This window comes from Carcharhinus amblyrhynchos, chromosome 21 (genome assembly GCF_965287045.1).
Source record: "Carcharhinus amblyrhynchos chromosome 21, sCarAmb.v2.hapA, whole genome shotgun sequence".
NCBI lineage: Eukaryota > Metazoa > Chordata > Chondrichthyes > Carcharhiniformes > Carcharhinidae > Carcharhinus > Carcharhinus amblyrhynchos.
Window position 1 is genome coordinate 24,818,707 of NC_137344.1, and position 130,497 is coordinate 24,949,203.

The 130,497-nt window shown below is 41.7% G+C and overlaps 1 protein-coding gene across 3 annotated transcripts; it reads right to left on the reverse strand.

The window, feature by feature from the left end:
• Nucleotides 1-43,510: 43,510 nt before the first annotated feature.
• LOC145356292 (casein kinase I) lies at nucleotides 43,511-94,580 on the reverse strand. 3 transcript variants are annotated; one of them, XM_080208859.1, is made up of 10 exons: nucleotides 94,185-94,580; nucleotides 73,312-73,422; nucleotides 68,538-68,686; nucleotides 67,130-67,358; nucleotides 66,384-66,554; nucleotides 64,467-64,615; nucleotides 62,109-62,277; nucleotides 57,169-57,308; nucleotides 49,454-49,513; nucleotides 43,511-45,337 (listed from the first exon to the last, which is right to left on the reverse strand). In XM_080208859.1, the coding sequence occupies exons 1-9, from the start codon at nucleotides 94,258-94,260 to the stop codon at nucleotides 49,484-49,486; spliced, it is 1,224 nt and encodes a 407-aa protein (XP_080064985.1). In that variant the 5' UTR covers nucleotides 94,261-94,580; the 3' UTR covers nucleotides 43,511-45,337; nucleotides 49,454-49,483. The 3 variants fall into 3 exon arrangements, with proteins under 3 accessions (XP_080064985.1, XP_080064983.1, XP_080064982.1); XM_080208857.1 differs by lacking the exon at nucleotides 49,454-49,513 and adding an exon at nucleotides 52,185-52,230; XM_080208856.1 differs by lacking the exon at nucleotides 49,454-49,513.
• Nucleotides 94,581-130,497: the final 35,917 nt, after the last annotated feature.

The following is a 130,497-nucleotide window of genomic DNA, read 5'->3' on the forward strand; positions in this document are numbered from 1 at the left end:
TGTGGACCTGCACCTTCAGTCTGCAAAGGACAGGGCCCTGTGTGTGGAAATATATAGATTTTTGCATGCATCAATCTGCTAACACCGTGAATCTGACTGATAATCTTAAACTCATTTTCAGTAGAATCCTTAGCCCAGTCAGAACAGCTAAGCAAGTGTTGTTCAATTGTGCATTTATATCTAATGTTGAACAGTATATTTTGAATTGTGCAAGTTTGGGGTGGTTGGGTATAGTCTATGTTTTGCCTGTTGCAACCGATTTATTTGATAATACTCACAAGCTTTCGAGGTTTCCCTCTTCGTCAGGTGAATGGAGAGTTCTGGCCTCAGACAGAGCAGACTTTTTACTGTGTTTACACCAGTCCAACGCCGGCATACCCACATCTTGCCTGTTGCAAGCAGCCGAAGGAACATGCAATTTGATAATATCCATTAGTCATTGGGACACATGATCTGCATACCTAACATCACACAGGCACTGAATTACATTACTCATTTGTGTGATCAATGGAGCATCTTTCTAACTTCATAGCAATATCCTGTTAGTCAAGAATACCATGAAATGGCTAGCTTCACCTGGTGTTCAAACTTTTGAGACATCTTACCCTTCCAGGGTAAGCTGAGATAAATTGAACACTTTTCCAATTCAAAAGTGGCACGCTTGGGCCCATTCATGAGTTTTATGAGGTACACAGTGGGCAATCATCAGTTCAGGGTAACCTTTAACCCTCTGGATAAATTGATGATTAGAACTTGCATTTTTCTATAAATTTGCCAATTTCATTGTTTGTTGCTGGTGGAGATCCTTCAAATGTGGCACAACATAACAAAAAGAAATCTCCTTTGATCCTGTTTATTACTTAAATGCAGAAGAATATTTTTGATTTCCTTGCTGTTTAGATGTAATTGCATGAGCTGAAATATGACATACTAATTTTACTAAACTTGCTGTGATTCTAGTCCAGAAACCAAGGTTTTTGGGCCCTGATTTTAAAAATCTCCTCAATGAACCTCTTTACATAGATTCCCATGATTAACTATTTTTGCAACATGGATTTCCTCTTTCCCAATGTTAACTTGTGCCAAGTCAAGGGAATCTCTGAGTTTGCAGCAGCAGTAATGCCATCAAGCAGCCTAAGTGAACAACCACATTGAGGAATTCACACAGATAGCAAATCAGGAAGCTAAATCTGCCAATCACACAGATCGTAAATAAAGATTGGGACACACACACGGGATTAAAGTAAAAGCTGCACAACAAACCCTAGTTTCTAAAGAAATGTTTTCCATTGGAATCTGACTGAATATTTATCATCATGTAGAAATGTGACATTGCAGAAATATAACCTCAGTTTTTTTTTTAGAACCGGAGAGGTTGTTCAAAGGTGGCTGTGAAACTTTGCTGTACCCTCTTAAGTGGCTATACTAAGTGAGAAGTGAACAGGCGATTTTTAAATGAGGCCCAGACGTTAAAATATTCCAGCCTGAACTTTAGGCCATTCCATAGGAAACTTGCTGAGTGTTTGATTAAACCTGAATAGCTCTCAAACTACAAAAGACTTTTGGCTGCAATAATAAAGCATCGAGAAACTCTATTACAATTTGACTGCTCTGTATATTGGGGTGGTGGGATAAGAAACATTTTGTAGTTTTATCCAAATGGAACATTGCCTCGTAAATGGTATCAAAAAGCTATGTTAACTAGAACCAGTTTGACAAATTAAATTTTAAAGTGACAAGCAATGATGATTGACATACTGTTGGTTTATGGGAAGTGAGAATGATGGATAACAGGGTCGGTTAGCTCAGTGGATAGTAGTGTGGTGCAGGATAATGCCAAGAGTGTGGGTTCAATCCCCATCATGGCTAAAGGTAGTTCTTTGGCTCTTTCTCCTCTAGTTGTCTCGTAGTGATTTAGCAATCCCCAGACAATGAGGAAGCTACTCAAAAAGAGAGAGAAAGTTGAGACTATGAAGTCCCATCACCTTCTGGTGATCTCATGTAGCTATAGGAGGGCATGTGCAGTTGTATCACTCAACGTTTTGGCAGGCTTAGGGGAATTCTACCCTTGATGTTAAAAAGGAAGAACATTTTGGATTTAATTCACATTAAAGTTGCAGAGGTGAAAACCGCAGTGTTAACTTGTGAAGAAGCATCAGGAGCTGGAAAGAAGTCTCAGGTGCAGGATAATGCATAGTAGAGGGTTCATATTGTTGAAACTGGTGGGAATGTGTAATTAAATGAGACAGAATTACATGGGCAGATTATTTTTACTACAAGTATTGATTTAGGAATGGGGGGGGGTAGAAAGTTAACTGAGGTTGAGGAAAGTATCAGAAGCAAGATTTTGTAGGTATTAACTCCTCCCAATTATCCATAACATACTGTGTACTTATCCAAAGAAGTCAATAAGCTCATTGTTCAGTCTATATGAAAGAACAAAGTATAATTTACCCATTAAGGTTGAACTCTTTAATTCACACTTACTTCCTTCGTATAGCAATCCTAGTAATCTAATTGGAGAATTAGGATTCTTCAGTCTCTGAAGAAACAAAACTTTGTTGTGGGTGTTGTAGATTGCAAATCACCTTCAAACCTCTCCACAAACTTTGGATTAACCAAGAGCTGCAAATTAAAACACAAACCTAAAGCGATAGTGGACAATCACCATGATGAGAGCTTGGAAGGGCCCAAGTGAGTTTCATAATTTTCCTCCTATAGATTTCAAAACTTCAAATAATCCAATCTCTATATTTTTGCTATTTGACACATCATTACACCACAAGAACTCAATAGACGTGCATTTTCACCTTAGCTGAGTGCAAGACCAATGGGAACAAATTTCTGGCCATTAAACACCCTGCTTGAATTTCATTTCTATTAACTTTAATTTACTGATTTGCTAAGTTCCATTTTGCACCAATGCTGAATTTAAATTTCACCCCAATGTACCTGTGTTCTTCCAATCTATTGCATTGTCAGTAATCTTCTTGCAGGCTTGACTAAATGAGTGATGGGATACAATAATGAAAGGTTGGAAAAATCTCATTTAAAAAATGGCTATGAAATCATCATTTTGTCTGTGTTGGCTATAAGAGTGCCACAACAGAAACTGTTACTGAATGACGTATATCCTTTGTTTGCTTAAAGTGCATCTTGACCAAAATTAAAAGGAGATTCTTAAGATCACCGAGGTGCAATCGTTTTATAAATAGAGAAGATAGATTTGATTTTGGATGATTCTTAATAGCTACCTCTAATGGAACAATGCATAAGGGTTAGATTTACAACTTACAGCAAAGAAACCACCTGATTTTGATTTCCATTGGTTTTGGGTTCCATAATCGTCACCCGATTTGCAATGTCAGATTATTGCCCAGGCAGTAAGTTGAAAACCTACTCTTTAAAGTGTCACTTACACGCTTTGAGGACTACCTAAACATTTTTGCACCAGGTTCTTGTAATACGAGGTATACATGTAGAATATTTGAGGCATCTAACCATCCCTTTTCTATAGGGACATAGTGAAAACATTCCAGGAATTGAATTAATCAGTTTCTCCCCCAGCATTTACTCTCTTTGAATTATAACTCTTTTTTTTAACTCAAAAAAATCTGTGTAGTTTTTTTTGTCAATTCTACAGGATTTTGTTCAGTAGGTTGAAAATCCTATCCATTTCAAATTGGTTTTAGGCTATGCAAAAATAGGAATTGATAAATGTACTTGGGATTAATGCTAGGGGGGGCTGAAGCATTAAATTCAATTTAGGTGGGGTTATAAAACAGGTATAAGCAGATTGGCTGCCTGTTGTATTGTCAGAAAGGGCCTGTGAGCGATTCACAGGGCCCAATTTGTGTCCCTTCCAAACCCAAATTTCATTCCCATTGTGTCTGTTGTCACATCCGGGCATTATAGCTTTAGTATTGCACAAGCCGCAGGGAAGCCTTGGGTCTCAGTAGCCTTAGGGCACCCCTGCCTCCAAGCTAGAAGCTCCAGGTTAAAGTCCCATCCCAAGACTTGTGACCACGGAAGAAGCATTCATAACTTGGCCAGGCAGGGTGCTGCTGATCAACCTGCTAATCCTAACATACCCATGACAGGAGCTAAGAGCAGTAGAGGTTCCTGGTCAGCCATGCTTGGTGCAAGCCATAACTACTTGAATCTCTCCAACAGAGAGAAACGCCTACGGGTCCTTGTGGACTGCGGCTAACTATGGATAGACTGCACAAGCCATGGGCTGAATGCTTTAATGTATTCTGGTTCGAAGAGTCTTCTATTTATTAGTAGTTTTTTAACTTATTATTTTCTGATAAGTACCAGTGCTCTCCGAAACAGATTTGTCCTCTGGGAGATTAGTTTTTGGAAAAACGAAACTTGTGATATCCTTTTCTTACATGTGTACAGTAAGGTACACATTGTACAGTATAGTAGGACAAAATAGAAAAGTCTGTAAACCTTGAGCAGTTTTTGGCTGTTAATATTCTTTTCACAATTGCATTTCTTACATCAGAGGATTTTACAATCTCTGGTCCAAAAAGAAAGACTTTCTACAAAGTTTTAAGTGGTTGACAGGATGGGTGGGACACATTCTTTTCTGACGCACATAATTCTGTCATACATTGCAAATCATTGTCCTTATAAGGAAAGTGGGAAGGAACTTCACCACAACGGAAGATTTGCACTTGAAGATATGGCGGAGGCCATGTTTTCAGACAGGCAGAAACTTTGTGTTGTGGTACCGTGATAAATAGTGTGAAAAGTTGCCAATAATATGACATGAGTTGGCTGATCTCAGCCAAGCAGCAGTTAGCTCAAGTTATTCCCATCATCCATGACGTATGGAACGAGGAAGAAAAAGCCAGAAATTCCCTGTTGATCGTTGTGCTGTAACCATTGCTGGGGAGCCATGCACGTGATATCAGATCAGGATAGGATTAGACTCTGCATGTTGTCCTGTACAGCCTCAGAGCCTTTGACACTTCCTGGGATAATACATGAAAAATAGATCCATGGTCCAATACCCCAGGAAAACACAGCACATTTGAGATAGGAGAGAGAAAATGTGAAGGGGTGGTGGGACAATACTCGGGCATGGGAGGAGAAATTCCCACTGTTTTTTCCATGGCAGGTGTAAAAAAGAAATCTTCGCCCATTGCTTCTCAGTAACACAAGGGGCAAGAGTGTCACATTCATTCTGCTCACCCAAGATCAACTGTAAACACATTATGATAGGTTATTGTTTTTTTTTCTTGATGTCCTGTTCAAAGTAAGCTGTGCAAATGTGGAAAAATGGAATCCACTTTTTAACATTTATACAGATGAGACAATGGAAAATATGTACATTTACAAATTTACAAGCGCAGTCCTGTCCTCAAAGGGTTGAAGCAACACTATCAGTTTGAATGCTGGGAGTTTCATTACATTTGGACTATTTTTATGATGCAAGGTTTTACCACATGTGTAATTGTTGTTAACACAGATACTGGCCTTCTTGATAACCTCAACAGTAAGGAGGTAACTAACCAAACATTTCAAATTTGCTATATGTCTGTAAACTCATTGAATCTGTATTACTGTATGTATTAATATCCAATCTAACAGTGTCAAGTTCTGGCAGTGAATCTTTGCCACGTTCCAGCTGACAAATTTAAAGGAGGACCTGATTGCTGAAGGGTTTTATCATGTAAATATATTTCTGATAACTTTATGGTTAAACCTAAAGAGCAACTGAGCTGCCATTGCTTTGAGCCAGTGTCTGAGTCTCAATTAGACCAGAAGTATTCGTAATAGTGGGTTGTGACTTACTGTGTCAATATGATATTTCCAGCCCAGAGCCTCTGTGTGCTTATTAACAAGAGAAACAAAGGAACAAAAATTATAATATGGTACAAATTGAAGTGGATGGGTACGCTTTGGTTTCTATGCACAAAAAATGAAAACAACTTCCTGAACTTACAGAATAAGTCTACATGCTCTTATTTAGTAAAAAATCACCCACGTAATAATTTTGCCTGAGTCTGATTGGATGAGAGCTGTGTCAAACCTAATGGTCCACACCATTTGTCCCAGGCTTAGATTCTCTCAACCGAATGATATATCGGAACTAAGACTACTTCTTATAATCAAAAGACCTGGAATTTGTGAAATTACTGTTCATGTGTATGCATGTGTGTGTGTGCGTGTTTGTGTGTGTGTGCGTGTGTGTATAACCAAGAAGTAGTGTCACTTTATTCAGGAATTACGAATGCTTGCTTGACTATAAGTATTTTTGGAGGCCATACTAACAACATTGATGTCAGCACTGTTGTACTGAAAACCCACAGAGATCACAGTTTGCTCCAGATTGCAGCTTCATTTTATCCTGATTATTTTTGGTCTTTATTGGTTTTCACTGTTTTATCTGATTGTATGGACTTACTCTGTTACCTTTGCTGAAGTATTGCTATTTTTTGAAGTTTGAAGTGCTCGGAGTACTTTTTTTTGTAGTTACATATACATGGTAGATTTGTATAAAATATATAGAGAAACCTTGTCTTAGTGTTCTGTACTTTAAAGTAATTCTTTGACCATGGTAGGCATAATATTCTGATGCCCTACCATGGCAGAGAGCTTAAAATAAAGTGGGCATGGGTCAGGACCTTCAGCCTGCAGTCAAAGGTGCCAGACTTGCAGTTTCATAGGTGAATTTGAGACTATGGTGCTAGTATGAAAGTCTCATTTAAATACACACATTCATTTCAGGAACTTTCTAAAGGTTGGCAAGTATATTGATGAAAGGAAATCTTTTATATGACCGTGCAAAATAGGAAAAGAAGGAGGCCATTCAGCCCCTCAAGCCTACTCTGCTATCCAATTAGATCACAGCTGCTCTGGTTTTGTTTTAGTTCCACATTCCCATCTACCTTTGATAGCCTTTGATTCCCTTACCTCCACAAGAATCTACCTCTGCCTTAAAAATATTCCATGGTCCCACTTTCACTGCCTTCTGAGACAAAGTTCCAAAGTCTCAAAACTCTCTTGAAAGAAAAAAACTTCTCCTCACCTCAATAAAAGCGATGTTTATGTTTCTCAGGTGTATCCTTACTGCATTTTTCCTTGTGCACTAACTTCTTTTGTTGGGAATTACGCCACCTTCTTATTTTCATTGCTAGTATTCTTGGTTCCAAGGCCAAGCACCATACAAAGATAGTGAATGGTGCTTGGCCTTGGAAAGTCCAAAGATGTGCAGGTTAGGTTGATTGGCCATGCTAAAAAAAAATTGCCCTTAGTGTCCTGGGATGCATAGGTTAGAGAGATTACTGGGTAAGTATGTAGGGATTTGGGGTGGGATTGTATTCAGTGTAGGCTCAATGGGCTGAACAGTCTGTTTCTGTACTGTGGGGATTCTATGCTTCTATGTTTCTAAAGTGCTGAGCGTGACTATTCCTTGCCAAGGCTCTAGCTGGAACTAGAGAAGTGAGAGACCATTACTCTCTCTCAGCAACTTGCAGCATTCAATCTGCATCCATCACTTGTGCCTGGGACCTGCATTCACAGATCTGCCAGAATGTATTTGGGCGCCAAAGGGGACCTGTTTTTCCTACTTCTGCTTTTACTATGTAGACTTGTTACATCAGAAGCTATAAACAGCATCTGAACTGTTCTGGTGAAAGAAATAAAACTTACTAAAATGAGAAGCTTTCATCCTTCCATCCCAGTCATTGCCCTGTCTGTAGTACGCACATTCTAATTACATTTAATTGCAAAGTCCTTTGGCCTGTCAAAACTGTGGATTTATCTGCACATGTAGTCCCAATTTTGCGTTTCCTATGTCTCTTTATTCACCTTTTCCTTAAGCCACTTAACTTACTAAATGTTGACAGGGCCTCATCTTTAATCATTAATTCCAGTGCTGCATTCCACAGCCTGCTTCCCTGATTCCATCTGTCATATATATCCCCTCTCTCCATTTGAACCTTAATAATGTTTGGCTGCCGTGTGTTCGCAGAAATAATGGGAGAAATTTTAACACAGGCGAGTATGTGTGATTGGACTGCAGGGGAGAATAAATCGGGAGAAAAGCTCCAAGTGCATTGTTCTATGTTCTATGCATTGGGAAGCTGACTCCAGTCTGCTGACTTGGTGTCTTTACTGAGGTGGGACGTGAAGGCTGACATTTTAAACATGTAATTGAAGCTGTAACCTCTGATTTAACCTGCTTTGCAGGTGAAGCAAGGCAAGGACAGCTTCAGAGAAAAGGTAAGTGCATTGACAGCACAGGTTATGAGCCAGAGCTGCTTCCCCCACAATCACCTCAACCTCCCCATAATAGACCACCACATGGATGTCAGGTAAAGAACTGAAAACCTCCTCCTCTCCAGCTGGGAACCAAGCTTGTCAGGCTAATGGATACAACATGGTGGTACAGTAATTAGCACTGCTGCTTCACAGTGCCAGGGACCTGGGTTCGATTCCAGCCTTGGGTGACTATGTGGAGTTTACATGTTCCCCCTATGTCTGCTTGGGTTAGAAACTAGAAGCAGGAGTAAGCCATTTGGCCCTTCGAGCCTGCTCCACCATTCATTTTGGTCGTGGCTGATCATCAAATTCAATATCCTGATTTTCCCCCCTCTTTCTCCCTCTATCCCTCGATCCCTTTAGCCCCAAGAGCTATATCTAATATCTTCTTGAAATCAGACAATACTTTGGCCTCAACTGCATTCTGTGGTAGTGAATTCCACACATTCACCATCCTCTGGATGAAGCAATTTCTCTTCATTTCAGTTCTAAAAGGTTTGCCCCTTATCCTCAAACTGTAACCCCTAGTTCTGGACTCCCCACCATTGGAAACATTCTTTCTAATCCTACCTTGTCTAACCCTGTTGGAATTTTGTAAGTCTCTATAAGATTCCCTCTCACTCTTCTAAACTCCAGTGAATATAATCCTAATTGACTTAATCTGACCTCATATGACAGACCTGTCATTCCACAAATCTGCCTGGTAAACCTTTGCTGTATTCCCTCTAAAGCAAGGACATCCTTTCTCAGGTAAGGACACCAAAACTATACACAATACTGCAGGTGTGACCTCACCAATGCCCCATACAATTGCAGCAAAACATCCCTATTTCTATACTCAAATCCTCTCGCTATGAAGGCCAACATACCATTTGCCTTCTTTACTGCCTGCTGTATATGCATGCTTACTTTCAGTGACTGATGCACAAAGACACCAAGGTTTCGCTGAGTATCTACCTCTCTCAATTTACACCCATTCAAGTAATAATCTGTCTTCCTATTATTGCTACCAAAGTGGATGACCTCACATTTATCCACATTATATTGCATCTGCTATGCATATGCCCATGCACTCAACCTGTCCAAATCACACTGAAGCATCATTGCATCCTACTCCAGGTTTCCTCCCACAGTCCAAAGATGTGCAGGTTACGTGAATTGGCCAAGCTAAATTACCCCTTAGTGTCTAAAGATGTGTAGGTTGGGGGAATTGGCAGGATAAGTGTGTGGAGTTACACGGATATGTCAGGGGGTTTGCTGGGTAAGATACTCTGTCGGAGAGTCGGTGCAGACCTGATGGGCTGAATGTCCTCCTTCTACATTTAGTGATTCTATGATAGAGAAGCTTGCCAAAGGGTGAGGATGCATGTTGTAGAGTTAAATCTCCCAACACCTATGTAACCCACCCGTGTAAATGTCCTGTGTGTATTCCTGTCCTGCGGCCGCAACTTTACAGGGAATTCTGTTTGCTCATAAATTCCTAGCCCGGATCTTTCTTTTACGTGCATGGCAGTTTATCTCATTGAGAAATCCTCTCAACTACAGGAAGGGGCTTTGGTCTGAAAGACTGACATTTGGTTGCTGGAATCCTCCCACTCCTCTGTGGCTGTGATTCTTCGGTACCGCTGCAGTGAATGGAGTTTTGGTTGAGTTCCAAATTCTCTGTTCTCATTGGTAGCAGTGATGGGGTGAACAAGAATGACAAATCCTGTCCGTTCGAAATACCTCATTGCCAGCTGTGAGAAAAATTTGTCATCACACTTGGGCACAATGACGGAGCCTGTGTAAAATGGAAAAATGTTAATGCTCATCAACTCTTATGGACCAGGGGTTGTAGATTTAAAATTAGTTAAGCATCATCAAATGGAATTGTATTACCCACAAATCACTGGCGTGTCAATTCTAATCGACTTCTGCACTTTTGTGTTTGTATAATTTCCCAGTTAAAGGTGGTTGCAGCTCTTTAAGACTTCCTGCATCAAAGCATTTTTCAATTCGCCAACAGTTCTCCCATGCTTAGAGCTAGAAATAGATTGCAAGGATTTGATTCCAATCGTTTGGCTGCTGATCACTGAGCAGAGTCTTGTTGAAGCATCAGGGGTCTCAGTTTCCAACTGGAGAGCTGGCAAGAGACGCGTGGTGGCTCTTTTTGGGAAGGTCTGCGCAAGCCAATCAGACTTTTCTCTGGAATGAAGACCCTGGGAGGAAAATTCAAGAAAGATGGCATCATCCCCATTGCAGAGGACCTGGGCTACGGATCAGTAATGGGGGCTGGGTGTTCACAGGTTGGAGGTCACTAGGAGAGAGACGGGGTTCAGACGCAAGGGCAGGAGAGTGGCTCTCAGTTTCCACACTTCCACCCCACCCACTTCCACATGTCCATTCCCCTGATCAAGCACTGAGTGCCTTTGCCTCCCAGACATATTATGCAGCATACATAATTTCACCAGTCTTGCAGGCCACATGGCAACAGGCCTCCTTGCAGCTGGGTTAATACCAGGCAGGATGAGACCTTTAAATAATTGTTAATTGGCCATTTAAGGGCTTCAATTGGTGGTGTGGCATGAAGGTAAAACTTGGGCCTTCAAGCCCAGAACTTAATTCTGGTGAAGCAGGAAGGTGGGAGTGGTTTTTGGGGGACGGGGGGATGGTTACAATACACCATCAACTCACCTAATTACATGTCCTTCCTGCCTTCAAGCTTGCCATGGTGAGGTCAGAACATACCACTCAAAATATGTGAATCAAACCTAACGTGTATTTCCCATTACTGAAAAGTTCAACACTGTTATCACATCTCCAGTTTCCTTGTTCGCTGTGGTTTCATTGCAGTTCCCTGATTTGTGTTACTTTGACAGGCTCCTGCCTGAGTCGGACAGCTGCATCAGCTATCTGAGGAAAAAGTTGTGTTAAAATGGCCTGTGGCAGCGATTGCATATTAAGTGTACCGCTTCTACTTTAATTCCTATTAAAGGTCCCCCTTTGGTTTATAAACCTTACATTTACACTCCTGTTTATGACATGTCAATTCATTTCCTTTGCTGGTCTGGCACCTGGAGTAAAGCCTCTCAACCAGAAGTGAATCAAGAAGATGGACTGAGCCTTCCACTGATGTATATATTTTACACATGCCCCATAGAATCCTCCTGGTATCCAATAGATACAGAGGATATTTCATTCCCTGAGCATTACATGAGTGGTTTTATGATCAGAAGTAAGTATAATGCGTTTGCAGGCACATAAAAGAATAAGTACATTGGCATGAATGAGCTAAACATTTCCAGCCAGCTGTTAATATTTTGAAATGATTTCCCTGTTTGTCAGTGTATTACTGACCTTCCCTCAACCCCACTCCCCCTAATATTGCTAATATCGTGGATAATTTTCCAGCTTAAAGACTTGAGCAGGTGCCCTCCTTCCAAATCTGAGTGTGTGTGCCGTTTGGAGTGCCTTCATCCTTTAGATTTCCCTGCTGACAAACACTTATTAAAACATGTCCTCGTTACCTATTAAGCCCGGGCAGACCAAAGTTATGATCAGTTTGTGCCTAGTGGCTTTTTAAAAATTTATTTGTGGAATGTGGGTGTCTCTGGCTGGCCAGCATTTATTACCCATCCCTAGTTGCCCTTGGAGGGTTGTTGAGAGTGAACCACATTGCTGTGGCTCTGGCGTCAAATGTAGGCCAAACCAGGTAAGGACGGCAGATTTCCTTCCCTAAAGGACATTAGTGAACCAGATGGGTTTTTCCCACAATCGACAATAGGTTTGATTCATAATTTAAGATGTTTAAAAAATTGAATTCAAATTCCACCATCTGCCATGATGGGATTCAAACCTGGATCCCCAGAATATTGAGTTTCTGAATTAAGACTCTGGCGCTAATACCACATGACCATTGCCTCCCTGGCTTCAGTGAGGGTAAATCCTTTGGACAATTTTTACTGCTCAGTTTCCTTTGAAGGATTTTAAAGTTGACCTGTATAACTTTCAAACCCTTGCCCTCAATGAAAATATTCTGATTACTGTTAGAACTCACAACTGTGGGCAGAACCTTCAATTTTAAGTGATGGAACATTCTACAACTATTGATTTTGAGTTGCTGCAAAACAAGATTTGGATCATGTAAATCTAGAGTGAAAAGAGAACATGGAGCAATGCAAGGGAGAGTCACCCTGGACCATGAAATACTAAAACCATAATCCATATTAAAAAGAAACCCCATCTTCCCCTACTAAATCACCATAGAAAATAGACTCATTCCCTTCCACCAGGCTGCCAGGAAATATGGAGGCAAGTCTTCTGCTAGATCCACAACACCAATTTGCATTTATGTGGTGCCTTTAATGTCATCAAATGTCCGTTGGGACTTCAAAGGAACATTAGCAAAGAAAATTTGACACCAAGCCTTATAAGATGATATATGGACATGTAACCCAAAGCTTGGTCAAAGATGATTCGATTAACTTTTTCATGAGGGGAGAGAGAGAGACAAAGAGGTTTTGAAAGGGAATTACAACTGAATCTGGGTGTATTTTCTTCCTCAAAAAATTGACAGGGCCATCTCCTTCTCCATCAGTCTGTCAACTAACCTAGGTACGTTTCTCCTCCAGTGTCAGGGAACATGAAACTAAATGTATCCCATTAGACAGCAGGAATGGTAGAATCAATTGATTCCTATATACAAAGAGGGAAGACTATTGTAACCTCCTTCATCTGACCACCCCAGAATATAATTAACCTCCTTCCACTAATATACAGAAAATATGAATGGATCCAGATCGACAATCAACAAGTCTAACCCTCACCATGTGACCACCAGGAACCATTGGGATCATTCCCTTCTCTTGATTAGAGGGGAAAATGGAAGCATCCTTTACATTGGCCTGCTTCTACATCCTAGGGATTCTATGGATGATAAAGGAACATTGTGGCTGCCAGAAAGCGTGGACTTATTCTCAGTTCGAGCACCAGGTAACACACACACCCCGCCTCTTTACCAAGCAACAGTTACACATTGTTTCTAGATAAATGTGAAATTCAGGGGCATTAGAAGGAAGGAAATTGATAAAATAAATAGATCATTAAGTTTAAAAGACAGATTACCATCTTGAAAGTGGCATTGTCCAGAGGCAAAGTGTCAATGACCAGGGGACATTCTGACACTGCCCATACTGGGCATTGGGCAGTGCCATGGGGTTGGGGCCTAAGGGGGGCATGGCCTCTGGGGCAAGGTGGGAGGTGTCCCACTGCCATTCTGCACTGGGATCAGTGACAGAGGGAGGGAGGATAACAATCGGGGCTGACCGAGGGTGGCCGGTGTCAGCTTATGAGGGGTGGGAGGCGGAGGGGGTGTCGGAGCTGCTGGTGTGCAGGGAGGTTGGGAAATTGGGACAGCCAGAGGTGGGTGTGTGGTCGAGGTGAGCAGGGGAGGGGGCCAACAATCAGGATGGGAGAGGGGTGTGGTGAGGGGACCACACAGCTGGCCAATGATCAGGAAGCTGGCAGTGCGGGGCTAATGCACATGCACCGACCTCTGCTCTGACGGATTGGCTCTTGCGCAGTGGCCCGCTCAGCACACTGCTGCTGGCCTCTGCAGTGGAAATAGGCCCCGCCCACTGATTTTTCACATAATTCATGCTAGGGCACCCTGCAGTGCACAGAGTGTGGGAGATGCATTTTGAAAATCCTGCTGAAAATACCAGTGGGATTTAGTCTAGTTATTAGGCAAATTCGATACTTTAAATTCCTATGAGAGCATCGCCTACTACATGTGTATAAGGGGCTTAGATTGTTTTTGAACAGCTGCAGTCCCTGAAGTACACATATAACCAAAAGCAATTGAATTGTGCTGAAGTTCAGTGCTATTACAAATACTGAAAGACTACTCCAAAATGTTCCATGTGTATAGCTTCAATAATGATCAGCATTACACATTTACAATTTGCCACGTGCTTATTTTATGGATTAAACTGCATTAGTGAATAGATTATTGCAAAGACAAATCAGTGCTGTCAGCACAGTTGCTAATTCCTGATAATAACCCTACATTGCTACAATAGATTGAGTAGATTAATAGTAACTGTGAATTTCTAAGCCACAATATTGTCTCTGCATAAGGTCAGAATGAATACTTGAGTATTTATGGCTGGAATTTACTGTGCGTTATTTAAATAACTTATTATGCATTCAGAAGTCTTATAACTAATGCCACCAAATAAAACTTAATACATAATTAAATGACTTTGGTTGTCATACCCTGATGTTAGCATTTAAATTGCCTGTCTCCACAAGTGTGTAAATACTGGGCATATTGCACAGAAGTTGGTATGAAAGATTGGGTACAGCACTAGAACAATAAAACTATAGCAGTGAGTCTTTGACAACAAAGACCACCGCAGTTAACAGAAGCCCTAGTGCACAGAGCAGTTGGCATCATCATATTCTTGCACTAGAGTGAGATCTCGACTGCGTAACAGTGACAAATACGAGTGCTAGAGAAATTCCATCAGCAACACCTCCGACATAGCCTGTGGATTCAATGGGATGACTGCCGAGCAGATGCTACTGTCCTTCCAGAAGCCAGCTCCACCAGCATTCAGGCAAAGCACCAGCAAAACTTCAATGGACTGGATTCTTTGTCCAGATGGCCAAAACACATCCCCTCCTCCCTGCCATAAGTTCCTGTTATCTCAATCCTCAGCGTTCCAGTGTAGGACAAAGAAAATGCCACAACGACACTTGGAAGCTCCTTGAAGTGCTGTAGCATTGTCATTAATAATCAAGAGGAGCTATCAAACATTAAAAATGGTGACAATTTGTCCATCAAGCTTTGGGTCCAAATTCCTCAATGATGAGGCAGAGCAGCAGCAGAGAATGATAGAAAAGGAAGCAAGTCCTGTTCTCCGGATCCCACTGCTTTGAGGAATATCAAGTCCCATGTGGCTGAAGATCCGTGGACTGAGAGTTGGCCTGTTCAGTCACACAAAACCCCTGGCAGAAACTCAACCATGAGTAGACTTCATCCTCTAATTGAGGGACAGTCGATGTCTACAATGGAATGCTTTCTGGCTCTTTGAGTTCTGGGGCCTGAGTTTGAATCTGATCTATTCTGCCAGATGAAAGTCTCCTTGTTTCACATTCTTAATAGGCATGATTGATAATGGAAAAATAAACTTACGTTGCAAGACTAGGTTGATTGGCCATGCTAGATTGCTCCTTAGATTGCTCCGGGGGGTTAGCATGGTAAATATGGGAGTGGTGGCGGGGGTGGCTATGGGGCTTGGGGTTGGATTGTTGTCGGTGGCTCGCTGGGCTGATTGGTCACCTTCTGCACTGTAGGGATTCTACGATTCTATGACTAAATTGGCAGGTTTTAGTCCAACCGATTTATTTGATAGTAAACTCACAAGCTTTCGAGGGGACTCCCTCTTCATCAGGTGAATGGCTGACGAAGAGGGAGTCCCCTCGAAAGCTTGTGAGTTTACTATCAAATAAATCGGTTGGACTAAAACCTGGTGTTGTCAGACTTTTTACTGTGTTTACCCCAGTCCAACGCTGGCACATTTACATCATAAATTGGCAGTCTGACTGATGACAGCTTGGATAAAGAAAAGGTAGATTGGAGCATGTTCTTTGGGGTTTGAACAAAGGCAAAGTGTAGGCGCAGAGTAGTGGAGGGAGCCTTTATGCTGCATCAGTTACATGTTCCAACTCTAACATCTTTCATCGAGGTACGCGTCAAAATCAGCACACAGTATCATGTCCAAAGTTATACTTACTCATTATCAGCACCTAGTGGTGAGTTTGAACTTTGTTATGCTTTCAATATAGTTGTCATTGATGCTGTAATCTCCCTTGTAAATCTATGGACTGGAATTGCAGTCAGTTTATCAATGTTGGGGTTTGCAATGCATTGACTCTATCACACCAATAAACTGAATCTGCCCCCCTGCTGTGTGTAACCCAGAAATTAAACAGTAGAATTAAAATTTAATTTTATTAATTTTATTTTTGTTTTATTTATTAGTGTCGCAAGTAGGCTTACATTAACACTGCAATGAAGTTACTGTGAAATTCCCCTAGTTGCCACACTCTGGCGCCTGTTTGGATACACTGAGGGAGAATTTAGCACGGTTAATGCACTTAACCAGCCTGTCTTTCGGACTGTGGGAGGAAACCGGAGCATCCAAAGGAAACCCACGCAAACATGGGGAGAATGTGCAGACCTGCATAAACAGTTTTATTACTATGGTTAATTAATTTTTTCTTATGAAAACCATGAAAATATGGTTAAATCTGAATTTCTGTTTGTTCATGGCAGGAAATATATAAAACAAAACAGAAATTGCACATTGGAGTGCAATTCTCCATGGATTGCACTAAATATTTCACCAATTTAACGGTGAACTTTTAGAGAAAATTTCACTAGTAGTGATTATTAAGAGCTTTATATCACAAGAGCGAAAAATAGATCTTTTGATAATTATATAAAAACAAATTCACATTTTCCTCCTAACCCCTCACTCCCCCAGTGCACTGATACATCCTGCGACACAGCCCCCTGGACGTTGTCACACCTCCAAAGGCTGCTTCCCCTGAAGGATATTCTTCATACATGAGTCTTGGCAGTAAAGAGTGATAGAATATTCGGGTTTCCCAATGTCCTGGTTAACACTTATCCCTCAACCAACTCCACAAGAACAAAATATTGATCTGCTTTACTGCACTCCACACATGACTGCATTGCAGTGAATGGACCTCATTGACTTCAATGTGGATGTCCCAAGAGCACAGGTGTTGTTTTACATGTAAGTTTTTCTCTTATAAAATTGTGCACATTATAAAACCACTTATAACATGTTCTATCCTGTAACACATCCTGAGATTGGTATTGTGCTTGTCATTTCCCCTGGACTGTGTTGCGGCCCACATCACAGTCACTGGCTCTTTTTCTCAGTCTGCCCATAAACATTACCACTTCATCAAAGTTTAACGGTTGTTTCCTAATGATGCTGTAAAAACTTATTCAAAATGAGTTGTTTGTTTTCTCCCTGTTCTTTGAAGTGTCCCTTCTGTGAGAATTAACTGGAATTCAAAAGAGATTTCCAGAGCAATACAACAACAGTTTGCATTTTGTAGCCCCTTCAACACAACAGAGGTTTCAAGGTGGTTCACAGGTGTATTACCAGGTCAAATTTGAACCATAAAATCTTGAATCACAAAAAGGAACATTAGGACAGGCTGGCCAATGAGGTAGGTTTTCAGGAAGGTCTTTGAAGGAGGCGAGGGAGGTGGAGAGGTGGATAGGCCGAGGGAGGAACTGACAGAGCCAGTGATTTAGGCAACTAAAGGCATGGCCACAAATGGTGGACCAAAGGAAGTTGGCAAGAGGCCAGAATTAGTGAAGAACAGAAATTGCACAATATTATAGAGTTGGAGGAGGTCACAGAGATGGGATTGCCAAACCCTTGGAGCAACACAGGAGCAGAAGTAGGCCATTCGGCCCATCAAGCCCATGCCACCACTCATTTAGATCATGGCTAAGCATCTACCTCAATACTACTTTCTTGCACTCTCTCCATATCGCTTGATGTCATTAGTATCCAAAAAATCTATTTGGTTCTGTCTTAAACATGCATATTGATTGAACTTTCACAGCCTTCTGGGGTAGAAAATTCACCACCCTCTAGGTTTTGAACATATGGATTAGAATTTTAATATTTTTGCTGGGCCAGAAAGCTAGGATTGAATGTAGGTCAGTGCCCGAAGTGATGCAAACTCCCCCATTAGTTCTAACACAGGTGGGTGGATGACAGTTCTTGATGCTCCAGCAAAACTGGTAATCTTTATGTGTACAGAATGAGGACATGGCAGTTACAGGGTTTTGCTTCAAAGGAGCTGTAAATATAACAATAATTAATTTATCTCACACAGTTATTGATTCAGAAATAGCTGGTCTACACTGAAATCTCAAAGCAAGTTAATAAAAGTGCATCTTTAAATGCACATGTTTACCTAAACGGTACCCCATATTAAATAACAAAGGACTCATCCTACTGTTTTCAAGGGTCATCCAGACTTGAAATGTTGGCTCTATTCTCTCCCCACAGATGCTGTCAATCCTGCTGAGATTTTCCAGCATCTTCTGTTTTTGTTGCTTCAGATTCCAGCATCCGCAGTCTTCTGCTTTTATCTGTCTGCCACGTATTCTGACAGTGTAGCAAGGATGTGGAATCTAGCACAATTCAATCTACGGACATTCTGGCAATAAGCATTCTACAGCCCAGAAAACCAAGCTACTTTGACACAGATATTATCTCATTTAAACTCTGCAGTGTGCTCAATATCACATTGGTAGTGTGTCTGCAGCCGGTTAACTCACCGTATCACAAGCTTTAAATTGATATTACAGTTCCTGAGTGTTTGCTGCAAAACACTTGTTTTATCATAAATTGATAACTTTTATAAATATCACTATTCTGATCTTGAAGTCCTAGAAAACTGTAGAACAAAATGCCTTGAGGATGCCTGAACACTGAGTCAATTGAACAGGTACATTTACAGTGCTTGTTTGCTGGCTCAAGGCTTTTATCCTTTGCCATAAAGTCCAATAAAGTATCAGTGATTCCTTTGACTGAATACCAGACTGGTGCCATCTTACCCTAATGCTTAGAAGGACAGGCACGTGTACTGGCCAACATGTTGAAATACCAATGGTAGAGTATAGCAGATAGTGACAGCTTTATCTTAAAGTCTAATGACATATTTCAGTTGGCAGATATAAAGCTTTGGACAGTTGGTCTTTGAACCCAATGACTATTTAGGCAACGGTTGGGCAGGCAGTTTCTTATTAAAGGGTAAGTTACTGCCTTTATTGGGTTCCTCTTTCATTCATATCTAATATAATAGTGGTTGCTGGCTCTCTGATCTCTCTATGAGTTGTTCTCTTGGGGGGGCACAATGGGTAGCATTCCTGAGCCAGCAGTCTGGGTTCAAATCCCACTTCATGACTTAATAGCCATGGAAAAGATGTTCATACTGTGGCCAAACAATCTGTAAATCTTTTCAATATGCCTATGGCAGGCAGCAAGAGTGGGAGAGTCTCCTGATCAACCATGCTTGATGGGTGACCCTTAAGCTCCAGTCTGTGATGACAGGTGAGTGAACTGTTCCAGGAGAAACTAGCTATGGAAACCGATGTAAGTGTGTGCTTCAACTGCCTCTTGGCACAGGAAGAGAATGATGATCTTCCTACATCGCCCATATATTGAAAAAAGGATTTCATCATGTAGATTTCGTTCTAGTTGATTTCTACCATGAACTGTAGGCTACTGAATTCTTCACCACCCACAGTCTGTCTTTCCCTCATCCATTAATCTCCAGGCATTTAAAAACTAAGCTTAATCACTACTTAGCCTATTTTACATTGTGAACTCTTCACCTATGTTTCTCAATGAAAACAACATTAGAGCTTGAGCAATAAACATATAACTATTAATGTGCATTGGGACCATTTGACAGCCATTCCACTAAAATGCTTTCTGTTAGAAGATGCAGCATGGTTATTATTCATCCTTCAAATAGAATCTTCTCTTGTACAATTTTGTTCCACACTTGACCCTGTAGGAAAATATTTATTACTGCATGACCAAAATTCCTTCACCTGGCAGGAGGCGGGAATGGCCTTGACTAACTGTAGATTACAGGTGGTATCACTGCTAATGGATTTCACTACCAGTTGTCAAGAATAGCTTTAAAACCTGGACTTGCAGAGTCAATGCAACACAGAAGGCCAGTTAGTCCATCAAACCCATGCCAGTTTGCTGCAGAGCAACCTATTCAGTCCTATTTCTCCATTCTCTCCCATCCAGTTGTTTTCCTCCATTTCCTTACTCATCTCTGCCTCCAGCATCCATGGAGATAACAGCTTCCACAGCATTTCCACTCGCTGCATAAAAATGTTTTCCCCCACATTCTCCCTTGTATCTCTTGCCCAAACCTTTAAATCTCTGTCCACAGGTCCTTGCACTATCAGTCAATGGGAACAGATTGCCTTTGTCTACCTTTTTTAATCTGTTGTAATGTTGTGTGCCCTTTTTCAAATCTCCCTTCAATCTCCAAGGAGACCAGTCCCAGATTCTCCTACCTAAACTTGTAGCTAAAAATTTTTTTGAAGCGGTGACAAAGATAATTGATGAGGGAAGGGCTGTGGATGTACAAAGAACAAAGAAAATTACAGCACAGGAACAGGCCCTTTGGCCCTCCAAGCCTGTACTGACCATGCTGTCCAACTTAATGAAAATACCCTACTGTTCAGGGCACCATATCCCTCTATTCCCATCCTATTCATGTATTTGTCAAATGCCCCTTAAAAGCCACTACCTTATCCACTTCCACTACCTCTGCTTGCAGTGAGTTCCAGGCACCCACCACCCTTCGTGTAAACAATCTACCTCATATATCTCCTTTAAACTTTGCCCCTCGCACCTTAAACCTGTGCCACCTAGTAATTAGCTCTTCCACACTGGAAAGAAGTTTCTGACTATCCACTCTGTCCATGCCTCTCATAATCTTGTAGACTTCTATCAGATCACCCCTCAACCTCCATTGTTCCAGTTTCTCCAATCTCTCCTCATAGCTAATGCCCTCTGTACCAGGCAACATCTTGGTAAATCTTTTCTGTAGCCTCTCCAAAGCCTTCATATCTTTCTGGTAGTGTAGCGACCAGGATTGAACACTATTTTCCAACTGTGGCCTAACTAAGGTCCTATTGCAACGTGAGTTGCCAATTTTTAAACTCAATGCCCCGGCCGATAAAGGCAAGCAAGCCAAATGCCTTCTTGACTACCTTCTCCACCTGCATAACTACTTTCAGTGACCTGTGTACCCATACACACAGATCCCTTTGCCTATCAATACTCTTAAGGGTTCTGCCATTTACTGTATATTTCCTATAGTTATTAGACCTTCCAAATGTATTACCTCATATTTGTCTGGATTAAACTCCATCTGCCATCTCTCTGCCCAAGCCTCCAACCAATCTATACCTTGCTGTATCCTCTGATGGTCTTCATCGCTATCCACAAATCCACCAACTTTTGTGCCGCAAACTTACTAATCAAACCAGTTACATTTTCCTCCAAATCATTTATATACATTACAAACAGCAAAGGTCCCAGCATTGATCCTTGAGGAATGCCACTTGTCACAGCTCTCATTCAGAAATGTGCCCTTCCACTGCTACCCTCTGTCTTCTTTAACTGAGTCAATTTTTTTATCCACCTTGCCACCTCACCTCTGATCCCATGTGACTTCATCTTCTGCACCAGTCTGCCATGAGGGATCTTGTCAAAGGCCTTACTGAAGTCTATGTAGACAATATCCACTGCCCTACCTTCATCAATCATCTTCATCACTTTCTTGAAAAACTTGATCAAGTTATTGAGACACGATTTCCCCTTCACAAAATCATGTTGCCTCTCACTAATATATCCACTTATCCACTAAATCCTGTCTCAAAGAATCCTCTCCAATAATTTCCCTATCACTGATGTAAGGCTCACTGGCCTGTAATTACCTGGATTATTCTTGCTACCTTTCTTAAACAAAGGAACAACATAGGCTATTCTCCAAACCTCTGGGACCTCCCCTGGAGCCAGTGAGGATATAAAGATTTCTCTCAAGGCCCCAGCAGTTTCCTCCCTTGCTTCTCTCAGTATTCTGGGGTATATCTCATCAGGCCTTGGAGACTTAGCTACCTTAATGTTTCTCAAGAACCCCAATACCCTTGTGGGCGGCACAGTGGCACTGTGATTTACACTGCTGTCTCACAGCACCAGGGACCTGGGTTCGATTCCCAGCTTGGGTCATTGTCTGTGTGGAGTTTGCATGTTCTCCCTGTGTCTGTGTGGGTTTGCTCTGGGTGCTCCGGTTTCCTCCTGAAGTTCAAAGATGTGAAGGTTAGGTGTATTGCCCAAGCTAAATTGCCCCTTGGTGTTAAGGGAACTAGCTAAGGTAAGTGCATGGGGTTGTGGGGGTGGGGCCTGGGTGGGATTGTGGTCAGTGCAGACTCGACAGGCCAAGTGGCCTCCATCTGCACTGTAGGATTCTATGATTCTACTTCCCCCTTTTCGATCTCAGCGTGACTCAAACTATCTACACACCCTTTCCCAGACTCATCATCCACAAAGTCCTTCTCTTTGGTGAATACTGACGCAAAGTACTTATTTAATATCTCGCCCATTTCCTTTGGTTCCACACATAGATTGTCCTTTACGGGCCAACCCTTTCCCTGGTTATCCTCTTGTTCTTTATATGTGTATAGAAAGCCTTGGGATTTTCCTTAATCCTGCTAACCAGTGCTTTTTCATGACCTCTTTTAGCCCTCCTTACTTAAGTTTCTTTCTACTTTCCTTGTACTCCACACTTGCTTTGTGTGTTCACTGGAAAGACGAAGGCTGAGGGGAGACCTGATAGAGGTCTACAAAATTATGAGAGGCATAGACAGGGTAGGTCGTCAAAGGCTTTTTCCCAGGGTGGAAGTGTCAATTACAAGAGAGCACAGGCTCAAGGCGAGAGGGGAAAGTTTAAGGGAGATGTGCTGGGAAAGTTTTTCACACAGAAAGTGGTGGGTACCAGGAACCCGATGCCAGAGGAGGTGGTGTGTGCAGGCACATTAGCAACATTTGAGAGGCATCTGGATGGGTACATGAATAGGGAAGGAATAGAGAGATATGGACCGAGTAAGGGCAGAATTTTTTTTAGTTTAGTTAGGGCACTATGTTTGACACGGGCTTTGAGAGTCAAAGGGTCTTTTCCTGAGCTGTATTTTCTTTGTTCTTTGGTCTCCCCAGTGTAGCATGCCTTGGGACAGTACACTGGGGAGACCATGCAGATGCTACGACAATGGATGAATGAACACCGCTTGACAATCACCAGGCAAGACTTCTTGTTGCGGAACACTTCAGCGGTCATGGGCATTTGGCCTCTGATCTTCGGTAAGTGTTCTCCAAGGCAGCCTTCACCACACACCACAGCGCAGAGTCGCTGAGCAGAGACTAATAGCCAAGTTCCGCACACATGATCTTGGGTTCATGTCACACTAGCTGTAAACCGCATAATGACTTGCCTGGGCTTGCAAAATCGTACTAACTGTCCTGTCTGGAGACAATACACATCTCTTTAACCTGTGCTGAACGCTCTCTCCACTCACAGTGTCTGTACCTTAAGACTTGATTACCTGTAAAGACTCTCATTCCAACCATTATTCTGTAGATTGAGTTTGGGTCTTTATATGCCCTGTTTGTGAATAGAACTCCCACTCACCTGACGAAGGGGCAGTGCTCCAAAAGCTAGTGGATTTTGCTACCAAATAAACCTGTTGGACATTAACCTGGTGTGAGACTTCTTACTGGTGAGTCTAGAACCAGGGGACACAGTCCCAGAACACGGCTCAGGCCATTTGGGACTGAGATGATGAGGAGTTTCTTCACTCAAAGGATCTTTGTAATTCTCTAGTTTAATTTAGTTCAGTTTATTTATTAGTGTCACAAGTCGGCTTACATTAACACCGCAATGAAGTTACTGTGAAAATCCCTTAGTCGCCAGACTCCGACGCATGTTGAGGTACACAGAGGGAGAATTTGGTGTGGCCAATGCACCTAACCAGCATGTTTTTCAGACTGGAGGAGGAAACCAGACTGGGGAGGAAACCCATACAGACATAGGGAGAACATGCAGACTCCACACAGACTGTGGCCCAAGCTGGGAATCGAACTCAGGTCTCTGGCGCTGTGAGGCAGCAGTGTTAACCACTGTGCTACCTGCCACCCTACCCCAAAGGGCTGTGGAAGCTCAATCACTCATCATATTCAAGATGGAAATTGATCATTTCTGGAAACTAAAGACATCAAGGGCTATTGGGGATAGTGCAGGAACGTGGCATTAAGTTCAGCCATGATTTAATTGAATGGTGGAGCAGGCTCATTGGATCAAATGGCCTACTCTTGTTTCAATGTTTCTCATAACCTCCCTGTTTTTGACAATATCTCAGATTTGAACCCCCAAATCCTTGCTTCTTTCTCTCCTAATATGCCCTGCCATCTTCAACGATCAACATGACCTCTGTAAAAGATAAACACATCAATCCCTCATGTGATGTGACATTCCACGATTCTACCTTGAAGTGGAATATCTTGCTATTGGCCATCACGTTGCTTGGCCAAGAATTGGTTGCACCACCTTCAAAAGATTGTCTGATTTCTTTCCCTGGGGCATTTGATCGAATGACAGAAGCGTTTGATATTCCAATCCACCAGCCACAGTTGGAGATTTTATTCAATTCTTTGCTGGGAAGCAGAATGAGAGAAGTCACCACCTCTGGGCCTGTACAGCAATAATGCTGACGTCCGAGAGAATTGCACAAACATGCTTGCTCAATTCCAATGACTCCCCAGATCTGAATCTGAGAGATATGCGTGGGGAACTCTCTGAGGAAATGAGTGGCAGAAATCAAGGGAAGGAAATGGAACTTTTTGTTTATACACAGAATAATAATAACCTATCAATAACTGGGTCAAATGCTGCCAGACTGCATGGTGCCTACTGGCCTAAACAGATGTCTATGTTTGATTTCAAACTTTCAAATACAATATATAAATACACCGTTGGGAAGAAGGCTGCTTCTGTAACTCCAGTTAATCAGAAGCCATTGTTCTGAGAAAGGCTGCAAACCAGCAGTTTAACATCAATCACATTTGTTAAATAATTACCTGGATTTTGTGGTTGTAATTAATGATGGTGAAACTGCCAGCTTTCGGCATCATTACAATTATTGGCTAAACCTTACCAAAAAATGACAGTGTTGTTTCCGGCGAGAACACCAGTGTATTTCTTTCCAGTGAAACATGCTGGTTTTCTCACCAGAGCTTGCGACCCTCTGCCAAAACAAAATCAAGGGGGTGTGTTTCATGCTGCTGTAGAAGGGTGTGGAGCCTTAACACTTCAGCAAAGCCCGGCTGCACTGAGATCAGGGGTCCAACTTTAAAGGGCGTCCCTCCCCATAGTCTGAACTGGCATCCACCGCCCCCCCCCCCACCCCCCCCCCCCCCCCGCCCACCACCCCCACCCCCCACCCCACCTCTGCCCCAACAGCCATCGCGAACATCCCCGCTCCTCTGTCCGTTTCGAGCCACCACCACATCTAAATGAATCCCCTCTGTGCCCCCCCCCGAGGCACTCATTGAGGCTTGCTCCTTGGCACAGGTTGGCACCACCTCATTGGCATGAACATGGTGCCAACCTGGCAGTTACAGCCTGTGCCAGGGGCATTGCCAGGCTACTGCCTGGTCATGCCCTTCTCCTCCGCCACCTATAGTTACCCTTGTGCCCCTGGGGAGACCCCTATGACGGGTTCACATCAGTGTGAACAGATTCACGTAAAGCGGTATCATGTCCGTAACGGGTGTGGACCTGATACATCGCCGGCGAGGGGCGAGAAAGATCCACAATTGTAAATTCACCAGAGAGAATTGCGACCTCTGGATCTTGAGCTCTGCTGCCATTCACACGGATGGCAAGCCTGGGCTCAAGATTACCTCCTATGAAATTGGCAGCAATCTTAGGTATCTGCATATATATAATTAAACCTACTCCTTTACAGAGTGTATTGTTAAACCTCCACTAATTGCAATCTTTTGAAATGAACTTTCACTTTTACCTAGAAGCCTTGAAGAGGTTGCACCTTGATGAATGAGGTTTACCTAGGTTAGGTACCATAATGAAATGTGCACATCCTAATCTTTACTTTGCCCTCTGTAAAATGATGGTGTTTCTGGTGGATGTTTAGGGAACCCGTGACTATCTGAAGAAAAGGGGAGAATGACTCTGGCCAATGTTTCTCCATCAGTCAACTCCCAACCCCCGCTATAAAAGCAAATTACTGCAGATGCTGAAATCTTTGGAATGACCCTTAGGAGTCACCTGAATTCGAAACGTCAGCTCTTTTCTCTCCTAACAGATGCTGCCAGACCTGCTGAGATTTTCCAGTGTTTTCTCTTTTGGTCCCAACCCCCTCTTTTCATCTCATTATACTCCACCAAATCTCCTTCCGTTGCTGTTTGTAGGATCTCACATGCAAAATTACTGTTGATTGAAAAGTAGTCGGTGCAGTTCAGAGGAACGTATATTAAACGCTTGACAGGCAATATAAATTTAAGCTTAGTGTCATTTTTGTACCTGATCCTATCTTTGATCAGGACAACAGGATACCTTCTGTGAAATACTTTTTCCACATTCCCCATTGTTTCTTCTTACTGCTCTGCCCTCACCCATTTCAATGGTATTCAATTCAGAAGAGGGCTGGTATCCCTCACTGACAGAAAGCAAGCATGAGTCAAATAAACTGGAATTACCTGTTTATTCATATGTGTGTCACTGGCTGGCCAGCAATTATTGCCCGTCCCTAGTTGCCTGAGGGCAGTTGAGAGTCAAGCACGTTGCTGTTGGTCTGGAGTCACATGTAGGCCAGACCAGGTAAAGACCTAAAGGAAATTAGTGAACCAGATGAGTTCTTCCTAACAATCGACATTTTTTTCATGGTCATTAGTAGATTCTTAATTCCAGGTATTTTTTATTGAATTCAAATTCCACCATGGCAGGATTTGAACCAGGTCCCCGCAACATTAGCTGAGTTTCTGGATTAGTAGCGTAGCAACAATACCGCTAGGCCATTGCCTTCCCTATATCATGAAAGCAAATTACTGTGGATGCTGGAATCTGAAACAAAAACAGAAAATGCTGGAAAATCTCAGCAGGTCTTCCAGCATCTGTGGAGTGAGAATAGAACGAACGTTTCGAGTCTAAGCGACCCTTTGTCAGCTGCTCTGACGAAGGCTCATCTAGATTCAAAAAGTTGGCCCTAATTTTTCTCCAAAGCAGCTGTCAGACTTGCTGAGATTTGCATCGTCTCCTCTATGTTGGCTTCTGATACTCTGGGTTGTGGAGTGAAAATCAGCTATAGTTCCTTATCATTTGATTCTTGATTTAAAAAACGTGTGGGTGGCTGGTAAGAAACAGCCCAGCTGTATTTAGTTGCATTCAAATTACCTGCTTTGAGGTTGCTACCTTGGATTATACATAATAAATGATTACTTAAGCAGGTGACCTCATCACGTCTCAGTGGCAGCTTTTTTTGTTTCATTCCATTTCAATTCAATCAAGTCCAATTCAGACAAGTTGAGACATTCCCGATCCAAGCTGACAAGATGTGGAAATGCTGGCGTTGGACTGGGGTAAACACAGTAAGAAGTCTCACAACATCAGGTTAAAGTCCAACCAGTTTATTTGATAGTAATCCCACAAGCTTTCGGAAATGGTGTTCCTTTGTCAGGTGTGTGGAAGGTTCCAAGCTGACAAGACAGGCTCTCACCTCCTGTCTTGGGCTTGATCTACATGATCTAAGCTGATTGGAGTAGGCATAGCTCCTCCTCCAAGGCTCGATCTCAGTCATAAGGCCGAGATGCTACTTCTAAAAATTGCTTCAAAATGAAGCTAAAATGTAACCTAACGACTTCAACCAAGCGCAGCATGTCAATACTACACTTGATCTTAGCTAAAAGGCCGAGAAGTGGCAGTTAATACCAATAGGACTAGTGAAAGCATGGCAATATAATAGGTACATAGCCAAAACAGCTCAGTATCAATAGTTGATGCAACGTGGCAGCACAGTGGTTAGCATTATCCCCTCAAAGCATAAGGAACCCATGTTCAATTCCTTGCTTGGGCCACTGTCCATCTTGACTTTCCTTTTGGTGAATATTAGGCACTTTTGCACTGTATAGAAGGCACCTAGTAACCAGGCAACTGCAGCCTCAAAAGGAATCAACACATTCAGAAGAAGGCATGATGGCAGAGTGGTTAGCCCTGCTACCTCACAGTGCCAGGTTCAATTCTGGCCTAAGGTGACTGTGTGGAGTTTACAGGTTCTCCCTGTATGGGCTTCCTGCAGGTGCTCTGACTTCCGTCCACAGTCCAGAGTTGTGCAGGTTAGGTGGATTGTCTGTGCTAAATTGCCCCTTAGCATGTCAGGTTGTGTAGGTTAGATGTATTAGGGATTAATGGGGATTGGGTGGGTGGGGGGTTGGTGTGTGGGCCTGGGTAAGATGCTGAGTCGGTGCAGACTAGTTGGGACAAATGTCCTTTTTCTGCACAGTACAGGCCCTATGATTCTAAGGGAGGGCAATTAGAAAACACTTGGACTGTGAACTGTAGTAGGTGTGTTTGACTGTAATGAGTGTCAGTTAATAAACTGTAATTTACGATAGAAAGAAGACAACAATAAGAAAGAAAGAAAGGCTTGCATGCATACAGCACCGTTCATAATCTTGGGATGGCCCAGAACTGCTTTTCAGCTAATTGAAGTACTTTTGAAGCAAAAACAGAAAATGCTGGAAAATCTCAGCAGGTCTGGCAGCTTCTGTGAAGAGAGATTAGAGCCACTGTTTTGAGTCTGGATGACCCTTCTCCAGGCTCGAAAAGTTGGCTCTATTCTCTCTCCACAGATGCTGCCAGGCCTGCTGAGTTTTTCCAGCATTTCCTGTCTGTTTCAGATTCTGGCATCTGTGGTGATTTGCTTTCATGTGATATTTTTGACTTTGCACTGTGGGAAAGACCATGGCTAGATTGTATGCAGCAAGGTCTCTCAAACAGGACTGTGATAATGACCAAATAATCTGTTTTTGTGTTGTTGATTGACCTCAGTTTATTATTTAATCTGGAAGATTGCACCTTCTGCAAGGCTGCACTGCCTCAGCACAGCATCAGCCTAGACTCTTTACCTTCAAGTCTCTGGACTGGGACTCAAACCTTTCTGGTTCAGGGTTAAGAATTCTTGACACTGAGCCATAGCTGATGCTGTTTAACAGCCTGTACTGTCATAAACCAGAATGGAAAAGAATGAAGACACTGAATCAATCGTTATGCCATCAGTCTGATCCCTGGCTAGCTGTAAAATCCTCAAATTTGCAAGTTAAAGCAAAATACCACAGTGTGAGCAGCAAAAAGTTCATCCAGTTGTCATAGATCTGAAGGACGTCCTCACCAAAAACAAGTGCTACTTCTTTTGTTCTTACTGTTTACTTGGATACATCACATGTGAGTGTTGAGCCTGTGGAATTTATTACCACAGGAAGTAGTTGATGCCAAAACATTGAATGTATTCAAGTGGCAGCTGGATATAGCACTTGGGGTGAATGGAATGAAAGGTTATGGGGAGAAAGCAGGATTAGGTTATTGAATTGGACGATCAGCCATGATCGTGATGAATGGTGGAGCAGGCTCGAAGGGCTGAGGGCCCTCCTCCTGCTCCTATCGTCTGTTTCCATGTTTCTATGCGAAAATAAACATCTGCACAAATTGTGCCACTAACCCACAAACAAAATCTTGCCAATGCCTTTAAAATCAGCCTTATTCTGACTGTTGCAGCTCAGCCCCTTTTTTTAATAACTACAGGGTTTATAGGACTTCTGATCGAAGCTTATGTTGCTCCATTACCCAAAAGGTTTATCTGATGAGAAGCGGCAGATATACAGATATGATAAGTCCTAAGTCTGACCTAATGCAAACAGCGGTAGCAGTAATGCTACCATTGACATCAGCTGCTTCAGTGCAGGAAGGAAAGAAGAGGCAGGTTATAAGTGCTTTCGGAAGGGAATGCAGGCAGACGTTGGGTGAGTGCAGAATTCGGAAAAATGCAGTCAAACAAACCTGCCGACACTCAACGACAATACACCTGAATATCATTTCAAATATTCAATATTCAAATAAACATCTGAATTGTTTTGGCATTATATATGATTCTCTGTAATAAAACCGGCAATGTAAAAAGGGCGTGCCTAACGATGCAAATAAGTGGAAAGCTTCGACCAGCACTTATTGCAGAGGCAATCATAGAATCCCTACAGTGCAGAAAGAGGCCATTTGGACCATTGAGTCTGCACCGACCACAATCCCACCCAGACCCTATCCCCACAACCCCACACATTTATCTCTCTTACCCCTCTAACCTCCACATCTCAGGACACTAAGAGGGTATTTAGCATGGCCAGTCAATCTAACCCGCACATCTTTGAACTGTGGAAGGAAACTGGAGCATCCGGACGATACCCACACAGCTGTGGGGTGAATGGACAAACGCCACCCAGACAGTGGCTCAAGCAGGAATCGATCCTGGGTCCCTGGAGCTGTGAGACAGCAGTGCTAACCACTGTGTCATCGTGCCACTCAATTACATTTGGCTGAGGTCCCAGAAGGCACCCAGCACCCATGCAGCTGTATCCAGTGGGGGTTGGGTTTGGGCCTGTGGCGGGGGCGAGGTGGAATCAGCAAGGTTTTTAAAGGAACGTCATCAAAGAAGGACTGACGTATTTTGTACAGCCCTCTTTTCATTTACATTTCAGGTGCCCACTTGCACATTTGTAAAATTTGCCCTTTTGGCATCGATGATCTTTGCAGAAACTGCTAGCTCTGTGTGCTTCTACATTAAGCTGTATCCAGTGGGGGTAGATGGCTTACAAGAGGAAGCTGATGATGTGTCTCAATCCATACGATAAATTGTGGTTTTGAAGACATGACAGGAAGAATTTTGAAATATTGAGAAACAGCAATTCATTGAACAACATTTGAAAATATTTGCAAATTGACAGCCCTGTCATCCGTGTTGATTTTTAGACTTGTTATTTCAAATCATATTGAAGAAATTGAAAAGCAAATGACTGAATATCATTTCAAATATTCAATATTTAAATGAACATTTGAATTGTTTTGGCATTAGGCATGATTCTTTGTGATAAAAGCAATGATTCTAAACAAGAGCGTGCCTAAAGCTACAGACAAATGGAAAGTTTTGACCAGCACTTATTGCAGAGGCAATCACAGAATCCCTATAGTGCAGAAGGAGGCCATTCAGCCCATCGAGCCTGCAGTGACAACCGTAACCCAATGTATTTACCCTACTCGTCCCACTGACACTAAGAGGCAATTTAGAGCGGCCAATTAACCTAACCCACACATCTTTGGAGTGTGTGAGGAAACCAGAGCACCCAGAGGGAACCCATGCAGACACAGGGAGAACATGCTAACTCCACACAGACAGTGACTTGAGGCCAGAATTGAACCCGGGTCCCTGGTGCTATGAGGCAGCAGTGCTAACCACTGTGCCAATTTCTCTTTCAAGCTGTTTGCACAGTAAAAGCTTTGATTATTGTCAACATTCAAGAATGGGGAATCCCGTTATTGGTGATTCCCTCTTGGTACCGGTCTTCTCTTCATCCAGAGGCTAGCTCCACTGTGTGTACTATTGTTTTCTCTAATTTTAAAATCATTTTCTGTGCCAGTGTGGTTGATTCAAACACGCTCACTCCCTTTAAATCACTCTCTATGGAGTACAAGCTCGCTTTAAGCAACTGGGTCCAACTTTAAGTCTTTTTGTTTGCCCCAGAGTTTTGTTTCAGTTGCAAATTGCATTATGTTGCAGTTAAAACGAACCTACCAATCATTCCATAAAACTAACTGTTGTTTATGGTTACCATGACACTACTGGTCTCATTTTGTACTTTGTACTGTTGTGTTTGGATACTGTTTCTAAGAATCATTTAATCGGTACCTGTTGGTACTTTATCATTTGAATTCCAATGGTCATCGAAATAACAGAGTACAAAGGCCTGAGGAATTTCAATTGAAGTACAATCTATTGTCACCAATAATTAAAAAAATATAAATGATTGATAACCTTCTGAACTACCCAAGTGCTGGCCAATAAACTGCACATGCTGTGACAAGGTAACATAAATGTTTAATAGAACCCAGTGTGACTAGGGTTGCAACACTCCAGGATCGGCCTGGAGTCTCCAGGAATTGGTAGTCAGACTCCAGGACGCTGCTATTGCAATCTGGGAGACAAATCATCAGAACATAAGAAACAATTGTTTTTCTCCATTATTACCTTTGAACACTTCTCTTTGCCAGATATAAAAATATTGAAAACATGGGAAAAAATGCTGTTTGGATGACTGTTGAGCATCATCCAGTTGGGTAATGGCGCTGGTTAGGTGCATTGACCATGCTAAATTCTCCCTCAGTGTATCTGAACTAGGGGTTTTTCACAGAAACAAAGTTAAAGTTTATCTATTAGTCACAAATAAGGCTTACATTAACACTGCAATGAAGTTATTGTGAAATTCTCCTAGTCACCACAATCTAGTGTCTGTTTGGGTCAATGCACCTAACCATTTAACTCTTCTACTATAGGTTTAAAAAGTTTAAAAGTTGATTTATTAGTGTCACAAGTAAGGCTTACATTAACACTGCAATGAAGTCACAGTTAAAATCCCCTAGTCACCACAGTCTGGCACCTGTTCGGGTCACCTAACTTCATTGCAATGCCTACTTGTGACACTAATAAATAAACTTAAGCTTAATGAGAGTTTTTGCTTTCCAAGGCGTAGGAAGTACGTCATGAATAGCTGGACTGTGGGGGCAAGTCATGTGATGAAACCTCCAGGAGTGCATTTAATCACAGTTGGCAAACCTGAACATGACGCTACAGGCAGAATTTTCCTGTCCCGTCTGTCACGGGAGTTGTAGTGGGCAGGGGCGGACCATGCTAAGGTCTGATGACCTCGAGCAGGAATTTCCAGCCTTGGGACGAGCATGGCTGGAAAATCTTCAAAAGCCAATAAGAACAGAACAGAACAGAACAACAACACAGCACGGGAAACAGGCCCTTCGGCCCAACGAGCCCGCGCCGCCGTCCTACTATCTCAGTGACCTATTCATGATTTTAGTCTACGTCTAACGTGCGAGGATCAGGGAGGTCCAATTTAGGGACAATTTTAGTACCCAATCAATCAGCCTAAAAGCACATCTTTGGGGGATGTGGGAGGAAACCGGAGCACCCGGAGGAAACCCACGCAACCACGTTCTTTTCCAAGTGGGATTTGTATTTTGCAGAGGTCTTGCTATCAGGACGATATTGTTCGGGTGGAGTGTTAAATTGGAAATTGTTTTCACAAATGTCTGGGCCTTATGCAAGTCTCTGAATGCTGTTGGAATTCCACACAGAAATGTATATGATTTGAGACCATATTGTTCTACCATTTGGTGCTGGTGCTGCAAAGGTCCAGTCTGTTGTTTCAATCTAGTACATTCTAATTCTAGTGATGTTGATGGGAGTTAGCAGGTTGTCCATTGCAAGGAGGATGGGTCAGATAGATATTAAGTTAATGCTTAATTTTCTTTGTTCTTGTGCTGCAACTTTCTTTGTTCTTTGGGGTTTTAGTTCAGTCGGGCAGCGTGGTCAGCACAGACTCAAAGGGCCGAAGGGCCTGTTCCTGTGCTGTAATTTTCTTTGTTCTTAATGGCCAAAAATAATCATTACAGGCAAATTTCATACAAGAGCTACACTGGCTGAATCTTTAAGAACTGCACCTTTTCAGCTTTATAAAGTAAAGTTTATTTATTTAGTCATAACACTGTAATGAAGTTACTATGAAAATCCCTTAGTCACCACTCTCTGGTGCCTGTTCGGGTACATGGAGGGAGAAATCAGCACAGCCAATTCCCCCAAACTGTGTGTCTTTGGACGGTGGAAGGAAACCGGAGCACCCAGAGGAAACACACACAGACACGGGGAGAATGTGCAAACTGCTCACAGACAGTGACCAAAGCTGGGAATTGGACCCAGGTCCCTGGCACTGTGAGGCAGCAGCGCTAACCACCGGGCCACTGTGCTGTCCCTAAGATATTTATGGTAAAATACGTGATCCATTGGGACTTTAGGAAATAGAAAAGGAAAGTTAAAATGTGCCAACTGACATAGGAGCCTTCATCGGAATCATACAGTGAGGTATATGAGAATTCAGTGCTCCACAGGCTATGCTGAGGGATCTACGGCAAGACAAACATCAACTGTTGGAGGGCAATCAACTCGTTGAAAGATGCTGTTTTGGTCTGGCTGAAACTTGTTGGTCTTCCAGTGGAATGAGCTGTCTATGACAAAGTTTTGCACACTGGAATATTCCAAGGTCCAGGGTTATGTGCTGAGGGATTGGTGTGCAAAAGCTTAGGGCAGAAGCCACAAAGGCTCAATGGGGTAAGGCCTGTGTCTAAAGCCCTCCACTGCCATTCTGAGGGGTTGGAAGCCATGTAAAACCCTTTGGATCTAATGCAAAGCGAACACTTTAAAATTAAATGTAAATATTCTAAATGTAATGTGATTCAGGAAGTGTAATGGGGCCACTTTGAATATTGAAAGAAACCCAATTGTTTTGAACTTTATGTGACATTAAATTTACAGTTATGTAACAAACCTTTCCAAATTTTATAAATAAAGTATACTTTTTGAACAAAAAAGTACAGGGAGGTACTCAGAGAGCACTGACATCAGTAACCTGAAGAAAGATTATGCCCTGTGACATCGACGCAGCCACACATATGAAGTATCAGCAGCAAATCCTTTTATTCCAGGTTGGATTATGTGAAGCCCACAAGCAGCACAGATTTCCAGTCCTACTTGTCCTCCGTGTTGGAGGTTTGGGATAACAGCAGGCAGGAGAGGCTGGGCAAAGATCATCCATCCTGTTCTTCGAGATGAGTAAAACTCCCCGAAGAAATGGTTTACTATTTATTTCTGTTGAGCTTGTGGGTCTGTATTCCCAGAGCTGTTGGGAAGCATACATGACTTTGCTTCTGGCCAGAACCATGTTGGAATCTAAATCGAAAGGCTCATTTACAAGCAGAAGAGGGAGAGAGAGTGAAGAGATCAGAAAAGCCAGCTCATTAATGTTGGCGACAACTTTTTGTCCAAGATTAGCACCAACTGCGTCCCTTCTGAAGCTGAGATCCACCCCGATCAAACCTTCTCTGTACATGACAGGAAAATCTCTGATTATATCTCCCCCAACCCTCTGCGTCTATTACCTACGTGCAGTACAAGAGGGTAGTCCACTGCTTAATCAGTTTGGATCAGCCTTTGATAGAATATTGCACATATATTTGATGGATGTACGCTCCAAAATGGATTTGGGAAGCAAATCCACAATTCCCTTCTAATTAAATCTGGAGTGGGGCAGGACTGCCCTCTCGTATGCCATGTTCATGTGCTGGATTGAATCTTTTACCATGTCTGGGTATGGGCAGAAGGTGGTGGGAGTCAAGGTATCCCTTCACTAGTTGCTAGTTTCTACTCAGAATCAAAATTGAAATCTGCAGATAAAGGAAAAACATACCCAATGCTGCCCTCATTTTGATGTCCATCTGCACGTACAGCTGCACCAAGCTGTGCAAAGACCTGGTACAAAATCCATGTTGAGAATCTATCCTTTCCTGGTGTTGTGAAGGATGATGTGGAGCGGCTGGTGTTGGGGTAAAAAGCTTTTTCTCTATGCCCTTCTCTGATCAGAACTTTCCATACACCTGACCAAAGAACAGCATTTCTGAAAGCTTATGGGTTTACTATCAAATAAACTGGTTGGATTTTAATCTGGTCTTATGAGACTTCTTGTTGTGAAGGGTGAGTCAGATCACTTTGATGTGGAATGCTCCATTCAGTTGCACTGTGCTCTGTTGTTTGCCCCTCTCAGAAAGGTTTGCATACATTTAACCATGTGTGCAGGCCACTAGCAGATTGACTTACTGTCTGTGAAACCCAGTGGAAAAGGGGGATGGTGGGTCCTGGTGGGTTGTTTCCTGAACACACTGTCAAAGCGATGTAGTAGAGGGCCTTATCACCACACTGTCCATCAAACATCAAGACACAACTTGACTGGAGGTCAGATCCATCATACATGGGGGCGGCACAGTAGCTAGCACTGCTGCTTCACAGCTCCAGGATCCTGGGTTCGATTCCTGGCTCGGGTCACTGTCTGTGTGGAGTTTGCATGTTCACCTTGTGTCTGCATGGGTTTCCTCCAGGTACTCCGGTTTCCTCCCACAGTCCAAAGATGTGCGGGTTAGGTTGATTGGCTATGCTAAGAAATTGCCCCTTAGCATCCAGTGATGCATAGGTTAGAGGGATGAGTGGTATGATATAGGGGGTAGGGCCTGGGTGGGATTGTGTTCGGTGCAGACTCGATGGGCCGAAGGGCCTCTTTCTGCAGTGTAGAGTTCAATGATTCTACACCCCCAGTGTCTCAGCACTGCTGCCTGTTGTCCTCAACACAACAAGATTCCTGCTGGAAGAGATGGTGTGGTTTTTGCACAGCTTCAGGACTCTCTTAATACTGGACTCTGTGCTATTGTTTCCAGAGAGTGTCATGGTGGAACGGCAGTTAGAACCGCTGCCTCACAGCACTAGGGAGACAGGTTCAATTCCAGCCTCAGGTCACCACGTGGAGTTTGCACATTCTCCTTCTGTCTGTGTGAGTATTCTCCGAGTGCTTCAGTTTCCTCCCACACTCCAAAGGTGTGTGGGTTAGGTTGATTGGCTGTGCTAAATTGACCCTGTCAGGAGGATTAGCAGGGTAAATGTGTGGGATTGTGGTTGGTACAGACTTGATGGACTGAATGGCCTCCTTCTGTACTGTAGGGATTCGAAGAAAAAAAAAATCATGTGACGATATGCACTGAAATAAACATTAACTGCTTTTGGATGGCCATCAACTCTGTGAACACTCTGGCAGTTGCTGCAAAGACTCAATGAGGAAAGGCTACATTTTAGGGTCCTTTCTCCATAGTACACCAAGGACCTGGAGCCAGCATAAAACCTCTTATGCTGCAGAAATCAGGAAATGTTTAACATAAATGTGGATGCACTGTAAGTTGAGTAAGAGACTCTAGTGTGCTATTCTTGTATTCAAATCTATTGATCCATATTGCATCCTGTGAACAGTACCATTTGGATTATATTATAATACATCTTCATAGGTTTTATGAATAAAAAGTATAATTTTGAAACATAACACAGAGAGGAAGAGCAGAAGATCCATCCCACGCACATGCTGAGTTGGCAGAGGTGAAATGATGACAGGAGTACGGGAAGAGATTAAAAAAACACCCAGAGATCTTGCTCCTGTTTGTTTTACAATGACCTCTGCTGGAAATGTTTATGCATAACAACAGATGGAGACAGAGGGTGATAACCTTGGATGCGGATAGCTTGTTGGTGCTATCAAATGTCACATCTGCATTTAGTGAAGCTCAGGAATACACAACTTGTGTTTTTTCAAGTTGAATTCCAGTGTTTAAGTGACAAGCTTAACTTTACTTACCCATAAATAATTCTGCCAGTGAATGTTTCTGCATTTTGCACTTCAATGATAACACTGACCTGTCACTAGTATCTAACATGCCACTATAGGGTACTGTATAAACTTTGTTCCCCACAATGATTCAAAATACATTAAAAATCATCTACTGTTTATTCCACCCAGGCAGCATGGTTGGCACAGTGGTCAGCGCTGGTCGGGATTCAATTCTGACCTTGGGTCACTGTCTGCGTGGAGTTTGTATGTTCACCCCATGACTGCATGGGTTTCCTCCAGGAGTTCCAGTTTCCTCCCATTGTCCAAAGATGTGCAGGTTAGGTTGATTGGCTATGCTAAATTGACCCTTAGTGATAGGGGACTAGCAGGGTAAACAGGTGAGGTTGGATTTGGTGCAGACATGACAGGCTGAATGGCCTCCTTCCGCACAACAGGGATTCTGGCATCTGAACTTTGTTGACTAAGAACAGAATGAAATGTGTCATATTTCTCAGCGACAGGAAATTCAGTCATTTCTTTGTTTCTACAAGCTTCTCAGATTCAGTCAGTCTCAAAAGCCCAGACTTCAGCTGTTATACTCATCTCATCTCTTCACATCCTCAGTCGATAGAATTTCCCTGTGTGCAACCTGCAGCACAAGCTGAAGGGCATGCCTTCCCACTGAGTAAGAATTCTTATTTCAAAAAAAAATCTTAATAAATTCTAAATAAACTGAAGTTAAATTTTCTGTTTAATATAAAAAATGTTCCGTTGCCTTAAATAAGGTACATTTTGCTCGAGGGCTCCTCTGAAATATAACCTGCAAATAGTAATACCGTCAGGAAAATTGGTACAAAACTCCTGTTCGTGTTAAATCTCTGACTCAGGTCAGTAAAGCAACTGCAAATTTATCAGAATGAATAGCAGCCTAAATTAAAACAGCAAAAGATGACTAGTGCATGTAGAGCCCCACAGTGTGATGAAACATAGAGATGGATAGAAAATATTGAACAGAAAGAATTTTGGCAAATAAAACAATTTTAATTTCTCAATTTTTAACTTCAAGATATTTCTTTGAGGCTATACTTCTCAGTCCATCATCTTGACATGGATTGGTGGCAATGGTTAGCACTGCTGCCTCACAAAAGCAAGGGGCCCAAGTTTGGTTCTCGGCTTGGGTCAGAGTGCGTGTGTGTGTGAGAGAAGTCTGCATGCTCTCCCCATTTCTGTATGGGTTTCCTCCTACAGTCTGAAAGATGTGTTGGTTAGGTGCACTAGCTATGCTAAACTCTCCCTCAATGCACCCAAATAGGCACTGGAGTATGGTGACTGGGGGATTTTTACAGTAACTTCATTGCACTGTTAATGTGAGTCTACTTGTGATAAATAAATTAACTAATTAAACATTCACACCCTCCTCCACCACCACACTTTCTCATCAGTTTTTAGAGGAGTAAGAGATTCCATTTTTACTACAGGGAAAATGAATTGTCTATGGAATGTTTTCATTTTCATGGGATATGACTGTTGCTGCCCATTGCCTGAGAGGGGATGGTGAGCCATCTTGAATTCCTGAAGTCTAGCTAGTGTAGGTACACCTGCACTGCTGTTACAATGATGTGACAGCAGTGAGTAACATATGCAAGATACTCTTCAACAAACTTGCCAAGCTTCCTAACCCCAGACCCAAAGAAAAGACACATGAGAAGACCACCGACTGCAAGAATCCGTCCAAACCACAGACCATCCAAAGTTAGAACTACATTGTCATTGTTGGGCGAAAAACCTGGAACTATCATTGTAACAGCAGTGCAGGTGTACCTACATCAGATAGACTTCAGCAGTTCAAGGTGGCTCACCACCATCTCCTCTAGGGAAACTGTGGTGGGCAGAAACACACACCCCATGACAATGAAAAAAAACCATAGGTAATTCACTTCCCTGTAACAAAATGGAAGCTCTTACTCCTTTAAAAAAAGGATGAGAAAGTGAGAAGGCATTCTGATTGATAGAGCGCATGAACTTTTGCACAAAGGTGATTTCAATTTAATGATTTCCGTTCATGAAAAAAATCTGTGCTAAGGTATAAAACCATAATTCATCCCAGAGTTTTTAATCTTTGGATTATTCTTGTCCTGCTGCTGCAAGGGCACCGTCTGACAGCTATTCAACAGATGTCTCAACTTTAATACAATATTTTCAAAAATAAAACATTCACAATAGGAAGCAGTTTTGTAATTATATTGCACATATTTAAATAAAGGAACAAAGGTCCGATAAGTCCAAAGAATCTGATAAACACCAAACCAAATGTTGTTACGTGGAAATCTTTCCTTCTGTTAACTATCTGCAAATTGCAGTTCAGAGAGCATCAAGCTTGCTTACAAAATGAATCAAATGCAAACTGGGGGAAGCCTGAGTCAGAAGATTCAAGCTCCACTCTAACCACGATAGCAATCTTGGCTGACATCTTAGTGCAGTGCTGCATCGGCAGAGACACTGCTATTTGGATGAAATGTTAAATTGAGACAATCTGCTCTTTCCGGTGAATATAAAAGGATCCCATGGCACTGCTCAGAGAGCAGGGACGTTTTCCAAGTGCCCTGATCACTACAGTTAACATTGTTTAAAAAGTATTTGATTATCTATCTCAATATTGTTGGACCTCTGTGCAAAATTGCTTACTGCATTTCATTACATCAATGACTAAACTTGAAAAGCAGTGCATTGTGAAGTGCTCTTGGCATGCAGTGAGAAGTATATTACACAATTGCAAGGTCTTCCTTTACAAAACAGGCACAGCACAAAATATTCTTACAGTAAAATATTTTAGAAACATTCTCTAACACTACAAAATCGTCATTCTTCTGAGGATACCTTTCCATTCTCATGAATGGAGTGGTTATTGAGAAGACTTGAGAATGATGCTGCACTTTCTGGATTAGGAAAAAAGTTATGCTTTTAATCACCTGTAATGATTCTAACATTGCTATTTTACATGTTTAAGTAGTTATTTAAAAAACTGGACAGAGAAGGCCACAGCTGCTGTCTCGACCATTTCAGCCTGGCTCCATTTCCCCACAGGCAGTGTGCTAGTGTTCACTAATTTATTGCACAGGGTGCAAATGCAGCTGTAAAGAGGTTCATTTTTTCCATTTCCCAGTCTGAAGGAACTCAAAGGCTTGAACAGATATTTCAAATTACTTTTGCAGAAGTTGGCAACTGGCCTTAGCACTAGAGATATCTATCAGATACAATGACAGATTGATTGTCTCTACATTATTGAATAAAGATAGAACTCCAGAAATGCTTGCACTTTCAATTATCTTGCAGAAAAGAATGCTATTTGACATAGAGTGTAGCCTGAGGGAGGAGTTGGTTTACTTCGCTATCTGCACCCTAGGTTAATTATCAAGTTGCATGAAGTCAAGATGATGCTGAGAGAGTGTGATTATTAAACAAACCATATATAAACACAAAAGGTTGACAAGAATTGATTTAAAAATCAGTCTGCAGTTGCAATTTAAACTTTCAGAACAAAAATCATGCAACTGCCTTTGACCAAGACTTCCATTGTGCTGTTATCTGTTAGCCATTCTAATATACATTCATGGAGATATAAAGCATAAAAACAGGCCCAATAGCCTAACTTGACCATGCTGATCAGGTTACCTAAATGGAGCTAGTCCCATTTGTCTTCATTTGGCCCAAATCCCTCTAAACCTTCCCCATCCATGAACCTGTCCAATATATTGCAAATCTCCCAAGAGCGTTTTGTGCTTGGTCAGTTTTTAATAAATGAAATATATGACATTAGATCTCTGCAATAATTAACCAATGATTTAATTTGTAGACTGTTTCAATTTACTATAAATATATATTATAAATAGAAATACATATATATTCACACACTATAAACACTACACTACAGAGTAGACCATTACCACATGTTTGCAATGGAAATTTCAATTTTACTTCCATCTTAAGGTTTGCTAATCAATAAACTTACTTTTGTAAACTGGCAATTCATCGCGATTTGAGACATTTTAATTTTGCTGCTAGATACTGATTAGAAATGTTGCAAATGATTACGCTAGTAAATAATAAATCCTTTAAAATATAAAAGGAAGTCACCCTTTAAAAAGGGAAAAAACTATGCTAATGATGAGCACAATACAAAAATCTTCTATATAGGAGACAATTATCTCTTGTCTAACAGCAGCAATGCTGTGGGGCTGGACTGACAAATATTTAGTAAGAAGTCTCACAACTTCAGGTTAAAGTCCACTTTAACCTAGTGTTGAGGTTTATGTTTCCCCCAGTCCAATGTCGGCATCTCCACATCATGACTACCATCGACGCTGCAAACTGCCGGTTCCAAGTAGAGAGGATCTCCAAGAAGATCGCACATATTGACACACACATGAACTTTAACCTGGTGTTGAGAGACTTCTTACTGTGTTTACCCCAGTCCAACGCTGGCATCTCCACATCCTGACAAATATTTAGGCCAGGAGAAATTGGTCAAACAATTTGCAGATAATTCACAGAAGGGAAGACAACAATTCAATAATGTAGAAACAGCATCCAAAAGTTAGTTTTATTACATTAACAGCAGGGACAATATTTTATCTAATATCAAGAAAGCTGACAGCCAGTTTAAAATGATGGCCCCCACTAATTGCTTGGAAGTTAAAGCAACTGGTGGAATTCTCCCAAAAAATTAAGTGCCGAATTTGCTTAAAAACTGGACAAAATCTCTTGGGTTTTTACAGCCAATATCAATTAAAATCCAGGGGCAGGGCCTAATCCCACTGAAGAGGCTGGCAGCATAGCACTGAGCGAGTCTCTGCGCATACACCCATCTGTCAGTACCGAGATCAGCATATGTACAGTAGCCCTGCACTGATTCCCCCCACCCACTGATCGCTGGCCCCCTGAACATGTCTGGGCCAGCCCCAACCATCTGCCCCCCTACCCCACTGATGTCCAGCCCCAATCGCTGTCTTCCCTCCGTCACTGCCAAGTGCAGAGTGGCAGCGGGATGCTTCCACCCTCACCAATTGGCACTCCAGCTCTTCGCCACCCCCAATGGGCAGTGCCAAGGCACCCCTTGGGCATTCCAATGTCCCTTGGGCAGTGCCAGAGACCAGCCTGGCACTGCCAAGCTAGCACTGCCCAGGGAGCACCTCCCTTACCCCCTAGGGGGGTCTCCATGCTCCCCCCTTCACTCCAGCATGGTGGCGCTGCTAGCTCCCTGCAAAGGGATACCTTGGCATTGCCCACTGGGGTGGCAGGGACCTGGAATGCCAATTGGTGACGGTGTGAGCACCCCACTGCCACTCTGTCAACCCCGCTGGAGTGAAAAACTCCTGGCTGGTTTGGGGATGGGGTGGGAAAGAGAGGCTCTAACGGGCCCAGAAACCTCAGCCCCGGGCCAGCTAGTGATAGGGAAATTCTCATTTGAACCCATTATACAGCTCCATCCCAATTTCTGGCATGAAGCTGATGGTGCTGTTTAATCCAGTGGCCAAGGATGCACAGAGGCTGTGGCACCCAGCAAGGAACCCACTACACGGCCTCTGCTAAATCTCCCAATCTGGTGGTTACTGGGAACCGTTCCACATCAATCTTTTTTATATCATGCAAAATGAAACTGTAATCAGTTGTAGTACCTAGGTGCTTTGTATCCTGAATATTTGTTTGGAGGATGGCTGGTCATTTTCCTCGAGATTGAATGAAACTGTTCAAAGAACTCTTCAAAGAAATCCTGGATCCCAATAAAAAAGGAACAATTCTTGTGGAATGCAAAAAACTGGAAGTTATAATTGCAAGGGGGTTATCAAACACACACTCCCATTGGTTTCCAAACTTCAACAGAACAAATCACTGCCAACTTTATAAAACTGTAAACACAAATAAGCCAAGGTTAATGCATTATCTAAAGCTTTAATTACAAAGATGCCCCAACTTTGAATGAGTGAATACAGGGAATCCAGTACAAGTCATTATGAATTTATTTACATTTTTAAAGTACACAAATACAGCTGCAATACAAATAGGTATTATGTTACCATTACACAGGATATACACAGACATTCTACAGAGGGGTAAATCAGCCACCCAAGATCAAGGTGGTTCATTTGCTTGAAAGAAAAATTGGAAGAGTCCGATATCTTGGAGGCACCACCAGTTTGACAAATCAGCTGTGAGGAAGAAACACTGATCTTCAAGTTTCTCCGCACAAACTTTATGGTAAATATTAAACTGACCACAAACATTTACAACAAAACCCCCACAGGACTATTGAAATGAAGGGAAGAATCTTAATGCAGTAAACGCCAGTTCTCATGGTGTTCCTGTTTAACATGTCAGTGCGCATGCATCAACAGTCAGGCATTTCTGACAATTAGCCAGATACCCTCCCAAGAAGCTGATGGGAAATGCAAATGTGGCTGATACCAAAAAAAAGAGATAACCTGTGCCTTTAATGAAACACACACGCATTTATGAGTTCCTCCTTCCCCTCAGTGTGCTACCTGGAAGCTGTATATAGCAACCATATTATGATATTCCATTTTTAGCTGAATCTCAGTTGGCTTTTCAAACAAACCTTCAAGCTGGATTCATTAGTGCCACGTGTAAACATTTTAGAAACGAAAGTAGTATGTTTTGAAGCATGCGCATTGGAATGTATAGATTCATCAGCCCCTATAAGCTAATGGCAGAATTCACATTATTACTGTACAAGTCCTTCACAGCTTTTTGTTTAAAAAGCTCTCTCTGGACCCAAGTGATTAATGGAGATGCTATGACTCCTTAGGCCAGGGAACCCCAAGAGTAAATTCGGTACCAACACTAATCAGACACTCTAGTTTTAAAAATAACTGTCACCAAAACACAGCTTTACCTTTTTTTTTAAACTTTATTCTTCCACATTTTGATTTTTAAGGTCACATTTTCTGCTGGACCTTGGCACTGCCATTTTACTCTGCATTGCTTCTGCTGGGTGTGTTGTTGACAGCCTCTTCCACAAGGTAGAAAATGGCTTACTGGCACCAATGATCAGTTTTTATTATGATAAAAAAATAAAATGTGGAAGTTAAAAGTGCGCAAACAACCTAGATAATAAAAAAACGAAAACATTAATCGATACAGTGTGCTACCAAAAAAGGGAACATTTTCAAACTCAAATTTAATACAAAAGACTGGAGAAAGCTTTAAATAAAATCAGCTGCTTTTAAATTCACAAACACTCATTGCCAACCCTATGTGTTACAGGATTTTTCAAGTCAGTCAATCGCCATTTCAGATTCTCAAACCTATAAGAACATCACATACATAAAAGCAGGACAACATTCTACTTATCTACATGGATGCCGCTTTCAACTTTAGCAGGCTGATACAAAATATTTAAACTGGGTAAAGATCTACGGTTGTAGAATAATAAAAGGCTACATAATGCCAATCATGGAAGGAGAAGGGATGGCGATATCTATTCTATTTGCGGTCAATTCTGTAAACCGTCTGTAGAGCCCCTGCTACTGAAGTAGTGGGCGTAATCTTTTAACTTGTAATTTACACTGCAGTCAGGCAAAAGATCTCCTTGCGAAGGCGTTCTTAAAGAAAACTTTTTAAAAAAAGTTTTCCTTCCGCTTTTTAGTTAAAGGCATCGAGAGCTTCATTTCGTCGGTTTGCTTTGTACGGGGTCACGAGTTTCAAGGTTAGAATGGGACATCAGCCATGCATTGTCCGCCCTCCATGGTGAGTCATTTTCATCGAGGAACAGCGGAATGGATGCCGCTGGAAGTCACCCGGGCTGGGATCTGTCCAAAGTAAACAAAAAGTAAGTTAGTTCCCTAGCAGTTCACAAAGTTAGTATCTAACCACCGGACATACATTGTTAGGGAAGTGTGGATTACAAATGCAAACACAAGGAAGTTGCATAAAGTGGGTTACAGCCCATAAAGCTTCATACTTTCTATCAAGTCGTGTTCCAAGCAGTTATAACTCAAGGATATTCAATCTGTAAAACAAAACAATGAAGGAAATTGGGGACTGGATAATGCAGTGAGCTGGAGTATACAACCTCTTCACTTCCGAACTGTGCTAACGAATCCAGCCCAGACTTATGGGATGACGGTTTCCTTATTACCTCCTATATGGTTTTTAAGTGAACTGAGCTGGGCTGAGGCCCTTAACCCAGTTCTTAGTGGGCAACAGTCCAAACAAAAAAGCCTCCAGTAATGCTGCATAAAGTGGATTAGGGCAAAGCCATTAACTGGCTACCTATTGCAATTACTTTTCAAAGTTTTCAAATTCAGAAACCACAGAGATGCTGGTGTAACAGCAATGGAAACATCCTTACCAGTATTAAATGCAGTAGAATGCTAGTAAAGCAGGGATCAAGGCATCCATTGGGACTGGTAGCTGAAACTGCAATTTGCATTTTACCTACTGCATACCTGGCCTGGCAACATCTGATATGCTAAAGTGTAGATAGAGAACACCTCAATCTCCAATAGTAACACTGATCAATAGCACGTATTCTCAAAAGCACACAATTAAATCCTTAGGAACCGCTGAAAGATCCAGCCAGACCTGCATATCCCATAAGGCTTCTTCCCTTCAACCAGGAGATTGTTCTAAATAACACCTATATGATTTGCTCAAAGGCTAGATTAACTGAGCGGTTATACTTCGGTTGCAAATAAATTAATTTCCTGAAAGGAAAAGCTTGAGTGAACAACTTCTGAACAGGAAGTCCTCATTCCCTCCTAACTTTAACTGAAGGGAACTTTTCTAAAGGAAAAGGTTATTCTGCCAAAACTGATTTCAGTAAACTTCACTCATGATTTAAAAAGTCATATTTCACTAATCTACCAAGAAAGGTAGAAAATCATTTGCAACAGGGGCAAAAGAACCAATCAAGCTGGTCATAAGACCAAAAAACACTTGGAAATTGGATTTGGAGCATTTCAAATTTAACTTCCAATAATTTAAACTGACTTGGAAATTTTATTTAAATATTTTACCTTTAAATTCAAAAAAACTTGCTTTCAATTTAAAGTGGGTAAGATTTTGAGGTTACAAATCTTCAAATGTCACAAGAAAATACTGCCATTGGTACAACACAACAAAAAGAATTTAAATACAATATCCTAAAAGGATTAAGCACAAATTCTCCAAGTATATTAAAGATTCACCTCTAAGACAACTTATTCTCAACCCTGCAGTTATGCAACATATTAAACTTCAAGGTTTTCAGATGTCACAGGTATGCACCAAAAGTGTACCAAAGCAAAACCATTAACAGACTATCCATTGAAATATTTTTTAGTCTGAAACACGACATTACAGAACTTTGTTACCTTTGACAAAAAGACATTTTAGTCATTGTTGACTATTTACAGTTTCTGCAGTGTGCATTTGTGACAACCATAACAATGCAATGATTTGCCAAAACTTCCAGTCATCTTGAGTGCTGTGGTCACACACATTGTCAACATGCTAAGTTGTAGAAGCCAAGGCAAAATATTAAGCTTAAATTTACTTCTCTTACTGCAAGAAGGTAATCAAAATATTTAATTTATTCAGCAGCATCAAACCTTAATGCTTTTTGGTTTGCTCACTATTTAAACAACAGATTTGGAATCACCAAAATTCAAAAGGTAGCCCCACTTTCATTGGTGTATTTGATAACTACGATTCTAACCACAAGCCTATACTCACGACTAATTTGCAGAGGTAACCTGTAACTGAACTGGCTGACATACACTCCTTACACACAGCCAGCATTGTGAATGGTGACAATGTGATTTAAAAAACAAATGAAAGGCAGCAGTGCTGACTAAGATTTTCACTTAGTTATACAGCTTAAAGCTCTTTTTGTTGGACAGCCCTTGGGCAATTCATAGTGAAAAATGTAATAACTGGGGTAAAAATTAACAGGAATAGCAGCTTAGCACAATGCCTCATGCTGTAGGTAGGTGCCACCAACACACACTACCAGCTGCTACTATCCCCTCTTAATTTGTTTCATGGCTTTAAACATCTATGATGACAGTATGCTAAATTTATTCAAATGGATGCACAGGAATAAATAACAGTTTAAATATTAAATAGTTTAAATGACATATCTCCTTCCAATTTCCTTTTAAAGCAAAAATATTGTAACACTGCAAATCTCCCCCATGCAGAAAGTGAAGTGTTGACAGTATAATCAAAGCAGGATACCGTGCAACAAGATTTCACAAGCAGATCAAATGGAAATCAAAGCAAAACTTACAAAGATTAAGTATCACTGCAGACATGATCTATACTAATTCAAACTGGAAAATGCAAACTAAGATTCCAAGCCAGGATTGGTCTCAGGGGTGGGGTGCAGAGATTACAAGCAGGATAACATGTGGCAGCAAGTGACTGGGGAAAAGCACCAGGCAAGAAAAGAATAAATATACACCTGATCCTCCACTTTTAGCATGGAAATGTTGAACTACCTTTCAATATCCATGCTTTGAGGAGTTTTCCTTAAACACAGACCTGTAATGTAAAAAATGAAGCAGAATCTTGCCCTATTCCCTAACCCCCAAAGTTTTATATATTTTATATATATATTCATATTATTAATCTGAATACCGAGCAATTTATACTGATTTCTTAGCCATTGTTCATACTGGTGCCATTTGATGCTGCATCCACACTACTACAATTTCATAGGATACACTCTTATTGCGCTGGATAAGTTCACATGTATTTTAAATCCTTGGGTACTGAGAATTCATTACAATACAGGTCAGGTTTAACCACTCTTGCACTTACCATTTATTGCAAAAGGATTTGAATGTAAAAGTAGGGAGGTTATGCTTCAGTGGTACAGGTAACTACTGAGACCACATCTGGAGTAGTGTACAGTACTGGCCAACCTATTTAACAACGTGAATATGTTGCAAGCAGATGGTTTAACCAGACTAATAATGGCAGGTTTATCTTAGGAGAAAAGATTGGACAGGATAGGCTAGTTTCCGCTGGTGTTTAGGAGAGAAAGAGGCGACCTGATTGAAATACAAAATCCTGACAATTTTTGATGGGGTGGATGTAGAGGATGTTTCCTATTGTGGGAGAATCTAAAATTAGGGCATCACTGTTTATAAATAAGGGGTCTCCCATTTAAAATGGAGATGAGGCAAAGATTTTTCATTCAGAGGATCACGAGTCTTTGGAACTCTCCCTGAAAAGGCAGTGGAAGCAAAGACTGAATATTTTTAAAGTACAGGTGGACCGATGCTCGATAAGCAAGAGGGTGATAGGTTATCAGGAGTAGGTGGAATGAGGTTACTATCATATCAGACATGGTCTTATTAAATGATGGAGAAGGCTCGAGGGCTGAAATAGCCTACTCCTGCTGCTTGTTCGTATGCTTTTCATCTTACAAAGTTTGACATGTTCGCCAGCATATTTGGGAAACTGTGTTGGAGTAGACTGTTTACCCAAGTCCATATTTATACAACGGCTGTTCTGAATTGTCTTTGAGTGGTTCCATTTTTGAAGCTGCTGCAAATTTGAAACTAATATTTAAGATAGTTTCACTGCAAAAGGAGCTGAAAACTCCAATATAATCAGTGATGTTGTCCTCTCTTATACACTGTGAATACAACTTTGAATGATCCAAACTGTACAGGCTAGAATGTAGTGCACAAGCTGAATGTGAACAAAGCATCAGGAGTTTTCTTACAATAATATCTGTATATCTAGCTCTACACAAAGGCTGAGGCATCAATATCTAACTTAAATTAATGGAATCGTGAGAAGGATTTTCCATTGTGGGAATTTCATGGCACTTCATTGTACCGATTAGACATTTGATCCCTACACAATGTGATTTAAACCCTAATATCCGTGGTCTGTTCTACTTCAATGAAATGGGACTGAGATAAACTCACCCAGTGCTGCCTTCAGTGCGTGTGGATCAGCTACATGCCATGCTCGAAAGGGAGGCTATTCTGAGGTGGGGGAAAAGACAGCCATTTGTAATCTGTGCCACTACCCACACAAAAAAACCATGGTTAACAATGAGTTGTAAAACCCCAGTAATGATCTGTACAGCTAAATTAGCAAACTGGACTTAGTTTGAGATTGCACACCATCCAGAATTTAAAGGGATGCAAGTTCGATCTTATTATCTGCATGTCAATGAACCAGTAGGTCGGCAAGAATTTGGACAATCTGGTTCATGCCTAAAGAAGTGCAAACTGTCATCTATAAGGATTCAAACCATTTGTTCGTTGAGCACTCTTAAGAGCAATGGACCTGAGCAGCAGTAACAGCAGCATTCTAAATTATAAACATGGCTGGCATTTCAGAGTTCAATTCTTTTCAAATACTAAATAAAACAGATCATTTCAAGAGCAGAATGGATATTCAAAAGCTATATACAATTTCTAATTATGGGTACAATGCACATCAGCTTCCATTACATTCTCAAGCATGATTCCACACATCTTTCAAATGCTTGTGCTGGTAGTTTATAAATTCCTTCACAGCATCTTGAGCCAACTGCACACCAAGACCACATTAGGTTCCGGCAACACTAGCAATCTGCTGTGAACCTTTTCATTCCCCAGGAACTAGAATTGACTGAAAAAATGCACTGTGCACCTGACCAGTACAGCTAGGTTAGCAGAGTTCAGATCAGCTAGTGCTGATACTCAAGTTATAACCAGAACAATGGCATCCCATTATCCAAGCTCCAATGCAGAGCTCATCCGTAACTCTGCTGTCCATATTCAAAACAGCATTATATCATACATCTCACCCATGCTAGCAAATCTACACTAGTGCCCAGTCCATCAGTGGTTCAAATTAAAAATTCTCATCCTTGTGTTCAAATCCCTCCATGGATCATCTTTTACTTCCTCCTTCAAGGATTCAATCACTCATTGGCTTCACATTTGTAGGCTCCAAGCTCAGTAATATCGCTTACACAAACAGCTCTACCATCATGCTCTGCTATTTTAAGACAGTCCTAAAATCCTACCTCTTTGATCAAGCTTTTGTCACCTGTTAGTATGTTTCCTTCTTTGATTTGGTGGCAATTCTTTACATTTGATTACATTCTTGTCCAGCATCTTTGGATCTTTTACTACATTAAAAGTTACTGTATATAAAAGCAACTTCATGCTGTTGTACATTACAGGACTAGGAATCATCCAAAATACCTTGAATAGATGGTTCATATAAATCAGCGTTGTCTAACGCTTGGATGTTTTGCATTAATGGGAAGAAAATAAAGAAAGGGAAGATATAAAAGTCAAAAAAGGAAAAAATGCATTAATTAGAAAAGTGGTGGAAGATCTGGAGGCGCTACAGAATCAAGACAATGTTACAGAACTATTAATACAGTGGTAACTAAACATTTGTGAAGGCTTCAATTTTATTTGAATAAAACTTCAGTGTCATGTGGATCTCAAAAGTGAAAGCAGTATGAAGGGTACAAACTGTTGAGTTGCAAAATCTAACAAGTTAAATTCTATACATAAAACAATATAGCATCATAGGATTACCTCAAGTTGTTGGATAATAAATATATTGTTATTAGAAGTATACAGGGACTATATTCTAAATTCTGTCTTCAATTTCAAGAATGTATTGAATGTAAACAGTGAAATTATTTCAACATTCCCAACAACAATATTACTTGATAAAGGAAGTCACTTAATTTCTCTGAAGGTCATGCCGAGTGATTTTCAACCACATTAAAGTTTAATACTTGAGCTCTGGAATGCTGAAAGAACTATGGCAAAACTCAGTTTTGGGAGTAGGAGAGTAAAAATAGAACTGTCCACAAAATGGAGTCAGTTAGTCATTTCAATTCAATTAAACCCTTTACGTGTGCCTTAAAAAATACTTCCTAAAACACAGAAACCAAATAAACAGAAAGCAAATGAATCTCACTTTAGCCTCAGCTGACATGGTCAGCTATTACCATTTGCAGCCATATACAAAGTGCTCTCATTGTGTTCTGAATTAACGTGCCATGTTCACACACATTTGCAAAACCTGTTGCATATGGTAATGCTGCAAGCAAATGCGATTGTTACTGAATGACAAATTGCCAGCCTGCACGCGCACACATACATGGACACACACACAAAAAACACGCTGCAGTCATACCACAAGCCAAATCAGCCCGGCTGATGCAAACTGTTGCAACGCAACTTTTCTATTTTCATCAAAATAATCCAGACACTGCAAGGTGAAAGTCTGAGACATTTTACGGGGTTCAAGTATACAGTAAGGCTCCTCCACAACAGTGACCCGCAAACAGGTGAGGAGGAAAGAAAGAAAGAAAGTTGTGTTCTTCAAGGAAAGCCTCAGTGTAAAATCATTTTTTGGAACCAATATTTTCAAATAGTTAGTGACAGGAGTCTTTATATTAATGTTTGATTTAAGAGTATTTTCTAGACTTATGCGTTTAAATTAAAAGTTTCCTTGAAAAGAGAACACTTGAGCTTTATCTATATACAAAGTAAGGAATTGTCTGAAAATTCAAATAACTAGGAAAGTGTGACATGCATTACACTAGCAATGATAAAGCCAGTGTAGGTGTGGATTATTTCAATTTAAATTACTACTTTTGGAGCCAACAGGCTATAATCTCAGTTTTAAATTTACCAGGAATGCACCATCACAACCTCCACCGTAATTCATCGAGAAACATCTGCAAAGGAAAACCGATGATACACAATTTCTATTTAATTTCACTCAAGCCTGCAAAGACAAACTACATTTGAGATTTTTTTTGAGATGCTGCTGCTGAAAGGTGGTGGTGCGGACAATGGGCAGGGCAACAGACAAGTATCTCCTGCCTAGCTGGATCTTCCATGTTGGAAGAGTTGGTAATGTTTAGTACAGTCTTCTGCCAAATGGATTAGGAGAACATTAAACAAATTCTTGCTATAATTTATTTCCCCATCTGTAAGTATATTGTGAAAGACATTTGGAACTTTAAAATAAAACTGTCATTTTTGAGGGAAGCTGTCCAATAATACCCATTGATGCTCTTGTATCACTGCCTTTGTATATGTGCTACAAAGCTGTTTTTAGGATGTTCTATTTATCACTTTGTAGCCCAGGTTTCTCTACCGCCAGGTGTTTCATGGAAAAATAATTCAACATGCTCATCATTCATGTTAGTGGAGTTCTCAAATCATATCGAAGCTTGGAATTAGTGATGTGGACTTGGAAGGAATGCAGCATTTGACACTGGTTAATTTTTCCTTATTCGTGACATGTATGTTCAACCACTTCCTCTTCAAAAGGGGTTCGAACTGGAAAGGCAGTATAGGTAGAAAAGGAACTGAAGGAATGATTGGAGGATTTTTTTTACACAGATAAGTCAACTTCCCTTTTATCGTTAAGTTGCATGCGCAACCATCAATCTACCACTTCCTTATTAATATGTAAGCAAACAACAGCTCTGTATTGAGATTTATATATTGTTTCATGGGATATGGGCGCCATTGGCTAGGCCCACCCTTTGTCTAATGGTTCACCAAAAAGTATTCTACTCTGATCTGCTTATTACTTTCCTGATAGATGCAAGTGTTCACAGTCATCAAATATGTTAATTATGCATTCTCAAACTGCTTGGACTGAGTGACTAAATACTGAATACGGGCACTTTTACAAAAGTACGAAATTCTGAATGCTGGTGAGTGTGATATGTGGATCTGATGTACAAAAGTATCTGTCAGTCCCTCCTCAATCTGTCTTCTTAATCTAGTTACTAAAAACTACTGATACATGTTTACTGGTACTACATGATTCAAGGATAGGGACTGTTGAAATGTAGGATCTCGAGAAAAAGTGTGTTCAAAATGATGAAATACATATTTTAAATTAAGGTAAAAAGCTCCACACCAACAGAATTGAAGCAACTGGTATGCAATATATGGAACTAAAAATGAGTCATTGCTCTTTCACCTTTGACAGATTACACATTTACTCATCTTAAATTATCCTCATCTGCAATGAAAACATTTAATTAATGATTAAGAAACACAACAAATCAGGCCTGTCCAACAATCCAGCCTGCATGCTTCTATATTCAGCCCATAGGCACTCTGTTCAAAATCAAGGGAAGTTCGACGAAAGATTCTGCAGGGAGCAGCTCTCCAATCACAGGCTGTTTCTCACCCACATTTGCTGGAGATAGGCTCATCAGCGAGCCAAATAAAAGATGAGTGGCTTCTCTTTTGTTTTCACAGTACATGCTTTGGCTGTGTGCTCTCTCTCTTGCCCTCCTGCACAGGCACAGACCCCCACGGTCCAGGGATCAAGATGGCAGAGTGGACAAGGAGGACACAAGGAACAGCAGAACCAGCACCCCGAGTCTTTCTCAGGGCAAAGTGAGGAAACTTGTTGTAGCATCTTTACAGCTGTTCTGAATTCCTCCTCAGAAGTAAAATGCCCAGATATCCTGGGCCCAGGGGGGAAGTGACAGTGAACGAGTTGGCACGAGGGAAGGGAGGGAGGAACGAGGGAACCAGCGCCTGGGGAGGGACGGACAAAAGAACCTGCGAGAGCAAGTATCCAGAGGCTGGGAGTGTGCAGGACACACATGCTTCTCCACCTCCTCCCTCTCCAACAGCCTTTCTACAAAGCAGGCGAGGAAGCAGCCCAGAATTGTGTGCGCCACCACTGACAAATGCGAAGCTACTACTTAGGCTGGCTGCAGTTCCCAACTCTTACCTGGGGACCAGTATTTGGGGCCTAGTCTGTGTCTCTAGCTCTTCAGCAAAAAGGCAAAAGATTTAATTGGTAAGATCTGCTGCATAGCAATTTATGCCAGTCATTTTTATTAGTTACTCTTTAAAAATAATCATTTTATTACTGCGACATTGATTTTTGTTTGAACTTTATGCTCAACAGAATCAATGCAGAAGAGGTGCTTCTGCCCATTGACTCTACACCAACACAAGAAACACCTTACCTACCTACCTAACCCCATTTACCAGAATTTGGCCCATAGCCTTGAATGTTATGACGTGCCAAGAGCTCATCCAGGTACTTTTTAAAGGATGTGAGGCAACCCACCTCTATCACCCTCCCATGCAGCACATTCTAGACTGTCACCACCCTCTGGGTAAAATGGGTTTTCCTCACATCTCCTCTAAACCTCCTGCTCCTCATCTTGAACTTGCATTCCCCTGCCCCCCTGACTCACCCTTCAGCCAAGGGGAACAGCTGCTCCCTATCCAGGCCCTCAATGTTGTACACCACAATCAAATTGCCCCTCAGTCTTTTTTGCTCCAAGGAAAACAAACTTATCCAACCTCTCTTCATAACTTAAGATGTTTTATCCTGGTGAATCTCTTCTGCACTTTCTCCAGTGTAATCACATTTTTCCTCAGCAAATTATTCCTTCAAGTGTATCATCACACTTTTCAGAGTTAAATTCCGTCTGTCACATATCTGCCCATTTGACCATCCCATCTATATCTTTCTGGAGCTCAGGACAACTTCATTGTTAACCACACGGCCAAACTTGGTATTATCAGCAAATTTACTAGTTCTGCACCCACATAGCCATTTATGCTGTTTATATAAATGACGAATAATAGGGGACCCAGTACAGGTCACTGTGGTAAACCATTAGACACTGGCTTCCTGTCACCAAAGCATCCCCCCGTCTCTCCCAAAACTAAGCCAATTTTGAATCCACCTCACTAAATTATTCTTTACCCAATGTACATTTGTCTTCTTTATAAGTTTCCCATGTGGGACCTGGTCAAGGGTTTTGCTGAAATCTATATAAACTACTCATCTGCACTACACTCATCTATACACCTGGTCACCACTTCAAAAAATTCAATCAAATTTGTTAGGCACGACCTCCCTCTGACAAAGTCATGCTGACCATTTCTGACGGAGACATGCTTTTTCTGACGGAGACAAGATTCCCTTCCACTGACTTGAGGCTCAATGGTTTGTAGTTTCCTGACTAATTGCAACAACCCTTCTCAAATAGCGGAATCTCATTAGCACCTCCCTCATGGCCAAAGGAGAATTAAAAATTTGGGTCAGAGCCCCTGCAATTTCCTCCCTTGCCTCCCACACCTTATCCTGCCAAAATTGCTGAACATTGAGTGAGAAAAATAATGGAAATGTGGCCCCTTACCCAAAAAGGTTGAACAACCTTCCAATAATGCACTGGAAAGGTTATTAGGGGCTGATGTGCCATAACGTCTCTTTTGTTGACAAGTGCTTCACAATGCATTACTGCACTGTTGGATTTTTTAAATTCTTACATAAAAAAAGTATAAAAGTGGCCTGCTGGAACTTCTCCAGTCTGGGGTGATCAATAGTTATGCGAGAGATAATACTTAGACACAAAATTCATATTTCAGCTGAACATTTAGAGGGAGGAATTGATAAACAGAGAGTGTGCATTTCCTCAATGCCAAGATAAAAATGGACAACAAACTGATTTCAGAGGATCAAACACTTAAATACTGGTCTAATATTAATGGTTTTGTTAGAGGCTGGAATCAGGAGGATACAATTTTCATTGCACAGTGAAAGATTTATTTACCCATGGGGAAAGGCTTTAAAGTAAAACAAATATGCATTTATTGAAACTGTACGAGCAACGGGATTAATCCCATCACAGATGATTAAATTTGGCCTGATTTCAGTTAATATTTTTGTGACGTTCGAAGCTGAATGGAATCAAATAATTAAAATCAAAATCTAGAAACTTGACCTTTTTGGGACTAACCATTTAGAAGATGCCATTCCTGACAACATTGCCAAGGCAAATATGGTCTCCCTCTTTCTTTTTAATCTAGCCCAAAGACTGCTGGTTACCAGAGAGGACGGGGAATAAAAGTAAAGCACTAATATAACAGGGATCAAATAGCGTGTGCAAGCTTCACTTTGTTGATCTCATGGTTTAACTTTGGCAGTTTTTCTATCTGGTCACTATTCCAAGGATTCGTATTAGAAGCTAATTTTTCATTCAAGTAAATGGAAACAGATGTTGGGAGTTAGCTTAATGGTGACAAGCTTATTACGACCACTGTGGCTCACTGAACCACACCAACTTGATAATGGTAATTAGAGACATTTTATATCCAATAAAACTACACCCTAACATGAGCCATTCCAACTTTGGGAATTGGGGGTGGGGAGGAGAAAAACAAAAACTGTTGGAAGAAAGGAAAAACACATTAAAAAAGATCAATATCTCTGTATGGATGTGGATCAAACTGTCCTCAATTATGGATTCAGGCATCCCTATCAGTTATTAGACACTCCTAGTTGCCTGTACAATGAGCGGTTTGCTAAGCTTTTCCACAGGGCAGTTAAAAGACAACTAACTACATTGCTGTGGTATTGCTGCCAAGTATAGGTCAGCCAAGTAAAGATGACAGATTTCCTTCCCTAAGCGGCAGCGAGCCAACAGGGTTTTAAAATGACTTTGACAGATTCATGGGCCCTTGAACCATATCAGTTTGTTATTTCTAGTTTTTAAATTTTGCATTAAGTTGGTCAAAAGGTTCTTTAAAACCCCAGAACCATTACAAAAATACTTTAGTTGCATCAAGTTTAGGAAAAACGCCATGTGTAGTTTAATGATTTGGGTTGATCTTACCTGTGATGTTGACATTCGTGATGTGTCCTGACGTCCGGTTAAATCTGTCGAAGAAACATTAACAGGAGCGCCACGATGTAACCTCATGCTCACTTTCCGCTCCCGTTCCATGCCAGAAACAGGGCGTGGAGATGTGTTTGCTGCAAAATGAATGTCAAAGTTAGGTAAAATCAGTCCCAACTCACAATCATAAAGAAAATCTATTGAACAAATTAAATACTAATTTGCTTAGCGATGCATAAAAATTATATTTAAAAAAATCTGTTGTCATCCAAAGCCAAGTTTATTATAAGTAAGTGTTTATGGTAGTCAACCAGGGATCATATCAGATCAATCATGATCTCACTAAATGGCGGAGAAGAGTTTAGGGGCCAGATAGCCGCCTACTTCTGCTCCTACATCTTATGCTTATAGGTAAGGAGAAAACTTCTTAAAGAATGAATTCCCAGCTTAATTCAATTGTGGATTAAGCCACATCCATAGCCATTTTGAAGCCTTTCCATTTTCAGATGCTTCACATACATACCCCTGTTTTTACAAGAAAAATGCATTAAATATTTCCATTCTTACCATAAAGATATTCAAGTTTTTATACCAATTTTTTGCTGAGTTATGGGGTTTGATAATTGAACGGTAACAGTTTTTTGACTCTAGTTTGCACATGGTGAACAAAAGCAGAACTCCCAGTTTAACCAGTGCAATCTTGCTGATTTTTTAAAATCATCAGCTTGACACTGGAACCACATTCTTACTGTTAACAGTTTTCGTATACCAGAAGAATTGGATTTGAACTGTTTCAAACTAAGCTCATACCAACATTCTGTTATTTGCTTTATGGACTAATCTACCATATGATTAACATATTGTTTCTCGTGAAAACTTGGGTGAGTAGGCGGAACACTTTCAAAGTGGGAAGGTTTTCAAAATGGACTATGAATGCAGGCTAATCCACAAGTGAACAACCGAAAAATCTAAAGCTGCTCTATAATTCATTTGAATATTTAACTTTAAAAATAAGGCCAAAAATTGCAATTTCTTAAGTGTAGCCAACCCCATGGTTGGGCTATGAATTAATTCCATCAATAATAGTTCTTACTCAGTCAGAGATATACGGTGTTCAGTTTTTTTTTGTACAACTGTAAACATTACTGAAGCTATGGGAACTGAAGAAAGACAAGCATAGGAACAGGTCACTTGCTCCCTCTTTTGAAGCTTTAGAATAAAAATGTTTTTGTTAAAAAATATGCTTTCTAGGGGGAATCTGAATTACTATTACATCTCTTGCAATAGTTTTAATAATGGCTAAACTTGCTGCTCCAACAACTTACTCAACAAGGTCTACAGCTCATAACCTAATCACCAGTCTGCATGTTTTGCATGATTATGTACTTTTGACATTATCCAAGTTGGATAAACTTGTAATTTAGTTTGAACTGGCAACATCAACAAGATTATGAAGAATTTACTGGACATGAAGCTAACATAATGTACAATTAGCCCTCTCTCTAAGTGAGATTTCTCCATCTCAGCGAACCCAGTAAGCAGATTAAGACTGCATCCACATCATGCCTACTTGCACAGTGCAAGACACAATTGCCAGAAACACATCATTGTTCCAACTTTTTAAACTGGCATCTCTGTTCACCACCCTCACTGAAACCACAAGCCTGTAATTGATATCGCAGACAGTTAATCTAAATGGTATCTTAATGTAGAATTTTACAGCACAGACAATTGCCATTTAGTCTAGCAGGTTCATATCAATTTATACTCTACATGAACCTCCTTCCACCATATTTTGTTTAACGCCATCAGCATTTATTTCTTTCTTCATGTATTTACATCTTCATCTTAAAAGCATCTATGCTAGTTGCCCCAATAGCTTCAGGTGGTATTTTATTGCTTCATGAGAGCAATGATTTAAACACCAAATTACACTGAAATTTTCATCCGTTTCAGTAACATACAACGAACTGTTCTAAAGACCAGATTCCTCTGTGCTAATTCTGATAAAAAGGGCAATGAAGCAGAAATGCACATTTGAAGTCCTCTGTACGAACTAGCGCCCTTAGATGACTCTTCACTTGTAGGTAGACATGTTTAAATGGCTTGACTGAGCAACGGACAGCAACTACAAGCAATATAAAGTTAGTCAGGGGCATGACAGAAACAAAGACACAGTGAGAAAACAATGAGGAATGTGTCATGAATGGCAATGAAGCAAGTACTACGAATTATGAAAGGAACCAGGTAAAAGCATCACCTTGAACTTGGATGTCAACAATGACCTTAAAATGAGTATGGATCAGCCAACACTGTTGAAAGCTTTAGAGAATTTAGATGAGGAGGAACAAGGCACTATTTCAAGCCACACAAAATTTCAACTTAGAACTGCATTAATGGGATACCAATGTGCTGAACTAGAAGCCAAATTTATAAGGAGTCATTGGAGGGTTGGAACGGTAGCAAGGCATTAGGCTCAATGTGCAGTTGTAATGACAGCAAAATTGTCATCATTTGTGGCCATTTATTGTGGAAAAACTGATGTTAATTTCTAGCATCCACATATGCAGTTAAATGCAGAAGTTGCTGTAGGTCGTACCCTCCTCGACAGGATGTACTGTTTCAGCCTTCACAGATACAATCAATACAGAATCGGTGATGTAAATTAACTTTTGACACACTATTCCCACAGTAAAAGAAACAATTAAAAATTTAAGCCTTGATTGATCAGGGGTAACAGATTTTACTAGTGTAATTATCTTCAGTGGCAAATGGACAGACTCTCTCATGCACGCTAAGAGCTTGATTTGACCATCCGCATCAGGAAGACAAATGAATGCAAGGGTCCAAGATGCTACAATATCACCATCCATCAGCACTGACAATGTGACGCTGGAGATTGTTGATAGCTTCGCAAATCTAGGCTTCACAATTACTAGCAATCCTTCACTTGATGCTGAAATCAACATATATTGCAAAAATTGCAGCTGTAATGTCCAAGTTGAGTAAGAGAGTAACAGGAACCTGACAGGACACCAAACTACAAGTCTACCAAGCTTGGACTTGGGCGCTCTTAACTGCATTAAATGGTGATAACCAGACCATTGTAACTATTAAAACGTAGCATATAGTTAGGTGAGATATTTAGAGGCTGTTTGAAAATAAACTGAATAGAAACACAAAATAGGAGTAGGCTATTCTGACCCTGGGAGCCTGCTCTGCCATTCAACATGACCATGGCTAAATACCCAACTCAACGTGGATGCTAAAAATTGTGACACCGCCTTCATCCTTCTAAACTATGGAGAATATTAAGCAACTCAATCATTCATCATACATCAGTCTCACCAAAAGACCAAAACTGCTCACAATACTGCAGGTGTGGTCTCCTTGTAACTGCAGTGAGACATCCCTGCTTCTGTATTTGAATCCTCTGTGAAGGCTAACACAGCATTTGCCTTCTTCACCACTGCTGCCTGCGTGCTTGCTTTCAGCAACTGGTATACAAGGACACTCAGGTCTCATTGCACATTCCACACACACAATCTACAGCCATTCAGATAATATGCCTTCCTGATTTTGCTACCAAAGTGAATAACTTGCCCACTCAACTTGTCCAAATCACAGTGAAATATCTCTATCCTCCTCACAGCTCACCCTCCCACCCAGCTTTGTGTCACCTGCAAATTTGGAGATATTACATTTAGTTCCCTCATTTAAATAACTAATATACATTGTGAAATTTTAAAATCTGGGGTCCTGGCACTGACCCCTGTGGTACCCCACCAGTCACTGCCTATCTCTTGGAAAAAGACCCCTTTATTCCTTATTTGTTTCCTGACAACCAGCTTTCTGTTAATTTGAATAAAAAATCCCAAATTCCTTGCACTTTAATTTTACATGCTAATGTCTTATGTGGGTTCTTGTCAAAAGCCTGCTGAAAGTCAAATAAAACACACCCACCGGTTCACCTTCTTCAACTCTACTAGTTACATTCTCAAAGAATTCCAGTAGATTTGTCAGACTTTTTTTGTAAATCCATGCAATTCTAGCCTCTCCTGCCATTGTTTTCTGGTGCTCTGCGTTCCTGCTACCAATGTCAGGCTTATTGGTCTATAATTCCCTGTTTTCTCTCCACCTCTCTTTTCAAATAGTGGGATAATCAACTACCCTCTAATCTGTTCCAGAATTTAGAGTGTCTTAAAAGAATGCCATCAATGAATCCACTATTTCTAGGGCTATTTCCTTTTGGACTCTGGTATGTAGATCATCAGGCTTTTGGGGCTTTATCAGCCTTCAATCCCAGGAACTTCCGCAACACCAATTCCCTACTAATACTGGCTTCCTTCAGTTCCTCCCTCTCACAAAACCTGCAATATTTCTGATACATTATGTGTGTCCTCTTTTGTGAGGACAGAATCAATGTATATATCTAGTTGGTCAGCCATTTTTTAAAATAAATTCCCATTTCTCACTGTAAGGGACACATACTTGTTTTTAACCAATCTTTTTCCCTTTATATACTTATAGATCTCTTCACATACCAACTTGCATTGATATCAGTCTGTCTGAAGCACTTTAAGGCCAGGGAGGTATCTTTGTTACTGCTACGTGCTTCCTGATTTCCATTTCTGTCCATCCCCCAGGATGTTTCTAGACCGTTTCTGCCATCACCTTGCACCTATTGCTATTCCTTAGTCCCCTTATGCTAGACTTGTGCTTCAAACTCATGTTTCGTTTATGATGACAGCAACTCAATGATATTTGCAATAAAAGCAAAATGTGTAAAGTTACCAAGCTTTGGTTTATTTGCTTAAATATAGTAAGTAAAAATTGATCTGGACAAAAACTCAGCCCCTTATCGCTTTACGTCACAGAGGCTTTGACTCATGTATTCTAACAACATCCGTAAGTAAATTCATATAGTTTTATCTTACCAGTGTGAGACGTGGGTGTGAGAGGTGTCTGTGGTGCTACTTCTTGATTTCCTCTGAGCCTTCCAGAGGCAGTCGAGGGTAATCCTCGTGCTGCCGGATTTCGACCGTGCCTCATTCGTTCCTCTCGTTCTCTCCGTTCACGATCATCGTCAGCTGCTCTGCTGGCCCCCTAAAATGATCCAAAGGGGGAAAAAGGAGAGGAAGAGTCATTTCTGCTGAAACGAAAATCATTTTCTTTACCTGAAATCAGTTGCAAACAACTCAATCTGCTGACTTGTCTAGCATTTGTTACTGTCAAGGCAACATTCTGCAGTTTCACACCTTTTTAAAATCCATTCTGCTTTTCTGTTTGCACATCCAAAAATTAATAATCTTTCACTTCCCACACATCCATCAATTACCTTGTTGTCTATTCATTTAACCTGTCTATAGCTTTTGCATCTGTGTCCTCCTGTGAACTTATATTCCCACCTAGTTCTGTTTTGTCAGCAAACAGATGAATTCCCCATAATTGCTTTGTCCAAGTTATTAGTATAGATTGTAAATAGCTGAGGATCCAGCACTGATTTCGCAGAACTCCACTGATTACTGCCTGCCAATATGAAAATGCACCATTTATCTCCACTCTGCTTCCTGTCTGTTAACCAATCTTCTAATCCAAGTTAATAGATTATACCCCACTCCACATACATTTGTTACTTGCATATTAGCCTTTTTTGTGGCATCTTAGTATTGTGACATCTTAGTGAATGCCTTTCAGAAATGCAAGTGCATTACATCTACTGGCTCCCCTTTATCTACCCTACGAGTTACATCCTCAAAAAACTTTAATAAACTTGTCAAAGATGATGTCCCTTTTGTAAAACCATACTGACTTAATCTGAATACAGTATGATTTTCCAAGTATATTGTTAAAGCTTCTTTAATAAGAGATTCTAGAAGATAGACTTCTATCTAACTGGTTTACTGTTCCTCATTTTCTCTATCTCTCTTTTCTTAATTGGAATGTTACATTGGCTCCAGCAGATTGGAAGTTAGCCATTCTAGAATATAGGAAATTTGGGGAAATTATAACCAGTAATCTACCATCCCTACAGCTATCTCCTTTAGAAACCTAGGGTATAAGTGATTTTTCAGCATTTGCTCCCTCAAGTTTCTCCAATACTTTATCCTCAAGTTCTTCACTCTTATTAGCCGCTTGGTTACAGTGCACTTTTCCACTAGTAGAAAAAACAAGAACCAGAGGGCACAACCTCAGGCTAAAAGGACGATCCTTAACAACAGAGATGGGAGGAATTTCTTCAGCTGGAGAGTGGTGAATCTGTGGAACTCTTTGCTGCAGAAGGCTGTGGAGGGCAGGTCATTGAGTATCTTTAAGACAGCAGTAGACAGGTTCTTGATTAATAAGGGGATCAAGGATTATGGGGAACAGACAGGAGGATGGGGGATGAGAAAAATATCAGCCATAATTGAATGGCAGAGCAGACTCAAAGGGCTGAGTGGCCAAATTCTGCTCCTGTTTTATGATATTTAAAACTGTTGAATATCTCTGCCAGTTTGTCTTTTCCCATGGTAATTTTTCCTGTCTCTGCCTCTAAGGGACCAATAATTTTTTTTTTGCCATTCTCCTTTGCAAAATCTCATTATCTGTACATTCCTGGTCAGTTTGCTCTAATTTAATATTTTCCTCTTTTTGTCTACTTTTTAGTCGTCATACGCTAACTTCTGAAACACTTCTCAGATTTATGGCAATTCTTGGCAACATCTGAAAGAATTAGAAAAGGAACATAAAAAGACGATAAGGAATTAAAAGCCCATAACTCAATTAAAGAGCTAATAAAAGCATGAGTGGCTGAATAGCCATCTTCTGTATCCTATTGCCTGGAATTGTGTGGCTGACATTGGCAAAAATAGTATTTATTCACTGCAGAGGAAACACTTACGAAATACCAGAAGATTCTGCCCTTCTTTCACTAATTTCAAGGGATCTCCAAATCCTTCTGGACAACCAAAATAAGGCAAGGCTCTCTATTCTGGTAGTTCAGGTAAACATTCCTTCTGATAAGGCTAACATTACTTCCTCCATTAGCACTTCACTGGAATTTATACATTAAAAGCCCTTGAGTGAGGCTCAATCATAGCCTTCTTAACTCATGAGATAATAATGCTACTAACAAACCAGGATTGACGCAAATACTTTCAAACGATGCTAAGCTAAGGGAAGAATCAATCCTGTTGGCAACAACATCATCTGGGAAGCAGATTATACTTCTGTTTTATTTTTCCATCAGAACTTTAAATTTATGAGATATGCACAGGACACTCGGCTACATCATCAGTATTAAGCACAAAACGTACAAATTTCAGCATGTTCCAGTCAAAGACATAGTCATAGGAGAAGCCTTGGCGGTGGAAGAGGTTACGAAATAATTGCCTCAAGTAAGAGTAGTCTGGTTTGTCATCAAAACGCAGAGAGCGGCAGAAGTTCAAGTATGTGGCAAACTCAGCTGCAGGGAAGGAAAAGGACAGCAAATTACTTATGTTTGCAAGCCTGATGGTGCAATGTGCTCAGAAAGTAGTTATTTTCACATTGAGACAAAAAAAAATCAAATCCAGCTGAAACGTGTAGTTCATTGGACATTGTTAATACTTCATACCTAATTAATCTTAATGAAAATCTTACACGTAGATCTTTCTTTAATTCTGTTAAATTTTCTGGACAAATGTGAAGTAATGCATTTTGGAAGGTCTAATACAGATCGGAGTTATACAGTAAACGGCAGAACCCTTAAGACTATTGACAGGCAGAGGGATCTGGGTGTACAGGTACACAGGTCACTGAAAGTGGCAACACAGGTGGAGAAGGTAGTCAAGAAGGCATACGACCTGCTTGCCTTCGTCGGCTGGGGCATTGAGTTTAGAAACCGTCAAGTCACGTTGCAACTTTATAGAACATTAGGCGGACGTGGAATATAGTGTTCAATTCTGGTCGCCACACTACCAGAAGGATGTGGCGGCTTTGGAGAGGGTACAGAAAAGATTTATCAAGATGTTGCCTGATATGGAGGGCATTAGCTATGAGGAGAGGGTGCAGAAACTTGGTTTGTTCTCACTGGAGCCACAGAGATTGAGGGGCAATCTGACAGATGCCCAGAAGATTGAGCAGCCTGGACAGAATATAGTCAGAAGCTTTTTCCCAGGATGGAAGAGTCACTTACTAGGGGGCATAGGTTTAACGTGTAAGGGACAAGGTTTAAAGGAGATGTACGAGGCAAGCTTTTTTTTTTTACACGGAGGGTGGTGGGTGCCTGGAGCTCGTTGCCGGGGAGGTAGTGGAAGCAGATATAGTGACATTTAAGGGGCGTCTTGACAAATACATGAATAGGATGGGAATAGAGGGATACAGTCCCCGGAAGGGTACGTGGTTTTCATTCAGTCAGGCATCATGGCCAGTGCAGGCTTGGAAGGCCGAAGAGCCTGATCCTATGCTGTAACTTTCTTTGTTCTGTTCTTTTCATTGTTTTTTGATTGTTGAGAAGACCTTCAGGGTTCATGAATACAATGACCCTACCTCCCCTAACAGAAACTATGGGATCTACTATAATGTGGGTTCTAAATGGAAGGAATCAAAAGAGAGAAAATATTACAGGAACAGGATGGAGAAAAAGGGCTTGGTTAAGGTACTCTGCCAGAGAGAGCTAGTGCAGACATCATGGGCTGAATGGCCTCCTGCCTCACTGTAGGGGTTCTCTGGTTAGAATGAGCATTAGAAGTAGGTGCACCAAATGAATAGAAAAATTGAACACCACCTACGTTGTTCACTCTTGGCTGCCTCCAACAGTTCTGGTTGCTGGGGGAGATTGGCGGGGGAGGGGTATGTCAGAATCTCAAATCCATAAATAGCCTTTCAGCTCTTTATTATGCTGTTACAGTGCTGTAAGCGTTCTAACCTAGGTCAGTTTTCTAAAATTCTTGAGATATAATACCTTGAAGGACTCGATGTGGAGTGTAACTGAGCACCAATAGGAACTCATTTCAAGGATAACATGTTAAGCAGACCAAGGACTTCTTTCACAACCATCACATTTTGGGAATTAATTACTCCTACCAGTTTGTACATTGTAATCATGAAATAATATAGACTAATTTGACATCTTAATACCACAAATTAGAAACAGATTGCTATAACAATACATCAGATGGCCACTTGACCCCAGTAGTTCAACAGCACAGATCTCCATGTAAAACTGTCAGAAAGACAATCTTTATACGTACATGAGTAACCTTTGCAGAGTACTTCAATGGGCGTTGACATTTTCTTTTCACTAATGCGTTCGTACTTCTGTCTCTTTGTTGCTGCTTTCAGACCTTGCCAGGGCAATGATCCCAAGTTAAAGTACATCAGAACATAGCCCAAGGACTCCAGGTCATCACGGCGGCTTTGTTCTGGAAAAGAGGCATGTATGTTAGTATGGGACACCATGACACTACAATCAGGCTGGAAGCTACCAATTTTGCAATCAGCACTGGAAATTGATAATGAAATTCAGTTTGTAATCTTTTACAGTTTATACAAATTTTCAATGTGAAAACTTCACAGTTATCAAACTGTTAACTGTTTCACACAAGTTTACCCTAGTACACATACTTCAAAGTACAGATTTTCTTCTCAAACTCCAACGTCTATAATTGAGTAAACATATATCTGCTCATACACAACAAAAGACTGACACATATTTAGACACAGTGCCTTATCACATCTCTCAGACATCTCCAAATATTTCATACAAGGAATTTCTGAAATGTAATGACAGAAAAGTGGGCATCAGAGGCTCAGCTTAATTCCAACAAGCGCAGTGATATGAGTTACAATTCAATTTTGACAGTGCTGACTGAAAAAAAAACACGTTTGTGGATTGGAGATTCCATCAATCTAATATGGTTGTAATACACAAAGAATATTACAATATACCTGACGGTTTCTAACTCACGAGGTAAATAAGAAGTGTAAAACTGCCTACCTATTCCCAAATGCGTATTAATTGAAGCGTATCGAGCTGTTCCTGTGAGGTTCTTATTTTCACGGTACGGTATATGTTGGTGCGTTCGTGCATCTCGGTACTTTTTTGCTAGCCCAAAGTCAATAATATAGACCAAGTTGCCTTTTTTTCCCAAACCCATTAGGAAATTGTCAGGTTTCACATCACGATGGATAAAATTTTTTGAATGAATATATTCAATTCTACTGATCTAAAAAGAAGAAAAACAGTTTTAGATTGGAAAAGTCAGCAAGCTCACATGCATTATCCTTTTGTATAGAGCGGAACCATCAATCCTTGCATCCAACTTTGAACGAATGGCACAGCCCACCCTTTATCAATCCCACTTGACTTTCCATGAATCTTGAATGATACAGCATCAGTAAGATCCATCGACCCCACATGCCCAAACTTGCAACGGTAACTTGGGGACAAAGCAACAATTAACTATTAATTCTAATTTGGAGTCAAAGTTTCAGTTACAAAATTACTTAGTGAACATTTTTACGAATTTCAAAATACATAAAAATTCATGATCCAACCTAGTTACTTATATTAGAATTGTTTTAAGCCAAAACTATTGGATGAAACAAGCTATTTATTTGGAAGGCTGTATGTAGTAACATCACACAACTCTTCCCTCAATCTAGCTTGGTCTCTTTCTACAAGGATAAATTTCCCTACCTTTACCACTTTAATCAACTTATACCGTATGTAATCAGGCTTTCCTGCTCTTCATTGGACTAACTTGGCAATGCTACACCCACCACAATCAATTGGTGTCTGTGGAGCAAGCATAGAGCACAATCATACTGCTGAGAGTGGACTTTGATATTAAAGCCAGCTACGAAGACACTGAAGTGTTCATTTTTGAGATGAGAGGACAATTGAAAACATCTGTTTAGACGTGGCAACTGACCTTGAGCTGCACATCATTAATGACCGTGGGAATAATTGTGGAACTGGACTCCCGAGATATTGGTACTTTTGCATCAATGTGTACCCAAAACAGCTTTCACTGAACTAAGGGGTACCGTAATTAAACCTGTGTGATCAATCGAGAGCCTGATAGGGTTCATGGGAGAGTTCATGGGGTTCCATCTTTGCTCCTTCATCTTTCAACAATTGGAACCACGAACACAGGGAAACAGTGATTACTAACCCTTCTTTTACCACTTGAAGCCCTAACGCTTGACATTGCTTGATTCCCTCTTTCACAAATCTCTTCAATTCAAGATATATTAACAGTTGCTGGAAAGGAAGACACATGTTATATCAGGATATTGTTCATGGGTGTAAAGCAAGCTGAAGAAAAAATATACGGATTGCATCTTTAGTTGACCAATCCACAACAAGAACACTAAAAAGCAAGCAAAGGACTGTTTCTTACCATCTGGTCAGCAAGGAGCAGGACTGTCTTAAGGCTGAATTTACGAGAACAGAAGTTAAAGAGATCTTCGAGACTTGGTCCAAGCAGCTCCATCACCATTACATTGTAATCTCCCTCTGCACCACACCACTTGATGGTGGGAATGCCAACTACACAAGAAAAAGACTTAAGGCAGGTGGAATCAAAAGTGAACAAACACTGCTATATGAACACATACATCAGATCTTCGAAGGAAAGGCCATTTTCAAATTACAAGGCACAACTTGTGTCTGAAGACCATGGAAGTGTCCAAGTGCAAAATTAAACCTTTTCTACCAAAGTCAAATATTGGGAACATTTCAAAACTGATAAAACTTCAAGGTAGTTTATCGGCAGGACCATCCAAAATAGAAAATAGCACAGAAGTATATTTTCCCATTCATATTTCATATTATGTCACCTATTCTCTGGATAACTAAATTATCCAAGTTTTGTTTAAAGAAACTAATTTAAGGTTCAAAGGAGCCCTTTCTCATTTAGTGAGCTAACTTGGTGGTCATAAGCTTTAGGGCTAAATACCATGCAGAACCAGTTCACATTCAAATTTAACTATTAAAATCTCTGATGCAAACCAATAATCCACCCATCAACTTCTCTTCAGAGACAATTTGATACAATAGTCTTTAATGTTTTCTACAACAGTGCCACCTTCTGTCCAACAAACACTGCTATGGCAAGGACAATGGCGATCATTTTTGGCAGGAAATAGCTGGGATGTAGCGTTGCAACACTTGTGACTGTAAACAAGTTTAAACAACTTTTCATTTGTATGAGGTTTCTTAAAACCACATCCGCGAGTAGGTCATCACACTTAATGTTTTGAAAACTAAGGTTAATTTCAGACCTCAAATGAAGCACGATAAAAACCAAACCTCAAAATGGCAAATCTGCTTGATCTTTTGTTCACTAGTAGTTAAGTTACTGGGCTAAACAAAGTTAGGAGCAAGTTCGAATAGCTTGTTTAATAGAGAACCAGAATTCAACACCTAAACTTCCCCAAACACACTTCCGCTCAAGACTCATGTTACTGAACTTATAAATTGTATCTGTGCATAAACATTACATATGATTTTATTGGTCTGCAGTGCTTCATTACACTGTCCACCTTGATTGCACTTGTGAAAATGTTTAAAGGAAACCAAAGGAAAAAACTGCTATAATTCCATGTGTACACTGCACCTAAGAAATCAAAATTTTCTGTAAACTTTTGAACTTGACTGAGTAAAACATAACTAAAAAGACTTTAGTATCATGAAGAAAACTATTGCGATACCACAGTACTTTTAAAAACATGCTAGTTGTTTTCCACTGTTTCAACAACTAGTAGAGAAAACAGGTGAGACACGTATGTAAATGTATCATTGCATATACAGACTTCGTTAAAATTGCACAAATCTGCTATTTGAAAGCTGACATGAGAAACTTAAAATTAAACTGGGGGAGGAATGATGTGTGTCATGTGATGCAAGTGTGAGAGAGACTGTCTTTTCAGAAGCTCTGACTCTACTCATCTTTTAAACCTGTCTTTAATTTTAAATCAACCCATTATTATTTGAAACTGCAGAGAAAATGCTGGAAAATCTCACTAGGCTTGACAGCAGTGGAGAGAGAATGGAGTCAACGTTTTAAGTCTGGATGACCCTATTTTTATCATAATTATTTGATCCTAATGTGTGTAATCTGTGCAATGTTCCTGGAAGATCCTTGCTAAATTTTGGTGATGCGGAACTGAGTTAAGACAAGAAAACCCTCGTTTGATCAAGGTGGTCAGAGACAGCCATTATGGGCCCAGCTCATCAGTTTTGCTGATAAGAGCGCCCATGCTTGGCTGTGTCGTAGACACTGAGATGATGACTGCTAGTGTGAGAGGACAATGGTCTCAGCTCCCCAGCACTGACTATTGGTACCCACATTGATGAGCTGTGAGATATTCCAGAGAATGGGTGAAACAGAGAAGAGAATCTGGTCAGTTGAAAGGGCAGTTTCTTCAGTGGGGGCTTACATTCAGTCTTTGGAAATCCTGCTGCATGGTATGTTGAACATCCTGGCTGACTTGGGGAGATGAGGCTGTAAAAGGAGTATCCCTGCACGTGGCTCCCCCATGGGGAGCTGGGGATGAATTCCTGGCCGAATATGAGAACTAGCCGTCATGCTTTTACAATCTTGGTTTGAAGGCTGGATATTAAGTTCAACAGAGCACACTGTACCCAGTCCTCAAGCCTGGGTTCAGCTGAAGACTCCAACCACTGATCTTCTGTTGTCTGGTCCTCTGTCTTCATCGAGAAGGGTGGGAGGCAGCCGATGCAATGGGTCTACTCCACCCGCCGGGACCTATGTTTCTCTTTACCAGGGTTTTGGGACAATGATATGACAGAAGTGCACAGGCTTCGGTAAAACTCTGGATGGGCCTTGGATGTTGCTTAATGTTCCTGTCATTGCTTTGGCCTTTTCAAGCTCCGTGAACGGTTATATTATCCTGCAGTTTGTCATTAATCCTGAACTTTGTTCCTTTGCGATTATAATCCTCATTTTGAGATTTTTTTTAACCTGACAAAGGACTACCTATGATATATGGGTGCAAAGGCACTTGTCGCCTGCTATCCTGCGAAAATCAGGATCCCTTAATTCTGGACTGTATCTCCTCTAATTACATTCTTGTATTGACTCAGTACAGGGCAGTTTACATACTGATGGGGGCAATCCTATAACTGAGCTGAGACAAATTTCGGTGATTATCCTGTTCAGATAAATCTTGAATGTATCCCCTGTAATTTCATCTCTCAATTGGTCCACTTATGTGATTTATCATATCGACAAGAGTAACCCTGTGAGTGAACATGGTAGCAAATTTTTGCTCATTATTCTGGTGAATCCAGGAACAGCTATTTACTAGAGCTGTGAGATTTTCATCCATCTTCTCATCTTACAACCCTGGTATATATAGTGGTTGACTTAACCTGATATCCTTTATTACAATTATGGTCAAGATGAGCAACCCCAATGCAGGAAGGTGGGTAAGTGGTTTAATATGGTAGTAATGGATAGGGCCCTATGCATTCCCACAGTGGGTGAAGAAATCTCCCCAAGAACTTAGGGGCTCACATTTTTTTTGTACTTCCGTTGTTTTGGGGTTAAGGAATCCTTGCTTGTGTGCTACAATGGTACAGATAGATCACGTATTGTAGAAAAAAAACTGGGTGCTTTTCTTTTTGTTGTTAGCATCTCTGGCATTGTTGGAGTGGGGTAATTATGTACTGGTGCATGTCGCAGTATGGTTGGCTAATTCCTGGAAATCTAGCCTTGTTCGTCTGGGCTTGGCTGTACAGGTGGTGACAGTGGTTACCTGACTACTTGGCTCATGCAATGTTCAGTGGACATATTATCCTGTTATTATGGTTTCTCTGGTGAGGAGAAATGGGTTGAATCTCGTTGGTGGAGGGCCTAAATGGTACCTCTGGGTGCCTAGAGATGGGTAGTTTGCTTTGTCCAATGTCTCAGAGTGACATGAAGATACTTGGCTTGTTGGCCCATATTGTGGTGGGTCAGTAGTGGCCATGTTTATCTGGGTCAGGTGGGGGGTAGGTTAGATGGGGGAGCGGGGGCACAATGCAACTGTGCCCATGCAAAGCTACATTGTACAATGACATCTTCTATACTGAGGGATGGGGTGGCATGGTAGCAGTGGTTAGCACTGCTGCTTCACAACGCCAGAGACCCGGGTTCTTTTCCTGCCTTAGGTCATTATGTGGAGTTTGTACATGCTCCTTATGTCTTTGTGGGTTTCGTCCAGGTGCTCTGGTTTCCTCCCACATTTTGAAAGATGCGCTGGTTAGGTGCATTGACCTGAACAGGTGCCAGACTGTGTCGACTAGGGGAATTTCAGAGTAACTTGTTTGCAGTGTTAACGTAAGCCTTACTTGTGACTAATAAATAAACTTTAAAAAAAATATGGAAGCAACAGAGAGACAAATATTGAATGAGGAAACACATGGGCAAACTTTAACAAAAGCTCCAAACATCACTGATTCAGAACAGGCAAGAAAGAAGAGGATATTGCTACATTTACAAAAGTGGAAGACCATACTTGCAGTTGCTAATCTAACATTCTTCCTCATTTATTCAATTACACATTACATCATGAAGTCATGTAGAATCTGGTGCTAAGGATCAGAGGAGCTAAGTGTGTAGCATAGCCTGGACCACTGCAATGAAGCATTTATCCTGTGTTTGCAGATGTACACTATATTGATTTACTGCAAAACAGCCTCTGTGCAGACATTAAATAAAACCCTCACTATTCATGGTTCCTTAAGTCACAACACTGGGTACAAACATACTAATTTTCCCTGGCGATATTTTACTCTGAAAAGCAAAATAATGTGTTAAATAAATTCAGATTCACACTACTCAACTGAAAAACATTTTGGTCTCATTAACGCTGACTTGAAACAGTCATTGTTCCAAAACAAACTGGATATGTAATGAATGGGATGAGTTGCAGGGAGGGGAATGAAAAGAAACTCACTCCACCACAGTACTGTACATACTACAAAAGGTAAAGAAAATGTTACAAAACCAAGAATTTCACCTTGAACTGGTTTCCCAGCAAGGATTTATACAACTATCCAGCAGTGTGTCAAACAGGCAAAAAGTAAATTTTAATCTAACTACAGGGCACGGAATATAGAATGCTGAACGAAGTAAGTCAGACAAATAAAGTCAATAAAAAACTTACCACCTCCTTGCATCATCTTGTAGATCTTACTTTCAATGTGTAGCTGTGGGTGTTTGGTTTTCACACATTCCAGCTTAATGGCCACCTCCTCCCCAGCAGCAATGTCAGTTCCTGTAGAAAAATATGTGAATGTTCACTTCTTTCACTGAAAGGACAAGGCACCATGTTACCTGATAAAAATATTGCCATTTTCTATTGCATAGAATTGAAAAATAAAAGTGCTTCTTAGATATTCTTTTATCGGACAACTGACGAGAGCAATGCATACTGAGAGAATAATTAACAGATGGGATCTTGGGCTTCATAAATAGCAACCTTCATAAACTCCAATCAGGCCACCAGGCCTCTTATGGCTCCAGGGAGGAAGGATTTTGGTTGTAGCGTTTTGAGGTGGAGCAGCTGGGTTTGTTCCCCCTGAAGCACACACTGAGGGGAGATTTGACAGTGGTGTGAAAGTTTATGATAGGTTAGATAACGAAGACAAAGAAAAGCTTTTGTCACTGGCTGACTGCAAAAAGATGGGGAACACAAATTTAAGCTCTTGGGCAGGAGATGCAGGGGCCTGTGAAGAAGAACATTTTACACTGAGTGGTAATGACCTAGAACTTACTATGTTTCAAGCAGTCAATTAATGGTCCTGGGACCATTCAGTTAAATCTCCTCTGCACCCTGCTCAAGCATCCATCCTAAAGTATGATGACTAGAACTGAACACAATACTCTAATTGTGGCCTAGCCAAAGTTTATAAAGGCTTGGCATAACTTCAGAAAGGCAACTGGGAGGGCATGAAGAAAACTAACTTGCCAGATTATGGGGATAGAGCAGGGAATGGGACTGACTGGTTGATCTACTGACAGCTGACATGGACACAACCAGCAAAACTACGTTTCTTGCTATATGACTCCATGTCTCTTGTAAGCTAAGGGTTAGCCAATTTATACAGCAAATTTAAAACTAAATGAAATGCAGAAATTAGCAGTAAACTTGCAAAATTAAACCTTCACCATAAAAAGGAATCAAAGGCAGCCATGCACCAAAAGCAGTGGCTCCCAGGACCACCTCCAAAGCCAGCTGGCCACAAAGATCTGAAGAAATAAGCACCAAAAATAATAATGATTACCAACTGAAGGCTGTGTTTCTCTCTGTGCAAGGAATGAAGAACTTGAACAGCTCATCTATAGTTTGTCTAGCTACTTGACAGAAGCAAAGAAAATACTTGTACGACCATAAGCTGTGGGAATAGAAGTAGGCCATTTGGCGCATCAAGTCTGCTCCGTCAATGAAATCATGGCTCATCTGAAATAATCCTCAATTCCACTTCTCCTGTCTTATTCCTATAACCATTGATTCCTTTACTGATTAAAAATCTATCTCAGCCTAGAGCATCCAGCCACCATAGCTGTCTGCAATAAAGAATTCCACAGATTCTCAGCAAAGACATTTCTGATCTCTTGTTTCAAATGGACAGCCCCTTACTCAGATTCTGGCCTCTGGTCTTAGGGTCTCCTACAAGAGGGAATGCCCTTGTTGAAGACTCTACCTATCATCTACCCTGTCAGCCCTCAAGACAATCTTTTATGTCTCAAAAAGTGAGAGCATGATTTTTTTAAGAGAAAATGTTAATTGTCAAAGTGATTGTAAAATAAATGATTCAGTATCATAATCATAGAAACCCTACAGTGCAGAAAGAGGCCATTTGGTCCATCAAGTCTGCACCAACCACAATCCCATCCAGGCCCTCTCCCATATCCCGACACATTTACCCACTAATCCCTTTAACTTACGCATCTCAGGACTCTAAGGGGCAATTTTTAAGCATAGTCAATCAACCTAACTCGCACATCTTTGGACTGTGGGAGGAAACCGGAGCACCCAGAGTAAACCCACGCAGACACGAGGAGAATGTCTGACCCAAACCGGGAATCGAATCCAGGTCTTTGGAGTTGTGAAGCAGCAGTGCTAACCACTATGCTACCGTGCAGTAACAGGAGGAATAGTAATCAAGTCAAGCACTGCCACTTTGCTTCCACTCTCATGCACTAGCTTGCAACCTGCTACAGTAAACATGCTGTGCTTTATATATAGAAATCACTATCCCTCTCAAAAGGCTCCGGTTTCTTTTTGCAATCTAAATTACAGTTGCTTAGAGACGATTGAATAAATTCAGCAAATCATGCTTTTTAGCAGTTATGGGAACAATTACCCTTTTCTAAATGGTCTGCACCGAATGGGAAGGGGCACCAGTTTCCACAGGACAAAAATCAGTATCAAAGTTATGCCACTATACTGACATTTTTATATCCAAACCATTTTTATTCATCCTACAATTATGTACCAAAATGCACACTGGATATGATCAGTACAATTCTAAATGCATTATGAGCATGCACCCCAAAAATCATCAAAGCCAGCATCATTAATTGCATCTCACACGGCAATATATTCATTTCATTTTAAGGTTTAATAACAAGCAAATTTTGCTTGCCACTTCTGAAACTTCTCAGTTTCCAAATGCTAGAATGTCTATACAGCAGTTATACATATTACATACAAATTTGATAACCATTGTGTACTCAAAATTTCTGATGCCACACAAGCTATTGGGATCTAAAAGGGCATTTTGTTCAGTACTAAATGTTTACCCTTATACACTGAAATTTCACTGACATGAAGGGAAATAGTATATACGATAAAAGGTAGAACTATCCGGAGTATAGATACGCAGAGAGACCTGGGGGTGCAAGTGCACAAGTCCCTGAAGGTGTCGGTACAGGTGCAGAATGTGATGAGGAAAGCGTATGGTATGTTAGCCTTCATAGGAAGAGGTATAGAATATAAGAGTAGGAGTCTGATGTTGCAGTTGTATAGAACGTTGGTTAGGCCTCACTTGGAGTACTGCGTCCAGTTCTGGTCGCCGTACTACCGGAAGGATGTAGAGATCCTGGAGAGAGTGCAGAGGAGATTTACCAGGATGTTGCCTGGTATGGAAGGGCTGTCTTACGAGGAAAGATTGGATGAACTTGGGCTGTTTTCCCTTGAGAGACGTCGGCTGAGGGGGGATCTAATAGAGGTTTATAAGGTTATGAAGGGGATAGATAGAGTAAATGGTGGTAAGCTTTTTCCGCTACAAGAAATGGATAGAACGAGGGGTCACGGGCTTAGGGTGAGGGGGGCTAGGTATAAGACAAATATTAGAGGGCAGTTTTTCACGCAAAGGGTAGTGGGGGTGTGGAATGCACTGCCGAGTAAGGTGGTGGAAGCAGGCACGCTAGGGTTGTTTAAGAGTCACTTAGACAGCCATATGAGCGGGCTACATATAGGGGGATATAGTAGGCCTTACTGAACATTGTAGGCTTGGGAATACGTTTTGCCTCAGGAATGTTAGTCTTTGCCTGTTTAATAATGAATTTTTTTTGTCTCCACAGGCATTTAAGTCCAGCAAGGGGCATGCAGGCGGCAGGTTGTAGTGGGCTGCTCTTGGATGTTGCTTCGGGAGTTGCCTATTGCTTCATGTCGTTAGTGTGCTTAAACTGGACCATCTCGAGGGCAACATGACAGCTCAGAGACTATCTCTGTTGCTGTGCGGACACATGGATTTGGGCCTGTGTCTGTGGGAGTTTGCACGTTCTCCCCGTGGTTGCGTGGGTTTCCTCTGGGTGCTCCGGTTTCCTCCCACATCCCCCAAAGATGTGCTTTTAGGCTGATTGATTGGGTACTAAAATTGTCCCTAAATTGGACCTCCCTGATCCTCGCACGTTAGGCGTAGACTAAAATTATGAATAGGTCACTGAGATAGTAGGACGGCGGCGCGGGCTCGTTGGGCCGAAGGGCCTGTTTCCCGTGCTGTGTTGTTCTTTGTTCTTTGTTCAAATGACAGGTGCAATTGGGGAGGCCAGAGTAACTGCCCTGAATATCAAGACATTATTCAACTAATTTTTGCGAGTACAATAAGATAAAAATCAATCCAGGTCAAGAAGAAAACCATTCACTAACTGGTGGCACACAAAAAGACAAGATGGTTATTACTAAAGTCTGATTATCAAAGTTCAGGGCACTTCAGTACGAATTCCTCAAAGTATCCCAGATCCAATCACGATTACTCACTTTCACTGGCCAATATGTTTCATTCACAACTCCTAATATAGGAAGTCCATACTTGGGTTAAGTGGGAACCAGTTAACACTCACAATACACACTTCCAAACAAGGTTCAAACATCCTCCCCTCAATCTTCGAAACTACTTTCCCCCTCAAACATTTATTTCTGGGATCACCACTGACTAGAAACCTAACTGGATTAGTCATATCAACAATGAGTGTATAATAACTCGACCGAGATTGGGTATAGACTTCTCACCACTTGCCACTGAATCATTCACAAAAACTCAACATTATCTCACATAAAACGGTCTAATTTACTGTTGTCCCTGCTAAGAGCTCAATATCCACCTACAGACTGTGACTATAGTATATATCTACAGGATGTACTAATGGCAACTCATCAAGCTTGCTTTGACAGAACCATTCCCCTATGAAGCCTCTTTCATGAAGAGGGGGACAATAGCATTCCTCAGTAACACAGCATCCGATTTGGACATGCCAGCTGTTCCTGGGTCAATATTCTAATTCAGCAACTATCGCTCACGTTCTGTCCACAGTAGCTGATACAGGAAAGTGATATTTTACTCTGGACAATTAGGAATGTTTTTCTGATGCTGGGGAGCATTACTCTTCATCTAATCTCATAAGTCCTCTCAAGGAGGACCTTGGATCACAAATAGGAAATGTTGCTTTTTATCCACCACTTTAAAGAGCATAAAAGCTTAATAAATAAAACGTTACACTCAACATTTGACAATAATTTCAATGATACATATTTATTACCTTCATCCAACAAGCTGAAACAACACAGTTCTGTAAACAGTATGAGTGGTAGAGATTGCAAAGGAATTTGTTGGTTACTTTACACTTAGGAGAAGGTGACATCAAAAACAATAAACATTCATGGTAATATGACCTTTAAAAAAAACACATTTAAATGTCACAGGGTTGAACCTTTTTATTCCAATATATGCATTCACATTGAAAAACCAAGTAAACAAATGAGCTTTAATTCAACAGAAGGCTTGTAATGTCACACAGCAGTGCTGTCACTAATATGGTGGGTGTGTGGTATGTTAATGCTCTCCTCACATGAGCTGCAGAAATAACTGCCAGAAGGAAAATTAGAGACTACTCTCCAAATGACGGGAGATTCTAGAGAAAGCATTTGGAGCATACATTAGGAACAAAATATTAGCATTTATGGATATGCCACTGGTAGCGATTTTGTGAACAACTTGAGGTAATGAAGAGTAAATACACAAAAAAACAATTATACAACATTAAAATGTATTTAATTAAGTGCATTAAATCCAGTGCAGATGCTGTGCAGTACCCATCTTGAATGTAATATGGTAATGGAAATTACTATCTCATCATAATTGTCTAAAACTAATGTAGACTAATAAATGGATTTTAGAAACACCTGATTAACTTATGTCCAACCTTGAGACAGAAAACTGAATGAAGAGGTTTCTGCATGCATCAACTTTTAAATGTTGCTGGCTGATAGCTAGAAATTGAATAAAAAGATGATACAAGTGCATTTACCTTTATGATAAATAGCAATGTTAGTCTTCTGAGACTAACTATGCTGTGTAAATACTACATGAAGAAACACTGAATCAGAAACAATTGAAAGCAAAATGGAGAGAAGTAACTGTAGCATTAAATTTACAGACCTGTCACAATAGCGTCCCAGTCACTCAGAACCCAAAATCTGTATTTACAGTGAAGCAAGACAGAGACAAAACAAACTGGGCTGATTCTTTAAAACTGTTTGGAATTCAAACACAGAGCAAGGGAACATGTCTCTTTTGACCTGAAAGTATCCTCTCGTCTTACTTGTGTGTGAATCATAGAATATGCAAAGCAGTTTTTTTTAAGTTTTAAAAGTGTTACAAGTAGGCTTAACATTGCAATGATGGGACTGTGAAAAATCCTCTAGTGGCCGCACTCCGGTGCCTGTCCAGGGACATTGATGGAGAATATAACATCGCCAATGCACTTGTAAGCAGCACGTCTTGTTTTATCTGATCTTCTAGCTCAGCAGTCTCCAAACTTTTCAGTACAAGGGCCACATTGTATATTTTACACATTTTTGCGGGCCAAAGAAAAAAATTAGTTTTATAAATGAATAAAATTTAAATGAATGAATAAGTTTTATTTTTAATGAATATTTCAAGTTGCTGCGGGCCGGATGTGGCCTGCAGGCCGTAGTTTGGAGACCCCTGCCCTAGCTGCATAGATGGATGAAGGTGACAGTTGCAGCCACCAGCACTGCGATGTGCAACTGTAACATTCCTCTGAACGACGTCACAATAAAAGCTTCAACAGAAATTCACACTTTGTTTAGACTTCTACATGGAAGATTGTAACCTTAGTGGTATGGATTGAAGGCCAGCTGCTTCCCTGCTCGGTGGGAGCTCAGTCAGTAAGTCAAGTCATTGGATCTTCTCTTGTGCAACCCCCACCTCCCAAGACTGAGTCACAGGAGTTGGAACATTGAATGCCTGAAAGTCAATAACATGAGATTTGGGCCAGCCCAGAAGGGAGAAGTAGAATTTTAAAAAATGACTCATAGGAGGAAATGATACTTTGCTCGCATACAAGAAATGGTTGTTAGTTAGTAATTTAACTAATCCCAAACTTGATAGGGTGGGTAAAACCTCACAACAAACAAACATTGAGTTTGTTAAAATATTTAGTTAACCCTGGCCAAAGTACAAAATACTATTCTGGTTCTATGTGACCTCTTCACGAGCCTTGCAAAAACTTACACTTTGTCTGGACTTTACACACTAATTGATGTAACTTTTACTTCTTGTAAACTGACACAGTTTTATTCAATATTTTAAATATCATTTAACTTCAAAAAAATCAATATTCATATCAGGAAGCATTAAGAGTCTATGGCCTCAAAATTAACTGAGTTTTTCCAGGTCCTTTGTTCTCATTTAAGATTTCAGCATCTGCATTATTTTGCTTATTTTCAACCACGCCTACTTTACTTAATAGAGTGAGTTAACTACAATTCAATACAGAATTCGCAACACCGTTTTGATCACATTTTCACATAAAGTCCCGAGTTTACCTCAAGAGATCCAAACTTGGTGGTTTCACAACCCTTCACATTACGTCAGCTGAAACTCTAGAAAGAGCTGTTTACCTCAGCATTGAGTTATAACTGATTTTTGACCATATGAATGAAAAAGTAGTCCACAATAAAAAACAAATATGCCATCTAACAATTTTACAACACCATTAAAGTTTAAGCTTTTGTTTTATATGCTTAAAAGGAACAAATCATTCATTCAGCTAAGCCACATTCATTTAATCTTGCACATAAGGGCAGCACAGTGCCATAATGGTCAACACTGCTGTCAGATAGCACCTGGGTTAAATTCTGGCCTTGGGGGTGTCACTGCAGAACTTACAAGTTCTCCCCACATCTATGTTTCCTCCAGGTACTCCAATTTCCTCCCAAAGTCCAAGGATGTGCAGGTTGGGTGGACAGTCTATAGTAAACCCCTTCCTTAGTGTCCGAAGATGTGGGTGATACGTGGGATTATAAAATAGCACCTGAGTATTAGAGAATTGGTGCAGACGCAAATGGCTTCCTTCTGCACTGTAGGGATTCTTTGATTTGGGTAACCTTTTGGTCAGCTGACTCAATATCTCCTGATGTGGCTTGGTGTCATTTTGCTTCATAATGCTCCTGGGAAGTACCTTGGAACATTTTATGTAAAATGAGTTTACAGTCCTAATATCCAATTAAGCTATGGCTACAAAAACTCAATTTTAGAAATGAATTCTCTTCTTTATTTGTTTCTCAGGAAATGTGTGTTGCTGGCAAGGCCATCATTTGTTGCCTGTCCCTAATTGTTCTTGACAGGGTGTTGCTGAGGCATCTTCTGAAACCACTGGAGTTCCTGTGGTGTTCTCACACACACAAAGTTTGGAAGGGAGTTCAGGGATTGTGACTCTAACAGTGAAAGAATGGTAATATAATTCCAGGTGTTGTGGGGTTGGAGGGGAACTAGCAGGTGGTGCTGTTCCCACACTTCTGCCACCCTTACTCAACAAAACGGTCAAGAAAGTGGGTTTGGAAGATACTGTCAAAAAGAGAGTTGATGGGTTGCTGCAATGTACCTCATACATGGGACATATTGCTAGTTGTGGCCACCAGGTGGTCAGAGTGAATATTTAACGTGCTGGATGGGGTGCCAATCAAGCAGACTGCTTTATCCTGAGCAGTGTCGAGCCTCTTGAGTTGCTGGAGCTGCACTCATTAAGGCAAGTGGGGAGTATCACATCACACTATCAGCTGTGCCTCATAGATGGTGGGCAGGATTTGGGGAATAGGGAGATACGTTACTCACCCCAGGCTTCCTTGCCTCTCTGCCTCTCTTGTAGCCACAGTATTTAAATGGCCGGTTCAGCTAAGTTTTTGGTCAATGGTATATTGGAGGGTAGGTCACTGATGACTCAACTGAATATGGTTGGGCCTAGGACATGACTACCCTGAGGAGTATCTGCAAGGATATCGTGGGGTTGAGATGATGGTTACCAAAAATCATAACCATCTTCCTTTGTGTACCAGTTGGAGAATTTCCCCAACCAATTCCCATCAACTTCAATTTTGCTAGGGCTCCTTGATGTCACACACAGTAAAATGCTGTCTTACTATCAAGAGCAGTCATTCTTACTTCTACACACAGAAGTGGGTTACAAAGAGTATGACAAATTGTTAGTGATTCATCAAAAAATTGAAAAATCAGTTCCACATTTTCTCTCCCTTTAAGCTTATTTTTCCAAAGCAAGAATTGTTCTTTTAAACTGGGACACATGCAAAAAGATGAATATGGATGACATGAACTAAACAGCAATGATGCAGAAGAATGTGACTTCTCCTTAGAGAATCTGTCTTAGTTTGGAGAGAGGAACGATTGTGGTTCCTCAAGAGTGGATACTTTTTAAACCAAACATTTAATGTACAGTTTAATTAAAAAAAGACATAGACAATACTGAAATTTGTTGACTACATCAAATTAAGAGTGGGAAGGAAAAGCAGATCAGATTGTGAAAGACTGCAAAAGGACACAGCAAAGCGAGGCAGATGGGTTGTAAATACTGTTCCAAGTAAAAGGAGTGTAGTCATGCATTTTGGAAATAAGAGGATAATGTTGGATATGCACACAACTGTAGTTAGGCTGTAGTTGGGAGTACTGTGTACAGCTCTAGGTACCTTATTACAGGATGGACACAAAATAAATGTGCATAGATTCACTCGGATTTTACCATGAACAAGGGGTTAGAGTTATGAAGAGAGACTGGAGCAGCTATAGATTTCTTCACTGGAGACAAATGGTTGCAGATGAACTGATTGAGATCTTCAAGGTGAAGAGTTATGATTACTTATGGGTCTCCAGAAAAGTAATGAGATGACACAAATCTAAAGGTAATCATGGGAAAAATTAAATAAAAGGCAAGGAAAAAAAATCATTACAAGCAGAATGGAATTCTCTGCCAGAAACCATGGTTGATGCACAGTTCATAAATTCCGTCTAAAGGGAATTAGATGTTTGAAAAAATACACTATGAATGAAGAGTGCAAACCTGATGGGTAGAATTGCCTGATCTTGTATTGTGGTATTTTACAATTCCAGTCAACATGAACTCATCTGGATTACTAATCCTGGTCTGATTTATTATGAGTTGTGCAGTTTACTCACATTCATTGCAAAAAATATCCTCACACGCTGCAGCACTACCATATGGAAACAATTTTTTCTCTGAACTGAACCTACAATTAAAAGAACTACAAAAACATTGGGTATGCACGTTAATATTAAATAAAACTAAAAAACCTTTTTTGCAGCCTCTGTGAAACAAGTATTTTGAACTGCATGGTATAAAGTGCACTTCTTATGCTTTTTAAAACCTAAAAGTCCTTTGCTCAAGAAAATGGACAAAACATACAAGCATATGAATTAATAGCAAGTCAGAATACATTTTAACATTTCTGATTAGTCTTGCAGGATTTTAGTTTTTCTCGACATTAAGGAACATATTCCTGCCCACCCGATAGCCTTTCACCCCCTTGCTCATCAAGAATCAATCGCTTCCTTAAAAATATTCAAAGACTCTGCTTCCACTGCCTTTTGAGAAAGAAAGTTCTAGACTCTCAACCCTCAGCAAAAAATTCTACTCTTCTTGATCTTAAATGGATGACCCCCTATTTTTAAACAGTGATCACTAATTCTAGATTCTCCCACAAGAGGAAACATCCTTTCCACATCCACCCTGTCAAGACCATGCAAGGATCTTGTATGTATTCATCAGGTGGCCTCTTACTCATCCAGCAGATACAAGCCTAGCCTGTCCAAACTTTGCTCAAAAAACCCGCCCATTCCAGGTAATAGTCTAAGTAATCACCAGTTACCCTTTAGCCACAGCACATGTTACTACTTCAAAGAACACCTATAAAATCATGTTGACTCTGCCTGATTACTTTGAATTCATCCAAGTGTCCTGGCTATAACATCTTTAATAATAGCTTCTAACATTTTCCCAATGACAGCTGTTAAGCTGTAGTTTCCTAACCTTCATTTCCTGTTTTCCAATCTAATGGAACATTTCCCAAATCTAGGGAATTTTGGAAAATTAAAACCAACACATCAACTATCTTACCAGCCATTTCTTTTAAGGACTAGGATAAAGCCCATCAGGACCTGCAACTTGCACAGCATTAGAATGTTTCTAATTGATCATTTAAAAATATAAAAGTTTAAATTTGATTATAAAAATGCATATCCCAATGATAAGTTGATTTAAATAAGACTTCTGGAAAGATCCGCTTTAGGGCTACTTATTTCACTTCGTTCCTAGCTTGCATGCAGAGAACAGATAGTACAATGTCTTGGCCAGTTGTTCTGAAAATTAACTGACAACTGAGGATGAGAAAGATTTAAGGGTTTTTTAAAATCTAGCTGTAAAGTAAAACCATGTCAGAATATCCCATTATTTCAATTAAATTATCAACACCAAACGGGTTAGTGACTGCCATTGTTCCTTGATTTTTAACGTTTACTGAAGTATAACTAAAGTTGACAATTGGTTTCCCTCTTCCACTCCTCAATCACAACAGCTTTTAAGTGAACTGTTGAGTCTCCTAAAATAGCAGTCTCAAAATCTTTTTTTAAAAAAAAAGCTGATTCTATGGAGAGTTAAAAAAAAAGTGGGCTATGTTCGCAATTGAAGCTGACAGCTGAGACCACGAGTGATGTAGAAGAAAATGAAGATCCATTAAGGAGGCTGCATTGATTTTGCAATTCACTTAAAAAAAATACAGAATCGAATCCCAAGTGCCAGCCTCCAAAAGCAAATGGACAGTCCAGATTATATCTACATCAGTGGGAAGAAGTGCTGCTTACTGCCAATGATTATTTAAAATAAGTTACCACTAGGTTGCAGATTGTAATATAATATGACTGAATATGGATGACATCATGTTATATATCCCATTGTAAGAGCAAGAATTATTGCTGAAATTGGTCTATGTATATTTTATTCTCACTTATGCCATGTTTCACAGTTCAGTTGTCCAGTGATTCTATACTTTTAAAAAAATTTACTTGATTATATGGTCACCTAGAAGGCATTAAAATTTTAAAGAAGCAATACACTGTTTTTGAGACAAGCAAGTAACGTTCCTTTCTGAATATATCAACCAATACATAAATCAAATCACCTTTCCTATTCCTTCTCAATTGCCCTTTCTCCCAGCATTATCCATGGTTAAGTAGAGGGCATATAATTTCCCCATGTCTCTGACAATGCTATTTAGTAAAGACTCATTAATTTGTATAAAGTGTAAAGAATTACGCAGAGGACTTTTTAGCCACTTCCCTGAAGTGCTTTAGATTAATGCTAAACTTCACTCTGGTGTTGGTGGTCAGGATCTACATTCTTACATGTTGTGGTACAGCAAATTGCTAACAGTGAAAACAAATCTTCTCTGAAGCCAGGAATATTTTTCTTGAGATGCTTGACAGTAGCAAGCAAGAAAAAGGCAAGACAATAAGACATGTGTCAACTGCAACTCATCTGGCAGACCCTCACCTTTGAATCACGTGTGCAGGTTCAAGTCCCAGTCTAGAGCTTGAGCACAAAAATCAGGGCTGATACTCTGGTCTAGCACTGTCAGACATGTTGTCTTTTGGATGAGATGTTGAACTGAGACCCATTCATGTTCTCAGAGACATAAAAAAAATCCCATGGCGTTATTTCTAACAACAGGGGAGTTTATCCCTGGTGCCCTGTTCAATATTTAGCTTCAATTAACATCACAAAAATAAATGATCTGGTCATTAGCATATTGCTGTTGGCGTGATCTTGTTGCACATAAATTGGTTGCCTGGTTTCCTACATCGCAACAGTTATTACACTTCAAAACTACTTCGTTGTCTGTAAAGCACTTTTGAGATAGATGTTCAGTGATCATGAAAAGTGATTTACAAATGCAAGTCTTTTGCTTTATTATATACATACACAGTAACACACAAGAAGCCAAAGTTTCTTGTCCTATGCTTGCTACATGTGGCTTTCCATCAATTTAAATCCATTTAAATTAATGTCCAGCTTTCCAAACAACTAAAAGGCCCGGCCAAGTAAAAAGCATTTTCCAAAAGGTTTTTAATAAATCAATTCCCTTGTGATGTTTTATTGCAAGTACTCTGCTCCTATTTTAGCTAGTACAACTGCTTTGGAGTGGGGATTGGGGCAATATGGTAGCCCTGGTTATTCCAGTACAAATGCATTCTGCCAGGGAATAGTAAAACACAGTATCACAAACAGAACCTCCGATCTCAGTTATGCCTTCAGGCAAAGTTAAACAAATCCAGATGTTTTCTGCCCCCCCCCCCCCCCCCCCCCCCCCCCCGCCGCCACCACCAAAAGGCAACACCACACACAACCAAATAGCCAAACAGCTTTGATAACTGACATGGCACCAAGTCACTGGCTAACTTCTTCAGCAGGGAATGGCTTGGACTAACCTCTTTTCAGCTGATGAAAAAGGTAGTCCACCATTTACTTCTCGGTTAGGTTCAGACACTCCATGGTGGCTAGCACTGCACCAGGATCTTGGGTTAGAATCCTGGCTTGGGTCAGTGTCTGTGTGGAGTCTGCACTTTCTCCCCATGTCTACATGGTTTTCCTCCAGTTTTCTCCCACAGTACGAAAGTCATGTTTGGCCATGCTAAATTCCACCTCAGTGTACCAGAACAGGTGCTGGACTGTGGCAACTAGGGGATTTTTACAGTAACTTCATTACAGCATTAATGTAAGCCTACTTGTGACTGATAAGCTTCAAAAAACATTTAATTTTAAATGCAAGTTTCCTTAAGTTCCATTGAAGAGTGGATTCAAACCACAGGCTAGATTTTTTAAAAAAATGTACATCTCTAACTAGGATTTCCACAGCATACTTGTATTGAATATTTTGAGTCAACTGCACCCAGTCTTCCCAGGGAGGGAAACGTGTTTCATATCATTCTTCCCACTGGTGTCTCAACACAGCAAGTTAATTCTCCTTACTGATGAAGATGTTTAATTTCTTGTTCCACTACAAACTGTATTTCATAATACAACTGAAAAGAAAACACACCAGTTGTCAATCCCTATGTCAAAAAAAACGCAAAACTGAAAATGTTGTAACTTAAAACAACTATTGCTCAACAGCTATGTCCCATATGTTAAAAAGATGCATACCAATAGAACAATTAATTTTGAGAAACAACTTTACATTTTACCATCAACACATCCCAAATGTGGAACAGATGAAACATCTTTGAACAGAGAGAGGGTCAAGTGTAACAGTTACTCTTAATTAAGTCAGAAAGCATTCAATAAAGAGAATGGACTTTTTAAAAAGGCACGTTCTAATTACTTTGTTGATCAAACATAAGATTCTCTTACCATGTGGTTCTAGACTCCAGGGCAACCAAGTGGATTTTCAGGATTTCACTGATACGCCTAGGCTGCTTAAAACTTCAGTAATTAGTGTTTCTTTCCGGTCCTGAGCACCCTTCACTATACTCTACAGGTACTGCAATTCCTATTGCCTTCTTAAAAGTCAACTCAGGCTCAGCCAAGTTTCCTTTGTATAGTAGCATTATTTACACTGCATACCAACTGATCTCTCAACACATCATTTAAGACTGACCTGGAGTCACAATGCTCTGCAATCTGCTTCAAGCCTTGCTACGAAGGATATAATGGCGTCCCCCAGGGCCCTCCCCACCAAGTTAAACTTATACCTTTGCAGTGTTACCGAGTCTTTAGGGTGGTAACGCCCTTTGTTAGTTCAATGAGATTGCAAATGTCTTTGTATTGGGAGCAGCCAGGGACTGTACACTTCAGATCATGTTATATGTTTAGGTCCCACATGTAGTAAGCCAACTTCCTTCTCATCCTCCCCTCTATTCTATTAGCCCTGAAAAAAAAAATTCCAACCGTTCCAGTGTCACACTGAAGGGTTCTAGAAAAGAGAGACACGGCTGCTCTCTGTTTTTCAGACTCCGATTGATCAGATTCACTCTGCAGTTTGGCAACAATGTTCTCTTCAAATTTCTCAAAGAAAACAGAGTTGCTCCGACTTATCTTGTCACCAGTGTAGTAATGGCAAGGATTGGCGACCACCAATAACAAACTTATAGAATCCTAGAGAATCTCTACAGTGCAGGAGGCCATTCAGCCCATCGAGTGCACTGGCCACAATCCCACCCAAGCCCTATTCCCATAATCCCACACAACTACACTGCTAATCCCATGACACTAACAGACAATTTAGCATGGCCAATCAACCTAACCCACACATCTTCTTACTGTGGGAGGAAACCGGAGCACCAGAAGGAAACCCAAGCAGACACAGGGAGAAAGTGCAAACTCCACACAGACAGTGAGCCAAGGCTGGAAGTGAATCCAGTCCCTGGCACTGTGAGGCAGCACCGTGCCGTCCTCGTGGAAGTCACAAAAATTACAGGCAGGGGTAAGGCCATTCGCTAAGACTGTAGCTAGCTGGTCTTATTGTGGTTTATAACGACAAGCAGATAAACACAGAATCCCTACAGTGCAGAAGGAGGCTGTTCGACTTATCAAATTTGTACCATCCCCCTGAAAGAAAGTTCCACTCAGGCCCAGCCCTCACCCTATCCCTGTAACAATGTGCATTTACCATACCACTCAACCTACACATCTCTGAACACTAAAGGGCAATTTGGCACAGCCAATCCACCTAACCTGCACATCTTTGGAAATGCACAGAGCATTTTTTTTTACAATGTTAACACTTCGGGCTTGAGGATATACTCTGGCTGTAAAACCCCCATGCTCTGCACTGAAATCCCTGTACCTGTTCCCCATTGGGTAATCAGGTCACATGATCCTCCCGATGTGCAACCCTTAAAGGGGCCAGCTGCTACAGTATCAAAAATCTCAAAGCCAAAATTATAATTTTGCAACAATTCATTATTGAAGAGTGGCTAAAATACAAGTATCCCTTATATTAAATGAACAGGAATGATTCTGAAACTGAATGCCAAATCTACAGTAAAATGGGATGGTTATGATGTAATTGCCTTGAATTAAATGCTAAACATACTTGAATTTGATCGGTTTTAAAACACTTTGAACATGATTAAAAGTTACCTTATTCAATAAACCATGTGACTCAGATGTAATGTGAATTACTTGTCTTTTTTCATATTTCATAACAACGGCACCTACACGAGCAACTCATTTTTATACGTGGTGAACAAGTCAACCCATTTTTGGAGGGATTTCTTGAGGCTTCCAAGGTCAACTTATATGTTGACATCTATGGTGGAAGGTTCACAAAGCAGCAGGGTGAAATCATTTCTAGAATAACTTTGTGCTCAGATGGTGTCAAACTACGAGATGAAGTAGTATCAGCACGGAAATCCTTTAGAACTCTTTCCAGCCTTTAAAAGCTTCAGTGCTGATCAACTTGGGCAGCATGGTAGCACAGTGGTTAGCACTGCTGCTTCACAGCTCCAGGGATTTGGGTTCGATTTCCAGCTTGGGTCACTGTCTGTATTGAGTCTGCACATTCTCCTCGTGTCTGTGTGTGTTTCCTCTGGGTGCTCCGGTTTCCTCCCACAGTCCAAAGATGCGTGGGTTACGTTGATTGGCCATGCCAAAAATTGCCCCTTAAGAGTCATGACATGTGTAGGTTAGAGGGATTAGTGAATAAATATATAGGGATATGGGGGTAGGGCCTGGGTGGGTTTATGGTCGGCGCAGACTCGATGGGCCAAATGGCCTCCTTCTGCACTGTAGGGTTTCTATGATTTCTATGAACCTACATCTGGCAATCTTTCTGGTTGCTGCTTGAACAAATGAAAGTCACCCATAGACATTTGGTGAAGTGCTACTGTATTTGTTCAGTAAGGGAACATTGTTGGGAGATAAATGCACTCTCCCTCCTTGCATGAAATATATATTAAAAAGAATGACGCTTCACTTCTTCCCCCTTCCTAATCAGAGTTGAAATCTATTTCTAGTGTAGAGCATATTTGAAGAAAGTGTTGAAATTTCAGGGGAAGCTTTGTGCTTCCTCGCTCCACAAAAGGACTCTAAATGATAAGAGGCCTTTTCCTAGTATTGAATTCTGCATAGTGTCTGTGTTAAATGACTTCAGTGGACATACGAAAGCCAGTTTCACACACTATTGTTCTCAAAAAAGGAAATCAGGGAATTTGAAGGTGTCAACTAAAACACATTACCAAGAACAAACAACCACCTCAAAAGCACAAACAAGCACATTTGGAACATTTCACACTGTAGCTTCATGGGACAAACATTCAAACTGAAAACTCTCAAGTAGCATCATCTTCCACATTTGTTGCACTAGCTGAGTTGCTCTCAGGATATAATTTATTTGACGGATTTCTATTTCAGACCATCCCATTTTGAATCCTCAAACTGGAGCTGTAGTCTTCTCAGCTGACATTTTACAAAAGGCCACAGTCAATGAAATGGAAAATTCTGAGGGTCACGGGAGGTAACAGGTTAGTGAGGGGTAAGCATACAGAGGGGTTTCAAGATAAGGACAAGAATTTAACATTTTACATGCTGGCAGACTGGGATCCAATAACCCCACAATTACAATTGTAGAGGACAAACATCAAGCTCTTGCACAAAATTAGGGATGCAAAATTCATATAGTGGTAAAACAACAAAGGAAGGCCATCTGCCACAGCTTTGCCTCTTGAACCACTGGAGTCATGCCAAATGGCTGTGGCAAAGCACCTGGTAATTGCTGAAATAAATTCAAGTTCCAAGATTAAAATGAAAAGGCAACTCGATCCAGATGAGATACAAGGCAGGAATAATCAAGTTCTCCGACTTCCACAGTGGTTTGCACCAAAAACTGATCAGTGGAGCTGAATAAATGCAAATCTGTTTCAAAAGCAAATCTCTCTACATCCCAAAAAGCACACTAGCTGAGAGGCTGTGCAATTAATTCCATTGATTTCTTTAAATAAATGCATCAAAACTTCATCGCATCCCTACTTAAGCACATATTTTTAGAAGATCAATTTTACTTAAAGATCAGGCAAGACAGCTTTCAAGTATCAAGGTGGCCCTTTCCCTGCCTAGTCTGAACACTGCAGATGTTCACTAGACCCTCTTTAGCATGACGCCACAGCCAAAAACAATGAAAAAAGCTTACACACACTGCTTTTTATACTTAAGCTGCCGATCACTTTATTTATTGCAGATAAAAGAAACATTTAATCTGAAGAACGCATTTTTTTAAAAAGATGGGAATAAAATCCATTAACGGCCAGCTGGTACAGACTGTCAGTCACATTCAAATGGTATTACAAAGTGCTGCAGCATCAGCTGGGCTGAGTTCAGAATTTAAATAGAACTCGCGGGGTACTTCTGCTTTTGAGGTCAATCTACCAAATGCAACATCTTTCTTACAAACAATGAGGAAAATTGAGAAGAAAATTGGAAATAAAACACTAAAGCACCTTGACACGAGTTCTCAGTTGGAGTCCAAACTGGGGACTAACCAGATTTTATAAAGATTTTTTTGTCTAAAAACTGCTGTAGTTCTTGCACGTCATCTAAAGCCTTCTGAACAGTGTTTTATAAAACAAATTACACAATACAGCTTCAGGACAAAGAAACAAAGGAATCAAGGCCTTGAGGGGGTGGGGGGAGTGACAGGCAAGGCACAAGTCACAACAAAAAAGAACAATCTAACCAAGAACCTATTAAAAAATTGATTCCTAAAACACTTTCTAAAGTGCACCTATTAATAGGAGACAATTTTACCAAGGAATTCTAATCTGGATTTTGAGAAAAAAGACATTTAGGAAGGATTCAGGGCTGCCATTTGAACAGGTGGAGATTTTTCCCCCATTGAAAGACAAAGTGTAGAATTTGTTCACATGGATATATGAAGATAAATGCCCAAAATATGGTATTTCTGCAGAGTGGGTGGGGAGAAAGGTGTCAAAATACATCACACTATAGTGAACAGGTGCATAATCAAGTCTCAAATTAGTACATAGAAATCAAGGTAAAATCCTTGAGTCCTTTAACAATGAGTAAATAATGCACCAGATATTTGACCATAATACGATATATATCGATCAGAGTTCTGCACTCCTATTATTACAGGGAAAATGGGGTCTGCGATATAACCTAGAGACTGATCACCAAAACACTCATTGACCTGGGACATTTATGTGCAATGGTACATGATTCATTTCCTGAAACAATGGTAACTGTAGTTATTGTTCATAAACAGGAACCAGCCAAAATTTGGAAATGGCTCTGTGAATTTAGAAGACATACAGTACTGTAAAAGAAATCTGAGACATGACAGAAATATGGTGTTCTGAGATATTCACCGTTCCCCCCATTTACAATGGAGGACAGCTTTCAGAGCACTTGACAGTGAGAGAAAAACTGGGGGAACGTGCTTCAAAGATCACACTCTTAACAGTATAAGAGCTCATAGTGGCACTGCTGTCTTCAGAGTAGCTCTGGAAAATGACTAGGGCTCATACTCTTTAAAGGGGCAATACCATCAATGCATTTATATTACAGCAGGGCCAGTAAAGTCAGGGCTGCAGTTGGGAACAACACCCCATGAGAGAAGTTACTTTCTACATCAACAAGTTTCTCAATTTATCTTAGAATATTTAAAATTTGAAACAAATTTGTTTTTCCTCAAGGGCTGATACAATTCTGTCAAATTTGAAATCTGTGAAACACATTCTATACTTAAAAACCAGCAATTGATAAAACACTGATCTTAGTAATGGTTATTGTTGAAAATATACAAATGTTATTTGATTGTGTGTTGTCAGAGGTTAATTTCTGGCTCCTTTCCTGATGAGATCCAAAACAATCACAAATAGCCTATCAGATATCAGATTGTGCAGTTCTGTTGTCTAGGCACAGCTGATCAGTTCAACACAAAGATAAGGCTCTCCCATACTGTGTCGCGAGCCACTATTTTAAACGACAACATACTGCAAAAGAACAAACTGCAATTAGATTTTGTCTGCCTTTCTTGCTCTCTTGTCTGGCTTTCATTCCACTGCTATACCACAGCATGTGCACTCAGATAAATAGAGGTCAACATTATCCAAGCAGGAATCAGACTGCTATGATATTCAATCTAATCCTACAACAAAAGTTCGACATACATTCATGTATTCCTACCAGCATGTTATTCACTTAATCTCAAGAAATAACCTGGATGTAGAGTTAACTCTAGGCCTGCTACTGAGGACATTGAGGTGGAGAGATTTTAGAAAAGCTATGCTAACTGTGGGCATTTCAAAATAACATTGAGCGTCCAATATGCAGCATCCCCAGCATCATAAACTCAAGTTACAATACCATTCCACTGGCATGTGCCCAGGTAATTGCCCCGAGATGTTCAATGTTTACTTTACGAATAGCCCATTCAGAAACAGGTTTTCAAGATGAATTACACTCTCTGACCTCAACCAAAGTGCAATCTTTCTCATGTGTAAAATCATTTGTACTCCTGGCTCCTGCTGCTTCATTTTCACCAGGAAACAAATCTGATTATATGCAGCCCTCCCATAATCCACTACTTTTACACAAACAAAACAATTATTTTCAAACACTCTTTTAGAAATCAACACCATTATGCCTTTTGGCAGCGCACAATTTTCTACCTTACATGTACGTTACCAGGACATCTGAAAGATTTCAACCACTTCTTCTGAGAAATTCTCACACCTTGCATCCCCAGGAGTATTACTTTATAGATCAGCTGGGCTGCTTTGGGGTGGGGGGGGGGGCGTGGGGAATAAGCAGCTCTGCTTGTTATGCTCCCCTTTAGTGATTTCTTTGTTGCTCGGTTGAAATATATGACAGATATTCTATCCTTTGATTGATGGGACAGTCCATCTGCTCAGCTGAAATGAACCCTGGACATTATCGAAATAGTCAGCTCTTTCTATATGTGATCACTGGGAATCATACATAATCTTCCCCGAAGCTTGTGGACATGGAGAGTGACTAGGTGAATGACAGTTTTCCTTTCTTAACTATTACCCTGTTCATTCCCCCCGTGGGCCAGTGACACAGGGCTAAATATATTACATACACTGTTTTTAGCCTTGTTGTTATTAGGGAGTACTATTCTCTCTCTTGTTTTTGCTCCTCAGATCCACTCTCAGTTCTTACCCAGGTAGATGTCTCCGAACGAGCCGCTGCCGATTTTCCTGCCGAGTCGGTACCTGTTTCCCACTCTCAGTTCCATGGTGGTGTGGGGTGGGGGGGGAGGAAAGGGGGGGAGGGTTCGCCACTGAATGGAGTTTGATTTGAACCCCGGTTACTCAGGGAAACTCTCTCTCCCAGTCTTTCTCACAAGAAGGATTTTCACCGACACTTATCTCGCCCCTCTCCCAACGCACCCCGGCAATATCCGCACCGGAGGACCCGCTAGACGCTGTAGCTTATGCTCCGCCGGGTTTTATAATCATTCTGGCCCGCTGGAGGCAGGATGGCATCGGATTCTGCTCGCTCTATCTCCTTCCCTCTCCGCGGCTCTACTCCGCCATTGCCCGACTGAGCCGACCCTCTGACGTCACATCCGCTGTCTGACGTCACTGGACAGGGAGGGAGGCTCGGTGACGTCATAAATACTATCTAAACTGTTACAACAAGTGCAGAGTGGCCATTCTTTAGACCTACTAGAGAATGAGAAATAATGTCCACTATGGCCCACTACCCTACATTATCAAGCAATAGTTTTCATGATTAGTGTGGTTACCAATTAGTCATGACAGCCAATTGCCCCCCCTTTTGCACTGTTGCAAAGCAATTGCCTTAAAGTTTATTTATTAGTTCCAAGTAAGTTTACATTAACATTGCAATGAAGTTATTGTGAAAATCCCCTAGTTGCCACACTCCAGCGCTTGTTCGGGTACACTGAGGGAGAATTTAGCATAGCCAATGCACCTAACCAGCATGTCTTTTGGACTGTGGGAGGAAACTGGACACCTGGAGGAAACCCACGCAGATGTGGGCTGAACATGCAGACTCCACACAAACAGTGACCCAGGTCAGGAATCGAACCTGGATGCCTGGTGCTGTGAGGCAACAGTGCTACCAAAGTGCCACCATGCTGCCCCCTGCTAAAGCAGACGTAACCATTGAAGTTTTTAGACATATTTCATCTGGCGATACGAAAAGGTAGAAGCGATCATGGCAGCATGGTACGGTTAGCATTGCTGCCTCACAGCGCCAGGGAACCCGGGTTTGTTTCCAGCCTCAGGTAACTATCAGTTTGCATATCCTTCCTCCATGCCTGTGTGGGTTTTGTCCAAGTGCTCCAGTTTCCTCCCACAGTACAAAGATGTGCAGGTTAGGTGGATTGGCCGTGCTAAATTGTTCTTTAGTATCAGGAGGATGAGTGGGGTAAATAAGTGGGGTTAAGGGGGGTAGGGCCTTAGTCGGATTGTTATCGGTGCAGACTTGATGGACTGAATAGCCTCCTTCTGCACTGTAAGGATTACAAAGAACAAAGAACAACCCAGCACGGGAAACAGGCCCTTCGGCCCAACGAGCCTGCGCCGCCTCATCCTCCTATACCTATTCTACCCTGCGTGTCTACGATTCTTTGATTCTTTTCTTTTTTGTAAAGGTAGAAGTCAGAGAATAACGATGGAAGATGTTTTTCTGGTTAGAGGTACATGGCTAGTGGTATTCCATAGGGATCTGTATTGGGACCTCTGCTGCTTGTGATATATATATATATGAATTATTGGATGAAGATGTAGATGGGAGGGTTAATAAGTTTGCAGATGATACAAAGTTAGATGGAGTTGTGGATAGCATAGAAGGTTGTTAGAGGATACAGTGAGATATAGATCAGCTGCAGATATGGCAGAGAAATGGCAGATGGAGGTTAATTTCAGCAAATGTGAGGTGCGACACTTTGGGAGATCAAATGTTAAGGTTAAGTATACAGCTAATGTCAGGATCTAACAGCACATGAATGTGGAAGGAATAGAAAAGAGGAATATGGGCCAAGGGCAGGCAGAAGGGATTAGTTTAGTTTGGTGTCACATTCAGCTCAACATCATTGGCTGAAGGGCCTGTTCCTGTGCTGTATTGTTCTATGATCTAAGTGATTATGGTGGCACAATGGTTAGCACTGTCGTCTCACAGTGCCAGGCAGCCGGGTTTAATTCCAGCCTTGGGTACCTGTCTGTTTGCATGTCCTCCCTGTGTCTGCGTGGAATTCCTCTGGGTGTTTCAGTTTCCTTCCACAATCCAAAGATGTGCAAATTAGGTGGAGTGGCCATGCTAAATTGATGCTTAGTGTCCCAAGATATATATAGGTTAGAGCAATAAGCGGGGTAAAATACATGTGGTTACAGAGATAGGGCCTGGGGTAAGAGTTGGTGCAGACTCAATGGCTGAATTGCCTCCTTCTGCACTGTAGGGATTGTATGATCTGACAGAATAAAAAAAACATGTTGCACAATTTTACCCTTTTACATTTTTTCAATGTGAGTTTTATTCACAACTTGCACACCTGTGCAATAACTTTAGAATCTGTTATCACAAAGACACAAGAGAGCTTGGAATAAGAACTGGCCATGCATTTCTACTTTATCAAAGAGTTCTTGTATATGATTAACAAAACATTAACATGCAGATAAAAGGGGTAATTGGGAAGGTAAATAGAATGGTGTCCTTTATTGCAAGGAGGATGGAGTATAGAAGCAGGGAAGTCGTTCTAAACTGTACAGGGCATTGATGAAACTGTGCCTGGACTACTACGTACAGTTTAGAATCTGTACTTAAGGACGGATATACTACATTGGAGGAGGCTCACGAGGCTGAATTCTGGGATGAAAGTAGTTGTCTTATGAAGAAAGGCTGAGCAGGTTGGGCCTATATACATTGCAGGTTACAAGAATAGAGGTGATAATGTCACTGGGGTGGCAATCAAGAGGCCCAAGTGTGGAGACATAGGTTCAAATCCCACCATGGAGCAGATCAAACTGAAATTTAGGTAATAAATATGGATTCAAAAATTAGTCTCAGTGATAGTGATCATAAAATTATTTTGATGTTATTGTCAACTATTAGTGATGTTTCACTATTACCATGCTTTCTAGCCTTACCCCGTTTGTACATTGATGAGGCTTTGCTTCCCTATGATGGACTTAAATGGCCAGTGTAGATTAACTTCAAACAATTTATTTAGAATTATTTACAAGGACCTCAGGGCAAGCACATGGTGTTTGAGATGCAGGTGGTTCTGTACCTGGCTCTCCTCAACCCAATACTCTACAGAAACTATCATTGATTGTCAAATAAAACTCATCTGGTTCACTAATGTCCTTTAGGAAAGCAATCTGCCATCCTTATCTGGTCCGACCAACCTGTAAGCCCAGACCCACAGCAATGTTTTTTAAATTTATTCTTGGGATTTGGGTGTCAATTATTGCCCATCTCTAATTGCCCTTGAGAAGCTGATGTTGGTCTGCCTTCTTGAATTGCTGCAGTCCATGTGTAGGTATACTGATAGTGTTGTTAGGGGGAGAGTGCCAGGATTTTGACACAATGACAGTGAAGGAACAGTGATATATTGCCAAGTCAGGATGTTGAGTGGCTTGGAAGGGAACTTGCAGGTGGTGGTGTTTACATGTGTCTGCTGCCCTTGCCCTTTTGGATGGTAGTGGTCATAGGTTTGGAAGATGTTGCCTGAGGAGGCTTATTAAGTCCCTGCTGTGCATCTTGTAAATGGTACACACTGCTGCCATTGTGCATCAGTGGTGAGATTTTCTTGCCCATATTAGACCTGGTACCATGAGATTTCATGCGATCTAGAGTCAATGTTGAGGACTCCCAAGGCAACTCCCAACTTTATATTTTGTGCTGCCAACTCTGCTGGGCCTGTCCTACCGGTGGGATTGTGTTCATGGTGTCTGGGACTGGTGTCTGTCAGGTATGATTCTGTGAGCATGCCTATATCAGGCTGTTGCTTGGCTACTCTGTGAGACAGATCTTCCGATTTTGGCATGTGCCTTCTGATGTTAGTAAGGAAGATTTTGAAAGTTTGATAAGGCTTAATCTACTATTGTTGTTTCTGCTGCCTAGGTCGATGCCTGGGACTCTCTCACCCTGGCAAGATAGACCCACTAGATGTGGCAGCGCAGATGCATACAGTCAGGAGAGAATTGCCCTGGGAGTCCTCAACATTCACTCTACACCCTAGAAGTCTCATGACATCAGGTCAAACACAGGCAAGGAAACCTCTTGCTGATGACCATCTGTCACCTCTACCTCAGCTGATGAATCAGCACACCTCCTTGTTGAACACCACTTAGAGGAAGCACTGTGGGTGGCAGGGACTCAGAATGTCCTCTGGTTGGGGACTTCAACGTCCATCATTAAGAGTGGTTCAGTAACATGGTGTCTGAGCAAACTGGCTGAATCCTAAAGCAGCTCTGTAATCGCACAGCTGGTCAGCAGCAAGTGATGAGGGAACCAACAAGAAGGGAAAGCTTATGCAACCTCATCCTCATCAATCTACCTGTCACAGATGCATCTGTCCACGACCATTTGGTAGGAATGACCATTGCACAGTCATGGAGACAAATTCCTGTTGTGTTGTGTGACACGACCATCATGCTAAATGAGACAGATTTCAAACAGACTCAGCAGTTCAAAACTGGGCATCCATGAGGCACTGTGAGCCATCAGCAGCAGAATTGTATACAGCCACGATCTATAACTGCATATCCTCCACTCTAACAAGTGCAAGGGGGATGGGGACAAATAGGCAACAGTACCAACCTGGTGAAGCTACAACACAGGTCCACTTCATGCCAAGCAGCTGAAGCAGCATTCGATAGATGGGCTAAGTGATCCTGTAACAAATGGATCAGAACTAAGCTGCTCGACCAAAGTAGCAGAAAAAACTGCGTTCAGCTATAGTATCGCAGAGCTGAAAATAAATCATTTTCCCAGTAATATAGAGGAGAAGTTGCAATAATACTCTTTGACACATCAAAGGGCTCATAACTGTTAAGGCAAACTTCAACTAGGGAATAGCCATATTCAGGACTTTTAATGCAAAATGGAACAAAGCACAAAACCTTACCTTTAGGACATAATTTAAATGTCATTGAAGGAAAAGTGACTTTGAATTATCGTTGTGACATAATTAACTATTCTATGCACAGTACATGGAATTAACCAATCCTTCTGACCTTAGTAACGGAGTATTATAAACTTGTTCACTGTACAATGTTAGAATACAATATAGTAAAATATATGGTACCAAGTGATGTAGAATCATAGAATCCTACAGTGCAGAAGGAGGCCATTTGGCCCATTGAGTCTGCATTGACCGCAATCCCACATAGGCCCTATCCCCATAACCCCATGCATTTACCCCAGCTAGTCCCCCTGACACTAAGGGGCAATTTAGCAAGGCCAATCCACCTAACCCGCACATCTTTGGACTGTGGATGTGTGGTATAATATTTGCTATACATTGTAAGATGCGATAAATGTAAAATTTTCTATATATACTTGTGCTGTCCATTTTTGTATCTCTTTATGGCCAGAATTCTCCCACAACACCCTTGTAACTCTGGTTCCAACCTGAGGGGGGAAGAATCCCTCATCCATGGCTGGGATTCTCTGATCCTGCTGCAGTGCACAGGAATTTGATTGAGTGCTAAATTCTCCATTCTCACTGGCAATAGAACTGGAGAATTCTGGCCGATCTGTCTTTTCTTGGCCAGGAATTTACTTTGAATAAGTAGCATATCAGATTAAATTGTGGCCGGAATTCTCTGACCTTGCCCATGGCTGGGACTTTCCTGTCTTGCCGCAGTGAACAGAGATTTGGCTGAATGGCAAATTTTCCATTTTCGCTGGCAGCGGGAATGGGGTGAGCAGAGAATTTCAGCACCTATCTGTGGGTGAACTTTCTGCCTATTTTTAAAACAGTTGTTGGAAACACACATTTTGTGTTAAGTGAGTTGCCAGTCGTGTCAATCAGAAGAAAACTTGTAAATTTATTATATTCATAGTTGGCCCAAGCTATCTAACCATTACAAATAAGCCAGACACAATTGCTCTGGTGTTTTTCAAAACAGAGAAGAGTGCTGAGAACAGTATTCGTTTAAATACTGTTCTCAGCACTCCAGGCCACAGCTGGAGTACTGTGTGCAGTTTTGGTCGCCGCACTTGCGCAAGGGTATTTTGGTCTTGGAGGGAGTGCAGAGGAGGTTCACTAGGCTGATACCGGAGTTGAGGGAGTTGAGCTATGAGGAGAGGCTGAATAGACTGGGCTTGTACTCGTTAGAGTTTAGAAGGATGAGAGGAGATCTCATTGAGACGTATAAGATGATGAAAGGGATGGATAGGGTAGAGGTGGAGAGGTTCTTCCCGCTCAGAAAGGACAGCAGGACTAGAGGGCACAGCCTCAAGATAAGGGGGGTGCGGTTTAGAACAGAGTTGAGGAGGAACTTCTTCACTCAAAGGGTGGTGAATCTCTGGAATTCTCTGCCCATTGAAGTGGTGGAGGCTACCTCGCTAAATATATTTAAGACGCGGGTAGATAGGTTTTTGGTAGGCAAGGGGATTAAGGGTTATGGGGAGAAAGCAGAAAAGTGGAACTGAGCCACTTCAGATCAGCCATGATCTTATTGAATGGCGGGGCAGGCTCGAAGGGCTAGATGGCCTACTCCTGCTCCTATTTCTTATGTTCTTATGCAAATATTGCAAAAAAAAAGCATCGGAAAAAGTGCAAAAAAGATTAACAAGGTTAGAACCAGAGCTACGAGGGTGTCTGAGGATGGATGAGGAGAGTTGGAAGGACAATAGGAGCAAGGTGTTGTTACTGGACTGGAAAGCAAGGGCAGATCCAGGTTATGCTCTTGAAAGGGACGGGAGTGAAACACATCGCCTCGTCCCTGATGCTTCTGAACTCGAAGCCATTTTTACACAATTCTAACCATGCACTGGCTTATTAAATGAGATTGTGCCTTATTACCTTTCCCTCATCTGACCTCTTCTTCTCCACAAACTTCTTTTCAAATGCTCAAACAAAACTTGCAATGAAGCGCATAGTTTTGTCATTTGGTGTGGCGGTGCTACAGCCTAAGCTTGCAAGTGAAGCCAGCTGCTGACAGCTTGGGGTGCCATTCCGCAAACAGCCCAGTCTCCCAGTGAACTAGGAGAGCTCCTGCCGCTCCCCCTACCCCGCATGTCAGATGCCCCCACTATCATCGATGGCATTGTCACCCCTCCCAATGGCAGCATGGGCCACCGGCATTGGGGAATTGGAACCCCACTCCGGCCGATGAGACCCTGTCACAAATCCTACCATGGCGCCCACCCTGCATGCTCCCCTTTGCCGGTCTTTGACCTCCCGCAATGTTCCTCTCAGCCAATCACCCCTTTTATCTGTGGAGCCCACCCATGCCGATCAAATCACACCCTCCTTGGGTCTGCAGAACTCCGCCCTGTAGATCAAACCCCCTACTCCATTATCCCACTGTAGAGTTCCCTCCCTTGATCCCCCCCATGCAGATCTTCCCCTCTCCCCCATTCGCAGAGCTCTCCCCTTGCCTACTCCCCTGTCATAGCTCCACCCACACTTAGGCCACAGCCCATTAGCACAGTCCCAACACAGTTTGGGGGGCAGTGCCAGGGTGCCAGATGGGTACTGCCAGGCTGGCACTGCCCAGTAGGCACTGCCTGGCCATGTCCCCAATCTCCCGGATGCTTCAATGACCTCCAATCCCCTTGGCAAGGCCATCATGCTGGTCTCCACTGGTGGAGACCAGCTGTGATTCTCGCCAGTGAAAGAACCGACCAGCGAGCTGGTAACTGCAAATGAGTCCATTGATGCCGTCCGGGACTCACTAATGACATATTAATCACGTCATTGATACTTAAATCTGCTTCGCGCCCGATTTCCCTGGCAAAACAGGGCCGGCACAAATATGTGAGGACTCAAACCTGATTTTTCGCCTCTCACACAATCTTAGAGGCATGCTGTACGGGCAAATTTTCCCATTCTGCCTGCCCCAGGAATCGGAGCAGGTGAGGATGGACCATGGAAAGGTTTGTTGACCTCAGGTGAGATTTTCCAGTTTTGGGGAGAGCGTGACCAGAAAATCCCGCTCAGTATCTTTGAAGCAAATCCAGAAGATTGACAAAATCACGTTAATCAGAAATAAGAGATGAGGAGATGAGACCAAGGTTTCTAAATTTCTAAGCAGAATATAGATACTTGCAGATTATTTCATTTGAAAGCAAGCACAGAATTAGAAGACATGAGAATAAGATTAACGAATCTAAGGCAAAACCTCAGGTGAAAACCAATTGTTTCCCCACAGGGTCACGGATTTGCAGACAGACCCAACTGAGGCAATCAACACTGTGTTAATACAAAATAGTTGGATGGTTAGGGTAGAATGGAGATGCAAGAACTGATTAGGGACAGTCAGCATGGCTTTGTGAGTGGAAAATCATGTCTCACAAATTTGATTGAGTTTTTTGAAGGGGTAACCAAGAAGATGGATAAGGGCAGTGGAGTTGATGTTGTCTACATGGACTTCAGCAAGGCCTTTGACAAGGTACCGCATGGTAGGTGGTTGCATAAGGTTAAATCTCACGGGATCAGGGGGAGGTAGCTAAATGGATACAAAATTGGCTTGAATACAGAAGCCAGAGGGTGGTAATACAGGGTTGTTTTTCAAACTGGAGGCCTGTGACCAGTGGTGTGCCTCAGAGATCGGTGCTGGGTCCATTGTTATTTCTCATTTGTATGAATGATTTGAGTGGGAAATTAGGAGGCATGGTTAGTAAGTTTGCAGATGACACCTAGATTGGTGGCATAATGGACAGTGAAGAAGGTTATCTGGGATTGCAACAAGATCTTGATCAATTGGGCCAGTGGGCTGATGAATGGCAGATGGAGTTTAATTTGATAAATGCGACGTGATGCATTTTAGTGGACTGAACAAGGGCAGGACTTACTCAGTTAATGGTAGGGCACTGGGGAGAGTTACAGAACAAAGAGATCTAGGGGTACAGGTTCATAGTTCCCTGAAGTTGGAATTTCCGGTGGACAGAGTGGTGAAGAAGGCATTCAGCATACTTGGGTTCATTGGTCATAACATTGAATACAGGAGTTGGGATGTCTTGCTGAAGTTGTAAAAGACATTGGTGAGGCCACACTTGGGATACTGTGTACAGTTCTGTTCACCCTATTATAGAAAGAATATTACTAAATTAGAAAGTGTGCAGAAAAGATTTACTAGAATGCTACCAGAACTTGATGGTTTGAGTTATAAGGAGAAGCTGGATAGACTGGGACTTTTTTCTCTGGAGCGTAGAAGGCTGAGGGGTGATCTTATAGAGGCCTGTAAAATAATGAGGAGCACAGATCAGCTAGATAGTCAATATCTTTTCCAAAAGGTAGAGGAGTCTAAATCTAGAGGGCATAGGTTTAAGGTGCGAGGGGAGAGATACTAAAGTGTCCAGAGGGGCATTTTTTCACACAGAGAGTGGTATCTGGAACAAGCTGCCAGAGGAAATAGTAGCGGCGGGTCCAATTTTGTCTTTTAAAAAGCATTTAGACAGTTGCATGGGTAAGATAGGTATAGAGGGACATGGGCCAAATGCGGGCAATTGGGATTAGCTTAGGGGTTTTAAAAAAAGGACAGCATGGGCGAGTTGGGCAGTAGAAAGGTGTAAGATCATAAAAGATAGAAACAGGAGTGGACCATTCAGCCCACCAGTCCTATTCTGCCATTCAGTAAGATTGTGGCTGATCTGATTATGTCCCTAACTCTGCTTTCCTGCCTGCCCCCCCATGGCCCTTAAAATCTCTTGTAGATCAAAATCTATCTAACCCACTCTTGAATATTTCGATGTCCCAGCCTCCACTGCTCTCTAAGCAAAGGAATTCCAAAGACTAGCAGCCTCTAAGACAGGAAATTCTTCCTAATCTTCATCTTAGAATCTCATTTTTGCACTGTGCCCCCATTTCTAGATTCTCCCATGACAGGGAAAAAAACCTCTCATCAGCTACTCTGTCATGCTCCCTCAAAATTGTGTGTGCTTTAATCAGATTTCTTATCATTGTTTAAAATTTGTTCACAGGATGAGTTTCACTGGCTAGGCCATCCCTATTGCCCATCCCTAATTGCCCTTGAGAAGGTGGTGATGAGCTGCCTTCTTGACCCAGCAATGATGAAGGAACAGCAACGTAGCTCCAAATTGGGACGATATGTGGCTTAGGGGGAACATGCAGGTGGTGATATTCCCAAAAATCAGCTGTTTTTGTCCTTCAAATACTAGAGGTTGTGGGTTTGGAGAACAATCAAAGGACCCTGTGTGAGTTGCTACAGTGCATCTTGTAGAACGTGCTTGCTGCCAGTTAACGGTTCTGCAAGAACCTTAAGAGCCATGTCATCAGTCCTGTTTAGAACAGAATGGGATTTTCAATCTTTTTCTGGATGAAACCAAACATTCTGGTGCTGTATTTTTGTTGTGAAATTTAGGGGGGTCAAATAATTCTCAGATGAATGTTGTACCATGACTTGGCATTCATGGTCACTTTGTACCATCTTTATCCTCCTGGCCCTTTCATGAGCTTTTGTGAGCTGCCTGCTCTCCTTGGCAAGGCAACAGCAACCCCCAATATGACTAGCACCTGCCTTTGTAGCTGGTACCAGAAAGGCAGCTTCTTCCTCGCTTATCCTCTTTGCATTCCTCACTGGATGGCAAGCTTGCCTCCTGCCCAATCAGCCCATTTACATACAAAAACAGCACCAGGTGAGTGATGCATTTCAGATACAGAGTCAAGGTCAGGAATTAAGCCAGGTATCAAAGTGGGACCCACTTTGAAAATCTAGCTCAAGGTCTTCTAAGTGTGCTAATAGGAGATGTGGGTCTGGATTTTTTGCCGCAACAAAGAAACTCTGTCCTGGTGAAAATGGCACAAGTGATAGAATATCATAAGTCCCACCACTTAACATGGTACTTTCCATTTTCATAGGGGCAGGGATGGGGCAGTTTGCGTTTTGCGCATGTGTAGTTCAAGGAGGCAACTGGCCATTGAAATCATCAACTTTCTCCAGTCAAATTGGATTTTAGAAGCCTAGGATTAGAAGATCAGAACATGTAAGAACGTTGAATGTCTGAATGTTGTGGATTCATCTTGGTAGTAAGGAAACCCCTGTGAAGAGGTAAGGTACCTCTTTGGAGCAAGTCCTGGAAAAACTTCGGGGAATGTCAAGTGCTTTTTGGAGAAGGTAAGTTGCATTTTGGGATTGTTAAGGGTAGACATAAATGTGCATAAAATGATATTAAACTCATTAACGGTCAAGCTCAATGGAATTGCCAACAGCCCTTTCCAAATCAACTGTTGAAAGTGTAAAGGGGAACGTCATAAAGACCTTTCAACAGTATCAAAAACCCTTGTCGAAGGGAGCTGTCAAATTCTCAAGGCATTTAAAAGTTCTGCCCTTTAGGTCTTTGAAAAAAGTCTAGATTTTTTTTGAAAAGATTGCTTGCTATTTCGCTCTGTTGACATAGACCTGAGGGCTTCCATTACTAGATTACTGCTGCATGACTGATATCAAAACTGTCCTTTGTCACAATAGGGGTTTGCCATTTCACAGTTTGATCCACAATGGCAAATGGTGATAGACTCTTTGAAGTGGGACTATGAATTCCAATGCTTGTTGTTATAGGGAATCGTCTTTGTGAATGAAATGCTTTTTGTTCGAAGCCTTTATTTAGTTGAAGGAATGTAAATTTAGTAAATCAGCTTTTATGAGTGAGAGTTTTTTCAATACAATGAAGTCTATAATAGAAACATGGGACCGAATTTTCTGGTTCTAACTTTTGTAGGATGGGAAATTCCAGCCTGAAGTCAAAGACCTTTTGCTGGTCCATCAAATTTTCTGTCCTGCCTGCTATGGTTCCCGTAGCAGTCTGGACTAGAAAATCCAGCCCTTAGAACTTCATTTTGTCTCATATCTGCATGTGTCCTCAGGTCTGCCCATGGTGGATACTGGGTGCATTGGCACAGTGGGTGTAAGAGTAAAGGTCATGAGTTGGCATTAAGTTGGCATTGGTGCTATGCAGGGCCATAGGGGTAGGAAAAGGGGAACATTTTATTTGGGGCATTGCTAGCTAGGCCAGCATTTATTACCCATCCCAAATTGCTCTTCAGAAGGTGATTATAAGCATAGATTGGCATGAATGGTATGATGAGGGATCATGAAGGATGGGTTTGGGGCCTGAAGTGGCATGGATTGACGTGGAAGGGGCATGGAAAGTATGTGGGGTGGTGAAGGGGGGATGAATGGTAAGAACTGTAGGGATGTTTCATGTTTTATTCTACTTTTTAAATTTTTGGACACAGTGCTGGAGCCTCGCGGCAAGCCTTCCTCCCATCCCACCTCTGCAGCTGGCAGCCGCTACAGTTCTTCCAGGGCTGCCCATCCACATGTCTAATCTAGCCCTCCTGGATCCACCCCCTCTCCCCAGCACCACCTGGACCAAAAATCTAATATTTGTTGGTGATTTTTAGAAGTCAGGTTCACAGGGCCAGAGTTTCTCCCAATTCTGTGCATGTGACTTGCGGTGAAAATTTGGGTTATAATGCTCTTTTAGGGCCCAAACCAAAAATTTTCTCCTGATTCTAATAGGCATAGGATTACCTGGTCCACATGCAGCTTAACTGGCAACCTTAACAACATTGCTGTTGACTGCTTCTAATAAGATAAGTGCTTCTCGGCCTTTTGGCTAGGATCAAATGAAAGCACCCAGGGTCGCCAATGATGTTAAACTGAAGCTTCACCTGATGCAATTTTTTAAAACCATCTGGACCTTTTGGCTGAAATGAGGCTCAGATTGAGCCCAGGAGGGGGTGTAATGCCTCATCCTGTCAGCTTGGAGCTTGTTTGATTGAGCTCAAGATGGGATGTATATCATGTCTTGTCAGCTTGGATCTGGTTTGTCCCTCATGTAGGGACTGTGTTTGGACTTAATTGGCTTTTTGATTGGGAATAAAGTCCCAAAACAAAAGATTTTGAAATAAAAACCCATATTAAGGAGCCAGGTGGAGCAGGAGTACTCTGATGTGTTAGACATTAAAGCTGCAGATTACTGCTAGCCACCACATATTGTGGTGGTTAGCAGTAATATATATTTGTATGTTGGGGTTTGGGGTGTGGACTGTCCAGTTAAGAGAATGGGTCAGGCAACCCTTGGACAATTAGCTTCTCCCTAGTGTGGGACCCTGTTGGCAAACTTAACCCTGACTGTGAATCGTCGGAATTTCACATTGGCCCTAAGTCTAAACTTCCCTTCCCGGGTCAGGTACCCCAAAGTTTGAGCCACCTTGCAGAAATGCCCTCCGTGCTCTTTGCCACGGCATGGAGTGTTTTCCTGTATGGGCTGCTGCTGCACACCTTCCGCTACCATGTCCTTGCCTATCGCCTGGAGATACCTTGGCGGGTCTTACTGTTGTCCAGCAGTGGAGGTCCCCATTGGAGATCCCTTTACAGGAGGATCCTCCACCATTACATCAAGGACTCGGGGTGGAGGGTGTTGCCTGCAGTAGTTCCATACAACCTGTAAATTGCACCGGTTCATGGGCTCCCAAGAAACATGCCTTTAACTGCAAAGTCCATGGACCGTGTTTATGTTTTATGTTATAGGCTGCACTCCCTTTTTAGTTGTCTTAAAAACCTTTTATTGATGCTTTGTTTGCACTTACGGCCACACTCATATCTAAGTGTCCCTGGAGAGGGGGCATGTGGTGCCTGAGGGAACCATAGAGGCCTTCTGTGCTCTTTGGGCACGATGTGGGTATGCCGGCGTTGGACTGGCATAAACACAGTAAAAAGTCTGACAACACCAGGTTTTAGTCGGACTAAAACCTGGTGTTGTCAGACTTTTTACTCTTTGGGCACCACAGGGACTGGGGTGTATTTTTGACCCCTTTAATCACATTTTAGTTTGACGTTTCAAGTTTCCTTTCCGTTCTGTTTCAGGTGATTCCCTTTTTATTTGCCCCCTCTGTTAATTTGATTTAGTTTATTCATTTAGTTAAGAAGACTGACTGACTGTTAAATAAACAGCTCCCAGTGTTCAAGTTTTCAAGCCTACCTCGTGATTCTTTATGTGCCGTTAGTCCATAGGGGCATATATAATACCACTCACCTGCTCCTCCTGATTATCTGTCCCCCCCCCCAATTCCCACACTCAGATTAGGCCCTTGGCCGGCTGGCCATGCTATCCATGGTCTCTTGGCCGTAGTGCCTGCAGCTCGCTCATATTATACAAGTGAGGACAGTGAGCTATTTTGGCATGTTCCTGGCATTGGCCTCCTGAAGGAAGTGCAGCACAAACTGCACCAAAATTGGTGCCCGATCGAATTTCTAGGCCCATCTTTCTGTATAATTTTATTGTTTCCTGTGTCATTTGTTTTATGAGTCTTGTAACATATTATTAAGTTTTTTCTCCCTCTGTGCGAGACCTTTTTAACTTGTTGGGCAGTTATTCTGATGTTTAACAGGTCTTTATTTGCAGTTGGCTTTGCCAAGCATCCTGCATTTACATTGTATGTTGCAGCTCACTTTGTACCTCTAATTATATCATTTCATTGTTCAGATTCTGTGATTGTTTCTGTCTTGTAGTAAAGTATAATTTTCTGTTTCTCTTGATTCCATCAAGTCCTTGACATAATGAGGTGCTTTATGTCTTGAGAACTTGACGCTCATATGTAAATTTAATTTATTTTCTCTGTGTATTTCTTCTCCCGTTTGCGCTTTTTTGATAATCGTGTTTATTGTCTGATGACCTGATTGTGGATTATATGTGGTGTGCTTACTGGATGTTCAGCTGTTACCATGGTAGCAGCCGGAGGAGGTGCTGTGCACTGTGGGTTGGGTTTGAATGCATTGGAGCAGCTGCTAAGTGTTTCTGTCAGGGAGGGTTTAACAAACCTCGCAAAAGCTATTTTCATATCCGGTATGATGGTAATCCCATTAAATACATCCAGCGCATGTTGTATATCTGGCCCAGGAATGCAAATCCGTGTGTAAACATTGAGTGAAGACAGAAACGTTATAAGGATCAATCAACAGAAAGAAAAATTCTTGCCAGTTCTTTTTAAAAAGAGAGGTTTCTTCAACCTAACCTTACAATTCTGATGAAGGCATATTTGAAATATTAATCTATCTTCCTCCTTTAGATGCTCATCCACTCACTGAGTCTTTCCAATAGACCAATGTTTGTAGGTAGCACAGATTAGGCCGGCAATAGAAGGGGAAGACCTCAATGTTTGCTTGACGCAGTAGTTTGTGGAAAGTTGAGGCATGTCTGTGACCGGACTTTGTGTATATGTAATCAGTGAGCTGCAAGTGCTAATCCTATCTCCGATAGGCAACTGGGTAACTGTGAGGCTGGTAAATAAGACGAAGTGGCTTCTATTTAAAGGCACACTCAAACAGCTTAAAGGAGAGGTTGAGTTTTGCGATGGCGCATTGTAGAAATTGAATTTCTGAAGCAGCTGGCAGAATGGTTTCATCCGGGGGAACTCAGCTTTACTGCTGCACCCGTGGAGGTAGTCATTAGCATATTGAACTTCAGAAAGAAGATTTTTTTGTTTCCTCTTTTTGCCAGAGTTTGAAATATCATTGATCGCATATAAGGATATATCAGTTGCCCCGGCAAAATATGACCCTATTTTTCAGTGCCAAAGTGCATGCTGAGCTCGTAATCAAACCCTCAATTTTTAAGCTCATAAATGTGTGTTTAGGGCATAATTCACGTTGGGTGTGAGCCTCAATTTTTCGATTCAAAAATACATGTTTAGCATACAGGGAGGCACGGTGGCACAGTGGTTAGCGCTGCTGCCTCAGAGTGCCAGGGACCAGGGTTCGATTCCTGGCTTGGGTCACTATTTATGCGGAGTTTGCATGTTCTCCCCATGTCTGTGTGGGTTTCCTCTGAATGCTCTGGTTTTCCCCCCCCCAACAGTCTAAAAAACATGCTGGTTAGGTGCATTGGCCACGCTAAATTCTCCCTCAGTATACCCGAAGAGGTGCCGGTGTGTGGCAACTACAGGATTTTCATCATAACTTCATTGCAATGTTAATGCAAGCCTACATGTGACACTAATAAATAAATTGACTAACTAATGTTTGGATTCATAGTTGTCCTATAAGATGCTGCATGGGATCAAGTGGATGATATGGGCCAGGTTGCCAAGAACTTGTGAGGGGTTAAGGCTTAAGGTAAACCTACTGAGGTTAAACTGCACGTGCCAACCAACAAACAGAAATGGGTCCTTCTGAAAAAAGAATGATGTAGGAAGCTGGTTTCAAACTAAAATTCGTAACGCTTGCTAATTTGTCAAATACCTTGTGCTGCAACAAGGGAGTTCGATGTCAGTGAAAACCTGGTGTGAGAATAGAAGAAGAAAAGCTTCTTGAAGAAGCTGTCCGAGACAAAGTGTACCATAGGAAGAACAGGGAGCCCACCACCGGCCTGACTTCAGAAGCATGCATTGAAAATCATCAGAATGGCTACATCATTACTGGAACTGGAGCATGTGTATATGCACTTATATGGGGCAAATTAAACCCTGAGTCTAGCAAAGACAGTAAGAAGTCTCACAACACCAGGTTAAAGTCCAACAAGTTTATTTGGCAACACAAACCACTAGCTTTTGGAGTGCTGTTCCTTCATCAGGTGAGTGGGATTTCAGGTCACAAGCAGGGCATATAAAGACACAAACTTAATTTACAAAATAATGGTTGGAATGCGAGTCTTTACAGGTAATCAAATCTTAAAGGTACAGACAATGTGTGTGGAGAGAGGGTTAAGCACAGGTTAAAAAGATGTGTATTGTCTCCAGCCAGGACAGTTAGTGAGATTTTGCAAGCCCATGTCACACTATCTGTAACTCCCACAACTTGCCTGGGCTTGCAAAATCTCACTAACTGTCCTGTCTGTTTGTGTCTTTATATGCTGTGTTTGAGAACTGATATCCCACTCACGTGATGAAGGAGCAGTGCTCCGAAAGCTAGTGGCTTTTGCTACCAAATAAACCTGTTGGACTTTAGCCTGGTGTTGTGAGACTCCTTACTGTGTTTACCCCAGTGAAACGCCGGCATCTCCACGTCATGTCTAGCAAGAATTTCAGTGCAACAGCTGTTTGGCGTGGCTACTTCATGAAACAAAACTGTCTCGTGTTACAGCAGGCGATCAACACTAATCGCTCAGAGACTATCAAAAGATCTCAGTGCCAAAATGACCAGTTTCCAGTGATTCCTCCTCAGACATTGGCAGTAACATGAGTACACGTTATGTCACATTGGCATCATGGATGAAGCACTCATGAGTTTTGCTATGCCCAGCAACTGAATTGCATCAGCGGAAATGTTCAATAATAGTTCTGATGAAAACCCACAGGACATGAGAAACTACAGTTCACGGTGGTGGTGCTTGCCTGCATGGCAACAGAACCAAATTAAAACCAATAGTAATTTTCAAATGTAAAACCATCAAGCTGGCTCAAGAGGATCTATATATGTCTATGTTCATGACAAAGGTGAAGATGGGGCAAAGTTGTGGAAGTGTGGAGTCCCATGGTCTTTGGAAAAATATGCACCTTATTAATATGGGAGATATTGCCATCTCTTATATCTAATTGGACCAAGAGGTGCCTGGAAGGAAATAATGCATAAAGAAGCCCTTCAAAGATCATGTTCACACCAAATGGAAGAGTTGGATGGATGACAGAGAAAAATCTTCACAATATGTTGCAATTTATTTGCCCTGCACCATGTTTTGTGTGGTTTCTGCATCAATTTGTAGGATGCTATTGGCGCACAAACTATTAATGTATCATTCAGAATATCCACTTCAATGAATGGTTTGGGAGATGAGTTGTTGTGGAGGGATGGTTATAAAATTGGAAGTTCCACATCTGATCCAGAGTGGGAATCTTATGATGATGCCATTACCAAAATGGCTTAGAACGAATTTGGTGAAATCTTTGTCTTGGGTGCTGAAGATGATATGGGTTATAACTTCTGAGCTCCCCAGTGCTGACTGGGGAGAGAGGAAATCCCTCTCGGAACATGTCAAGTGCGAACTTCCTCTGGACAATTGGCCTGCACTGGGCAACATTTAAAAATGTAGTTTAATCACAAACTTTGGGTGATTCTGACAGGGTTACACCAATAGTTACTCAGAGAAAGTTAGACAAATTTGAACCTCTTCCAACTTCTGGGTAACTTTTCTGAAGACGCAAGGGATTTCCCCCCTGACACCCCAGAGGACTGTCACCAATAACCACAGTCCAAGGGTATTTCCCACCCCCTGACACCCTATGGGATTCCACACCCATGGCTAGTCTATATCCCTCCCACACCCGATACACCCAACATGACTTGATCTGTCCAAGCCCCATACCAACTCATCATGACTACCCCCATCCAATGCAAGCCTTTGACCTAGCTGACCTGATCTCTCCTCAGGCCCGGTCCGACCTTTCCTGACTGACACCCCCAAAGCCCTGAGGTCCAACTGCCTCCACCACCCCCCAGTCCTCAAGTTGTTCCAGAGATTGGTGTTGTGCACAGTTTTGGTCCCCTTATTTGAGGAAAAATGTAGTGGCATTGGAGGTAGTTCAGAGGAGGCTCACTAGATTGGTTCCAGAAATGATAGGTTTGTCATATGAAGAGAGATTGAATAGTTTAGGCCTATACTGTCTGGAATTTAGATGAATGAGGGGAGATCAAATTGAGGTATACAGCATGATAAAAAGTATGGATAAAATAGGCGTGGAGTAGGTGCTTCCACTGGTGGGACATTCTCGGATAAGAGGTCTTAGGATAAGAGGTAGCAAATTTAAAACAGAGTTGAGGAGAAACTACTTCTCCCAAAGGGTTGTGATTCTGTGGAAATCACTACCCCAAAGTGTGGTGGATGCTGAAACAATGAGTAAATTTACTGAAGAGTTACGCAGATTTGTAATTGTTAATGGGTTGAAGGGTTGGGGGAGAAGGCAGAAGAATAGGGGTAAGGAGCATATCAGCCATGATTGAATGGCGGAGTGGACTCAATGGACCACATGACTTAATTCTGCTCCTACATCTTATGAACTTGTGAAGATTGTTCCAGATTCCACCTGAGGTCTGATCTCTCTCACACCGCCACCCCTGCAGGTCTGACCTGTCCAGGGATTGCACCCCACCTCACCTTACACCGATGCCCCCCCCCCCTTGCTCCCCCCATCGGCCTGACTTGCCTCCCAATCTGCCATCACTTTGCCTTTGTTACCTTCAGACTTAATGGTTCCAGTGCTCTCCTGCCCAATCTCCCAATACATACCCTCCATAAACTGGAGCTCATCCAACTCTCTGTCATCTGCATCCCAAACCATTCATCCACCAATCCCGTGCTCATTGACATGAGTTGTCTCCCACTCCACCAGTACCTTGAGTTTCTCCCTGAAGTCCCTGTGTTCCTGAAAAAACTGGCACATATAGCATCCTTTTACCTATCAATGTCTTGATGACATTTTGCAGCTCCCCACAGCATCTCATACAGATTCCAGCCCAGAGGCTCATCATCCAACTAGGACGTCACAGATGCCTCTCCTTCAGCAGTTCTCCGAGTGCCGGTGATCTTGATTAACTCGGTCTTCACCTCCTGCTATGAACATGTGTCCGTGCGATGGCCACCACTTTGAGAAAACTGGCCTGAAAATGTACAGTTGGTTGCAGGCTGAACATGGAGGCTAAAAAAATGAGGTGGTTGTCCAAAAGTATGATCCCTGACCATGGCGTGAATGAGAAGGGGTTGGGCGATTTCATAGAATCCCTACATTGCAGAAAGAGGCCACTCGGTCCAATTAATCTACAACAACAATAGTCACACCCAGGCCCTATCCTCACTAATCCCCCTGACACTAAGGGACAATTTTAGAATGGCCAATCTGCCTAACCTGCACACCTTTGGACTGTGGAAGGAAACCAGATCATCCGGAGAAAACCCATGCAGACACAGGGAGAACGTGCGAACTCCACCCAGACAGTTACTCGACGTGGGAATTGAACCTGGGTCCCTGACACTATGATGCAGCTAACCATTGTGCCACCGGGCTGTTTGGATGTGATACGGCTCCCCCTATCCCACAGCCACCCCTTGGATATTGACTAGCTCTGCCACTCCAGTGTGAACACACTGCATTCTGGAGAGCTAGTGCTCCAGAACATTAGCTTTTAATGCTGGAAAGCGTTTGACGGTGTCAATTAGGTGGACCTCCTCCATATCCCTCAACAATTATTGTTGGGCTTATCATCTAAAAAAAGATTTTCTTTCCAGCATATAGTGGGCCACACAGAGCAGAAAGTTCTGGATTCAACGTAGCACAATTAGCTCATGCCAGTCCTGGTTGCTCACAAAGGCAAAAACTTAGACACCCCTGGCTTTGACGGTGAGAGTCAGCAGGTTCTTTCACATCACAATCAGGCCTAATCCTGCCTTTGCTCAGTGCTTAACTGATGTGGGAGCGAGTGAAAAATTGGCCTCATTTCCTTGTTGACAAGTACTTGTGAGGGTTCCAGTTTCTTGACAGGCCTGTTGTTTCGTCTGCCAACAGTTGAATTTGCATGGTTAAAATTCGCTCCTGAGCTCCCGTTGAGCAAGTTGAACGCACCCCTGCATTAGTGCAGACAGTCTTTGGTGTCACAGGGCACGGGGACCTTGATTTAAAACCAGTCTCAGGATATCAAGACGAGTCACAATTAGTCGCTTTATGTTGCTGAAGAAAATTGTGTCTTTTCTTCGCGCTGGAAGATGACATGCCAAATAAAAGATCTTCAGGGGTGCAGCCGGCAGAGACAGGCTCTCTTCCCCACAGGGAGGGAGGAAAGGATAATTACAGGATGTATCACCCTGTACAGCTCCTGTACACATTCTGCCAGCTGCTTCAAGCACAGTATTGCAAAAGGACTGGGAGTGGATTGGCTGATGCCCAGTGAACACTGAGGTTGAAAAAGTGGGAATATAGGAACGTAGAAACAACAGCAAGCCATTTGGCCCTTCAATCTTGCTATGCCATTCATTATGATCATGGCTGATCATCAAATTCAATATCCTGATTCCCCCTTTCCCCCCCATCGCTTGATCTAGTGGGCAGCATGGTGGCACAGTGGTTAGCAGTGCTGCATTGCAGCTCCACGGACCCGGGTTTGATTCCTGGCTTGGGTCACTGTTTGTGTGGAGTTTGCATGTTCTCCCCATGTCAGTGTGGGTTTCCTCCAGGTGCTTCAGCTTCCTCCCACAGTCTGAAAGATGTGCTGGTTAGGTGGATTGGCTGTGCTATATTCTCTTTCAGTGTTCCTGAATAGGTACTGGAGTGTGGCGACTAGGGGATTTTTCACAGTAACTTCATTGCAGTGTTAATGTAAGCCTACTTGTGACTAATAAGTAAGCTTTAATTTTTTAACCTTATCTCTTCAGCCCCAAGAGCTATATCTAATTTCTTCTTGAAATCACACAATGTTTTGGCCTCAACTACTTTCTGTGATAGTGAATTCCACACATTCACCACTCTTTGGGTGAAGAAATTTCTCCTCACCTCAGTTCTAAAAGGCTTATCCCTTCCCCTCAAACAAGTTATGGACTCCCACACTACCGAAAACAATCTTTCTGAATCTGCCCTGTTAGAATTTTATAAGTTTCTATGAGATCCATTCTCACTCTTCTGAACTCCAGTGGGCAGTGCTCTGTCCTTTTTATATGGAGCAAGTTGGAGTACTTCTGTACCTCACTGTTCTACATTGCAAAAGATAAAACCACCCTTAATGGCAGCCTAGAACTGCTGCTTAGATTGTGTGTAGATCTAGTTTTCCTGAGTGTCATAGGCTTGGCACCTATTCTAACATACTGATAATGCTGATCTCCAACAGTTGCCAAACAGGTTGAAGAATGCACAGTGAGGTCTCAATGTGGAGTTCTTGAGATTTGTATATTTAGACTTGAAACATTTATGACTAGTCTTTTAACTTGTCACAGATCCAAGATATAGTCATGCATGGTGCTGTTCCCCAGGGAGGCAGGTTACTTACTTACACAGTTCTGTTTCTACGCGATTCTATAAGAATCTTACCATATGACTCAATACATCATACAGTGGGTGGTACGATGCTTCAGCTTTTATGAAACTCGCTGCCTCGCTCCAGCACGGTGGAGTCTGAATCATTAAATGGTTTCAAGAAGGAAATAGATTTATTTCTGATAAAAAAACATGTTTTAAGGGGTATGGGGAACAGGTATGGGGTGGGTGGATTTGAAGCCAGGAAGGAATCAGCCGTGAGCTGATTAAATGCAGAGCAGGCTCAAAGGGCTGAATTGTTTCTAATTCCTATATTCTTATTTTAACCCTTGCTCTGCCAAGCACCTTCATGTTACAGGGGCATGCAGGCATATATTACAACAGCACCAGCTAAAGGCAAACCAATTTGATAAAGACTTATATTCCAAATTCCCCTCTTCTCATTCTTCACTGCACTTCTTTGCCACCCTTGCCACTCCTCCTCCATCTCTCCCCACTTCCTCCTCCTATTTGCTTCCTCTTCCTTGCCCCTGGATTTGGTTCCATCATGCTCTATACTTTAACCTAACTTGTTCCAATAACTTGTTCAATCTGTGATACATAAGTTGCTCCTCTACAGCAAGTGGTGAGACCCAACCCGCAGTGAAGTGTCTTTTATCATCGCAGTATCATTAGCAGGAAACGCTGCATAGGGTAGAAAATAATTCGATATGATTGGATAGAATAATTATGATAAAGCATGCTTCAAGAGTTTAAATTATTTCTTGCCTCTGATTGGTCAGATATTGGAAAGGAGAAATCAAGGGGGGGGGGGTGAACTTAGAAGGACTATTTGATGTTAACCTTCTGTTCATACAACTTAGTCAGTGATTCACCTAGATTGTTCTGTGCTCAATATGCTGGCCTACTGAAAGTCATAAAATATACAACAATTCTTAGGTGGCAAGGTGGCACAGTGGTTAGCATTGCTGCCTCACAGCACAGGGACCCGGGTTTGATTCATGGCTCAGGTCTGTGTGGAGTTCGCACGTTCTCCCTGTGTCTGCATGGGTTTCCTCCCATAGTCCAAAGTTGTGAGGGTTTGGTGGATTGGCCATGCTAAATTGCTCCTTCGTGTCAGGGGGACTAGATAGGGTCAATGCATGGGGTTACGAGAGTAAGGCCTGGGTGGGATTGTGGTCGATGCAGACTCGATGGGCTGAATGGCCTCCTTCTGTACTATTCTTTGTTTTTTTACCTGCCGCTTGCAATCCGGTCAGGATAATTTGCCATTTTCCACAAATTTGGAGATTTTAGGCCAATAACTATTTGATTTTGGCATGGTGAATATTATTTCTTATCAATTATTTTCCCTCACTTGTTACCCTTCTCCTGAAGCCATTGACTCCTTACTGCCTCACGTTTCCCCAGGCTCCAATATAGGGAGAGATACTGGCAATGTCACTTGGTCCAGGGACACAGGTTCATAATCCCATCATAGCAGCTATTTAGTTAATTAATCTAGAATGTAGTCTCAGTAATGTGGCGACCGTGAAATTGATTGTTGTAAAGAGTCATCAGGGGAAGGAAATCTGCCATCCTTACTTGGTCTGGCCTTTTGTTTTATATTCTTTCATAGGACATGGGCATCGCTGGCTGGCCAGTATGTACTGCCAACCTCTAGTTGCCCAAGGGCAGTTGAGAGTCAACGACATTGCTGTGGCTCTGGAGTCACATGCAGGCCAGACCGGTTAAAGATGGCAGATTTCCTTCCCTAAAGGACATTAGAGAACCAGATGGGCTGTACATGTGGAATCCTTAACTGCCTTCAGTTCAAGGGCAGTTAGAGATGGGCAACAAATGCAGGCTTTGCCAGTGACCCCACATCCCATGAAAGAATAAAGTAAACACTATTAGAACATTGCCCCATTGTTCACATTGCAAGCTCATTAGAGTGGGTATAGGTGAGTACACCCATGGTGGGTTCGCTGCTACTGAGCTCCATTCTGTCCTTGCATCTCATGCACACAAGCATGTATATGGACCCTAGATAGCGAACTTGAACTGAAACCTGAGCAAATTTCTTCTCTCGTCTCAGAGCTCTGAGATTATATACAATGGTGCAAGGTCATTGAGTGATGGTCGATTTTTGTTTGATTTGATTTATTATTGTCACATGTATTCGGATACAGTGAAACGTAGTGGTTCTTTACCATTCACAAAGTACACAGGGGAAAAGGAAAAGGATAGGTGGCAGAATATAATGTTGTAGTTACAGGTAGGATGAAGAGAAAGATCAGCTTAATATATGGTAGGACAATTCAAAGGTCTGATGGCGGCAGGGAAGAAACTGTCCTTGAGTTGGTTGGTACACATTTCTAGATTTTTGTACCCTTTTCCCGTCGGAAAAAGATGAAAGAAAGAATGTCCAAGGCGTGTGGTGTCCATGATTATGCTGGCTGCTTTTCCCCAGGCAGCGGGAAGTGAAGATGAAGGCCCTGGTTCTGTAGCTGCTACGCCAGCTATCGGGCCCACAGGATTGATCTGTTCGGGCCACTTCCAGGTTGGGAGTCTTCAGAGTCCAGAGGATCACCAATTCTATAAATGAATTTAAAGAAGCATTATTTTACAGTTTAAAAGAATTCAGTCTTAGAAGCGCAGAACAAGCATAAAAAATGAAATTAGAAGGTATGCTGGTGATAGCTCACAAGTAGTCACCTCACTAAAATGTCATCTTTTAAGGTGTTGTGGCTGAATAGAGTGGGGGTCCGGATTGTCTGCTGTTTCTCAGATGTTGGATTTTATTTTTAGCGCTCGATGAATATTTTTACAGTGACATTTTTAGTTGTGCAAGGAAAATCTTAAGCAGGTGTAGCAGACTGTGCTTCTGAGCTGAGAAGACCAGCTCGAGGAGCTCCATTTATTTTTATGCGCTAAAATCCATCCCTGTGGTCTAAGTTACAAGGAAATGTCATTATTTTAAGGATTGGCAACATAAAGCCTAAAGACCAACAGGAAATGTTTTGTGTGGGAGGACATCACCACCTGGTGTACAAAGAGCTGTACTGCATCAGGTCAACTTCAAAATGAAAATAATTTCTGATTATTATTTGGCCATAGTGAAACAGAAGGTGAAGTTCCTCACAATCTAAGGCTGTTACACATTTGTCATTTCATTATTGTACTGCAAAAGATACAGGAAAATTGCACTCAGCACTTTACTAGATTGAATCAAATGTAACTTTCGTCCAGCCATAAACCATGCAAAACAGTCAAAACCTTTCAGGACATATTAGTGTAAATTGCACTTTTGAGCTAGACAGGAGTGTCCTGGATTTACATTGTAACTTCACATTATAACATAAAATCAATCTAACAGTGAACAATCACATTTTATTTTTAAGGTGGCACGATGGCACAGTGGTTAGCACTGCTGCCTCACAGTGCCAATGACGCAGATTTGATTGGGTCACTATCTGTGCGGAGTCTGCTCATTCTCCCCATGCCTGTGTGGGTTTCCTCTGGGTGCTCCAGTTTCCTTGCACCTTCTGAAAGACGTGCTGGTTAGCTAAATTCTCCCTCAGTGTACCCGAACAGGAGTCGGAGTATGGTAACTAGGGGATTTTCACAGTGACCTTGTTGCAGTGTTGATAAAAGCCTACTTGTGAGACTAATAAAATAAACTTAAAACTTTATTTAAGAGCAAGAAAGGAGTTGGAGAGCTTGAAGAAGGTGTGCGAAATCTCAGAGCCCATCGTGGCACTAGCAAAATGGTGACATGATAGTTGATTGTGGCTTCCCACTTTAAGACAACGTAGAGCAATGCTGAAAAAAGATGAATTAACTTTAAGAAGCCAGTCAAAGAGACCACTGCTTCAAGTAAACATTGGAACAGCTAATTAATCTTGTTGTTGCATGAGGTGAACAGACAGATCTCAGGAAAGAAAAGCAGGGTGTTGTATGAAGTGATAGCAATACGCTGGGAGATAGAGGTGACCTTGACTGCCTTGGATGCAGGTTAGCTGCTGTAATGTTGCAGCAACATGTGTCAGATTTGAACTGACTTCATTCAAACTTGTGGAGCCACTTTATAATTGACGTTGCCAAGTAGCTAGGCCGAGTCCTGCCAACACATTGTGGGCGTGGGGAGGCTGGGGTACGGCTACTGGAAATCCAAAGGGGGTGTGGAGCCATGTCATCAATTCCGCCTCCTGCCTGGAGTGGACAGGGTTTCGATCCACATCAGCCCCAGCCCAAACCACAGTGGAGAACTACAATTTGCGCATTCACTTATTGAACAGAGGGAGATTGGGTTAGATTTCTGTCTCCTGACCCAGATTCGGCAGCCTTTTGCTGAAATCACACTGCAGGGATGTTGGGTAGGGAGGGAAGTAAAGCATGGTGGTGATGCCTCCTGCAGTTGAGCAGTCCGTCAACCAGGATTGAGTCTGGGACATTCCTTGTCCACACAGCTCTGAGACTCTATTGCTTGACACAAGGAACCATCAAAGGATTATGGTTGTTCCAGTCAGTACCTTGAGGCAAAACCTGCTGGCAAAGGTCAGCTGCTTCTAAGCATCTCTCAATCCTGTCCAATGGCCCAACTTTCATTAAAATGAATGGAGCTGCTCCAGAACAGGTGACTTCTCCTTGTCAGTGGGGATATTTCAATGAACAATTCAGAGTCAATTTGACTTATCAATCCAGTTGGCCCTGATAACACTTGGCTCATATCATAAGACAGTTGGTGTGGGCAGTCAGTTAGGAGCAGGACGTCTGATTTTTAAGTTCTTAAAAGATAGGAAGAATTTGGTGGGGGTCACTTCTTGGTGGTCTTTCCTTTGCCAATCATGGGATGACTCCCCCCACCCCATCCCCACTTAGGTCAACCCTCTCCATGTTTCCTACTGCTCTCTCCCATAAACCCCTTAAATCCACTCCCTCTTCCCCCACACCTCCCCCTCACCAGTTTAAACCCTCCTAGCCCCCATGCTCTGGGGAATCCATCTTCTTCTCTTTCTGCAGTCCCGGCAGTGGCCACTGATGTTTCCGTAGCGCTGTTGGAACTGATGGAACTGTTGGAAAATCCAATCAGTTGACAGCTCCGGGGGGGCAGAGTGTTCTCCCCCAGTGCGGGGCGCAAGTCCCATTCAACCTTTGCTAGTCGGTGGTGGAGCACTTTATGTTGGTGGGATGGGTCAGCGTCGAGTGTGTTGACTACACGCCAACGCAGTTTCTGTCAACATATTCATTCAGCCTGGGTTTTGTGTGTCAGTTGGAAGGGAACAAAGGGATCTAAAATAACAGGCGGGATCGTCTGGCCGTTCACTCCAGTGAGATTCTCTAGCCCTGCTGCAACGAATGGAGATTTGGCTGAGCACAAAATTCTCTGTCCTCGCTGGAAGTGGCAGTGGGAAGTGAATGGCTAGAATCATCTGGCCAACATTGTGCTGAGAAAATGAACCTTTTTTTTAAAAAAAGCACAAAGGAATACTTACAGCAATCTATTGTTTTAAAATTGAAGGAGGGGGCGGATCACTCTGCTAAGAAATTTCTTTCCATTTATCCAGCATTCATATAAACAAAAAATATTTTAGAAATGGATAAAATTCATTGCACTGTTCACAGCTGACTGAAAATCTAAGAACAGCTAATCCTGGTTGGATCAGCTGCTTTCTCTTGTGTGCTATTTTTCTAAATTCCTAGCGGACTTTCCTGTTGCTTCCATGTCTCTGAGTGTTGGCTTAGGTTATCAAGTCATTGCCAGGGCTGATCCAACATTTTAACATTGATCCACCACTTGTGTGCAGGCTAGAGCCGCTGCCTCTTAAAATGCTGACCTTTGCAAAGTTCCTCTGCTACCTCAACATTTGCAAATTAATGCCGCAATCCTACTACCCAGCCCGCTATGGGAATGGGAGTGGGCAAAGGGTGGACAATGGGAAGGTCTGTTGACCTTGGGTGGGATTTTCCGGTCTTGGGTCAAATGGGGCCATAAAATCCCGCCGGAAGAGTTTATTTACTGATGCCTACTTGGGGCTCCAGATCAATGGCAGTGTGGTTCATTCTTAAATACTCTCAGGAATGGGCAATAAATGCCAGCCTAGACAGCAACAGCCACATCCTATGAATGAATAAAAAAAATTGGTCTCCCAATCTTGGGCTAAGAGGAGGAATATAACTCCAGGTTTCAGCTTCCAATTATAAACATAGAGGGTGTATACGTGGACAGAATCAGGCCTGTGTGGGATGCATTATCTTGCTGAAGAGCTTATCTGAGATCTCAGAGGGAAAAGCACTGAAAAGTTGAAGCAGTGTCCATCTGCTGGCACATCTGGGAGCATCAACTGGCAATAGAGAAAAAGAAGTGGAAGGAGGCTTGAGTAAAATGTAAAAATTTGAAATCTGCTCTGGGAATTGGAGTGGGCAAAGGGTGGACAATGGGAAGGTCTGTTGACCTCTGGTGGGATTTTCCAGTCTTGGGTTGAACAGGGCCATAAAATCCCAGCCCAAGAGTTTATTTCACAGGTTAAACTGGGACCACAAACAGATTTCAAATTTTTACATTGTCTGTCTCAAGGCTTCTTCCACTTCTTTTCCTCTGACTATTGCCAGTTGATGCTTCCAGATGTGCCAGCAGATGTGCACTGCCTCAACTTTTCAGTGCTTTTTCCTCTGAGATCTCAGATAAGCTCTTCAGCAAGATAATGCATCCCACACAGGCCTGATTCTGTCCACGTATACACCCTCTATGTTTATAATTGGGAGCTGAAACCTGGAGTGATATTCCTCCTCTTAGTCCAAGATTGGGAGACAAATTTTTTTTTATTCATTCATAGGATGTGGGCATTGCTGTCTAGGTCAGCGTTTATTGCCCATTCCTGAGAGTATTTAAGAATGAACTACATTGCTGTTGAGCTGGAGTCACATGTGGGCCAGACCAATATAAGGATGACAGATTTCCTTTCTTAAAGGACAATAATGAATCAGATTGTGTTTTGAGGCAATTAGGCTTTTAATTCCTGATTTTTATTGAATTCACATTTCACCTTCGGCTGTGGTGGGAATTGAATCTGGTCCCCAGAGCATTTCACTGGGTCTCTCAGTTACTAGTCCAGAGACAATACCGCTATGCCACTATCTCCCCATGCTAAAATCAGCTAACTTGGCATGGTTAAAGCACTGAAATCTGGAAGTCTCAACTTCTGTAGAACCCAGTGCCAGGCAAGATAAAGGAAACATTTTAACACTCATAAAACAGATCCTGTTCAACTTGCTGTAAACTATGTGCTGGTGTCCCGTTAGCTTCCTGCTCAGTAATTATTATCATTGAACCACAGGTTCACAGCACACCTTTAGAGAACACACACTTGATAGTCAGCCATTTTATACACAAAAACCTTGTGGTAAATTTCATTTAGCAATTGCAAAAACACATAGCAATGCTATGATGGCATGGAGTCCAGCAGATTTCAATGCAGTAAGTTGGATAATTTTAACAACACAGCAACACATGTTGAACCAGCTTGGCAGAGAGTGGTTTGTGTGAGTAAGCTATTGAAATGTTCCTTTTCCTAAACGGGGCAGAGATTCCATTTAAAAATTGGATTCTAAGTTAATTTTTAAGTCCCAGTTGCCTCTCCCTGCATCCAAACTGACACGGCAAGTTTGTCCTTGATTTGTATTAATGTTGTTCCTGCAATCTGACTTTTATATACTGTAAGATAATGGATACAGGGGAATGGAAAATCTCATTTAATAGTGGGATCCGCCTCCAAATCTGGGTGCATTGCCAATGCAAACTAGAAAGATTTTACATTGCTTTTGATTTATGTCAGGTTCGACACAGTGGTTGAATTCATAAAACGCCTAAAACAAGAAAGAAGGGTTGGGAGAAACGGTATATATACTGTTGTGCTGCACATATTGGCTCAGAGAATATTGGGTTGTTTTGTTATTGTTTCCTCTGGCTCTTACTGAAGATCACTAAACTCATCCTAACAAGCACTCACATCCCTCAAGCACCAAATGAAAATAAAACTTTACAAATGACAGAATGTTGATTGAAGTTATATTCACTGTGATCGTTGAGTGCTCTTTTCTAAACAGGCTCGCTAGCTGGTTTACATTACAGTTTGTAACAGAAACGACCTTCTGCAGCTTTTCTGAATCAAATAATTTTAATGCAGGCTAGAATGGACATAGATAGAATAAAGCCATTGGAAATCAGTATCGGATTCATATGGTTAATAGCTTGACAAGCAATAAAAATAAAATGCAGTTATCAGGGATGCAGCCAAAAGCGAGTCTCCACTTGAAGTTAAAGTTGAGTTCCTGGGAAGTGTAACTGGGATTGTCTCTTTAAGGATTAATCTGCAGAGTAAGCATCAAATGACCCGGGGAACCAACCAATTGTGGAGTAGGTTGGGGGATCACCCTGATAACCATGGGTTTCTTATTCAGACTCATCTCGGGAGCTGATTGCAGCCACGAGACTGCAAACCTCTGTATCATTTTAACCTGCAAATAAATGAGTTGTGTTTTTCCTAAACTGGTGAATGAGCATCTTTATATTTGGTGATGAAGATTTAAAAAAATCCTGGGACTTTGAGTATCCAGTTTAAATTGAAGGTGAGTGAAGTTGAGAATTGAAAAGCCTACTTAACAAGATGCCCTTCTTTGGACAGATAGACCCATTTGATTCCTCCACAGAGGACTGGACACAATACGTAGTACCCTGGGTATTACTTCCAAGCAATGAAATAGGGGAGAATTTGATTTGATTTGATTTATTATTGTCACACATATTAATGTACAGTGGAAAGTATTGTTTCTTGTGTGCTATACAGACAAAAAATACTGTTCATAGAGAAGGAAAGGAGAGAGTGCAGAATGTAGTGTTACAGTCATAGCTAGGGTGTAGAGAAAGATCAACTTAGTGTAGAGTAAGTCCATTCAAAAGTCTGATAGCCACAGGGAAGAAGCTGTTCTTGAGTCGGTTGGTACGTGACCTCAGACTTTTGTATCTTTTTCCTGATGGAAGAAGGTGAAAGAGAAAATGTCCAGGGTGTGTTGGGTCCTTAATTATGCTGGCTGCTTTGCTGAGGCAGCAAGAAGTGTAGACTGAGCCAGTGGATCAGAGGCTGGTTTGTGTGATGGAGTGGTCTACATTCATGACTTTTTGTAGTTCCTTGCGGTCTTGGGCAGAGCACGAGCCATACCAAGCTGTGATACAACCAGAAAGAATGCTTTCTACGGTGTGTCTGTAAGAGTTGGTGAGAGTCGTACCTGACATGCCAAATTTCCTTAGCCTTCTGAGAAAGTAGAGGCATTGGTGGGCTTTTTTAACTCTAGTGTTGGGATGGAGGGGACCAGGACAGGTTGTTGGTGATCTGGACGGCTAAAAACCCGAAGCTTTCGACCCATTCTACTTCATGAGGAGGTGAAATGCTGTGCAATTCTCTTGAGTGCTTGTGGAACCTAAACATATAATCTGATGTGCAGTCTCACAACCCCATGCACGCCCAACTCCAAATCATTCAGTGAGCTCATGAAATCGGTGAAGTCACATTTCCAGCTTAAACCATCTGCCGTACCCCAGAGATTCAAATTTAATTCAAGGAGCCTGAGGTGAAAGGATTGCGACTTGTATCCCTAAATTGAAATAGCTATTGGAGTATTGCAATTTTGGAGCCATCTAAAATGATATGTTACATGACAGATTAGTCTGTGGGGTGAATAATGAGACAATTCAATGGACGTTACTTGCTGGGATTGATATAAATTTTAGATAAGCAATGGAGATAGCCCAGGCAATGGAAAAGGTGTACAAGAGTTACAGAGTGTGCAAAAATGACACCAATCATCAGTTAGGGTGGGAAATGAGTTCAGCTACAAATAAGATAAGACAATTTAGAAGAGGCAATCAATTCGTAAAGTTTGAAATGGAACGTTACCAATGTGGAGGTAATTACTCCCCTGAATCCTGCAGGTATAAGGAGACTGAATATTTTTTTCTCTTAGGAGGGGTCACTTAAGGCATAGGTGCAGAGCCAAGTCAAGTCCATCGAATAGACAATTAAATAATGCATAACCAATATATGATGTGGAGGAGTCTAATACCAATAATTTAAATATTCACTCACTGTTTAATATAAAAGTGGGCAAAATAGTCCCTGTTAATGTAATGCTCTGGGTAAATGGGAAGCCTCTTCAGATGGAATTTGATATAGGGGCATCTGCTACTATGATATGTGAGAGTGCATATCGGTACTTGAGAGAAGGAGTTCAACCATTGTATTTAAAGAGTACTGCAGCCAAGTTAACTGGAGAAGCGAGAAAAATAGCGGGAGTTGCAATGGTGCCTGTAAGCTATGGGCAACAGTTTGCCCAACTCTCAGAGATCATAGTGACAGGCGAAGGACCAAGCTTTCTTGGCAGTGACTAGCTAAGGGAAATCCTTTCAAATTCGACTGAGAGTTTCCAAGTGTAGGAAGCAGGACTGCTGAAACTGATGAAGAAATTCAAGAGCATCTTTAGGGATGAGTTAGGCGAAATAAATGCATTCACTGTAGTGGGTCGAATCTCAAACAATGATGAGACAGACTACAGGAATGAAATAGAGAACCCGGTGAATAATCTCTCCCTCAATGTCAACAAAACAAAAGAGATTGCCATCGACTTCAGGAAGTGTAAAGGAAAACATGCCCCTATCTACATCAACAGGGATGAAGTAGAAAGGGTTGAGACCTTCAAGTTTTTAGGTATCCAGATCACCAACAACCTGTCCTGGTCCCCCCATGCTGACACTATAGTTAAGAAAGCTCACCAGCGCCTCTACTTTCTCAGAAGACTAAGGAAATTTGGCATGTCAGCTGTGACTCTCACCAACTTTTACAGACGCACCATAGAAAATATTCTTTCTGATTGTATCACAGTTTGGTATAGCTCCTATTCTGCCCAAAACTGCAAGGAACTAATACTAAAACATCATGAATGTAGCCCAATCTATCATGCAAACCAGCCTCCCATCCATTGATTCTGTCTACACTTCCTGCTGCCTTGGCAAAGCAGCCAGCATAATTTAGGACCACACGCACCCTGAACATCTTCTTCCATTGGATAAAAGATATAAATGTGTGAGGTCACATACCAACCGGCTCAAGAAACCTGCTGTCATCAGACTTTTGAATGAACTTACCTTGCATTAAGTTGATCTTTTCTACACCCTAGCTATGACTGTAACACCACATTCTGCACTCTCTTGTTTCCTTCTCTATCAATGGTATGCTCTGCATAGCATGCAGGAAACAATACTTCGCACTGTATTTTAATACATGTGACAATAATAAATCAAATCAAATTTAAAAATCAAAATTCATGTGATGGTGTATATGAACTCAGAGGCGCTCCCTCAATCCTTTAGGGTGAGACTAGTACCATACACTTTACAAGAGAATATAGATACTGAATTAATAAGGTTAGAAGAACTGGGCATCATCTGACCAGTTCTGTTCTCGGAATGGGCAGCCCCCATAGTTCCCATATTGAAACTGAACAAGACTGTATTTGTGGTTAAAAGTTAACAGTTAATTGGGTTGCCAAGTTGGATAAATATTCAATCCTGAAGATTGAAGAGCTGTATACAAAGCTGGCTGGAGGTCAATCTTATCCAAAGCTGGAAATGTGTCATGCATATCAACAGCTCAAATTAGGCAATGCTTCCCAAGATTATGGCCTGATAAACACACACAAAGGGATGTTCCAATACATGCGCCTGCCTTTTGGCATGTTTTCAGCATGTACAATTTTCCAGAGGACAATGAAAAGTCTGTTGCTGTGGCTGCCACAAGTTGTGGTATATCTTGATAATATTCTTATAACTGGATTGACAGAAGCCAAACATGTAGCAAACTTAGAGGAGATTTCAAAAAGTTGGAGTTCGCCTCAAGAAGAGGAAATGTATTTTTCAAGTCACTGAAGTAACCTGCCTGTAATACTGTGTAGATACATAAGGATTGCACACCATGGAAGTCAAGGTCTTGCTGTAAAGGAGGCACTGATCCCCATAATCACGTCTGAGCTCAGATCATCTTTGGGACTAGTGAATAACTATGGGCATTTTTTGATCAAATTTGTTAACGTTATTGAACCCTTGTATATTCTGCTAAAGAAACACCAGCGTTGATCTTGAATGATTCCCCAGAAAGAAGCTTTCACTAGAGTAGAACAATTGTTGCATTCTTCAAACTTGTTAGTGCATTTTAATCAGTTTGAGAAGCTGGTGTTGACCTGTGATACCTCTCCGTACGATGATTGCTAGAGACTGCTATTCGACATGAGAAGGGTGCACTTTGATGGAGGAAAGGTGGGGAGGGTGAAGAGCTCATCCTTCCATACATGGAGGATGGGTTTGGGGGGTGAGGGGTGGTGGGTGTGCGCCAGCAGCAGTGCCTGCCTACTTTTTGAACCCACCACTTTGTGAGTATATTTGCTAGCACTGTCGCCTCACAGTGCCAGGATCCCAGGTTCAATTCTGGCCTCAGATCTGTGTGGCATTTGCACATTCTCCCCATGTCTGCGTGGGTTTCCTCCAAGTGCTCCAGTTTCCTCCCACAGTCCAAAGATGTGCAGGTTAGGTTGATCAGCTATGCTAAATTGATCCTTGTATTAGGAGGATTGGCAGGGTAAATGTCTTGGGTTGCGGGAAAAGAGGCTGGGTGGGATTGTGGTTGGTATACACTCAGTGAGCCAAATGGCCTCCTTTTATACTGTAGGGATTCTATGAAATCAGTTTTTCTTATTAATACCAATACAAAAGCTGCAGTTAGGTTCTACGGGACCTTTATCATAAGAAATAAAGCTAAAACATTGTATTCTGTAAGTTGAACTACTTTACATTGTTAAAATCCTATATTAGAAAATTAAACAACATTTAAAACAAAATGAACTTTAATCTATAAAAGAAATATGATAATCTTTCTCCTCCATCTTGACACTTCTTAAAACTATCCAAACTTATTTTTATCCCAATGCAAAACCTTCCCCCCACCCCACCTCCTCCTCCCTCGCCCCCACCACCCCCTTTCCCCCTCCATCTCTTGTTCTTTAATTTTGCTTTTACTGAGAACTGACCTTTATGTTCCCATTAACACACTCTGATATCTTATGCAACTACTAGCACCTCCTCCTCTGAACCCTTCTTCCGTCTCCTCACCTACACACCTTTGCTGCAATCTCTTCTAGCTCCCACCAAGCACTGACCTTCTGTTCCAGCTGCTGCACCACTATTACAAAGTATTTAAGTATTTAATCCATGACATTTCTCCCTCTCTTTAACTCAGAATAAGTCACATGGACTCAAAACGTTAACTCATTTTCTTTCTCCTCAGGTGCTGCTATTCCTGCTGAGTTGCTCCTGCTTTTGTTTTTATAACTATTTATCTCCTGTACCCTGCCTGCTCCCTGACCATCCCTCTCACTGACCATCCCTCTTGCTGACCCTCTCGCGGTCCCTCCAGGTTGTGGCTTCTTGATCCTCCCAGTTGCTGTGGACCCTTCTTCTGACGGAGTGCCAGCCCCATGGCCTCTGCCATTTCCTAACCGTCCTGGTCTCTGGGGACCCTTTCTTTCTCCAAATGTGGGCTTTGTGGCCTGTGCCGCTCTCTGACCCTCCTCTCAGTGCCAACCCTTGGGTTTGTGGCCTCTCCACTCCCTGATCCAACTCCAACATTAAACATGAATACAGGGTCCATTAACTGACCAAGATTAAAGCGGAATGACTTAAAACGGTTCACTCAGAATGGTGCACAATTTACAGCACTGAGAAGGTGTGAGTAGTTGCATAAGGTAAGTTGTATTGTTGACTGCACCTTGCACTGAGCTTAGTGACTATGGATAAATCCTCAGTTGTGCTCTGCCCTAACCCCTCCTGCAAGTGGCTAATGCTTAATAACAAAGCAAAAGGGCAAATGCTTGCAGTCTGAAATAAAGATAGAAGATGCTGAGATGTCTCCCCCGCAATTTCCAGCTCTGATGGATTTAAAACTTCTTCCTTGTTCCAGACCTACATTGTGCTGCCAGCGCTTTTCTGACTAACTTTTGATGTTACGAGAGGATGGGCAGCAGCCTCTGCTCTCCCTTGAGATTAAGACATTTTAAAAGCATACTTATCTAATCCAGAAGGTCCAATGGGTGTACTGGGCACTTTGAAAATGGCTGGGTTGGGTTATGTTGTATCCAGTGGGAAGTTCCCAAGATGTGTGGTCTTAGCTCCTGCTTTAATGTGGTGGGAAGTCAGATCAGCCAAGTTAAATATGTTGATACTCACTGACAACCATTTCACACAGTTATAACTGCATTCTAAATGTCAGAGAC

Excerpts from the sequence above, each read along its gene's own strand:
- LOC145356292 (XM_080208856.1), bottom strand. The coding sequence starts at position 94,260 with ATGGAACTGAGAGTGGGAAACAGGTACCGACTCGGCAGGAAAATCGGC. Across the intron at positions 68,687-73,311 it reads CAAGATGATGCAAGGAGGTG|TTGGCATTCCCACCATCAAG; the intron begins GTAAGTTTTTTA and ends TTTCTTGTGTAG. Across the intron at positions 66,555-67,129 it reads TAATACGCATTTGGGAATAG|AACAAAGCCGCCGTGATGAC; the intron begins GTAGGCAGTTTT and ends CCTCTTTTCCAG.